A 144,179-nucleotide genomic window follows, 5' to 3' on the forward strand; every position below is an offset into this window, starting at 1 on the left:
ACCATAATACCAAGTATTCAGGACATGAAAAATAACGCAGAAGCACTTTCTGAGGTAGGGTTGCCAATAAGACCCACAAATGAGAAGTTTGTGAGAAAATATAGATATGGAGATTTAATTTTGTCGATAAAAATTTTCCATCTCAGAAGCATCTTCAAGAGATGTAGGCCGGGCTGTGATGGTGCACGCCTTTAATCCCAGTGCTTGGGAGGCAGAGGCTAGCGGATCTCTGTGAGTTCGAGGCCCAGCCTGGGCTACAGAGTGAGTTCCAGGAGAGGCACAAAGCTACACAAAGAAACCCTGTCTCGAAAAAACAAAAAAAAAAAAAATGTAAAATGCTTGTCTATATTGCTAGACTGGGAAACCATAAGTGGGACCATACTATAGAGTGGTGAGTTAGAACACCAGGTGTGTACACTGTGGATAAGATGATGCAAAAAGACCACTACCAACAGCACCTAGTTCAGCCATTGCATTGAATGCTGCCTTCTTGACAATAAGGGCAGTGATGCTGTACAATGGAAACCTGTGCGTGTTACATTTTGTCTTGCTTACAGACACTTTATTGAGTTCAAGTACTAAACCAGACCTTAGAGACTTAGCCCATTTTTTACCCCACACAATAAATACTCCCCAACTCTTATTTTGAGCCTAAAGACATTAGCTTGACACCGCTAATGTATTTTGCTTCTAGTGAAAAAACAGATGCATACTTGTCAAGAGATGATGAAAATTCTTTTTTTTCTCAGTGATTTTTCAGCCATTGCAATAACTACATTAATTTTTGAGGCTGCTAAAATAATCTAAGATATATAGCAGGAAGTTTTGTACAGTAGAAGCAGCCACATAATTTTAAAAGATAAACTTTGAGATTCAGTTATTTTTTTCTTCTTTTTTTCCCTTTTACATTTCTCATGTTCCTATGGTATAATTTGCTAATGTTCAAGCTGATGTTCTAGTGTGTGTAAAAGTATTTTTTCCTCTTTTTCCCCAAACACAGCTTCATCCAGTAGAGGTGAACTGTGTCTCCCCAGGGATGTCAGGAAAGGAGAGGAGAAAGGAGAGGTTGAAAGGCAAAGAGGAAGTTCCCACCGCCAAACTGTGATCTGCCTGAGTTTCACCCGGGGGCCTCCCACTCCTGTGGCCAAAAGACCACGAAGAGTGAGAAAGACAATGCAAGAGACAGGAAATCCCAAGCCAAATGGTAGAAATGAATGATAATATTTTACAAGACCTGAAGAAGTTTTATTCCAAAGGGGTTTTTCTTTCTTTTTTTTCTTTCTGTAACTGTTTCTTAGCTACTTACCATTTCTGGCTGGTTCAGTAACATGGCAATTGAAATACAGTTGGAAAGGAATGAAATTTCTAGATGAACTTTAATTCAGGTTTTGTATTTTTAAAGGGTTATTTGTATAATAACATTTGGGTGCAAATTACATATATGTTTCACACTAACCTAACTCATTTCAGACAATCCTAATTCGACAGTTATGTACACACACACACACACACACACACACACACACACACACACATATTTTCCAAATCTGCTATTTTGGAGATAATTTTCAGAAATAAAATCAGTTTTGGAAGAAATTAACTTTCAGCATCATTTTACATGACACTTCCTTCTGATACCCTCCAGGTGGCCATAGGTATCTGCTTGGCATTGTATAATGAACTGAGAACAGTCAACATTTCATGGGCTCACACTTGAAAAATTACTACAATGTCCATCATTTTTCTGATACAAAGAAGACTTTGCTTAAGGTCATAGAGTGGTAGAATTAGAAATAGGATTGTTTAACTTCACAATTCAAGGCAAGAGTTCGTTGGACCACATTAGTTATGGTGTAAGAGATTTTAATGCCATAATTCTAGGGAATTATTTACAACATTACTTATGACATTTCTTAAAACAGCACTCTTAGATACATGGCAGTGAATGCTATAGAGGGAGGTTTGTAAGTTAAAGGTTTGTGTCATTAAGAAAACATATATTTTATCTCATGTGGCATAATATAACCAAACAACTAAATACTAAAAATTAGTGTTTAAGGAAAAATTTTAAAAGCTTTGTTGTGTGTGTGATGTGGTGTCTGAGTGTATGTGTGTGTGTGTTCATGTATCTGAGTTATAAATTTTCCTTGATGTTTATTCTATATTTTAAGATATAACATAAATTAATTTTTGTGAATGTTAAAATTTCTAGTTTTTGACATTATAAATGTTCTTGACACACACTTTGATGAGAGGTTATCATCTTCTTACTGAATTTGCTTGGCTCAGCTGTGAAATAACTGTCTGTGTCTGTGCATACTATTTTATTCCTTTGATTTCTGCACATATTGCCAACCACATGGTTTTATTCACTGTAACTTTATATTGTTTTTTCAAATCAAATTGTAACTCCTTCACATCTAACTTTCACTTTAAGCTTAATTTGGATAGATTAGGTTGGAAGCAGCACCATAGGGAATTTGAGAATTAGTTGATATGTAAAATATTAAATATAAAATATTTTATAAAATTTATATTAAATAAATACATAAAATTATATATTGCATTATTTTATACAAATTTATAAATATCATATATTATTTAAAATAAATATGTGTGATTTATGTATAAATTTACATATAAAAATAAGATAATGTGATATAATTTTATCTATAGAATGATATGGGAAAATTTGATGCTTTAATTTTTTTAAATCTTTCCTTTTCTTTTCATTACACATGAATATATTCAGATATGTGTGTCTTTCTGTGCATGTGTATAATTTGTGGGGGAATAGGCCTTGTTGTTTAGAACATGCCAGCCATGAATCCTCATTGTCTTACCTCAGCACGTCATGTTGAAATTATAGCCATGTGCCAACAAACAGGAATTTTGAATATTTCTATATGAACATCACATGTCATTTGAATTATTTAGTATCTATTTTCTAATCCTCACCATTTATGTTTGGTTTCTCTGTATATTTAGTTAAATTAATAAATATTTAATATATTTTTATATTTTTGTTAGTCTAATTTTAAAATTTAAAAACTAGTTTTCTTTTTTCTATTAAAATAATGTCTAGAAATAAAATGTATTTATAAATTTATGACATGTTTTTGTGTCAGGTAAATTTCATTGTTTAGGAGGGTTGGTTACAAGTTGTTGTTAAGGGTTAGGAAAAGGGCTAAATAAAGGAGATTAGATTTAAGGTTCTTGTTTTAAAAAAATAAAAAATAAAAATGATATATAGAAATGATAGAACAGAGGGTAGATTATTGAATCTACTTGGAAAAATAAAGAGAAGATATAGATATGATCTAGATGAAAAAATAGATTATTGAATCTACTTTTAAAAGACAATTACTAGTTTTAAATACTTTACATTGGATTGGATTTTTGTATATTGCATACAAATTATATTTATTGAGACTGATATTGTTAGAAAACGCTATATGTATATTTCTAATCTTGTTCAAGATATTGTACTTATGCCATTCATTTAACAATGTAATGCAATTTGCTGATCTTTGAATGTTATTATTACCAACTATTAGGATATAAAGAAATGAAAGTTAGTAGTTAGACATTACAATCGAACTTGTAGTCATATTAGGTATGTTTTCAAGATCGAGCAGATATAATTTAGATAGACAGGTCATCTTCAAACCCTTCAGAGATCTACAGAATATGGCATTTAAAATGTTTTAATAACTTACAAATTTTTTCCTTTATTTATGACTATAAGACATGTCAGCTCCTGGCAGTACCAATCTACTTCAGAGAAAGTATGGGCATTGAAGAAACTGCATATGGAGTTAACTTTCATTGTGGCAAACGTTAGCCACTGGACAGCAAAGTATCCTCGAATTGACTACTGACAAACAGGACAAAATGGACAGACAGGACACGAAACAAAGGACTATGGATTCTTGCCAAGACAAGTGTGGTTGTGGCTTTAGCAACAGGCATCTTCTGAGGCCAGGTCAAAATGGCACCATCCCTGAAGTGGCCTTTGCAATCTGGAAAAGGTACAGTGCCCTTTTCTTCGTAGGCAGCTGAACAGGCAATGGGCCCATGGCTTCTGATTTGCAGTGGAACAACAGCTGAAACAGTTATTCTTGAAAGAGTAACTAAGCTAACAGTCTCACCTCTCAATGGTAGACTGGCATTTAATAAGAGTTGAAGCCACCCAAAAGCTGAGAAAAACAGGATGCTGAGATGAAGCCACACACACAAGCCAAGAAGAATGGACAGCTGAATTAAAAAAAAAAAAATTCCAGAATTCAAAATCATGTGAATCATGACAGGACACTAGTGGAATTCAGGTGTTTCTGGTGCATGCACTGCTCTCACCAAATGTGAGGTCAAACTGTTGGCCTTGTGTACATCCTACTTCACAAATGAGTCAGTCAGATACACTAAGCCTATAGGCTGAAGATGATGTGCCAAAGCTGTGGAGAAACCTCGGGTGACTGTCCAGGTAGCTGGTTGTTTCTGTCAGCTCACATTTTTTTTTTGGAAGCCGCTTGCATGCACTTCCTGTTTTTATTTATTTAGGTAGTATTATTTCCTTCTGGGGTCTCTGAGGGAGTTGAAGATTAGTTATAGTTATAGTTGAAGATTAGATAGTTTCTTGTTTGTTTGTTTGTTTTGGTCTTTCGAGACAGGGTTTCTCTGTGTAGTTTTGAGCCTTTCCTGGAACTCACTTTGGAGACCAGGCTAGCCTCGAACTCACAGAGATCCGCCTGGCTCTGCCTCCTGAGTGCTGGGACTAAAGGCATGCACCACCACCGCCCGGCGAAGATTAGATAGTTATAGTTAGTTAAATTTTAGATAGTTATAGTTTTCCTTGTTAAGAACTTCAGAAAAGAAACTCACTAAAGAGTAAGTGTATACATTTTAAAGACATTATAAGATAGTTCTGTTAGTAATATAAGTTAGGATAGAAAGTGAATCAGGTACATTTTGGACTTACCAAAATAGGATAGATAATGGAATTATTTTCTCTGAATATGTCAAATGCAAATGGACTAGACATTGTTTAGGTATTTATTACTTGTATATATTGTATATAGTTTGTATATAGTTTTTCTTATATTAGTTAAAATGTTTTTCTTTTTTTCTTTTTATTAAAATAGAAAGGAGGAAATATGGTGATATTTTATTTGTGCTGAAATGTGATTTTATTTGTTTGTTAACAAATAAAGTTGCCTGGGGGTCAGAACTAATAGCAAGCCATAGCAGAAGCTGGGCAGTGATGGCACAACCCTTTAATCCCACATGACAGGCAGAGTCTGTGTGTTCAAGGACATAGCCAACTTGTAAACACATGCCTTTAATCTCAATACCAACCATAGAGACCTGGAGGTCTGTATAGACAGACAGTGACGAGGAGGTCATGTGGTTGGGTTTACAACCAATGAGAAGGCAGAACAGAAAGTCAATAAAAAGACAGACACACAGGAAGTAGGTCTCTTGATGAGAGGAAGGACAGCAGTGGCATCAAGGTGGTAAGAAGGTGGTATCAGCTTTTGGCTCTCTGGCCCCTTGGGCTTTTAACTGCATTTGACTCTGTGTTTCTTATTTAATAAAATAGTTTAGAATTACATCTACACTTAGTGATTTCCCTTGTTAATTCCTTGCTTTTTGTAAATTGTAGGACTTTCACACACATAATAGTTCTAGGTGCTCTACGTCATAATGAAAACACATTGAAGATGAAGAACGCAGGAGAGTATTGCATTGCTCTTGGACTCAGTCTGTTGGGCTATGTCGAATGTTTTTGATTCTGTGGTAAAGCAAACCATCCTGTCAAAGACTTCATGGAGTAAAGCTGATGCTCAGGGGGTGGCAAGAGAAGAGAACAGGGAGAGAGGGGAGAGAAGATAGAGAAGAAAAGAACGAGGTAGTGGAAGAGGGGGAAAGATAAAGAGATCCAGTGAGAAGAGACAGAGAGGAAGAGAGAGAAATAGACTATTTCTTCTTTGATGCATAGGTTATTTTGAAGTATTTTGCCCAGTTTTTACATATTTGTGACTTCTATAAATATCACTTTGATCTTGATTTAAAATTTAATTAATATTTCAAATTCTTGTTAATATATGCTTAACGATATTGATACTTTTAAATTTGTTTAAATTTGTATCATGGCTCAGTATAGGAAACATCTTAATGGATGGTCTATGTACATTCGTAGAATGACATTATTTAACTATTTTGGGGTGGAAAATTATATAATTGGCCATCAGGAAACCTAGGATAAGTCCTTGTCCTACTGTCCTCACTAAATTTCTCCATGAAATATTGAAAGAAAAAATTAAAAAATTTCATATACAATTGTAGGTATATTTTGATTACTTTATATTGCTTATTTGTAGTTCTATATAGTTTTATTTTTCTTGTACAATGATCATACTTGAACTAGGGTTTATTTTATTCTACTAAGTAAATGTTAACTTAATTATCACAATATAACTTTGAGAACCTGTAAAAATGCACAGAGGAGCTTTAGCATATGTGTTTGAGCTGTAATCCTGCTAAGAATGGCTTCTGGCATAGCAAACACATGTGTGTTCTGTTTGATTAGGCTCAGAAGCAAAGGCTCTTAGAGTTCTGAAAATTTTCCAGTTGGTGTTCTATGAAAGCTGTGTTTCTTTAGCAGTTACTCTGGCCTTTAGGAGTCATCTGATATATATGTAACTTAACATCTGGCCAAAGACACAAGGTGACCTGTAGCTAGAGAGTTTTCTCCCTGGGTCCGGCCAAGCCCCGGCAGTCTGACAGCCCACATATAAAATAAACACACAGACGCTTATATTATTTAAACTGTTTGGCCTAATGGCTCAGGCTTCTTGTTAACTGTTCTTATATCTTAAATTAACCCATCTCTATTAATCTATACTTTGCCATGTGGCTCGTGGCTTACCGGTACCTTACATCTTCCTTGTCATGGCAGCGGCTGGCTGTATCTCTCTCTCTCTGCCTTCCTGTCCTCTCAATTCTCCTCTCTGTTAGTCCTGCCTATACTTCCTGCCTGGCTACTGGCCAATCAGTGTTTTATTTATTAACCAATCAAAGCAACAGATTTTACATACAGAACATCCCACAGAACTTCCCCTTTTCTTTTTTTTTTAAAGGAAGGTTTTAACTTTTACATAGTAAAATTACAGATAACAAAACAATTATCAAGCAAGAATTACAGTTATAATATCTAGTCTATTTATAGTAACTAGTCTATTTGGCAAAATTAAAGAAGATACCCTATCTATCCTATATTTGTGAGTCTAAGTTTTCATATCTAACTTATCTTTTATCATAACTAAGGAAAATTATAACTATCTCTAATCTTTAACTACATCAAAGACCTCAGAAGGATATAATTATTACATGAGAAATGTGAAAAGGATGCAAGCAATTTTGGGGAGTCTTGTAAGAGTAGACCGAGACAGCTGGCAGCCTGAACAGTCATTCAAAGTTCCTCTGTAAAGTTGGGGCATCTGTCTTCAGCCCACAGGCCTAGAGTCTCTCAGTCACTTTTCTCTGTGTCCTGTAGAATGTCTGGCAGTTTCCTCTGTGAAGCAGGAACCTGAAGGACCATTTTGCCAAGCAAAGTTCAGTGGTCATCTTCTATGTGTTCTGCATGTCCAGTATATCAAGCAGTCCAGGTAAGAACAGTTTCTTGTCCAAATGGCTATTTTTGTCAAGGTGAAGATAAACTCCATATACAGTGTCTTTGATGCCCATCCTCCTCTCTGAAGCAAATAGGTACTGCCAGGAGCAGACACGTCTCATTGTCCAGAAAGTCTAAATTTTTAAAAATATTTTAAATGTCATATTCTGTAGGTCTTTGAAGTATTTGAAGATTACCTGTCTATATGAAAAATATCTATGTATACCTAGAAAAATTAACATGACTATGTTAGACTATCATAGAAGACTAATTGATCTATATTTCTTAATTATCCATTAAAATCTAAGTGAGTTACATAAACATAATACCTCAAATGAGAATAGAAATATATATACAGTATAACAAAATTAAGTTTAAACTTGTACCAATAAACTAAAATCTATACCAATGTAAAACATTTCAAACAAGTTGTTGCTCTTTAAAAGTAGGTTTATTAAGCCAGGCAGTGGTGGCACATGCCTTTAATCCCAGCACTTGGGAGGCAGAGCCAGGCGGATCTTTGTGCATTCTAGGCCAGCCTGGTCTACAAAGCGAGATCCAGGAAAGACACAAAGCTACACAGAGAAAAACCTGCCTTGAAAAACAAAAAACAAAAAACAAACAAACAAAAAAAACAAAGTGGGTTTATTAATCTACCCTTTCATCTTATCATATCTAAACTAATAGAATATATTAAGTATTAGATTCAGGTTCTTTAGGATAGGACACCTTTCGGAATGATCATTGTAACATGCTATTTACATATGCTCTAGACTTCTCTGGATTTTAGTATTTGTTTCTTGCTTGATATTGTTTGCATTGATTATAGTTCCATCTTATCTAGGTCATTATCCCTCATTACTCCTGGACAATATTTGATAATCATTCCTTTGTATATAGTCTTATATTAGGTTAGAACCTTCTTATTTAGACATAAGTCGGGGGTGTAGTGGGTAGCCATTCCAGCTTTGATCTGGAAGTTCCAACCCCCATTGAGGCTTCAGTAACTGTCACTCCTACAAGGCAGGGCCAAGAGAAGACCCTGAAGGCCCAAGATCCAGATGCACCAGCTCTCTTGGTTCCTGGACCCTACTCTGGAGGTAGACTGCCAGACTGCACTACACCTTTCCCAGACTCTGTAAACTATCCATTCACTTGTAAGTTACCCCACAAAATAAACCACCCTTTTAACTACGTGGAGTGGCCTTAATAATTTCACCAACACTGACTTTTATGCAGACATCTGGAACTTTTTCTGTGTGGCTTTCCTTCAAGCATCTGCCTTCAAACTACCAGCGCTCTAAACCTTTCTAATCTCCTGTTTCTTTCTATTCAGTTAAGAGAAATTGCAAATGAAGTGTTGATCCAAGGTCTTCGGCCAGTGCCCAGTGACTAGCTCTGCACAGACACTCGAGGCATTTACTATCTGTCACTATTTTTATTTTTATTCTTGCTGAGTGTTCACCTTGCTTTACAGTCTACCCTCCAGCAAATGGAAATAGCTCCATGAAGTCTTCTACACTTACAGCTGGTTAAAGCTGGATGAAAAGGTAGCTGTCTACTTCTCCTATTGAACATGGAAGACTCATTCAGTCAAATCATGTAAGGTGTCAAAGATTGCAAACTTTCCTAGGAAAAGATTTTCAAGTGAAGAATCTTCCAGGAGGAATTCCTATCTTTCATCACAGTAGTGCCATAATTAGAAGAATCAATTCATAGTAAACGTTATTCTTTAAAAAGTAAATGACATTTTAAAATAAAGCATTAAAGTCTCCACATTCTTAAAAAAATTCTTGATGTGGACAATTATAGCAAGTATGATTTGATTAATTGGTGATATTTCTGGAATATTTATGGGAAGTTTATATGTATAAATCCTTTAGTCACATCATTGTTCATTAGTTACTAAGACTCACATCCTCATCAACTGGAATGTTTCTAGGAAATCATTCATATTTTAAGATAACCTGTCTTTACAAAAATTCCATTAGTTTGCCTGATGATATAAATAATAATGCTAATGACTAACATTTAGAATTATGCTCTTTATATTATATTAAGCAGTTGATATGCATAATGAAAGTAAATTTTCTTAACCTACCTTCCTAGTTTCTTCCTCCTTTGGTAAATTGAAAATACTGTTTGAGGATATTTGCTCTGTAATAATCATATAATAGTTATATATAATGATTAGAAAATAAACTATGAACATAATGATTTACAGATAGCTTACCTAGCAATGTGTTTGTAGTTAAGCCACCTCATGGGTTAATTTGTCATTTGAAATCTATCTGTAGTGGGGCTGCGGAGATGGTTCATCAATTAAGGTGCTTGCTGCTCTTGCAGAGGACTGCAGTTCAGTCCCAAGTGCCTACATGACATCTCACAATCACCTGTAACTCCAGCTCCAGGGGATCTGATACCATCTGCTGTCCACAATGGTTACTGCATGGAGTTGGTGCTCTCACATATGTAGACACACATAATTAAAATAAATACCTTTATGATTGTTTGTTTTTCAAGATAGGGTTTCTTCATGTAGTTCTGGCTGTCCTGGTACTCACTCTGTAGACAAAGCTGACGTCAAACTCACAGATCTGCCTGCCTCTGCCTCCTGAGTGCTGGGATTAAAGGGGCGCACAACTTTCCAACCACACACCCCATCCTTTGTATCACAATTGTGCTCTGGTAGGATCTTGTAAAGAATAACCTGTAGGTATGTTTTATACATGTACACAAACACATTTCACACATATATCTGCATATTCACATGACATCTTTTGACATACCTTAAGCATTAAAATAATAATTGAAAATATGTAGATGGGTTGAATGTGTTGGCTAACCATAAACATAAAGGAAGGTTAATTTTGCAAGTTCAGAAAAGTATTAGAAGTATAGATCTGCAACACTCTAGAAAAATTAAAACCACAATTTCCATATTTATGTAGTTGCACCAGAATTTTCAGTATCTCAGATAAAATTTGACTTTTTTTGAAGATGCATTTTCTTTACTGACATATTCAGAGTTACTGTTAATAGGTTAACAGTTATTAGATAATGGATAACATTTGAAAGCTGGCCTGAGTTGACATTATTTTGTACTTAACATTGTGATCATATGTATTACTTTAGTTATTAAACTGAATGAGTAGGCCTTCTATATACAAATGACAAACTAAGAAAGAAATCAGAGAAATAACACCTTTTACAATAGCCCAATATTATTAAGATATCTTGGGGTAGCTCTAACAAAGCAATGACTTTTTATGATAAAAATCTTTAAGACAACTAAAGAAAGAAATTTAAGAAGATCAGAAAATGGAAAGATATCCTGTATTCAGATTGATAGGACAAATATAGTAAACATGGACATCCTTTCAAAAACAATCTACAACTCCAATGTAATCCTCATCAAACTTCCAATAAAGTTCTTCACAGGTCTTGAAAGAACCATTTTCAACTTCATACAGAAATACAAAATACCCAGAATAGCTAAAACAATCCTGAATAGTAAAAAAAAATTGAGAAGGTATCACTATCCTCACTTTCAAGTTGTACTACAGAGCTATAGTAATAAAAATAGCATGATGTTGTCCCCAAAACAGACATAACATATTGATCAGAAGAATTGAATTTAAGACCCAGAGATAAATCCACACATCTATGGAAGCCTGATTTTTGATAAAGAAGACAAAATACACATTGGAAAGACAGCATTCTCCACAAATGTTGATCAAACTATATGTAGAAGTAGACAAATAGATCTATATTTATCATCCTACACAAAACTCAACTCCAAATGAGTCAAAGATCTCACTTAAAACCAGATACACTAACAATAGAAGTGAATGTGGGGAATAGCCTTGAACCCACAGGCACAGGAAAAGTGCTTTCTGAACAGAACACCATTAGCACATTAGCACAGGCACTAAGATCAACAATTAAGTGGGACATCATGAAACTGAGAAGTTTCTGCATTGCAGAAAACACCCTCATTCAACAAAATGTCAGGCTACAGAATGGGAATTTTTTTTCAACCACACATCCTATAGAAGGCTAATATCCAAAATATATAAAGAACTCAAAATACTGGACACCAAGAAAGCAAATTACCTTTATTAAAAATGGAGTATAGATCTGAACAGAGAATTCTCAAAAGATGAAACTCACATGGCTGAGACACTTAAAGGAATGTTCAACATCCTTAGCCATCTAGAAACTGCAAATTAAAACTTGTAGTGGGTAGCCATTCCAGCTTGGTTCTGGAAGTTCCAACCCCCATTGAGACTCTGGCAACTGTCACGCCTACAAGGCGGGGCGAGGGGAGGCGCCTGGGGACCCGAGAGCTGGATGGGCCAGCGCTCGCTCTGGGCGCTCTCTCGGTGTCGGGATGCTGACCGGTGCAGATTGACTGTGCAGAGCTCCGGAGAACACCGCTGGACTGCGTTACACCTTCCCCAGACCCTGCGACCTACCCATTACTTAATTTGTGAGTTACGCCATTAAATAAATATCCTTTTAACTACATGGAGTGGCCAAAATAATTTCTCCAATAAAAACTACTTTGAGATTTCATTTTGAGTGGCTAAAGATGAATAAAACCAGTGACAGGTCATACTTTGAAGAATGTAGAATAAGGAAAACATTCATCCATTGCTTTTGGGAGTGCAAACTTGTACAGCCACTATAAAAATCACTCTGGCAGTTCCTCAGGAAGCTGGGAACAGACCTACCTCAAGATACAGCTATACCCACTTGGGCATATACCCAACAGACACTTCATCTGACCACAGAGATACTTTCTCATACATGTTATTTGATGTTTTCTCCATAAAAGTCAGAAATTAGAAACAACCTAAATGTTACTCAACAGAATAGATAAAGAAAATATGGTTCATTTATACAGTAGAGTATAACTTAGCCTGAAGGAAAAAAAAGGGGATATCATGGAATTTGCAGGTAAATGGATGGAACTATTTAAAAAAAAATATCATCCTTATTGAGATATCCCAGACACAGAAAGACAAATCTGGTCTGTATTCATTTATATGTATACTGTGATTTTTTTCTTTATTTGTTTTATTAAAAAGTAAAACTTGGCAGTAAATATTAGGGAATAAACCTGGGAGATCCACAGAGTGACAGAGACATGAACATCTGCCTCACCCCACTTCCTGAAGTGAAGAGCCAGTGTGATCTCTGGACTCTCTCTTTTACTTCCCAGTGTGTCTTTTTGTTTGTTTGTTTGTTTTGTTTTTCGAGACAGGGTTTCTTTGTAGTTTTGGTGCTGTCCTGGATCTCACTTTGTAGACCAGTCTGGCCTTGAACTAACAGAGATCCATCTGGCTCTGCCTCCTGAGTGCTGAGATTAAAGATGTGTGCCAACAACGCCTGGTCCAGTGTGTCCTTCTGTCTCCCTCTGAGTCAGCCAGAAAACTCTGTGGTCCACTCTGACCAGCTGAATGTGGACTCTGCCCTCTGAATGAAGATGAGACTCTATTGGTAGTCTTGGAACAATCAACACAAAATACCTCCCCTAACATTTCCCCCTTTTTGTTTAAATAAAAAGGAAGTGTTTTAATTCCAACATAGTTAAATGATATACAATAAGAACAATTATCAGGTACTGTCTAAATAAAAAGGAAAGAATTTAACTTTAACAAATTAAACTATATACAATAAGAATCATCAAGTAAGAATTACATTCACAATGTCTAGTCAATTTGTATTTGACAAATTCAGAGAAAGCACTCCAATATCTATCCTTTTTTTGATGAGTCCAAAATGTGTACCTGATTTACTTTCTATAATGATTAAGGAAAGCTGTTACTATAACTATCTAGTCTTCAACACCATCAAAGATCTGAGAAGGATGTAATATTACCTGAGTAAACAGGAAGTACAGAGCAAGAAACTACCATAATTAAGAAATGACAGAGACATTTAACTGCCTGGACAGTCACCCCAGGGTTTCTCAACAAAGTTGGGGCTCCCATCTTTCACCTACAGGCCTAAATATCTAACAGTTTTCTGTGAAGCAAGAATTTTGAAAGACTTTCCCATCTTGTCATGGCAAAGTTCTTCAGTTGCCTTCTTTTGTATTATGCTGGTCCAGTTTGGACAGCATACTATCAACAGTCTAGGTAAGGGCAATTATTTGCCCACTCACTAACTTTGCCACAAAATAAAGCAAACTCCATTGGAGGTTTTTCAATGCCCATGATCCTCTTTTGAAGTAAGTTGGTGCTGCCAGGAGCAGACATGTGTAACTATCATGAAAATCCCTATGTTATTAAAACATCAAAAATGCCATACTCTGTAGGTCTCTGAAGTGTTTGAGGATCGTCTATATCCTTAAAATATATTTCTAATTGACCTTGAAACTATAGCTAATATGACTATAAGTTTGATTTTTATAGGTGACTACTGTTTACCTGTATTTCTTTATTATCCCAAACAGTTTTCAAGGAGTAGAGCTTTAAATTACATTTTTAAATGAGCTTCACTGATACAATACATTAAACAAGAGATAGAAACACAATCCAGTATAACAAAAAACTTAAATTTGTATAAATATACAAAATATCTTAAACAAGAGTTGAAACATATATACAGTGTGTTCTAACAAAAATAAACTAGAATTTGTATCAATATGCAAAAATCCATACAAATGTAAAATATTTGAGATTAATAGTTGCTTTTTAGTGTAGAATATATTCAGTAATCTACACTTTTATCCTATCATTCCTATATCCTCCCCCCTTTTTTTCAGAATGAGATCCTTGAATCTAACCTCTCTTGCTTAATTTTCTCCCTAACCATGACCAATAACAACTATGTCCAACTCCCCTAAACAATGACAAAAATTCACTAAATGACCAAATCCACCTCTTGGAAATGGGGGAATAATGTTCTTAAAATTACTTCCTTTTTCTGTAGGTGATGGTCTCTTTTGGGTACCCTGAAAAAACCTGAGATAAAGATCAAGTTCTTGGACAGCTAGATTGTCCAGTCTCAGTGTGATGGGAGAGTGCAAGGCTTATCTGAAGTCCTGACTGAAATAATCTTCAAGGCTCGATCATCTTAGATAACTGCTTTGAACTATGCAGTTTATATTCCAAAGCTGATCTTGAATGGTTGTCAGCTTAGCGGCATTACCACAATCCAGGTTGATCCATTGTTGTGGGACCTTAACATCTTTTTGGAGACTTTAAAGGTTACTGTTAGGAATAAGCATGGTTCACTGCACAAAACTTAAACATTTAAATGTCATATGCAGCAGATATCTGTAACGTGAATCTTAAAAGGTCTTATTAAATAAAAAAAAAAAAAACTCAGAGCCAGTTATCAGGGTTAAAATCTGAGAGATCAGAGGAATAGGAAAAGCCATAGCTAACCTCACCTCACCAACTCCACAGCTTGGAAAGAGACCTACTTTCTGTACACCCACACCTATATGCTTTTCTGTTCTGCCAACTCATTTCCTCTCTGCCCAGCTACATCACTTCCTTTTCCAGCCCAGCTCTGTCACTTCCTTTCTGTCTGTACAGACCTCCAGACCTTTATGGTTAACTAGTGGTGGAATTTCAGGTGTGTGGCACCACAACTGGCTCTGTTCCCAGTGTGGCCTTGAACTCATAAAGATCTAGATGGACCCCTGCCTCATGAGTGATAGGATTAAAGGCATGTACTACCATTGCCTGACTTCTATGTTTCATATAGTGGCTGACTCTTTCCTCTGATCTTTAGATAAACTTCATTGGGGGACACTGATAAAATATCACCATAGATATCAGAGAGGTTAAAAGACCATAATCTATTAAATACATCAGGGGTATACAAGCTTAATTCCTAACTACCTACTTCAGACTCAAGCCTGAAATCATGTACAGGAAGCTAGATGAAGCCTAGTTCTATAATCAGTTAACACTCTTTATGACAACCAATATCACAATAGAAGGTATATATATATACTAATCTTACAAATTTTGAGATAATATTTATATTTATACCTTAAGAAACATTTTAAAGAATCAAAATAAAATCAACCTATTATGAAATTAGTGACAATAGAATAGTTCCTTAATTTTGTTTTTTCTTCTGTATTATACCAGGTGGCTCTTCTGACATAGACAGAGATTTTAGATTTTCCTTTGACACCCATGCTTGGTTTTACAGAAGGAGAGAGCCATGCTCAAACTCCAAAGCCAGCTTTAATTTTTATTGAAGTTGGGACTACAAAAAGACCATTTGCCTTATATGTCTATACAGAGCACTAGAGACAAACATTTGGGAAGATGTGAGATATTATCCTATTGGAAGTGTGCTATGCCATTAGGCCAATTTGCTCCTTCACCTGGGGGAAATTTCTTTGGATTATTCATTTTCCTTTTTCAGATGTCTCATTTGTCTGGTGGTCTTTGGATTACTTAGTTAGATTTAATTCTTCTAGAAAGAAAAATAAAAACTCTGCCCCAGAGGAGTGTCTTCTTTGGACAGTTTGAATGGCCATGCTGCTTGATGAACTATTGCCTTTCCTAATCTAAAGGTCTCTACTGTTCTAATCTGATCTTTACCAATCTGATGGTATCCATGGCTTCTCTTCTCCTGTGGAAACAAAAGGAAAACCTCTTCCCCAATGTAACACATATTCTGGCTTCCATTCTGAGGTCAACACATCTTTGAAGTATATGGGCTAATTCGATTCAGCAGTTTTATCCATTATCCAATTTCTCTCTTGAGCTGTCATTCCTTTCTCATTAGCATTAAAAAAATTAAAGTTAATAAAACATTGTGTAATTGATATTATTATTAAGAAATTTTATTATTAAGAAATTTTCTATTCATTTTATGTATCAACCACAGATTCCCCTCTCCTCCCTCTTCCTGCCCCCAATCCTTCCCCCCATCCCCACCTTCTCCAAGTCAAGATCTCACAAGGGAGGTCAGCAGAGCCTTGTACATTCAGATGAGGCAGGTCCAAGACCCTCCTCTCTGGGGTCTTTATTATCCCTTTTCGTTTATTAAGCATATCTTTTAAAGTGCAATTGGATCTTTCTATAACTGCTTGTCTTGTAGGAGTGTGTGGTATACCTGAAATATGTTTTATTTTGTAATATGCAAAAATGTTGCATTTTACTAGAGTAGAGACATGCTAGAGCATTGTCAGTCTTAATTTGTACCAGTAGCTTCATGATGGTCATAACTTCTAAAATGTGTAATTATAGAATCAGCATTTTAAGAACTTAAAGTAGTTGCCCTTTAAATCTTAAATATGTATTTATGATACAATACACATACTTAAATTTTCCAAACTTCACAAAATGAAACACATCCATTTGCCAAATTTCATTTCTTTTTTATTTATTTTTTTATTTTATAATTTAATTTAATTTTACATATCAGCCACGGATTCCCCTGTCCTCCCCAATCCTGCCCCTCCCCTCCCCCCAGCCCACTCCCCATTCCGATCTCCCCCAGGGCAAGCACTCCCCTGGGGATTCAGCTCAGCCTGGTAGATTCAGTTCAGGCAGGTCCAGTCCCCTCCTCCTAGGCTGAGCAAAGTATCCCTGCATAAGCCCCAGGTTCCAAAAAGCCAGCTCATGCACTAAGGACAGGTCCCGGTCCCACTGCCTAGGTGCCTCCCAAAAATTCAAGCTGATCAACTGTCTCACTTATACAGAGGGCCAGATCCAGTTGGGGGCTCCTCAGCTATTGGTTCATAGTTCATGTGTTTCCATTAGTTTGGTTTTTGTCCCTGTGCTTCTTCCAATCTTGGTCTCAACAATTCTCACTCATACAATCCCTCCTCTGTCTCGCCAATTGGACTCCTGGAGCTCCATCTGGGGCCTGGCCATGGATCTTTGCATCTGATTCCCTCAGTCATTGGGTGAGATTTCCAGCACAGCAGTTAGGGTGTTTGGCCATCTTACCACCAGAGTAGGTCAGTTCGGGATTTCTCTCCACCATTGCCAGTAGTCTATTGTGGAGGTATCTTTGTGGATTTCTGGGGACCTCTCTAGCACTTTGCCTCTTCCTATTCCCATGGGGTCTTCATTTATCATGGTCTCTCATTCCTTGTTCTCCCTCTGTGTTCTTGATCCAGCTGGGATCTCCTGCTCCCCTAAGCTCTCTTTCCCTTGAACCTTACCCTTCATTACCCCCACTCAAGTCCAGGTTGTTCATGTAGATCTCATCCATTTCTCTGTCATTGGGTGATCCCTGTATCTTTCTTAGAGTCCTGTTTTCTAGGTAGCCTCCCTGGAGTTGTGAGTAGCAGTCTAGTCATCTTTGTTTTATATCTAGTATCCACCTATGAGTGAGTACATACCATGTTTGTCTTTCTGAGTCTGGGTTACCTCACTCAGGATGATTTTTTTCTAGATCCATTCATTTGCCTGCAAACCTCATGATGCCATTGTTTTCCCAGACATGTTTGTCAATTAACCATTTCTAGGGTGGGCCTGTTGGTAACTTTGAAAAATCACCAGCTGTTGTGCCCTGCTTATGTACAACCTGAACACTCTGTGGTTGTTCTTGATAATACCTTTTAATATATCTCTCAGAATCATTCTTTATTTTATTGTCTGTTTCCGAGACTAGAGGAATGCTAATCTATGTTCTCCATTGCTGGAACAAATCATGTTCTCATAAATTCATTGCTATATATTCATATACACATATGGTAATAACTTTCCTCTCTGTCCCTCTGACTCTATACATTTAGCCCATCTTGCACTTTGTTTTACCTGAGATAAAGTTTTAATTCCAAGCAATTGAACTTTTACCTCTTGAAGAAGCCAATCTGGATGTCAAGATTTTAGAGAAATTATCACATCTGAGCCCATGTCAACCAAACATTCAATTACAAGGCTATTTATCCATAGTTTTGGTTTTGCCTTTGGTCATTTGTAGAAATTTGTCAAAATACCTGTTTTTTGGTATCTCCTGAATATTTTATTTTATGTACTGAAGCTGTCTGTTGTTCATGGCAGTATGTTTTTTAACAACAGCCATTAAGTCCTTTTATTGCTCTGTGGAGGAGTTTCTCTGATGCTAACAGGGAATAAATGAACCAAATATGACATTGGGGCCTACAAAAGATTCTCTAAGACATGTTCTGATGGCAAAGAGTTACTTTTTCCCATCCCTTGTAGATCTGCATTCATTAGTCTAATGTTGGATTTTGCTACATCTTTTGCATACTCCAGTAGTCTGGGGCCTTCTTTTTGGATTATCTCTAGAAAAAACATTGTTTCTAGGACTACCTTGCCTACAATTTCTTAAATGACCTTTTTTACCGTAATTAAAATACCTGGCCTTTTGATTTTTATTCAAGTTTTTGGTAATCATCTCTCCTATCCAAGTATCATCATGAGTATGGGATCCAATATCAACTCTACTTTGGATTCATTTATCTATGGATGCTGATCTTGCCTTTAAAGGCCTTATCACCCTCTTGCATTCTGAGTTAGCATTTCAAAATCCAAAGATTCAAATAATATTTGTCTAACTTCTGGATTCTATTTACATCTGAAGTCAACCTTTGTAAAAAAAAAAATCAGTGAAGGCTTCTTTTGGGCCTTGTACAATTTTTGTAAATGACTCAGACCTCTTTCCTGACTCTTCAACCCTGTCCCAAACATTCAAAGTTGATTTATGGCATAGAGCCAAGGTGTGATCATCAAATGTTGCCTGTCTTTGCAAATCATCATGCTTACCCCCACTCAGAAAGTATTTTTGGAAAATTTCAATACCTCTAGCCCTACTTCATTGTTCTATGACTCTAGCTTTTTCTCTCTACAACATTTTCCATTGTAATTGAGGACAAGCTTCCTATATTTGGATAACTAAATCTTTCCATTCTTGTGGAATAATTCTGTTCTGAGTTGCCTACAAATTTAAGATATGCTTCACAAAAGGTGAATGCATATGATATGAATCTATTGCTTCCTTAAATTTTCTCAAATGTAAGAATTTGACATGATTCCTGTTAACTTCTGCATAGCTTTGGGGATGTCTGTCATATGGTGGTCATTTTGTATGATAACTGGATAAATTAACGTTGGTTTTCTAAAAACCTCTTCAATTTCATAATGCAATGGTGATGTAGGTTCTACTTTAAGTTCCTCTGTCTATGTCTGTATATTTTTCTTGTTTTCATTAGTAGGTCTTTCTAAGGCTTGTATCTTATCAGTATTAAGTCTTTCTGAAGCTTGTATCTTATCAGTATTAAGTCTTTCTAAAGCTTGTATGTTATTAATAGTAAGTCCTTCTAAGTTTTGTATGTTATCAGTCAAATTATCATATGTGGCACAGTTTCAAACTATTTTTTAAGGAAAAATGAATTACCAAACTGATAATAATTATGATTGACATCATGTCAATCCCAGCTAAGTTGTTATCCCTTCATTTATTTTTTCCATGTTCAAGCCATCCATAGTAGCACTAAGCAGGGTACTGATTCCCTGTGTTGTGATATTTCTGATTTCTAACATGGGAAAGATTTTCCTCCTTTAAAAAAAACTAATTCCCTGTTTAAAAATTCTCAAGTGTCTTATCAGCTTTGATGATGCTGACAGCATAGATAGAGATGTGGGGTGAGTGGGTAATCAGCTGCAGTGACAATGTTTGACTGTCCCAGCAAGAATGGCAGGCACAGCTGGGACTACCTTGGCTGTTCTAGAACTGTGGGGGGTGGGGGCGCGAGGGGGTTAGGTGTCTTAAGAGCTAACACAGGAAACCAGTAGTAGAAATTCAGGTGGCTAGGATTCAACATCATGGGACAATAATGTCCCACCTGCTGCTAGGATTGGCTAGCTTTTGTTGCTCAGCACAACTGAATAGAGGACACTGGAGGTGCAAGACTGGTCCCATGTGCATCTTACTGTTGTGGCAGTAGCAGTAAATGCCTGAACCCCAAGCCAGGGCATGGCAAGTGCTTGCCCCAGCAGTGGTGGTCTGGAGGTCTGTACAGACAGATAGGAAGTGTCAGAGCTGGGCAGAAAGAGGAAAAAATGTAGCTGGGTGGAGAGAGCAAATCAGATGGCAGAACAGCAAGGCATATAGGTGTGGGTACACAGGAAGTCGTGGCATTTTGGAAGCTACAGGGTTGGTGAGGTAAGGTTGGCTGGTAGCTTTCCCTACTTCCCTGGTTTCTCTAAGGCTTTCACCCCTGTATTTGGCTCTGTGTTTTTTTATTTGAAAAGACCATTTAGAAATTCATGTATAGGCTAATATGATAGTATTAAGGAGGGGAGGCATTTAAGAAGTAACCAGGCTATGATGTTACTACATTAACACAGATATTCACTAGTTTGCTCTTCCATCTTCTACCACTTCAAAGCCTTGTTATTTCCCCTTAGGAAGATACAGCAGTGACACATCATCTTGGAGGCAAAAGGTATTCTATATCAGACAACCAAGCCAGCAGGTACCTTGATCTGTACTTTCCAGTTTTTAGACTCTGAAGAAGTAATTCTTTATAAATTGTCCAGTGTGTGGTTATTATGTTATAGTAGCATGAATGCATTAAGAGCAAAGCTGTCTTAACAGAAACACTGGCCAAAGGCCTGCATCTAGGAGTCTTAACAGCCCAGACTCTACCACTCACCCCAACTGATAAAGCAGATAATCAATGGTGGATCCAAGAAAGGAATTTGCTAGCAATATTGCAACAATTGGAAAAAAGATTGAAGCCTACCTTTAAGTGTCAAAAACACCTTTGGTGTTAGACAAAGAATAAAGTCAAGGCCGTTTGAACAGCTAGCATCCTTGATTGGATCATGATTCCATTTACCATTATCTGGGCGCACAAAGCCTAGTGGCAAAGGAGGCTGTATCTCTTTATCTATCACATCTGGGATTCAGAATTCTAAGACAAATTTAGACAATAGTAACTTCTTGATGTCACTCAGAAGCCAAATGGAATAAGCCAGGTAAAGATTATATTCTCCTTCTGTTGATGCTGGGAAGTAGGAACATTGCTTTAACAATCAGCTAAATTTGCTTTGAAACTGAGTCGGTGGGAAGAGTCTGGATGAATTTGGAGGGACAGGAAGGAGACTCTCATTTTTCTATGAATATGGCAGTAAGCACAATTCTAGGAGGACTCAGAGAAGAAGAGTTTAGAGAAGTTGCCATTCTTCTTATTAACTACTTAGACAGCTGTGAGCCAACTATCAGCAGAAATATAGAGAGGGATCACTCTTCTGCCAAGACTTGGGGAAAGACCATCCAGGTTAAAAACTGTCAAATATCTTGACTGAGCTGTTGTGTCCCAGGCTTAATATTTTAAGGCAGAACTTGAGTCATGAACTTAATGAAAGTATCTAAGGAGAAAGGTATTCAGGTGTTTCATGACTTATATTACCTGCTTGTTGTAGCTAGAGTTTTCCTGGCTTGCCCACAGTCAGGACAAATCTTTGTCACCCGCCAGTGCCACAGCCACTCAGACCCAACCAAGTAAACACAGAGACTTATATTGCTTACAAACTGTATGGCCATAGCAGGCTTCTTGCTGACTGTTCTTATAGCTTAAATTAATCTATTTCCACAAATCTATATCCTGCCACGCGGCTCGTGGCTTACTGGCATCTTTTCATGCTGCTTGTCAGGGCAGCAGATGGCAGTCACTCCTTCTGCCTTCCTGTTCTTTCTTTTCTCCTCTCTGTTAGTCCTACCCATACTTCCTGCCTAGCCACAGGCCAATCAGTGTTTTATTTATTGACCAATCAGAGCAACACATTTGCCATACAGAATATCCCATAGCAGCTTGCAGTAAAATCAGACAAGACATGACTTAAACATGAAGTTTATAGTTCAAAAGGAAGCAGATCCTAAAGTCCCCCTGGTGTGATGACTCACATCTATAATCCCAAGATTGATGGGGTAAAGCATGTTCAAATTAGAGTTTGAATTTGAGACCAACATGACAGGATAAGTTCCAGGCCATCGAGGGGTGAGATCCTATCTCAAAAACCCAGAGGAAATTTCTCTTTGGGATTACAGGAAAGTGATCTCCTCCTCCCTCTCCTTTTGAGGATATGAGAATAAGTCTGTGTATGTCACTCCTAAGACTGTACACGGCAAGCACACAACTTGCCATGCTTCCTAAGTTCACAGCCAGAAGAGATTTTACCCCAGGATGGACTGTGTGGTGAGTGTTAATGGAAAGACTCCTATATGCAACAACATTCTTCAGTTTTAAAGTTGATGCTGGAACGATTTGACTTTGGGGACAGCTGCTATGTTGAAAGGACTGTGTTTATTTTGTTTGTGACATAGAAGTGAAAAATTTGAGGCTAGAGGTACAAAAGCTATGGTTTGAATGTGCCCCCTTTAGAATTCAGGTATTGATAAAGTGATGATATTAAGATTGATCTGGGCCAAGAGCTGGCTCAGCAGATAAAGCACCTGCTGTGCAGTATGGGAATTAAAGTTTGAAGCCATGCAGTGCCAGAACTAGCAGCCCACATCTATAATTCCAGAGCTCTGACTACAAGATAAGATGAAGTCAAAAGGATAAACTCAGTCTTGTTGGCTAACCAGCCTGGAGTTCAGTGTAGTGAATAGGAGGCACTGTCTCAGTGCAAGGTGGAGAGTGAGCACTAACACACAACTTGTCCTTTGAGTTCATCCATTCACCATGGTGTGTATACCCACACTCACACACATGGGAACATGCACACTGACACACACACATAGGGATATGCGTACATTCACATGCAACATACACATTGACACACACACACAAAGAGAAAAGTAGAGGAAACTTTAACAAGTGATTAAACAGTGACCATGAGTAAAGTCCTTAGAAAAGAAGATTAATCCAGTTTATGCTGGTTTGTGCTTCTACCTCCACCATGTAAGAATTAAACACTCTTCCCTCAAAACAATGTACTAGTTTGGCACCATCTCAGAAGAAAATGGCAGTCCTCACCGCACAATTCCTTTGCTGGAACATCACCATGGGAAATGTCTTTATGCTGTGGAATAATCCTCTTGTACACTGTAAAGATTGGTCACTTGAATTGGTTTAATAAAAAGCTGACTGGCTGGTAGCCAGACAGGAAGTATAGGCAGAGCAGCCAAACTAAGGATGATGGGAAGGAGAAGGGTAGAGTCAGGAGCTGCCAGCAGATGCAGAGGAAGCACGAGATGAAGGTACCACAGCACAGCAAAGCATGAATAAGGAATATGGGTTAATTTAAATATAAGAGCTAATTAGTAATAAGCCTGAACTATTGGTTGAGCACTTATAATTAATATAAGCCTCTGTGTGGTAATTTGGAAAGCTGTTGCTAGGTATTTGCAAACAGGCAGTTGGGACAGGGAATGTTCGTTCACAACTTGATGTTCTTTGTAATTATCCAACCTGTAGCATTATGATACATCAGCACAGTGAAACTAAGACATGGAGATTTTATTATAATGTTCAATCATCAAATCCATTTTCTTTCTTGTTCTTAGAGACTATGCTTAAGGATCTATGCTTAAGGACCTGTTAGAATGGCTAAGATCAAAAACACCAATGACAACCAATGTTGGAGAGGATGTGGAGCAAAGGGAACACTCCTCCACTGTTGGTGGGAATGTAAACTTGTACAACCACTGTGGAAATCAGTATGGCGGTTTCTCAGAAAATTAGGAATCGAACTACCTCAAGACCCAGCCATCCCACTCTTGGGCATATACCCAAAGAATGCTGATACATACCATAAAGATACATGCTCAGCTATGTTCATAGCAGCACTATTTGTAATAGCCAGAACCTGGAAACAACCTAGATGCCCATCAACGGAAGAATGGATGAAAAAAATGTGGTACATATACACAATGGAGTACTACTCAGCAGAGAAAAACAATGAAAGCATGAAATTTGCAGGCAAATGGATGGAACTAGAAAAAATCATCCTGAGTGAGGTAACCCAAACCCAGAAAGACAGTTATGGTATGTACTCACTCATTGGTGGATTCTAGATATAAAATGAACAATCAGACCACAACCCATAGAACCATAGAGGCTATATATATAGCATGGAGGTCCCTAGGATGACTGTGGCATATAATAAATTTCAGTTTTACTCAATTATTGAAAAAAAATAGCCAAATGAATGGAAACACATGAACTATGAACCAAAAGCTGAGGGGCTCCCAGCTGGATCAGGCCCTCTGAATAGGTGAGACATTTGATTGGCTTGATCAGTTTGGGAGGCATCTAGGCAGTGGGACCAAGTCCTGTGCTCATTCCATGAGTTGGCTGTTTGAAACCAGGAACTTATGCAGGGACACTTGGCTTAGACTGGGAGGAAGGGACTGGACCTCCCTGGACTGAGTCTACCAAGTTGATCACAGTCCTCGGGGGAGGACTTGTCCTGGAGGAGGTGGGAATGGAGGGTGGGCTGGGGGTAAGGGGAGGGCGTGGGAGGGGGGAGAATAGGGGAACCCATGGCTGATATGTAGAACTGATTGGTATTGTAAAATAAAAAATATATATCACAAAAAAAAAAAAAAAAAAAAGATTGGTCACTTGAATTGGTTTAATAAAAAGCTGACTGGCTGGTAGCCAGACAGGAAGTATAGGCAGAGCAGCCAAACTAAGGATGATGGGAAGGAGAAGGGTAGAGTCAGGAGCTGCCAGCAGATGCAGAGGAAGCACGAGATGAAGGTACCACAGCACAGCAAAGCATGAATAAGGAATATGGGTTAATTTAAATATAAGAGCTAATTAGTAATAAGCCTGAACTATTGGTTGAGCACTTATAATTAATATAAGCCTCTGTGTGGTAATTTGGAAAGCTGTTGCTAGGTATTTGCAAACAGGCAGTTGGGACAGGGAATGTTCGTTCACAACTTGATGTTCTTTGTAATTATCCAACCTGTAGCATTATGATACATCAGCACAGTGAAACTAAGACATGGAGATTTTATTATAATGTTCAATCATCAAATCCATTTTCTTTCTTGTTCTTAGAGACTATGCTTAAGGATCTTAGGTGTGTTTACTTATACCAATTCAGTTTCTGTTCTTGTGGTGATGAGAAAGTTCAGGCACGCTTTCTGATATTTGATTAAATATGTGTCCATTACAGGCATGGGGGTAAACACATTCAATCCTAGCCTGAGGATTTCCAGGCAGGAGGATCAGGTATTTGAAGGAGCACTGGGCAGTACAGTGAAAAAAAAGTAAATACTATACATAAGGTAAGGAACTGTATGTTTTTCTAATGTTTCATTTGAAAGTTTGGTACTGAGGCCAGGTGAAATAATGGGAATTGTAACAATCCAGCTTTTCTTGAGTAAAGATAATTCCAAATAAGGAGGAAAAAGTCTTTTAAAGATGGTTAATATTGAGAATTTAATTTTCAGCTCTTTTGTGAATAAAACCAACAGGTAACTGAAAATAAATGTTTAATGTGACACTTATTTGGTTGACTTTTTTCATTTACACTATTAGTTAATGTTGACTTGCCATAGATTGTGTTAACTGTACATTATACAAACTAATTAGGATCAAAATATTCTACAAATATGATCCTCAAAACTGACACCATATTTAAGGTTATGAAAACTCTGCTTTATCTGTTAATATCATGTGTCACCTAAATGATGAGGAAGATATGATTTTTTAACTACTGAGAAGTTTCTTATGCTGTAAATTTAAAATATATTTTATTCTCCCAGTGCAAACTTGTTCTATACCCTGATTCTATTCTGTTATATACCTTGATTGTAGTTGACATAGAAGAACACCCTCTGCTGACTTCTGAGAAAACTGTTCTATTGATTTTAAGGATTTCTCTTCTGTTTTTAAGTATTGTGATCCCTTTTATCAGTGAAGAAAATTTCAATTTCTGACTTAAGTAGATGAAGAAAGTGCATACACAATAATTTAAATATAATAGATCATTCCCAGGACCCTGAGTATCATTTAGTGTCATGAAAGAATTTTAGGTGCAAAGCTCTTAGAACCCAAGAAGAAGCAATGTAGTCTGGTGATATTTTGCCCAATTCAAAGGTTTGGCTCCATGTGGGATGACTCAGCCCTAATAGGCCTGAGGGCCAGCTGGCCCAAACCAGTAATGAGAGTCAACCAGTAATAAGATACTTTCTGAGAGCCAACCTGGGCATGCTTAGGGGCCTTAGCAACAGCAACTGAGACATGATCTGAGATGACCTGGACCAATGAAAGGCAGCAATGCCACAGCAGCAAATGAATTTTTCAAGAGACCTTCCCCCAGCCTGGGGGGAGGGTATATAAGGGTTGCCTCTTCCTGAATAAACTGAGCTCGTTGTTTCAATATCCTCCCACAGTCTGTTGTTGACTCTGCACCAACTTGATCTCTCCCCTAAAGGGAATATCACAAGACCTTGCCATGCTTTGGTAGACAGAGGCAAGAGGGTTGCAAGATCAAAGCTGACCACAGGATTGTAGTGAGTTCAAGACTAGTTTGACCTAATACAGAAAGTAGATAGATCTCTCTCTCTCTCCTATGTTTCTTTCACAAATGTACATACCCCACAATTAAATAAGACATATTTTAATGTGTTCTGCAAATTTGTATGTCTGAAACTATTACAAATTTGAATTTGAGTATATCAGTGAAGGAAGAATCTTCCCCTAGGGTGGTTGAGTTGATGATAGACACTGGAATTACTGTCATGACCAGAAGTCAGCCCTGCTCCTAGGAGCTGAGGGTAAAAAGCTGGTGGGAGATGAGTGAGATGGAGACTCCTGCTTTTTTTCCTTCTGATGTGTGGCTTGTGAGAGTCATTCTGCAGCTTCCATTAGCCAGCTGCACCTCTGCACTCCTCTCATCCTCCTGCTTGCACAGGGCAGCAGCCCTGCCTTAATGGCTGGATACAGGGAACATCATGGTGTGTGATGGTATTTAGAAACCATTGCCCTCACATGCTTTTGCTGTGCAGTTCCTCTATTAACAAAGGACTCCAAAGGAAAACGTAGATGTGAGTGAAGAAAAAGAGCTGGGGTGCAAGAGCACTTTCTAGCAAATGAATTACATTCAAAGTCAATTTTCAACTAATTCTTCCTGTGGTTATTAAAAGAGCTCCTGTTACATAGAGTCACAAACCAGATAATGAGTACTAGTGAGAGATCCACTTCTGGGCATAAAGCATCACTTTTAGAGAAAATCATTCTTCAAGTCCATATATTACATTTGTGTGCAGTACTCTCTGCCAGGTTTAAAAAATATCTCAGAAAGAAAGAAAACTGTTGGGTTTATCCATCTTAAAGTGACCATAAATTGATCTCCTGTGGATAACTGAATCCTTAGTCTAGGATAAAAGCAAAAAACAAAAAGAAAAATAATGAAGAAACCCTTCACATCCAACATTAGAGAATGAGTCGTGTTCACTTTCCACTCATTTATAGGAGTCAGCCTTATATTTTAGCCCCATAATACATTTATTAAGATAAAATTCAGAAAGTTCATCAAATAACTGAAAATAAAACCTAATACACACAGGACAGAACAGTTTCTTCATATAACTTTTTCACTGTTATTCGCAACATATGATTTCCTCCATCCCCTTCTTTTTCCCTGCCTCTTTCTCTCTCCTTTTCTTCTCCCACTTGGAAAGCCTCATTTCAACCAGAGGGATCTGCTGGATAAAATATTTTCCCCACAACTGGAGTCCTTAGTATAATGTTTTGTAGCGTTTACCTATACAATGTGGCATTGAAGTTTTCATTTTAGCAGATACACAATGGCATCATCCACTGTGATTCTACCAGGATTGTCTCAGAAAGGAGCCTTTGTTTCCATCCAACTCATCCCTGAATTCACTGTGCAGAAAGAACTTCTTAGAGGTGACCTCTTTCAGATAGATGTGCACTTCTCCCCATCAACAATCCATTGGAGACTTTGAAATGGGGTTGAGAACTAGCATCATTTAACTCAGTGTCTTGGGAGATGCCATTATCATGGCCCCTTAAATTTATTGTCTTTGTAGACAATTTGATATGGGAAAGGGGGACTTCAGAGTTAACTCAGCAGTTTTGGCAAACGAATATATCTTGAGAGTGTTGCTGCAAACCCCAAGAGAGAACATTAGTCTAGCTCTCTATTAGCAGGGCAAGAAAAAGCTGTCCTGTGCATTCCTGGGCAGACAGACTTTATTCTGACTAGAGTTTCTTCCTGAAATTAAATTCTCTGAAATTCTTAATGCTCCCCAAATCAGACCAGTCTTTAAAGAAAATGAGATAAAGAAGAGAGTCTGAAAATGTCAAGAGCAGAATTTAATTTTTCAGGGAGATGGTGGTTTTTGAAATTGAGAGGGAAAACATAACAATTCCTTGAAGCAGTATTAAAGTTGTGAAAGGCCAATGCTTTGCAATTTGACAATGTACACTAACTAATAACACTAGAAACTTGGCTCATTTACAACTTTAAGGTCATTTTGTAATCTCCCTGTGAGCATTACAACATAGTAGATGGATAGATGACAGATAGTAGATAGATAGATGATATAGATAATATATAGATTAGATAGATAGATAGATAGATAGATAGATAGATAGATAGATAGATAGATAGATAGATAGACAGATAGGATAGACAGACAGACAGACAGGCAGGCAGATAGAGATGATAGAATGTGTCCATGCACACATATATATTATTCCAAAAGAACAACTTTTACACCACACTTTATAAACTAAAGGTGATGACACATTTCCTTACCCCATATGCAGCATCATTTGTTTACAGGCATCTTATGTTTCAAGGTTCTGTTTTATTCAAATGTATGGGAGAAAAAAATAACAAGTGAAACTGAAATTATGAGGATAGTGTTAAAGCAAATAGTTGGAAACAGGGACAAAACACATGGAGATGCTGGAAGAATTTAGTTCTGACACAGTAAATATGGAATTTGAGAATAGAAACTTTTCAATGTTTGTTAATATAAACATTAAAACACCATGAATTGATTTACTACTCTATTCCTACATTCAAAAGGTATCTCCAGTTAAACCATTGAAAATGATTTTCTCTTTCCACCACAACAAACATATGCGACGAGAGTGGGCCATGCATGCAGACCCACTTTACTACTACAGATTTTTAAGTTTCCTAGATTATAGAATTTTGAAAATATGCAATTTATGGAGCTTATTCTCTTTGCACTGGAGGTGACCTTTTAAAAATGAGCCCTTCCCACCCAATTTGTTTTAGACTGGGATTTCTGTATATGTAATGAACATTTTTATGAGTCTGGAACTCAAATTAGTTATATTGTGTGATTCTTTTTTTCACATTTGCAATGTAGATTAATGAATAGAGCTCAGCATTAGAAAAGAATATTTAGCAGTGACATTTGTTAGAACAATAATTACAGAGTACTTTCTTGAGGCTTGGCCCTTTGCTAAAGAGTCTTTAAAACCCAAGGGCTCAGGTTGGGGAGGTCCTTCAGTTTGCAGAGTGTTTACAGTATAAGCATGATGTCCTCATTTCTCCCAAACAGAAGCCATGTGAAAACTGTGCAGGTGCTAAAGAGGCTGAGACAAGCTCCTTCAGTCTGGCTGGCTGACTCACCTGAAAGCCAAATCAGTGAGCTCCAAACCAATGTAATTTGTCTCCAAAAACAAAGTGATGGATTGATTGAGGAAGTCATGTGATTTGACCTCTGGCCTTCTCACACAGGCACACACACACACACACACACACACACACACACACACACACACACATACACACGTGCACACATGTGTCCACATGCACACAGGAATGTGTAGCCCCTAATATAAAGAAGCCTATAAGAGTTCTAGAGACCTTACAATAATCAGTAAGGTTGTGTCATAGTAAGTTTGGAATTTTTTGATCTGTATGACTATAGTTCAGCATACCATGCTCTATCTCCCACCCACTTCTGCAAGAAAGGTTGCTATCCAGACATAGACATATGAAAACAGACTATGATCACCTCTTATCCACCAACCATTTTAGGGAGTAGAGGGAATTGATGGAGGGAGAGATAGAAAGTGACCAGCCTGCCCAATGACTCTCATCAGGACCCTCCTGCATTCTTCCTGTGCCATAGCCTGTCCATAGGAGGTCCTCTAAGATGGGTAATTCAATTTTTCCTTTGGCTTTTAGGTGGTGGGCGCTGTCCTACCATGAGCAGTGCTGTTCAGCTATAGTGATGTTAAATAGATGGATTGTTCTATAAGTTTGATGTTCTTTATTGGCTGATTTCCTTTCTTTGGAACTCAACAGAACACAGAATGTGTGGTTTGAAAAGAAACCAGTGACTTTTCTATCAGGTCAGTGAGAGGTGGCCTTGCTGTCTCTGCCAAACACTGCAGAGCTTGTGAACATTTCTATACACTAAACTATTTCACTGATGTAGGTACTTGGATAGGAAAAGTTTGGTCTCCTAGCTAATGTCTCGATGCTTATTTTCTACATTTGTTTTTAAGATTGATGTTTATTATTCTTATTCCCGTGTATGTCGTGTCTGGGTGAGTGAGTGCGACCTGTGCGAGGCTCTCTGCCAAGACCAGGATCTCACAACCGAGCCTCCTTTTCTCTGTCTGCCATCACTTATATTCTCTTACCTGTGGCTGTTTCTGCTTTTTAGTTAATGTATTCTCTAGCCAATGAAAATCTCTTTTGTCTGTGTTTTCGACTTACAGAGAAGATACATCTTAGCACTTGGAATTGATTAACCAAGACATATGCAATACATGTGATAATTTTTTGTTATTAGGTAGATACACACGAGCATTTTATGATATGACTTCCTCTATTCTGATTAAAGTGGAGTTTGGATTAATTCTTATAATCCTGCTTCTAAAAACCAAAGACTGGAAGAAAATAATGTAGGCTAAGTGAATGATTGTCCCAATACCTTAGTATTTATTCATCTAAACTGAGTATTACAAGCAAGATAACTAACACTTAATTCTGATAATGTACAGGAACAGTCTTATATATTGCTGAAGTATTTTGACAACCTTTCTGAGTGACTGAGTAGAAAAACTGAACAATTATAGAATGCAGTGTTGCCAACCAGCAACAGTGTACTTAGAAAAGACATCTCTCCATCACAGACCATGGGGTCAGAGCTCATCTCAACTCTCACTCAGTATGATCATTTTTCCATAGGGTCATAGGCAGACTAGTTTTATCAAATGACAATAGTCTTTCTTCAATAAATCTTACTTAAAATATGTGCTCCATGACAAAGACTGTGCAATAGAGATTTTGGTGACAAATTGGAGCATCCCAGATACTCCTGATGAAGAGACAATGTGCTTTGAGTGTACAAAAGTCATAAAAATGGCTGGCATGGTCGCGGGGAATTTTAGGGCACATTTTGGCAAGTCTATTCAGCCTCTAATCTGCTGCTTTTCTTTCTCATTTTTATTGAAATGGATAATGATGTAATTATTAGAAGATTCTAAAATGCCTCCTGTCTATTTTAGTGCCGAGGTCTTTTTGTTCATGAAACATCATATTTGTTCAACTCTGTCCCATCAAAAAATTAAAATTTCTATTTGCCATTATAAAAGGATTGCAATAAAATGGCAATTCAATGACATGTGGTATTGTAGTATTTATAAATTCACTAAGAAAGTTATTTTTTCCCTTTTGGTTTTTAAAGAAAACCTTTTTCTGAGGTCTGAGTAACTTCAGGACAAAAATGATGTATATTACCATTAGCTTGATGGTACCTGAGCAGAGTTAGTGCCTGATAAATTTTGGGGTGTGACTGTCTTGGACTACAGTGTAGATTGCCTTTATTTAAGAGCCCATAATTTGATTTTTATCGATTCATACTTTTTTATCACTTCAAATTCTATTGAAGTGAAATTGTATATCAGGGGACCACTGTTAGATGACTATTGTGGATTATTATTTCCTTGGTTAATGTATATGAACTTATATAGTATTTATGCTTTGGCAAAGAGCCAAATTGTTCTTTAGGGACACTAGAATTGTTTTGTGCAATTCTTCAAGCCACCTTGGCAAATATTTTCCTATTTCCAACCACCAGATTCAACATAGTTATCTCATCCATTTTCATCATCTTTGTTATTTGCATGTAATTGAAAAAAGAGGTAAAGGGAGTGTTCAACTGGTGTTCTCAGATTTTGGTCATGGACTAGGTTGTCATGAGAACCAAGGAAGCCATGTTGCTGCCTCCCATACTTCCTGGTTTCAATTAGGTTTATATGTGATTTTTTTTAATGGTTTAGGTTTATAAACCTATTCTGTTTTCATGTATTCATTAGTTGCCCAAATGGTAGGAAATGATTAGAGAAATCATCTTCAGAAGAAGATTAAGCTTAATAAGTGAGCCTTTCATCCAGTTAGGGATCAAGCCAATGAGAAAATATCCTCCTCCATGCTTCCTGGGGTAATTGCTCAGCTAAGAGGAAATTCCCTGAATAAAGTCAATGTGGTACGGCACAGCAAGCAATCTCAGCTTAAGGTTCCTGTCTTGGTTTCATACCCTGACTGAGAATTCTGACCTGGAAGTATAAAATGGAATAAACTCTTTCATTACCAGAAACAAGACAAAATGGAGCAAACTTATTTTTCTGTATTCACAGATTTCTAATACAAACAGACAGATGGCAGTTGACATGCTGCTATAACAATAACATGCCTGTGAAAGTTACCCCTTCACCTGCTTTCTTGTCAGAATGATAGAGTCCTATCAAACTTCTAATCAGACATTTCTGGGCAATGTCCTTGCACAAGCAAGTCTTTAACAAAGCTAATGCTTCTACTACACAAAGGAAAACAATTTTATCTTTGCAATAAATTGGACCCAAAAGGAACCTGCCACTGTTTTCATAGATTCTTGGGCTCTTAAAGATTGACTCATTGTAAGTGCATTTACTTATATAACCTTTATTGAGAACATATACAAAGAATTGTATGCATGTTGAGGGAAATGAAAAGGAAGAGAAATCATCTTCACTGATTTTTAAAGAATACAGGTTCTACCAGGGGAGTTCAAACATCATGGCAAGAATAGAAAAAAAGAATACAATACTCAATTATTTCATTAAATATATGTTAAATATTTGCATGTAGATGGAAATGAATCTGTAGGGAATATAATTGTGTTCAATGAAGAAAATAACTTCTATGTATGCTGTGTTATTTTCCCAAGAATGGATAACTTCAACTCAGAGGTATACATCTCATTCTTTTCTACTGTTTCCTCATGTTCTGGGATGATCTAGCCACAGAATATTGCTGGGGAATCAGATTGGGAAGGTTCCTTAGCAGTTCTCATGTATTCATGTATTTTGGCTGACCTGGAATTCTCTTTGTAGACCATGCTGGCCTTGAACTCACAGAGAATCCTTCTGCCTCTACCTCCCAAGTTCTGGGATTAAAGATATGTGCCACCACTACCTGGCTCATGCATTTCTTTTTAAGTACATTTTATCATGTCTTCATGGAAATCACTGTAGCCAATAATGGCAGATACTGTGGTGGCTATTGTGTTCCCCAAAATATTGTGCACCCTAATAAACTTATTTGGGGTCAGAGAACAGAACAGCCACTAGATACAGAGGCTAGAAAATGGTGGCACTCACACTTTTAATCCTAGCCTTCTCGAGGCATGGATCTCTGTAAATTCAAGGCCATACTGGAAATAGCCAGGCATGGTGACTCACATCTTTAATTTCAAGAAGTAAGCCTTTAATCCCAGGAAGTGAGGTCAGAAAGCAGAAAGGTATATAAGGCATGAAAACCAGGAACTAGGCAACAGTTCAGCTGAGATTCATTTTGGATGAGGACTCAGAGACTTCCAGTCTGAGGAAATGGGATCATCTGAGGAACTGGTGAAGTGATGTAGCTGTGGCTTGTTCTGTTCTCTGATCTTCCAGCATTCATCCCAATAACTGGCCTCAGGTTTGATTTTATTAATAAGTACCTTTAAGATTCATGCTACAAGATACCATTTGGAAGGTATTCTCACTCCTGACTTAAGTAGTTTTTTTTCCCCCTATGGCTGCAGTGAGAAAGGTGCCTTCCCTCTGCGAGGGCATTACACCAATTGGTGTAGATAATAGCAGTTTTCGTTTAGCTTTATTTAGTATGCCCCATATTATGTTTTCCACCTCTACAATGGGGGGATTGCAAAAAGAATTATGAATAGCTGTTGTAATTAAAAGAATAGATTTAAAAGTATCAAAAACTTAGTTCTTCCTGTGAATCCTCGCTACTTTGAGCCTTTTCCTGACTGCCTCATCTGCATGCTCGACATTCTGTCACCTCTAGTTTGAAGTGTAAAAAGTATTGATAGTATTCTCTAATACTTTAGGGATTTTATGGTTTAAACAGACTTATGTCTGCTAACAAGTTATGGTTCAGAATTGATACATTTGTGAGTAAGCTTTCAATCACTGTGAAAAATAACCCAAGATATTTCGGTTATAATGAAGAAAAAGTTGCCCAGAAAACCTGCTGGTGCAATCTTGGTCTCTATTGAATTGGTGTTCAGAAGTGGGAGATTCAGAAGTTTATTGGATCATGAAGACTCTGACACTCATCACTGGGTTAATATGTTGATGGTTTGAGAACTGAATGGACTCTTGGCAGGTGTTAGAACCATAAATAAGATCTGTAACCTAGCTAGAGAAATTAAGCCACTGGGAGCATTCCTTTGAAGAATGCTTGTTGTTCCAGTCCCTTGTCTTCTCTTCTGATTCCCAGTTGCCATGATGACCTGACCAGCTCCACTACAGTCTCTGCCAGCATGCTTTGCCTTATTTCAGGTCCAGAGGCCATGGGGCTGACAGGCCATGGACCACAACCTCTGAAACCAGGAGGCAAACTAACATCCTTGTTCTTCACAGGTAGCTTGTAACACAATGGGAAGCCAAGTAACACAATTTATTTTGCTCATGTTTTCACACTTAAATTCATGGTCAATTGGTCTGGTGGCTCTTTGGTAGGATGATACTAGGCTTTGTGGCCAAAAAGGCACATATTGGAAAAAGACAGTAGACCAGATGTAAAAATGAGAGGAAGAGACCATAGTCCAAGTATCTGCTTCGAGGACACAATCACCTAACTTCCTTTCTTTGGTGCTCAATTCCTAAAAGAGGCACAGCTTCCTATAGTACAAAAGGATGTCAAACAGAGTAGTGAGCATTCGGATCTATGAGAGATAGTTATGACCCAAATCATAAGGATCTAATTCTATCACAAACCTTCTGTGACTAGAAAATTTCCTTATCCTCTGCAGTCTGCCTTTGCCTTCATACTGTATACTGATCACTATCACAAAACTTGAAGTGTAAAAATTAAAATTCTATCACTTTAACATAACAGGAAGATCATTGTTCTTTCAAAGAGCACACTTTATTTTATTGCTTTCCTTTTCTTTTCTTTACCAAGTGCTTGGAACTGAACTTAAGTTAAAAGATTGCCAGTACATAAACATATTTTCTTTTCTTCTTCTAAAGGGAGAAACACATTTTCCCTACTAATTATAGGCTAAATTTTAGTATGGTATGACTTACTTGTCATGAATACTTTATTGTGATAATAAGTAAGTAACATGTGGAAGTCCTACAATCTATGGAGGGTATATTTAAAGAGATACTAGCTAAGATTTAGTGCAATGTGACAATGGACCCTGTACTAAAGGAGCTAATGGCCACAATACTGAGGTGATGAACTGGGATATACCAAAGCCCTAGTGGCTGATGAAGCTCCTGTGAGCACACAGTCAAATGAGGTCCCTAACAATATGTCAGAATTGGAAATGGCGAGAGGTTGGGTCTGCTGTCAGTCAGAAAGCATTGCAGAGACTGACCCTGGTTTTAGGAAGAGTCTGCATCACACCTCCTCGGCCAGATGCTCTTCCTTTGTCCTCATTTCTCCGTTGAGACTCTCCCAAACACCTTGTCTATACCTTGTGTCAGCTCTCTGTCTCTGTCTCTGTCTCTCTGTCTCTCTGTCTCTCTCTGTCTCTGTCTCTGTCTCTGTCTCTCTCTCTCAGAATAAAGCCACATAACCTATACATAAAAGTCTACAGATAAACACTATTTTGCTTCAAATGACAGGGTTTCCCTCTTATTTATGGATGGTGTTCTGTTTTGTAAATGAAACATGTATTATTTGTAGTGTTGGTCCATTTGTGGGTAGAGTCCTGAGTTGTGACATAGTTTCTATGGTCAAGAGACAGGAAGCACACGTGTATCTGCCTAATCTCCCCCCTCCTACAAATCTCCTTAATCAGTCTTGGGTGAGGGGATGAGGAGATAAGGATGTGAGAGGGTGCAAAGATGAGAACATGAGAAGGTTAGGTGGTGAGTTGGTGAGGAGATGAGTGAGGGGGGTAATGAAGGGTAAGGTGTCCTCTGACTTAATGATTTCTATATAATATAAATAATTCTCTCAAGACCCTACCTCTAAACTTCAGTGTATAAGTTTCTACACTCAGAGAGAGAGAGAGAAAGATAATATCGTCTGAGGTAAGGGCCTGAGGCAGGAAGGTACATGCCCGAAGGCCTGTGGGCAACTGCAAGATTGAGAGGGAGCATGGCTGTGGGAGTGGCATACAGAGACAAGAGGAGCATGGTCCAAGAATGGAGTCTAGTGAGAATTCTGAGTGCTTGTGAGAAAACAAGTCTTCTGACCTCAGTTTCTTCAAAACACAGAATTGTTCTTGGAATGTGTTGTCATGCTTCTCCCAGGTGTAACCGACACGAGTAAGTTTACTTCAGCTGTTGTCATTCATATCCCCCTATGGAAAAACAAGGTTTTGCTATGTGCAGCTTGTAATCTTTCTCTGACCAGGAGAGATTTTAAACTGTTAAGCTGTGTGGTGACTTTACCTGTTGACTCCGCCTCCCTCAGCTTCCCAACATGGTGGAGGTACATTTGCTGCCAGCTCTGGGATCCATGCTCACCACCAAGTCTAAGAAGCAGTGGGTCTATGCCTCCACCTAGCAGCATGTAGCCCAGAAACCTTTTTTTTTTTTTTTTTTTTTTTTGGTCTGTACTAGCAAAAGCTAAATCCACCATGCAGTGCACTGAACGGCTTGGAGACACCCCTCTGTACCATGGCAGGAATCCTCCATGCTATAGTTCAAACCCATACTCCATGAACGTGCCATATTGTAGCTCAAGCCTGTAGCATCTCTGCATCATGACTTGCCTGAGAGACACAACTAGGAAGCTGTTCTTGGTTCCATTTTAGAACTCTTTTTTACAGCTTTCTCAGGTTTTGGGTGAAAATTCATACTACCATGTTGGGCACCAAAATGTAGCCAGAAGTTTCTCTCATGCTGCCCAGCCCACAGTCAGGATGAATCTCTCCCATATGCATTCTGCAGCCACTTGGTCCCAAGTAAACACAGAGAGGCTTATATTATTTACAAACTGTATGGCCTATGGGTCAGGCTTCTTGTTAGCTAGATCTTACAACTTAACTCAGTGTATTCTATTAATTTATGTATCACTACATGCCCTGTGGCTTTACCTGTGTCCCATTATGTGTTGCTTCTTGGATGGCAGCTTGGCATCTCCCCCCATTCTTCTTTCTCTTCTCACTATTTCTCTTGGATTTTCCCACATGGCTCCATCCTGCCCTGCCATAGGCCAATGTAGCTTTATTTGTTAGCCAATGGGAGCAACACATATTAACAGCATAAAGAAAGACTTCCCACAGAATTTACCTTAGTTTAGGTGTTTTCAGAGCAAGGGGAGCAGACACCAATGAAAATGAATGTCCCAGGTGGTGCAGCATCTCAGAGTGCCTCTGTTGTAATTTTCTCAGTGTTCTGCATTCAGAATAGCTTCAAGGCTATTGGTTGAGATGGCCCAGCCTCACAGATACTCCAGCCAGGACTTGACCAATATCCTGGTTTTCTCAGAATTCCCCAAAGATAACAGTACCCCCAGACAACAAAAATCAGTCTAATAAAAACAATGCCCACATTCCCAAGAGGTGGGTTATGGATGTCTGTCAATATCTGGGAAGGGGTTGTTGTTCACAGGTTGTTATTGATCATGATCAGTAAAAGAACTAAACAAAGGAGTTAGATTCAAGGATCTCTTTCTTAAGAAAAAAGGATATAGTATAGAAATGATGAGATAAAAGTATAGATTATTGAATCTGCTTTAATCCCCAAAGCAACTATGAATCTCAAAATATTTTATGTTGTATGGAATTTGGTTTATTGATACAAAATGAAAGCTTTTTTGTTATACTTTATGAATATTTCTACTCTTGTTTGGGGTATTGTACTCACACAGCTCATTTAAAAATGTAATGTATAATTAAGAAATACAGATTAGTAGTCATCTATAATAGTCAAACTTGTAGTCATATGAGGTATGTTTTCAAGAATAAACATATATTTTATATAGCTGCTCTTCAAACACTTCAAAGAACTACAGAATATGGCATTTAAGGTCTTTAATAACTTAAGGCTTTACATAACAGTGAGACATGTCTGTTCCTGCCAGTACCAATCTACTTGAGAGAAGATGATGGGTATTGAAGAATCCCCATATGGAGCTGACTTTCTTTGTGACAAATGCTAGCCATTTGGGCAAAGAAACTGCCTTTGCCTCAACTGCTGACAGAATGCTGTCCAAACTGGACGAACAGAAAACAAAAGAAAGTGACTGTCAAACTTTGCCAAGACCTAGTAGGACAGTCCTTCAAAATTCCATGCTTCTCAGTAGTGTCAGTCAGATATTCTAGGCCTTTAGGCCAAAGATGGATGCCCCAGTGATGCAGAAGAACTTTGGGTGACTGTCCAGACAGCCAAATGTCTCCATCATTAGGTATTACACCCCTCTGGTGTCTTTGATGGAGTGAAGACTAAATAGCTAAACTGATAATTTTCCTTAATTATGATAAAAAGTAAATTAAATATAAAATTTTAGACACAAAGATAAGATAGATAATAAGTATTTTTTCTAAATTTGACAAGGACTGGATATTGTCACTATAATTTTTACTTGATAACTCTTTTGTGGCATATAGTTTTACTATGTTAGAGTTTTAACCTTCCTGTAATTAGGCAAAAATTGGGAAATGTTGAGGAACAATCGTTTTGTATACTGTGAAGATGTGTTGCTTTCATTGGTTTACTAAAGAGATAAAGGGCCAATATCTGGGTAGGAAGAGGTTAGGTTGGATTTGCAGACAGGGAGAGAGCCCTCTGGGATGAAGAAGGGCTGGATCACCAGTTGGACATGTAGGAAGCAGGATGTGTACAAGATGAGGTAAAAAAAAAAAACATGAGTCATGTGGCAGCAAATAAATTAAGAGAAATGGATTAATTTAAGTTATAAGAGCTAGAAAGAAACAAGTATTTATAATTAATAATAAGTCCCTGTGTGGTTATTTGGGAGCTGGCTGACAGAATAGAATATTCTGACTATACTTGTTTCACAAGTGTCAAAACTTTAGTTCAGATCCTTAGAACTCAGGAAAAGCCAGACATGGAGGCACATATCTATAGTCACAGCTTCCTATGGAGTCATGGGTGGTAGAGATAAAAAAATTCCCTAGAATTTCAGGGGCCTGCTAGACTGGTATACACAATGTCAATCAAGAGACACTGCCCCAAACAATGTGCACTGTGAGCATTGATTTCCAAGGCTGTCCTTTGACCTCCATATATGCACTTTCATACGAATGTGCACATGTGTATGTGCACATACTCAAACAGCCCACTCCACAAAACTCAATATAAAAAGTGAACACTGAAGATATAAAATGAAAGGAAGGAGGAAGAAACTCTGTAGAATAAGACTCATGGCACCTTGTCAGTCAAAACCTACTGGGATTTCAGGATTAGAGACTAATGGTAAATGATAACTCAAATAGACATGGGGAACATAGGATGATGTACATGGCAGAGGAAAACTGGGATCTTCCCTTCAGGTCATTGTCTATTTGAGATATCTGAGAAAGAAATCTACACAGGATGTGAGAAGAGACTGAAGATTGCCTTAGTTTATTTTCTATTGCTGTGATAGACTATGACCAACAGCCTAGGGGAGAAAGGGATTCCTTTATTTTGCAGGTTACAGTCCATCACTGTGCAAAGCCGGGGCAGAAAATCAAGTCAGGAACCTAGATACAGGGACTGATGCATAGGCCGTGGAGCAGTGGTATTTACTGACTTGCTCTCTATGGCTTGCTCAAACTGCTTTCTGACATCACAAAAGACCACCTGGCCACAGTGAGCCATAGTTGGTCCTTTCCAATCTTAGAAAATTACCCACATTCTTGTGTACAGGTAAATCTGATAGAGGCATTTGCTCCCTGAAGTTTTCACTTCTCAGACTACTCTGCCTTGTATCAAGTTGACAAGGAATTAGCCAACCTAGGATGTATCACATGGAAAGTATTAATGTGAAAACTGTCATGTGCTTTATGCTTTCATAAGGAGTTTGTTTTTGCTTCACCTCTATCCATTTAGTCTTTGGATCTGCTTTTGTAATTTAAACTGTGCATGCGTTTGCATAAATACAAACATAAGTATTAAATATAAAATATTTTAAGCCGGACAGTGGTGGCACACGTCTTTAACCCCAGCACTTGGGAGGCAGAGCCAGGTGGATCTCTATGAGTTCGAGGCCAGCCTGGTCTACAGAGTGAGATCCAGGACAGGAACCAAAACTACACAGAGAAACCCTGTCTCAAAAAACCAGAACCAAAAACAACAACCAAAAGCATTCTAATATTTAATTCAATGTTGAGAGAAAGATAAATGACATCTAGCTGTGATAATATACTCAGGAAGTAAAACATGTATGATGTGCTGTGTTCAATTCATCTTTTAATTGTCCAACATTAAAGGGAACTTTTAAATTATAACTGAGCTACAGAATATGAGATTGGGAAACTGAACCATGTTTGGTCATTTTTGAATGAGTGTGCAGATTAGACTTAAGTTTGATTTCAGAGTTAGAAGGGATCCTAATGGGGTTTTGAAAGTTGTTTTTCATGATAACAATGTCAAAATAAACAATTTATAAAGAAGCATATTATTACAAATTGACTAATTACCTCCTTCTAACTTTACTGTAAACACTTCAGTGTTTAGTTTTCTTAATTCACCCTAATTTCTAAACATGACAGGTAATGATTTCCTGTGGTTTTGCCCCAGCATCAATGAAGAGCCCTCCATTTAAAGCAAGGATGGCAGAATAAAATGGTAGTATTAATTCTCCCTCTCCTTTGCAAGAGTCTTATTTTCAGTTGAGACACACTAAACTTGTACTTCTATTTCTGACTCGATTTTCACAAACCCAAACTGAGCTGCAAAATTTGTATTTAAGAACCTCATGCCTCCTTTCCTTCATTTGAGCCAACGGTACAGGATTCTGAGGAAGAATTCATAGTAAGCAATTATTGATATGACCATTTGGATTGATTGTTTTTACCCATTGTTTATAAGTATCATAATTACACACATGTATCAGCAGAAAATATAAATCAACGTTCAAAATATAGGGAAATATTTGGAACATTAGAAAAATGAAGTTATGTAGCATACATAGCATCTGTAGATTAGACACTAAAACTATGGAAACTATATATATTCATACAATTTTAAGGTTACAGCTATGAGAGTTTTGAAGTTCTTTATGAAATAAGTGCCTAGAGGCCAATATAACAAATAATTAAAATTTGGAAATTAATCTTTGTCTTCACACTCAGTTTCTGATGCTAACACAGTTGCAGGAACTCTGTATTTAAAGCTACATTTTATAAAACCTCACTGGCAAAAATCAATAGAAAGCGTTAGTGGGGAGAATGTGTGTAATAGTAACAAGTAGAAAGGTTAGTGTAGGAGTTAATGGTTCTATCAGGAATAAAACAGAGTTAAAATGTGAAGGAAAGGTCTCCCACAAGTGGTTCATTAACCTTTCCGAACCCTGGAGTGTCCATGCCGTAAAGATTACAACAAATCTGACTGCAGTTCTGCCAGCTTTGGCTGACACCCCACCGCCAGCCCTGCACTGCTCAAAGTTCTTAGGGTAGAAATACTCTCCTTACAACCCCAGGTCACAGCCAAAACCTGGAGCAGGAGGACTACTGAGTTTGCAGAAGGCATCAGTACCAGTATACCTTCAAGTGTGCTTTTCATTTGAGTTTGTCATATGTGTGTGACACAATACGTGTGGAGTGTGAACGAGTGCCTGTGTGCACACCTGTGCCCAGGCCTAGAGGCTGGAGGAAGATGGCATGTGCCCTGCTTTATCATTCTCACTGTACCACCCTGGGACAGGGTCTGTCTGGACTTGGAGTTAGGTGCAGTTTAAGTAGTGCTGGTGGTCCAGCTAACTCCATTCCCCTCAGTGGTGGTACTAGCATGGCCTCACCCTATGTTCTGCTTTAGCTAGGACTGACTCCCAGGTCCTCCTCACTGTAGCATATGCACTTACCCACTGAACCATCTCTGCAGCCCCAGGTTCTCTTTTTACATCTGACTTAACTTTAGATTGAAAAAAAAAAAATAGTTAGCATATGGCACAAGGTCTCGTGAAGAATTGTCCTGTGTCACACAGTCAAGTTTCTGATGTGTGGTTGTAATCATTTCAGAATCCTGTTAATTTTCAGTTATTTTTAGCATTGAATAAATGTTAGCAAAGCTGGGAAATTTTATAGACACCCTTCATCATTTCAAAAAATAAATTAATGCGCCATTCTGTTTTAATAATATAATTTATATGGCCCCGGAATCACCTGGCTTCAATGAGCGGTGTGGTGACAACGAAATCATACAGTTACGGAGAGAGAAGCCAAGCTTGTGGCTCAGGGAAGCTGGCAGTGAGCCCTGTCGTTCCAATGTTTCAGCGCTCGCTCTCTCTGTTCCCTGTAATTTCCTTTGATTTTTTTCCACCTTATCCAAAGAGAACAAAGGACAAAAAATCCCGTGTACTTCAGGTTACTTCCCTCTGTCTTTCACCCACCTCAATTCCTCTCCCAAACTCTCCTTGCTCTTCTTCCAGTGAATGTTAGGACTGAAGTTTAAATGAGCAGCTGACACAGCAGGCAGATGAATGTTCCAGCCAGCCGACCAACAGGGGGGCTCCTGCACAGGATAGCTGGCTGGCCTTTGGAGACAGAACCAATCTCTGTGACAAATTCAGTGGCCATCAGCTAGGGACCTGAAGTCCCAGACCTCACATTTCTTCCAAATTTTCCATTTGGTAGTCTATCCTGCTGGGCTGATTTCTTTCAGATTTCCATAGACTCCAAAAATGAAGTTATTTTTATTTCTTCTTTTTTTTTTCCCTGAAGAAGAGCAAATTCAGTTCATAATTAGGGGAGGAGTTGTTTTTGGATTCTATCCCCTACGTGAAATCTGTTATAAATATGCCCTGCCAAAATCCTGAACTCTACGGTGCCAATTTGTAATAGCTTTAGTTCTTGGTCTTTTTCTCTAATTCCAAATTCCCCATCATTTAAAAATGTTTTATCCTTGAAAACCCTTAGATTTTTTTCTCACGACTTTCATTTATATATATAAAGATGATGTGCTTGTGTGTTTAAAGCCATCCTGTCTGCAGCAGCTGAAGACAAAAAAACATCAGCTTATGTTCTGGCAGAAGTTGGGCCAGCAACCTGTAATCTCATTTGTGGCTGTCCTAGAACCATTCTTATTATCCGGAATATTCTTATCTCATAGCTACAGCCGAGGGCAGCATTGTGTCTGTTGGAGTGTAATCAGTACACTGGCTAACGATGTCCAGATCTTTGTTAGAGCAGACACCATCTTTGGAATCGACTCCAATGCTGGAAATTGCTGAAGCTTTTAATCCGTTGGGTTTCTCTTGCCTGAATGGTGGTCAGAATAGCACAACTTCAGAGGGCTATGATCCTGGCTCTTTGAAATGTTGATTTTCATCTGTGCCATGATGTGGTTGGTGTGCACACAAACTCTTGATAGAGTTGGTCAATGATAATACGGTTTTCTACAAAGAGCACCGTATTGACAGTTTAGTGAGTAAGTCACTTGCCAGTAAGCTTTGCCTGTAAACACAGAACAGACTTCACGAAGCCGAGATTTCATGGAGAACTTTGACATATTTGGAGCAGTTTCAGTTTGTTATATTTTTTAGTGTTTTCTTGAGAATAGTTTTAAGAGCAAAACTTCATTGGCCTGAGTCTTGGCCTTCAGAATTTTGTTTTTCATGATCAAGGAGGTGATTTTCTTTCATTTGAAATGGCACTTGTTCATGTATGTTCTGTATGTTAAATAATTCGAAAAGCATTTATAACTAAGCAGTGCCTATTCATCTTCACAATGAGATGACAAGATTTATCAAACCAGAAAGCTGCTGAATTTAATTCCTGAGGAATCAATAATTTCATGAATTGTTGGAAACTTGAGAGAGTGTTGTCACCCAGAAGGAATGATCTTATACAAGTAGCTATAGTCTGTCTATCTACCTATCTACCTATCTACCTACCTACCTATCTATCTATCTATCTATCTATCTATCTATCTATCTATCTATCTATCTATCTAGACTGTCTGTCTGCCTGTCTGCCTATCCTGTCTGTCTGTCTGTCTATCAATCCTGTCTGTCTGTCTACCTATCTATCTATCTATTCTCCTACAATTGAGATATTATATATATATAATATATATAATCTTAATATATGAAGTGCAAGTGTTGTTTAACATTATCGGAAAACATTTAAAAATCTAAAAATTAAATAGAGCTAACAATTTAATACATGAAGCTAAAATATTGCCAGAACTTTTAAGATTTCAAGTCATAATAGGACACATGATCTTGTAGGGTATCTCAGGGTAAAAACTAAGACTTTTAGAACACAAAAATCATGACATAAAGAGGCAACTGTCTTTGCATACTCTGTATTATGATGCTGATTCCCAGCTACTTTTGGTACTTTTTTTTCCAACATAATATTTTTACTGATTATTTGGGAGTTTCACATAATGCATCCCTATCACATTCACTTCATACCATGGAATCAGTGGTCCATACTGTGACCCAGAGCTGTGTTGATTTCTGTGGTCCATACTGGTACTGGTCACTTGGTGCCAGAAACCATATCAAGGTCCCTGGTCTTTGCTGACATGGTTTTCTACAAAGAGCACCACATTGACAGTTTAGTAGTAAGTCACTTGCCAGTAAGCTTTGCCTGTAAACACAGAACAGACTTCACGAAGCTGAGATCTCATGGAGAACTTTGACATACTTGGAGCAGCTTCAGATCATTATATTTTTTGGTGTTTTCTTTACATAGTTTTAAGAGCAAAACTTCATTGGCCATGTGGATGCTACTGTTGATTGTAAAGGGAAAGGATGCTTCTTTTGAAGTTGATGACTGCAGACTCACAGTTGAGAAAGAGGAACATAGAAGGCTTCTGTGACAGCCTCCCCCCACACACCCCACACCCCCAAAAAGAAACAATATACACAGGAAACCATTGAATAAAATTCTTAAAATTTATGATAGGGATCCTGAAATGTAGCCCTTCATAGTTGGCGGTTTTTGGCAGGGATGAGGGAGAGGAAATTTTCTTTAAGGGGCTAGCTATTGGGAGTTTGACAATACTCTAGTGACTACATGGGCAACACAAATTGGATTTTGTGTTTTTCTCTTTTCTCCTTTAATTTTTGAGATGGTATGGGTATGGGACTTTGGTAGTTTATTAAAACTATATGTGATTGTACAGTTGATTGGGTTTCTTACATCACAAGGTAGAACAGGAAAAGGTTGTCATACTTTGCTTAATTGATGATGTTATTCTGAAATCTAGGTTACCCCAAGATTTGGTAGCAGGAAGCTCCCCACTTGTAAGCAATTTTGGAAGGAAGAGAATCAGAATTTGCAGAGCTGTAAAGGGACTCTTGTGGTCGTAATCTAATTGTACTGAAATGTGATTTTGAATGTATGTTAATAAATAAAGTTGCCCGGGGGTCAGAGCTATTAGAGCCATAGCAAGAGTGTGGCAGTGGTGGCACACGCCTTTAATCCCATAAATTTCTGTGTGTTCAGGGATACAGCCAGCATTGGAGACATATGCCTTTAAGACCTAGGGGGCTGTACATTCAGACAGTGACAAGGCAGTCACGTGTTTGGGTTTACAACCAATGAGAAGGCAGAACAAAATACTATAAATAGACGAACAGACAGGAAATAGATCTCTTTTCGGGAAGCTGGGACACCGCAGGCGGAAGGGTGAGATTTTAGCTCTGAGCGCTGACCTCTCGGCTTTCTCTTTTACATTGTTTCTGTGTTTCTTATTTAATAAGACGGTTAGTTACATCTACATCTGGCGCCCAACGTGGGGCCATCTAGACATCATTAATGTAATTTTTGGCTGTATATATTGTATATGCTTATTGGATAGTTTTTCTTGTATTAGTTATAAGCTTTTTTAATTTTAGACAAAAAGAGAGGAGGATGTGGTGGTATTGTGTTCCCCAAAATATTGTGTACCTTAATAAACTTATCTGGGGTCAGAGAACAGACAAGCCACTAGTTAGGCAGTGATAGCACATGCCTTTAATCCTAGCATTCCAGAGACAGAAATCCCTCTGGATCTCTGTGAGTTCAAGGCCACATTGGAAATAGCCAAGCATGGTGACACACGCCTTTAATCCCAGAAAGCCAGCCTTTAATCCCAGGGAGTGGTGGTAGAAAGCAGAAAGATATATAAGGCGTGAGGACCAGAAACTAGAAGATTTGGGCTGGTTCAGCATTTGGCTGGTTAAGCTTCAGGCTTTCGAGCTGCAATTCAGCTGAGAGCCATTGGGATGAGGACACAGAAGCTTCCAGTCTGAGGAAACAGGACCAGCTGAGGAATTGGCAAGGTGAGATAGCTATGGCTTGTTCTGTCTCTCTGATCTACCAGCATTCACCCCAATAACTGGCCTCGAGTTTGACTTTATTAATAAGAACTTTTAAGATTCCTGCTACATCCTCTTCTCAGGGGACCCCACAATCTGTGCCATCAAAGATTCAGTTAACAGTAAATGAGGACTCTCAATCAAAAGTCTGCAGCTGAATGGACCTGCCTGGACTGAGTCTACCAGGTCAACCCCGGTCCTCGGGGGAGACCTTGATCTGGAGGAGGTGGGAATGGGGGGTGGGCTGGGGGGAGGGGTGGGCGAGAGGGGGAGAACAGGGGATTCTGTGGCTATTATGTTGAACTGAATGGTGTTGTAAAATAATAACAATAATAATAAAAAAAAAATACAAAAAAAAAAAAAAAAAAAAGTCTGCAGCTGAATTTCCCACTGCCAAAAGCCAGGACTTCTCAACAGGCATGATTTCTTTCCACTTAAACTGATTGGGAGACCAATAAGCAGTCCTGCATGCAAGTGAAACTGAGAAATATTAAATAAATTTGTTTCTTTTAAATTTCATGACAAAACCACTATGCTAATATAAACATTTTGAGAGGTATTACTTGTCTCATTCATTGACTTCATTTGGAAATGACTGTTTTTTGAGATTTTTCCTCTTTCTTTGATATACAAATGTATGGGATATATGCAGCTGTTCTCCATTGCTAGTGTGCTGCTCACTGCTCTTCATGCCCAGTGTTGAGCTACGTATGAGCTGATTCCTTGGTCACTGGATGATCTTCAATACTAAGGTGCTAGGTCACTGATATTCATGCCAGTGTAAATCAGAAGTCAGACAGGAGTCTCTCCACAGTCTCTTCTTATTCACTCTGTCCTAGTAGGCAATGTGGGTTAATATGAATAATCTTTCATAGAATCAGTTTTCCAATTTGTAAAATAACATAATTATATATATATATATATATATATATATATATATATATATATATATATATATATATTTACAACTATTGAGTTTCAAGTTCAATTTTATACACGTTTTTGGGTTATTTTTAGATTATAAAATGATTTCATCAATTCCTCCTACACTTACTTCCCTTCAAATCCTCCAATGTAGCCCTCACATCACTCTTTCTAATTCATTATCTCTTCTTCTTCTTTAGTTGTTGCTACACATACTTCTCTTCCTTTTCCCCTTTTTGCCTCTTATTTCCTACTCTACAATGAATGTGTCTTCTTTTATTTGTATGTATGTATTATCTGTGTATCTATGCATGTATGTATGTACATATGTATGTATCTATCTCTCTGCCTATCTGTCATCGATCAGTTAATCTATCTCATCTGTCATCTGACTATGTATATTTTTACTTGACATCATTAGCATGGAATTGATTAGACATAGGTCCTCCATTCCTGAAATACAATACAAAAATGCAAAACAAGGGGGCAGACAGAGCATAAGAAGCAGACTGGGTTGGTGACTTACAGCATCTTACAGACACAGCAGGGTCCCTGAACATATGAACTAATACACTTTTGCTGTGTCAGCATCCACAAGATGTGTGCAAGCTCAAGGAAGACCAAATCACAGCAAGAAGAAGTTTACCTCAAATCCCACTCCTACTCAGGGAGCTATGGGCAATACATAGCTTCCAGGAGAAGGAGACAGTTTTCTCCGAGAGTGTAGTGTTTTGAGGAGTGGGATAGACAAGTTGGAGTTAGAAGGAGGAAGAATGTAAAGTAGATACAGTATTACATCTGAAATACTCAGAGTATAAATTAAATAATAAAAATATATGAAAAGAGAAGAGGCTAGAGGAGAATGGAAAAATGTATATATTAGCTCCTGATAAGTGGATCATGGGGCAGAAGAAAGTCACATATCCAAGATGATTTTACAAGCACAAATTGTACCTTATGAGTTAAAAAACAAAACACAAATTTGGGTGGGTAAGGAAGGGAGCATGGAACTGGGAAGACTTAGGAATACGTGAAAATGATCAAAACGTGAAATCCTTGAAGAAGTACTAAAATATATATTTAAAAATAAATTTAATATGTAAAGAAAGATGAATATATACTTTGTAGAATATTTAATAGTGTAGACAATAAACATCTATTCCTTTTCATTCCTCTCTTCAGTTCCAAGTAAAGAGCAAACCTTCTGAGGGCAGAAACCACAGACCCTCATCTGCCCTGAAAGACATCCAAACTATAGTACTTCATCAGAGCCAATGTCTTTGAAAATTTAATCTATGTTTAAAGATGATTTAGACATAAGAAAACCAATGTTTTTTGAAAAGGTTTTCATATGCACAAAAATGTTATTAATAGATTTTTAAACATGACAAAGGGCCAATATGTCCAGGTACAATCCTGTAAAGGAGATAGTCAACTGGGTACTCTACATAGAGAATGCAACCCTTCTAGCATCATTTCCATATTATCATTAGAAGCTCTGTGCTTGTTTCCACCTTTAAATGGAATTCATGGAGTTGGTAGCATGGGTGTCATGAAGATCCTTTTGTACCATAGCTGCAACAAGGTTGAATGCACCGAAAATACATTTTGCAAAATGTACATTGCATTTGCCAATGCAGAAACATCATCAATGTTTGCATTTATGTCTTTATGAATTCAGAATAAATAGTTACAACAATTGATCACTTAATCCCGACTTTTTAATAATCATTTTTATGGACTTTCAAATATAAAAGATTTAAATGGATACATCTTTAATTTTATTGGCTACTATCACATAGTTTAGTGTGTGAATTTCATCTTAAGTATTTTCAAACACAAATTACACATAGAATTGAATAAATTTTTGTTTGTTTTAATTTAGGGGAACAAATAATCAAGTTTACTGTATTTCACAAAAAGGAGGACTTAAGCATATGCAACTATTTCTTTGATTTCATTAATAGTTGAATGTATACACTAATGTTTTTTTTTTATAAAGCCAATATATGGTGGCAAAAGTAGATTCTTGTGTGGAGTAAGATAGAAAAAATTGGACCTCACTTAGCCAATTACCTCATCCATAATGAAGAACATTACACTACCATAAACTTGCTTGACATCAGAAATAGTTACTTATGGAGTAATCAAATTGATAAGTTGGAAAATTCAATCTTTTGCTTTTCATTTAGTAAAAGACTCGTGCATTGTGTTTTGCTAGCACTGAAAATGCCTATAAAGATCACTTATGCTTAGAGTACTTTAAATATGTTTAAATGCAACAATCTTTTTAAAGGTGTATTTTGTCTTTAATTCAGTGTATGTGAGAGCATGTACACATGTGCACAGGTGCCGTTGGAAGCCCATGAAGCATTGGATTATGTGGAGATGAGGTTGCAGGCAGTTGTGAGCCTCCCACCCTGTACACTGGTACAGGAAGCACAACTCAGACCCTCTGCATTGTGTGCTCATAGCAGTCAAGGATATATCTCCAGTCCCTGAAATGTGATGATCTTGAAACACATGCCCTGAGAATGCCTGTTAATTATTTTCTTAATTAACACATGAAATTTACTGTGTTTGGGGAACATAAATATTAAACAAGTCTGTGTATTTAAACTATGGACCCAGCTCCTAGTTGTGCCAAAAGCCTTAGGAATTGTATGTTTTATTCTTCCAGTAAAATATCATTAGATGGAAAATTTGACAATATATCTCAATTTAAGTCTGGATAAAATTTCAAGCCATAAAAATATACCATTTACCTCAGAGAACACAGAAAAAGTATCTGGAATCTTGGGAGAATTTCAAGTCTATATTGGTGATGTACTCTCCATTTCTCCAGCTCAGACAACTAAGATGAATAAGAATTCAACACTCCAGGTTGAATCATTTTCTTTTAGTCATCTTCTGTGGCCATTTATCTCCATATCATTGCTTTGTAAGGCTCTTATGAAGATGAGTGGGGGAGTTTTCTCTAAAGTGTTTAAACTCTAAGGAGCAAAAGTATGCCATAAGAACGAATTACTATTATCTTTATTACTGTAACAAACACAGGGAATAATTATTTTGAGTCAGAAGAACAAAGCAATGTGAGAGTCTGCATCAGAAATGACATGGTGGGTGGTAAATGGCTCTCGTGTCTGTAAAGAACAAGGCTGTAATTTTCTCATCATTTTGCTTGTAACATTTATCTTCTGAAGACCTTGCTTCCTACATAGAGTTTCAGAATTTCTCTCTTGTCTACATGTCTTATTTTTTTTTCCTTTTTAGTACCTGGAAGCTTAGCAATTTTTAAGGAGATTAACTTATTGCAAAAAAGACAAAAAAAAAAAAAAAAAAAAACCAGACTTAAAAGAAACCAAGACATTATGTCTGAGGAATCACCGTGCTTTGTTTTCATTTGGCATTCTGTGTTTGAATGTAAATTTGAACTTTTTATGGACAATCTTTCTTTGTGTTTTTCTAAGATTTATTTTCTTTCTAATTATGTGTATGTGTGAAGGTGTTTGTACTGGAGTGCAGCCCTTGCCAAGGAAGCATAGGAGGCTCAGGATTCACCAGAACTAGAGGGGCAGATGTTGGTCAGTCTCTTGATACGGCTCCCGACCTCTGTAGGAGCAGGAAGTGCTCTCATCTGCTGAGCTATACCTCTCTCCCCTTCTTGCGGTCTGATTAGCTTTTCATTTATTCTACTATGCCACACATTAGTGACAATCCTGTTAGCCTCATAAGGAAATGTCTTCCTGTGTTCATAGTATGTTTTTCAGCTTTATTTTCCAAAAATGCTTGTTTCTCCTGACTTGCATGAAATATCTCTGTTTTGTGGAGCTCTGCCTAGGCTATGATCAGTAGCATTTGAGGTAAACAGACAAAACCCCAGAAGAATAATTCCACTCCTCAGTTCTTAGAAAAATGTAAACTTGGTTTTACAAATGACTTTGGGTGAAACAGAAGGGAACTTGCTGGTTCGTACTCAGACAGCCAGACTAGAAGTATGTTCTTAGTTCATTTACTACTTCTTGTTCCAATTTCTCTACTCAACATGCAGCCTTGCCTTTCCATTTGTCTTATGATACTTGGGCGCTCCTTTCCAGCACTCACCCACTTATGTGTATTATTCTCTGTAGCTTCACTTCAAATGTCTCAAAAACTAATGCTCAGTCAATTTCTGGATTATTTCCAGAAAGCCATGATACACTCCACCCTTTCTGAGAGTAACAGATATCCATGCTAAGACAGGTTAAAGATGAAAACAGTATCCGTATGTTTGAGAAAGTGTCAAATACGGTTTCTGCTTTTCTCAGTAGCCACTCTGGGCTGTTTGGCAAAGATGCAGGAATGTATTAAGACTCCCTTCTTTCTGCCATTCCTTCTCCTTCTCCATCTCCCTCATATTCTATAAAGAAAAATAACTGTGAATTACTCATAATTTAGTCACAGATTTTGGTTATCACAGAAAGAAGTTTCATAGTGAATTATTTGACGTTTCCATTTTCTAACATTGGGCAATTTTAGAGTTTTCAAAGAAAAGAGATTTGATTGCTTTGAGGAATACTCTTTATCAAGTTTTTTCAGATAATTTCTGACAAATTCGTTACAAAGTTTCACCCCTTGTGTTCTTTGTAATACATATAGCAATAATAAGCATGTGACTTAAAATGATCAGCTGTAGTCACTAGGTATTGTGGCCACAGCGTTTCATTCCAAAGCTAAAAGGCACAGCATTCTTCGTGAGTCTGAAGTGAGCCTGATCTTCTTAGTGGGACCCAGTCTTAGTTTTCTTTTTTAATTTATAAAAGACACAGTTTAAATAAGTACTGAATGTGTTAGTAACAGTGTCACTGAGACCAAGGGTCCAAAGTTTGTAAGAATCTATGGCAAAGGTATTTTCATCAACTTTATATTAATTTTTGGAGGTAAGGAATATTGCAGTGCTAAACATGCCAATTGCTCATAGAAAGTATTTGTTGTGTGTGTGTGTATGTGTGTATACTTGTGATTGTGTGTGCTATATTTGTATGTTTTCCATTTGTGAAAGTAAAAAGTATTTAAAGAAATTATTTCTTCTAAATAAAAATTCAAATCAATAAGTCATTTATTCTTCATGCAAAGTGACAATATATTTGGCATACACCATCAAATATCACTTACCAGAATTATTTAATTGGGTTTACATTTCAGTACAGAGACATGGAGAATTATTTTAAGTGGGAAGTGAAAAGCTCAATGGAACAAAGAGAGGTTAGGTGTCTGGGCTAGAGAACACTGGAGGTGAGTGGCAGGTGGAGACATTCATTAGCAAAATGAGTCTGTGCAAACTTGAAAGAAGAGGACTCCATTAAAGGGATATCAAGGATTAAAGAAACAATAAAATTAATAATTTAAAAGCTGTTTGGAGAGAGGCTAAGAAAGGTCTATGAACATGGGTAGGAGTGGGTAGTGCACAGTACACAGGGGTGAGGTGTGACCAAGATGTCAGACATAATTGGGACAATAAAATAACTAGATTTTACCGTAGAAAATGTTACAGCTGTTGAAACACCCTGAGCAGGGAGTGAGAGAGTCTGACAAATCTTGATTGATATTTTATTAGAATAGTCAAGAACAGAATGAAATGTGAATCTATCTCATACAAAAATGATGTCATTGTATCTGTCTATTCACTGTTTTTTTTTTAATCCACTGTTAATAGTTTCTTTTTTCCCCTCCCAAATTAAATCAATTAAAATTCACCAGAGCAAGTGCTCTTTAAAGAAATTAAGAGGTAACTTTTCACATAGTGGAGGCTTCTTGGCTCCCTATAAGTAATCATACTGTACTTTCCACTGAGATCCTGAACATACTTTTTCTCATATGGTAAAAGCTTGAGTGAATTAGGCCTTATGTGATCTGCAATAACCAGGAACTATGCCAGACACACTCATGGTTAAATTTGTGGAGTGAACTTTGTTGATGGGTGTATTTGACAAGTATCCATGGGACTGTAATTGCAACAGTGGAATGGACTTGTCTTCAGGAGATATTCCAAAGACAGGATTGGAGGATTTTCACATTCCTTCTCCCACACTTGAAAATATGCATGCAGTTTTGTTTTAAAAAGTGACATTATCTGGCCGCATCCCAAACACGTAACAAGACAAAAGTGATCTGGTATCATTTGTCAGCAGGTAACAGTTCAATAGCAGGAGAATAGAGAGAGGCCAGGCAGGAGGAAGAGAGGACAAGTCATAAGGCACAGTGAGAAAAGTTGGCTTCCCATCTTGTGTAGTGTGTGCCCATTTTGATTCTCCCTCTCTCCCTTTCTCCTTCCTCTTCCTCTCACTTCTTCTTTGTGTGTCTGTGTGTTCTCATGAAAGAAATAATGCCAGTGCATTTTCTAGTGCTGCTAATCTTACTGCCATGATGTCTACATTTTATATTATTCGGCATTAAGATATAACTCCATCTTCATCTTAATAGCTGAGCACAGGAGATAGGAAACCATATGAGGGTCTTAATAAAGTCCACAGGAAGTACCCATAGACAAACTCTTAGAAAGATGTAATAAAAGAGAAGCAGGTATCTGTATAAAGAGGGTGTTTTAAGTCACAGTTAGCCAAGGTCAGGTGATTGAAATCATCAACGTCACTTTCAAATGCTGTTCTAGGTGGCCCTTGCTAATTATTTAGATATTTTGTTCAGTAAAGATTTTTCTTGGGTTTCCTGATCCACAACATTTATAACATTACAATTTTGAAGCTCATTATTTCACAAGAAAGTATTTGGCATGAAAAACTTTAAAAGTATTTCATTTATTTTAACTAACTTTCTTTCCTTTTTGTGTTCCAGGTGTTCATAACTTTTTAATGCCTGTTGAAGGCTATAAGAAAAAAAATCTGATTATTTTTAACATGAAAAATCATTCAGTGGATATTTACAGTGAACATTTTATCTATATATTGCCTGTAGGGTATAGTTTAGCATATGTTTGTATGTGTGTATGATCCCCCAAAAGTGACAAGCTTCTTCATTGTAAGAAGAGAAAATTTACCATTATTTTTATCAATATGAATTCTCTTTGTCAACATATGTTCACTTTGACATGTTAGATTTCATAATCACTAACTTGAGTTAATTATCTATTGAATCACACACACGCATTTATTTGCCTAGTCACCTTGTACCATTAACACATCACATTTTTGTCATATCTTAGTGACAAGTGGACAGTCATCATTAACAAGATGACAGGCCCCCTCTCTGAGTTGTAAATGCAGAAGACTTTAAAAACAAACTTCAAAAGATTAAGCATCTTCTAAGATGGCCTCCCCAGTAGACTCATCAATAGACTTGACAGCAAGCTGTCACTTTCTTTCATTAAGGAGAACTGAATCGTTCACTGCACATTACATATGTAAACAGACAATAGACCTTTTAGGACTAGAGTGAAGACAAACCAGTACTTGCGATGTGGGAGTTTCTTTGGGGAATTCAAGGCCATCTCAAAAATATAAAACAAAAATGTATGTCCAGTCTATGAAGCATCTCACTTATTTGTAAGCAATATGTTCTTGTTATTTAAACTTATTGGCAATAGGATTTGTTTCTTTTGACATTGACTCAGTGATTTAATGTCATGTTTTTTCATGCTGTTGTATAATAAAACTTTGTTAAAAGAAATTCCCTGTTAGCACTGCTTTAGAAGGGGGAGAACAAGGGAATCTGTGGTTATTATGTAGAACTGAATAGTATTGTAAAATAAAATAAAATAAAATAAAAAGAAATTCCCTCAAGTCACACTAATGAAAAAATGATGTTGGAGCCATTTTTGAGAAAATAATTTATTCAATGAGATAATTTTCCCATGAAAATTCTGTGGGCATTGTGGAAGGTAGAAGATATTTTAGCACTATCAAAGGGAGACTATAGCATCCAGCTAACAGATACATTGTAATTGCTTTGCCTCAAAACACTTTTTTAAATTTAGAAATGACTCATCAATATAGAAGTCTCTTTATTTTCCCATGTATTGGACTTATGAAATTAATTAAATATCCACAATGAGCTATAGATAGATAAAAATAATAGTCATGGTCTTGAAAAACTTCATATCAAGTTAGGGATAACAAAAGAAAAAACACCAAACATTATTTTTAAACCAGTTCTAAATGTGTCAAAAAGCCTGACACAGTAGAAGGTAGAAAACTGCGGCAGTGATTTAGGAGGGACTATAGTCATCAGACTGACAATGGTATGTGTCTGAGTTTGTGTGTGTGAGTGCTGCTGTCTTGTGACTTCACCTAGGGGACAGCAGAAAGGCAACCCACATGAAATCCCACTGACAGATCCTTTCAAAGCAGCTTGTATACATTTACAGGAAGAGTGACTTCTTGATCTAAACAGCTCCCCAGTTATCCCCACTCTTCAGTGTTGTTGTATTAAGAATTAAGTTGCCCGCATATGAATTTTGAAAGACAATTTTAGCCATAGGGGAAAGCTTGGTGGTGAATTGCGTTGTTGGGAGATATCTGATTTTCATTCATCCAGCATATCCGATGTTCCAAACCTTCAATAGAAGGTTTTCAATTGCAAAAGGCAATTGAAAATGAGTCTGCAATTCAAAGGAGATTTGGTATTTATCAGAAAGTAGATGGTAGCATAGCCATGATTGATGTTTTTAAATCAAGCAAAGAAAGATTGATCTTGATCTGAATAAAACTTGATAGAGTCTTCAAATTTGTTATTTAGAACTGATATGGTTTCTGTGAGTACACAGTGGGGGGGGCTTCTAAACTTCAGAAATATCAAAAGTAAGAATGTGATATGTAGCTTTTCCAATAAGTCCATATTTTCTTTCAAATGTAGAAAAAATCATTCATATACAAGAACATGCAACAATCTGTACATGATGTATACATACTTATATATAATCATGTAACATTCTTGATGGCTGACCCTGAAACGTGATTATCTTTTGGAGAAATATTTTATGGGATACAATGATTCATCTATTATTTGTTAATGGTGTGTTCCTTTTCTCTATTATGCTATCTGGTTTTCTGTTTTGTTGTTGTTTGTTTTTGTTTTTGTATTGACACAAGGTCTCACTATTGTGGTCCTAGCTGATGTGGAAATGGCTATGTAGACGAAATTTGCCTCGTACTTGCAGAGGTCCTCCTGCCATTGTCTCCTGAGTATTGGAGTTAAAGACATGTGCTACCATGCCTGGCTATTACCTTCTTTTGTAATAACTCAAATAAATAACCCACTTACCATGACAGAATCCCAGGTTTTGTGATACATGAAACTGTTTGTTTTTTTTCTTTTAAAATAGTAAATTTTGACCATGTCATATATGTCTATAATGCATTGTGATTATACTTAGCTCACCCTCTCTTGTTTCCCTCCCTCCCCTGTCAAGCCCCCTCCTTCCTACAGGTCCATTTTCCACGTTCCTATCCCCTTGTTTAGTTTTGTGACCCACTGAACTTAATCGGGGTTCTCTGAGTGACCATGGTGTTAGTTTCATCTCTTAAGGGTTTTCATTTTCCCTGCTACATACTGAACCATAGTTTGGCAGCTTTTTTTTAATTTCACAGATTACATTTATTGTTTCACAGTCTCTGAGATCCTTTTATTTTCTTGAACATCAGGTGCCAGTCTCCATTGTCCAATCCAAAATAGCACAGACTGCTTTCCATATGACTGTGTATAGCAAGAGGAGTTGCAAGAAACAAAGAAGATGCTCCAGATGGACTCAGACACGAGAAGGAACATGCTCTGCTTTTGATCCCACAGTGTCCCTCTGTGTTTGCCTGGGAGTCTAACATATTCACTACGGCACACTTCAAGGGGCTTCAGTGATTCCATTTCCTCTTTTTTGTTTTTGACTTTTTTGGCATTGACATATGGCCATCAATGGTGCCTTCTGGTATGGCTTTAGGCACCCTGCACATTTGATTTCTAATTTTCATACAACCTAAATATACATCATTTTTCTAACCTCCCATGAGAGCTACTTTCCTAAGATCCCCAATCTTGATTTTTCTAACGTTCTTATCTTTCACTTTCTCTCCTCTTGTGTCAACCTTTTGCAGCAGCAGGACCTAGGTTATTAGGCTTATGTTTGGAAGATGCAATTGTGTTCAACTGTATCAATTCTGTTATTATATTCCTGACTGGAAATATTGTTCACCTGTAATCTACACTATCTTTTCAGAAATACTACAATAACTTTTAAATAGACTATTTGAGAACATTGAACAAATTAAGAATGAAGACTGAATGTCAGACTTTATAAGTCTTGTTTTAAAAGATTATTTTAATTTTTCAATAAGTAAAAAGGTTTACAATGTGATGTGAAAAAATTAACCTAATTATAGTATTGATCATTAATAGGATGAGTTTGATGTTTACCTTTTTAGCAAGTTTGTATTATTAGTCTTGGAGGCATGTTAATGACAGTTCTTGATTATTTAAAAACACACAAACATAATAGTTTACCACCTTGAATATTGAGATTGACCTCCTTTTCTATAAGAGCCAGGAATATAATAGTATATATTGCTTTCCACACTATGCTACCTAGGCACTCAAGCACTTTGGAACAATCTTAGAGAAAAGGGACATCATGTTTCAATTGTAAAACTTGTAAATTCAAGAAGCATAAGTAAAAGCATTGTAAAACCAAGAAGCATAAGTAAATATGTAATTTTTGTTAAACTGAAACATATGTGGATTTCCTTTTTACTTGTGAAAAAGATTCTCACTTACTATAGTATTATCAAGTGTATAACTTACATTTATATCAATAAATCTATCTTTAAAAGGTACTTACAATAAGGGTTAATCTACTTATATTGTTTTAAAGAATAGAAAAATGGAGCCTATATATCTAGTTGCTGTCCATATCAGGTTTTGACAAAGACAGAATGGTCATCATATAGAGATGGAAGCTAGCGATATCAAGGCACAAAGTCTCCAATCAAGGTAGCTGCTCTGCACATGATCACCTGGAACGTTGCACAAATGCTTCTGACAGTCACAGTTCTCTGAAAACGTAACAGGTCCTCTTTCCAGGACTTCTGTTAAATGCAGATTTCAGACAGTAAGATGCTATGCCCAATGAGTAAGTAATGTCACCATCAATCTCGGGGTGCAAATGAAGATGACAAAAATGTTTCTCTCAATGATAAATAAGAAAACATGTTATGCTTTATTGACAAAAATCCATATATTACCATAAAATAACAGTATGCATATTCCACACCTGAAAAATCTTCTTTAGTTATAAAATAAAACCTCAATTTTCTTAAGAATAAAGGGTTATATTTAAAGATATGATATTAGAGCTCACCCTAACTCAGTGAAGATGCAATGAAAGCAGTTTTCTTTTGTCATTTGTTTAAAGTGATCATTTTTCTTTTGACATGGGTGTAGATATCCAGGATTTACCTCATTGATTTAGTCTGGCATACATCATATAGTGTTACTTCTCTCTTTAATAGAGCACATAGCTAGAAAATAAATGGGATAATTTAAATTTGATCAAGCTAACTTTACATCCTTGAGTAAAACAGAAGTGTGTTTTAATGGAAAAATGAGAAAGAAAGATAAAGATGTCACATAGTACTTTCACAATATGAAAATAATCGTAGTAGTACTTTTTGAACTTTGTACAATATGTTTGGTTTTGAACTTTATACAATATGATTGGTAAATATTACCATTATGGTAATATCATAAGGTAAGTTTTGTTAAAGCCTATATTTAAGTGCATTATGTTAGTTTCTCCCAACTGCTTTACATGTCTGTCTGTTTGCCTGATCCCCTGGTTACGGGTCCATAATGTTGTATTAAGAACAAATAATTTTATTTATTTATTTATTTATTCATTTATTTATTCATTTATTTATTTATTTATTTATTTATTTATTTATTTATTTATTTATTTATTTATTTTGGGACAATGTTTCTCTGTGTAGCCCTGGCTGTCCTGGATCTTGCTCTGTAGACCAAACTGCTCTCTAATTCAGAGATCTGCCTGCCTCTGCCTCCAAGTGCTGTGATTAAAGGGGTATGCACCTCTGCCTCGCTGAGAACACACCTTGTTTTATTCCTTAAAAATTTCATATGTGTACAAGGAAATATGAGAACTCTACCATTTTGTCCTGCCATCCTCCTGCATTCGTACCAATTTGACCACCTCACAACTTCATGTCATCTTTTAAAATTTTCTTTTAAGAATAACCCATTAAATCTTTCCAGTGCTATTTATTTATTCATGAATGTTGGGCTATCTATGTAGGGTGGTGGTAAATATGTTCCATTTAGAGCTGAGGACCAGCGTTTAATATCAGCACTTTGTGATCAGTTATGGGTCCCCGTACTGACTGCTGCATGCTGCTAAAGAGAGCCTTCTTTTCCCTACCAAGGCTGAGAGCAGCATAGCTCTATGGGTACAAACACAAACATTTGAATGCAGTTTTACAACCTAAACATTAGCAAAATGACAATAGTATATCCCACCCTATACCTTATGATCTCCTTAGCCGTGGACTTTGACAAGGTTTACATTAACAGGCATGAATTCTCATCTCCGTCCTCGGGGGAGGCTTTGCCCTGGAGGAGGTGGGAATGGAGAGTGGGCTGGGGGAAAGGGGAGGGGGGCAGGAGGGGGGAGAACAGGGGAATCTGTGTCTGATATGTAGAACTTAATGGTATTGTAAAATAAAATAAAAGGAAAAAAAAAGAACATCTCATATCCAGCCAGAAAGTGGCTGGTTACCCCATAACAGCCATTTCACTATTGAATCATGGGTGTATCCTGCCTGGTGGGGTCAGTATTATAGCTTGCAGGGTGTAATATTGGGTGAGGTAATCAATATATTTTCTTCCCCAGAAAACTGCAAATCATTTTCTGACACTATGGAAGCCAGACAGCAGGGAGGGTGCTTCTGGGTGATTTTGAAACCGATTTCTCTATGTCCTGCAGCTAGAGTCTGTGGTGTCAGAAACACGATACACATTTCTACTCTTGCCAGTTGTATTCAATACAGTGCTTGGAGCCTCAGACAGAGCAATGAAATGAAAGAGAAAAATAAAAAATACAAATAGGAAAATTCAAAGCAGCCCTTTCTGAAGAAAAGATTTATATATAAGATACACTAAAGACTCCACAAAAAATCCAAAATACAGACAAACAAACAAAAACAAAAACAAAAATCCTCTTAGTGTTTATGAACACTTTTGGCAAAGTGGCAGGATACAAAATTCACACACAAATATCAGTATCCTCTATACCTTTGACAATCATCCTGAAAAAGAAGTCAGAGAAACAATCCATCTACAGTAGCCTGGGGCTTTAACTCTACACAAAAACTACATGGAACTAAGGAATGCGGAGAGCAGGAGAAATCATCTTCCATAGGGTAGAGCACACCAATAGATAATGCCAAGTGGCCAGTCCTGAAAACGTACATACAAGTAATGTTATACAGACTGAGCATTGTATTTAGGAATACAATGTTGTATTTAGGAAAACATGTATACATGCATATGGATATAATAACAACAAAAAAAAACATGAATTTGAAAGCAAGCAAGGATGGGCTTTGGAGGGAGCAAAGGGAAAGGCAAGAATCATGTAAATGTAATCTCAATTGTAAAAGAAAAAACTGCAAAAACTAACCATAAAAAGAAAGTACTTGGGAATTAACCTACCCATGGAAATGAAAAACCTCTATGATGAAAAAATTTAGAAATTGAAGAACTTGAGGAAGGTACCTCATATGCTCACAGGTCACATGGCTGCCTTATCAAACATGATCTACAGATTCAGTGCAGTCCCAAACAAAATTCCAGGGCCATTTTTCATAGACATAGTAAAAACAATCTAAAGAGGTATGTGAAGGGACAAAAGACAAAGACTAGCCAAAGTGGGGAAAAGAAAGGAAAAGAGGAAAGAAAGAAAGAAAGAGAGAAAGAAAGAAAGAAAGAAAGAAAGAAAGAAAGAAAGAAAGAAAGAAAGAAAGAAAGAAAGAAAGGAAGGAAGGAAGAAAGGAAGAAAGAAAGAGAGATGGAGGGACGGAGGGACAGAGGGACGGAGGGACGGAGGGAGGGAAGATGAATCCTGCAGAAACTATCATCTTTCCAGACTTCAAATTATGTTACAGGTGTTATTAATGAAGCCAGCATGTAACTGGCACAAAAATAGGCACATTGATCAGTGGAATAGAATAGATGACCCAAATATAAGTACACACAACTACAGATAAAGGACACTTCTTATTTCTATTGAATACCCTTCATATTTTTTATTATAATCTGCTGGTAAATGTGTGTCTAAAAGTCATTTCTTCATTCTGCCATTGAGAAATAAACAGATAGGAAGTTATCTGGTGTTGCAGAATAAGTGAATTATTAAGAAAAATATGCAGGAAAATGGACAAAGAGAAAGGGAGGAAGAATTTAGCATTATCTGGCTCTAAGAGAATCAATGGGAGTCTGGGAGAAAGGTTGTATAGAGCACCTGGAGGAGATATGAGCCTCTGTATCAAGCAAAGTGACCTTGTTCTTCCTTGCTGTCCTCTTTTATGTACTCCAGACCATTTAGCAGTCAATAGATATCCAAAATACATGACAAAAATCTTTTTTTCTTTTTTTTCTCTGTTTTAAATATTTTAGTCACCAATGAATTTTTAAAAAAAAATCATGCAAACCAAAATGTATTGTCTTTGAACTCTTTTTTTCATTTTTATTTATAAATGTTTATTTTGATCTAATTTCAGGTTTATAGGCAGTTTTAATAGTACAAATATTCCTAGATAACTTATACCCAGTTACATTCTTCTTAAATGTGGTCACTCTTTCTTTCTACCAATTGCTCCCTACTTAGAGTGTAGTTTCTTTTTTTTTTAATTAAGAGATTTTCTATTTATTTTACATATCAACTTCAGATTCCTCTGTCCTCCCACCTCCCAACCACCACCACCATCACCACCACCAACCAACCCCCCATTCCCATCTCCTCCAAGGCAAGGCCAAAGCCCCTCCTCCCTGCACCAAGGCTGTGCAAAGTGTCTCACCATAGACACTAGTTTCCAAAAAGCTGGCTTTTGCACTAGAAACAGATCCCGGTCCTACTGCCTAGGGGCCTCCTAAACAGTTCAAACTAAACAGCTGTCTCACTTAGGAGAGCAGGAGGTTTGAGCTGGATCAGAAACAGAGAGAGAGAACAAGGAAAGAGATACCATGATAAATGAAGACACTGTGGGAATAGGGAGAAGCAGAGTGTTACAGAGGTCCTCAAGAGTCCACAAAGATGACTCTACCATAGACTACTGGCAATGGTCAAGAGGGTGCCTGAGCTGACCTACTCTGGTGATCTGATAGCTGAATACCCTAACTGTCATCATAGAACTCTCATCCAGTGACTGATGGAAGCAGATGCAGAGATCCATGGCCAGGTTCCTGATGGAGCTCCAGGAGTCCAATCAATGAGAGAGAGAGAGAGAGAGAGAGAGAGAGAGAGAGAGAGAGAGAGAGAGAGAGAGAGAGAGAGAAGGGATTCTATGAGCAAGAGATATTGAGACCATGATTGGAAAAAGTACAGAGACAACTAGCCAAACTAGTGGAAACACATGAACCATAGACCAATAGCTGAGGAGGCCCCAAGAAACTGGACGAGGCCCTCTGGATAAGCCCGACAATTGTTTAGCTTGAACTCTTTTTGTTTAATCCAACAGTACATCCTATCCATAAAAGTAAATCCTATAGGATGTTTTTCTAGAACACAAACCCATAGTTTCCCAGTTCTTATCTGTACATCTGTAAACTTGTATGGCTCCAGAGAATCATTTCTTGAAAGAATATTGCTGTATTTTCTTACCTCATTCTCTAGTCCTCTACATTTTTTTGTCCTTCCAACAACATACTTATTGTTTGTTTGTTTGTTTGTTTAGCTAGTTAGTTAATTAGTTAGTTATCTGCCAGGCACATGGTGAAGGTATCTTGAGTTTTGGACAGGCACTGGACTATTGTATGACATCCCAATGCACAGAGATAATTAAGGTGTAATACAGATTCTGTAGAAAGAGACACAAAGTCTTATTAAGCTTACCTGATTCTCCATGTAGCTTCTGATGCCACACTCCACTCCTCACACCTCTCTTCTTCCCTTTCCTATTCTACCTCATTTAGTGTTTGCTTGCTGTCTGCCCACTGTTCTAGTTTAAATTCTGTCATAAAATATCCTGACAAAAAGCAACCTTGTGAAGAAAGGGTTTATTTGGCTTTCAGTTCCAAGTTACAGTCCATCAGTTCAGGCAAGTCAAGGTAGGAACTCAACCCATGCATGTACAGTGAAGAGCTGAGAGAAATGCTTGCTTGCTTCTCATGTTGAGCGAGCTTCCTTTACTCTTTGGCAGTTCAGTGCCCAGTTGACAGAATGGTGCAGCCACATTCAGTTCGGCCTTCCTACCTTAATTAACAGCTGGACAACCCTTACAGACCCAGACATATGCACAGGTCATTCTACCCAGACAAATCCTCTTGAAATTCTTTTCTTAGGTGATTCTCCATTGTGTCAAACTGACATTAAAACTACCCAGCACATCAGTTGTTTCAAAACAAACTTATAAAAGACTTGCAAATGTTATTGTTTTGATTGAAAACATCTTGTTTTTCATATGTACATATTCTGCTCTTGCAATTACATTGGATGAATGTTTAGAGTTTATCCACACCTGACATGCTATTTTTTTTTTATATTTATCTCTCACTCTAGTGTAAATCTTCCAGTACCAGGTGTTGTGCATGGTGGTATTCAGAATTATCTCTAAATCATAGTATGCCCGTATTTAGTGCAATATGTTAAATGAGTAAATGCCACACTCAAATATGCTTGTGCTGTTTGCAAAGAAGCCTGGGCCAAGATTAAATAGAAGTCTAAGAGAAGTATTTAGAGAAACTCCAAGAAAGGATGAAGAATGGAGAAAATGCCAACAGCAGTGCAAACTTGAAGAGAAAACTGTGTGAAGGATCATAGACTACATACACTACAGTCCCAGAAAGTGTCAGTGAGGCCACTTGAGAGGCCTTAAATGCCAACATGTCCATTTATAGGGACCTGGTGTCTCACAGTAGTGTTCCTGGTCATGAGTTCACTCCTCCTGGTAATTGGTGGCAGCAACCTGGGGGAAGTGTGACCTCTGGGAAAATGTCATGGTGGATCCAGAATGCAAGCAGCTGGAGGCTTAGTTAATGATGCTCCCCATAGCTAGAGGTCTGAACAGCACCTTTTGATGAACTCCACAGGTCTAATTGTTATGTACTATACCAACATATGACCAAATCAATGAGCACATTAATAATAATATCCCCCATATCAAGGACGATGCTCACTTATCTATGTAGGCAAAGGTCCCGTCGATCAATATTCCAGATAAAGTACAAGCATATCACTTCATAAAAATTTCTTCAGCAGCTTTGTAGTAGACTTGCTCTTATTTTTATATAAAAGTATTTATCTTAATTGATATTAATTTGTAATCAGAATGAATAATACCCATTTAATAGTTGAAAAATATCAAATGTTTGAAACATATCTGGGTTACTTCCTTCATCAGAATCATGTTTGAAAAATAATCTACCCAGAATACATATAAAACCAAAAACATGGAAGATTATTCTATAATTTCTGAAACATTTGAATCTTTAAATTTGTAAGAAATCAAATAACAATATAATAAGCCTCATGTTGATTATAAGTTTTCACTAGAAGTAATTACAAAATTGAATTTTGCATGACTACTAGATAGCTAAATATGAAAACCTAAAAGGAGGGAGAAAAAAATAAGGTATAAGTTTGCTAATTATAATATTCATTCCCACGTCCCATGATTAGCTGCTGAAGAGGGTGGATGTATTCATTTCTGTGCCTGCTGCTTATTTTCACAGTGATTTGTCTCCTTTAAACAAAAGGTAAAATCTGGCAAGAGCACTGTAGCATTACCGACTTTTATCTCTTCTTGAAGCTTACTATTTGTTAAACTATAACGAAGACTGAAAGAACAATTACAAATCGGTAATGGATTCATAATATGTTGAATGCTTTATCTCTTTTTCTTATCTACAATAAAGAATTCTCTAGTTGAGTAGATATTTCCATCTTGTTCAGTTGACCATTCTCACATTTCTCCTGGAAAAGCTAACTGACATGTGTCAAATATACATAAATGTTAAATGTCGTCTTTAGAAGCTTTATCTTTATCATGCTCTCCTCAATATAGAATTGTTTCTGTCTACAGAAACAGTTATATATGATACCCATACCATACACAGAAGCAGTGATATAAGATATCCATACCATGTACAGAAGCTGTGGTATAAGATATTTATACCATTTACAGAAGCTGTGATATAAGATATCCATACCTTACACAGAAGCAGTGATATATCCATATCATACACAGAAGCGGTGATATAAATTATCCATACCATATACAGAAGCTGTGATATAAGATATCCATAATTTAAAAATTAAGTGTGTAAGCAAAGGAAGAGAAGTTGATGTGCTTTGTTCCTAGAATTTGACATTAGGTCATCAGTGATGGCAAGCAAAGAATGAAATTTATGTTTCTTCCATTGTTATTCTTGTCATTTCAACAGTGCTTTACACAGGAACACACATACACACAATTCCCTCTCAGAAAAGACCTGAGACACATCAAAATGCCTGAAAGAACTCCTCAAACTACAAACTGAGATCAAAACTAGTTGAGAATTAAAATTTAGAGGTCTTGAATATAAAATTTAGGCAAATAGAATTTTCATGTGAGAGGTCATTCATTTAACTTAAACATTTAATTTTAGAAAAATTCAAGTATGCATGATCATGTTAGATTTTTGAGTACCTAGATTAAAATCTCAAACTAAAACATTAATTCTCAAATCTGAAAATCTATGTATATAAATTGGAAATCAGGGCTGGAAAGATGACTCAATAGTTAAGAACACTGGCTTCTCTGTAGAGGATCTGGAGTAGGTTCCCAGCACCTAACTGGCAGTTCACAGCCATCTGCCACTATAGTTCCAGGGCATCCACTGCCCTCTTCTGCCTCCCCTGGGACTTACTGCATGCATGTTATGCATAGCGATACATGGCAGGCAAATACTAATACATGTAAAATAAGAGGATAAAAATAATTAAAATTCTAAACTAGTAAAAAAAGTTAATAAGAGTATTTTTATAGACTTATTTTGTATCAAAGGCTAATAACAAGTTTTAATAGGGCATTATTTCTGAATACACCCCAGGAACTCATGCCTGATGCATTACTGCCCACAGTGGGCTTCCATGTTGATCATTAATCATGAAAATATCATACATGTTATTTATTTACTAATCTGATGGGGGCAGTTTCTTAGTTGAGGTTCCCTCTTCTCATATGATTGCTCTTGTGTCAAGTTGTCAAAAAGATAAAGAGAACAAACAATTCTTTGGTTCAGCTAATCGGACCTCAATGCAATTGCTACTTTGGTCTGTCAGGGTCACTTTGGTCACTCCCTAGAGGCCATGTTGAGGCCCGAGGTCCATGCATCCACTGAGGGCCATGAATGTGTTAGTGATCCTAACAGGCCCAAGGGTGTAGATGTAACCAACCGTCTTATTAAATAAGAAACACAGAACTAATGTAAACGAGAAAGCCAAGAGGTCAGAGCTCAGAGCTAAAATCTCACCCTTCCTCCTGCGGTGGTCCTAGCTCTTCAAAAGAGACCTATTTCCTGTGTGTATATCTTTAAATAATCTTTCCATTCTGCCTTCTCATTGGTTGTAAACCCAAACACATGACTGCCTCGTCACTGCCTGTAAGTACAGACCTCTAGGTCTTAAAGGCGTATGTCTCCAATGCTGGCTGTATCCCTCAACACACAGAGATCTATGGGATTAAAGGTGTGTGCCACTACCGCCATGCTCTTTCTATGGCTCTAATAGCTCTGACCCCCGTGCAACTTTATTTATTAACATACAATTAAAATCACATTTCAATACAAATAGAATACCACCATACAAGGGCCTTGTTGGTGGCTGCTGCCTGGGCTGCTGCCTGAAGCCATGTTGACATCACTAGGTTGTGCTAAGCTGGCTGCAGTACAGGCAGTGCCATGGGTGCAAGAAATCTGGCCCCATCCTTCACCAGCCACCACACTGCTCTCCACAATTGATGGCTTCCTTCGGGCAAGGGTGCAGGAGGAAAAAGAATCACCTTGCTTTGTGTGGGAGCCCGTTTTCAGGTTCTTCGTGGCTTTACTCAGCAGATCTGCATAGAGAGGATGATTAGGACCACGGGCCTGAGTGCAGGTGTCTGAGATGGCCTGCATTTGGGGGGAAGGGTCTTTTGCTCCACCCCTTGGCGTCTCTATAAAAACCCTGGGGCAGAAACAGTCAGGACCCTTTGGAATAGGTTCCAAGCCCTCTCGAGGCTATGCTGTATTTTCTATCTTTTCATATCCACAATCTAAATCCTTCTATCTAATATTCCTGCTGCTCACACTCAAGAAAACTCTGAGGAGCTGTGGGGTTGGAGGGTAAATGCCCTGCACCCTTGGGGGGCTGGACAATAGAAGTATGTGGACACCACAAAATCTACTTGGATTTCTTATTGTGGGGTCACAGGGAGTGGGGTGGACATGGAAGGACTGGGAGGTGAGCACAATAGGGTGTGTGATGTAAGATTCCCAAATTATCAATAAAGAATAAATAAAAAAAGAATTCTGTGCTGATTTGGGTACAGAATTACTGAAAATCTGCAAAGTTGATGAGAAGGCTAAACCATGTGCACACTGCTGTGGGTTTAATTGTGACCACTGAAGATCTAATTAATAAGGAGATCATTAAGATAGGACCTGATTCAGTATGACTTCTGCCATCATAAAAAAAGAGGGAATTAGTACACATGGACAGAGACAGACGGAAACATTGGAAAGAGACAGGAGAGGGCAGCTGCCCACATGCTGATGAAGATGCCTTGCAGAACTCCCTCATAGCTTTTAGGAGAATCTAACCCAGCATCAACCTCATTTTAGTTACAGAACCTCCAGGGTACCCCAACATGCCTGTTCTATTGCTTATTCTATTGCTAAAGTCATCTAAGATGCATCATTTACCAGACCAATATGGACCATTTGGAAAACAGGTTGATGAAGAATTAGAAAGGTAAATATGTATCCTGACTGTATTAAGAGAAAATCCCACATGGGTATTTCTAAGATACTTGAAATATCCATATATATGTCCATATACATTACCATACATACATAATCATGCAATGACCTACTTTGGAATAGTCATAGCAGGACCATCCATCATAGCTTCAAACTCTAAACAATCAGGTAATTAACTAGTGAACAATAAAACCAATCTTAGAACAGCCATGACCAAAGACTGTTCAGCAACCAAATGCAATATATGTGTGAATAATAATTCAGTGAAATCCTAATTACATCAAACTGTGTTAGAGAAGGCAAATATGAAAAACAGCACACTATGTTATTTTATTCATGTTATTATCAAGTAGAGTGATAAATTCTGATTTAAAAAAAGACAGAACTCCAGTTTTTTCGCCAGTTCTCAATTCAGTAACGAGCTACCACTTCCACATCTAAAATATAGTGATTGTTACACAAATACTATCAAAATCACATTAAATAAAATGTTGAAAATGACTATAATTAGTGTAAACAGTTAATTTCCCCCAAATAATGGGGGGCATCAAATGAAGCTTTGTTATGTTTTGCTACCTTAGCCCCATTCTGTGTGATTGTTTACTTCATATATGACAAAAGCAAACACACTTAACTTTGAGGCTGAGAGTATGTGGTCTCATTGAACATGCCACAAAATAAATGATACAAAGCTTGTGAGTCCATGGGATTTAATTTTTAGATATATAACTGTAGTAAAAGTAGAGAAGCAGGTGAGAAAAATGTAACCCAAAGGATATCAACCTTTCTGGGGAAAAAGAGAGGTCATATATATTGCTTATATTGATAATGTTCATTCAGTACAAAGCAAGAAAAGCAAAAACAAAATATGATGCATGGCTGACAATTAGTTTTGTGAACAGTTTACCACATTTGCTTAGTAGAGAAAGGTTTTGTTAATTCTTTGGTCTCATTTTTGGAATAATGAGAAATTAGATTAACAATGTTGGTATTTTCAACAAGACGCATATAGAAGTTAAACTCAGGATCCCAAATTTAATCTTTGGAATGTATCCTTGTAACAAGAAAAAGAATAAGCCCTTGTTTTTTAGAGTGTGGAAAGAATATTAAATATAATACCAAAAAAGATACAAAGCTGAGTATGGGTTTGAGGTCATATTTGGTTATATGGTGAATTTTATGCTGTTCTGCACTACCCAATGAAACTCTTTTTCAAGAAAACAAAAAAAAAAGAAAGAAAAAACAAATCCAGTGCATTATTTAAGCATGGTATATATAGCAATTCTTTATGTGAAATTATAAAAATCAGTTGAGCAGTTAGATTTCACCAGATTCAAGTGGTATATCTTCTATTCTAACACAAAGATTCTATGTTTCCTGCTAATTCTTTTGTGTTATAGAAATAAAATAAATTATGAAACATCAGGGGAAGACTCATTCCAGCTCAAGACAAGTAAGAGCTTGGTAAGACGTATGGCTGTGCCATAATCTAATATATTCTTTTAGCAGTAAACCCAACTCCCTACTAGTGGAAATGTCAAGGTGTATTCAGTATTTAAGATCATTTGTGGGTCCCCTGAATGCTATCAAAATCAAAATATTCTGCCTGGCATTCAGGCCCTTTCTATAAGACTTTTTTATCAATCTACATTTATTTCCCAAGTCAGAGCCTTTACAGTAGACAAATTCATATTTATGTGATTATTTATACATTGTTTCTAACATTATTTATTTGATTATGATATTCTAAAGAACACTTTATCTTTTTTCCATGTGAATATTACATATACAACAAAATAAAGTTTCAGACCAATTTGTTTCCCAAAACCTTCTCTGACTCAATCTATCAAGATGTTTTTGCTCTGCAAAGTGTTACATGCTACATCAGTCTATCTTTCCAAAACAAAATAATTTTCTAAGACTTCCTTACATGCTTATATTCTCATCTCAAAGTGAAGTCAGGGATCAAATCTTATGCTGCTTTTCCAGTCATCAAAGCACCTGTGTTACAAATTGATACAGATTTACAATTTGTTGAATGCTTACTGATATTTTAATAGAACTTTATGATAATATATGTTCTGCAACTCTCTTTGATACTACATATTGTTATTTAAACATTAATTCTCACTTTAAATTTGTAACCTGCTACAGCTTAGGAAAATATCCCAATATTCACTAACTGCAAGCACAGACATTTGCTTCCTTTTACAAATTATGAAAGTTCAAACACTGAGCTTGTTGTTATGTAGTTGTCTCTGACTCATGGTCTCAGCTGAGCCTATGAGGTTGCTACGTTTTGAAGGCTTTCCAGGGACATAAGCATCTGCAAAGGAGTTTAGGAAATGATATTGTTTCCGATCTCTCCTCAAAGTATGACACTTAGATTCAATCAGGAGGAGCTGTTCAAAAGAAAGGAATGTCAAAGTTCCTTGACCTTGATAACCTAGTCTAAGCAGCCATATACCATCCCTTCTGGTATATTGCACTTTCCAAATACGTCTGATCCAGTGAAATGAAATAAGGAGGGAATTAAACTGAAATATAAATATTAGAACTTGAAAATCATTTAGTAGCTTCTCAGAAACCTTTGACTACAGGTTTCCTGTGACATGTTCAACAGTTCAACAGTCTCCAACTTATGAAATGTTTCCAATTTTTATGTGTCTTATAATTGTAAAATGTAAACAAGAATAATGGGTCTTTTTTCCTAGGTCTGGGGAGAGAATCCAGGTCTTCTGTCACTGAGCCACACCTCCAGCTTTAGGACAATCGTTTTCATGGCTTTCCCTTTAGTTTTATGTATTTTCATTTCCTAAGAGGAATTAGTAAAAGTTCCTTCTATTTTTATTTGTAATGGGGACTGGAAGAATTTAGAAAAATAAAGGAGACTGTATAAAGAAAAGCAAGGAGCTTAAGTCTTGTCATAGTATGTGGGATGATTCATCCCTAATGGGCTTGAGGGCCAGATGGCTCAAACAAGTAAAAAAGATACATTCTGAGAGCCAGCCTGGGTCTGCCTGACAGTCTTAGCAACAGCAGCTGAAACATGATCTGCAGATGACCTGGACCAATGAGAGACATCTATGTCACACCAGCAGATACATATTCATCAGACCTCCCCCAGGGTAGGGTGGAGCTTATATAAGGCTTGCCTCTTCCTGAATAAACTGAGGTTGTTGTTTGGACATTCTCCTGAGTCTGTGTGGTTTGACTCTGCGCCTACTTGGCCCCCACCCCCCAAAGGAACAACAGCAAGGACCCTGCTAAAATAGTGTATTCTCTATTTCCAATGGAAGTTATTTTATTACTAAATATAATACATATTTAAAAGGTCAATTCAGTTTCCCTCCAACAGTTGTCAAGGTTAAATATTGTTCTAGAATTTCTTTAAGTTTCTTTTCCTATCAGTGAAAATACTTTGGAATAATTATAATGGGAAAATGGTGTTAATATAAAACATGCAGTCAAATTACAAGTGTTTCCTAAAACTGAAAACATTTTTCATATAATATTAAAAGAATATTTTAGTTTGAACATTACTAATATTGACACAAAAAATTCTGGGATTAAAGTCACGAGCCACCATCAGTATAGTTCTAAATCTTGTGGTTTAATATCTGGCATCTGGAACTCACTCATGATCATCAGGGACCTGAAGGGCAAGGATGGCTTAACTTCTCCAGCTCTGTCATTCACAGCACACAGAGCTTATCTTCTGGCTCAGGCAGCTTCATTCCACACCTACCACCTTCCTTTCTGTTCATCCATGGTCCTGACATCTCCAATGTGATAAGAGTCTCCATTGCAACGGAAGCTGTACTTTCACCAATGAACTCCTCTGGCCTCCCTTCAGCAACACTCCAACCTGATGTATTATACAAAGTTTTACCTTATCTCCGTTGTCTCCTCCATTCCTCTAAAACAATATTATATGTGAGATAATAGGCTATGTTCTCCCAGTTTGATGTATATCCTTGGCCTCCCATTGGGGCATAATTTCTGTGGGCTGATCCTGAGAAAATGATTCCCAAAAGATTCCACTGCAATGATCTTCTCGTATTAAACAAGGGTGATTTTTAATCGTCATGCACTACCCCAAGAAAGCACAGAAAGTTTCACTTCTACAGAATCTCGATTTAAATATATCACATAAAGAAATTGAGTTTGTGTCCCTCTAAATTTCACAAGCAGGCTCTCCATCATCTACATTTCTTTCAGCACTCTCATCTTCCAAGTTCCCACGGAACATCCCATTAACCTCCTATCACTCCATGGATGTCTAGCCAAAAGCTCCAAAATCCTTCCCTAACTCTTCCCCTAAACAACATAGACACGTGCCTCACAACAACAATACCGCTCTGGAACCCATTCTCTTCCAGTTTGCTTTGTATTGCTGTGATAAAACACTGACCAAAAGCAAGCTGAAAGGGAAATGGTGGTAGCTAGGGTGGGAACTAAAGGCAGGGAGTGACCTAGAGGCAGAAACAGAAGCCCAGACCACGGAGAAATGAGGTTTATGGGCTTGCTCCCTTTGGATTACACGGCTTCCTTCTTTATAGAACACAGGAGTATTGGCTCTTCCATCAAAGTAGCATCAAGAAAATGCCCACAGGCCAATCTGATGGAGGTGGTTCTTCAGCTGAACTTCTGTCTTCCCAGGTGGAATCAACTTGACCACAAAGATTACTTACCACATTAGACTATGCCAATTCATTTGACAGTCAGATTCAATAAAACTACACCTTGTTAATTTTGTCTGAACATTTTCATCTTGAAACTCAGACTGGTTGAGTCACGTCAGGCTGTAGATAGATATTATAAGAGAATCCCCCAAAGAAATTGCACTGCAGACAAAGAGACAAAAAGGAAAAAAAAAGGTTTAATTTTAATCAATCTACTGTGTGGATATCCCACCAGAATAGTGAAGAAGTAGTCAATAGTAGTATAACCCTTATTTCTACTACTAATCAGTTATTGCTGGAGTTAGTAAGTGCCATCTTCTGCTTCCACGCCTCTTAGGATGTTATCCAAATGTTTGTGTTTTGTCATCTACTAGAGCAATTCAAGCCCATTTTTGCTGACTCTGGGCCACTAGAAATCTGACCAGATGGGTTGTTGTAGAATTCCACTGATCTTAGTAACAAGATATGGTGATAGCAAAAACTGTCCCAGCAGATCTTGTATGACATTAACTATGGAGGAACTGTCCAGTTGGTATTCTGAACTCATCATGTCTGTCCGTACAGTGGCTCCCGTACTCACCTGTTGATTTAGAATGACAAGGAGCCCAGAGCACTGAAGTGAATCTTCACTTTCGATTTAAAGTAATGTTTATGTGATCCCTCATGGAAGTCTTTATTTCTCTGGCAATAAAACATTCATTTAAGCAGGACTAAGGTGGATGAGAATAAGAAGTAAAGATTTTGCCAGTGAATCATTAGACATAACATTTAGCAATGTTTCTCTTATTTCCCTTCTTAATTCCTAGCGTTTTGAACCCTATGTGTGAGAGACAAGACCATATGTTGGATACTAATTCTGCGACTTCAAGAAACTCTTGCCCCTGCCCACAAGTTACTGCCATGCAGTTGGCACAGGAACTGAATCTTCAAAAGGTTGTGCCACCATTCTGTCAAACCAGCTGCTTCAGGATAAGGGAACATTCCTTCAACATGAATATTAATTTACAGTGAAAGAAGTGCCACAGATAATAAAACAACCATGAACACTGTGCTCTATAAAGTAGATAATAGTGGTTTAGGCAAAAGTGTATCATACAAGGGAAGCAAATTTTGAACATAGAAGAAAAATATTTAAAAAAAGAAAGAAACAGTGCCAAGATCCCTGCTCATTTTGTGACAATTGTGATCATATGTCATCAGTTTGCTATGAAAGAACTGGCTGGTCACCTGAGAGAATGCTACTGCTTCCAGGATGCAGTGGTTGGATGGTCAGCAGGGTGGCCATGTGGAATTCAGTCATGTGTACTATCACTCACTAAGCTAATGTGTTCTTTGTTGAGCATCAGAAGTATCCCAGATTCTTAAACCTTTGACTTACACTGAGAGCTGTAACATCAGTTTTTCAAGTTCTGAGACCCTTTGACTTGGACTCAGTCATGCTTCTGTTCTCTATAGCTTGTAGTTGACAAGTAGTGAAAATTCTCAGCCTCCAGAGTCCTAGAGGGCAATCTGCCTAATAAATTCCTTATCATCTATCTATCTATCTATCTATCTATCTATCTATCTATCTATCTGTCGGTCTATCATCTATCTGTCTTTCTGTCATCTATCACCTATCTTATATCTAGCTACCTATGTATCTATTTTTGTGTATATAATCTATTGTTTATAATTTATCTTCTACTCCTGTCTTCCTTATATCCACACATTTATCTCATCTTTGTATCTGTCTTCCTCTTATTGATTCTATTTTCCTGTAGAAATATAAATGATGCATTCATAATTAAGGTTCTCACTTAAAGCAACACCTCTGGTACCAAAAGCTGTTTAAATCACACACACACACACACACACACACACACACACACACACACACACACACACGGGAGAACAGGGAAAGAGTGAAGGCAGAATAGAAGGAAAGCTCAATAAAAGTATTGTATGTTATGAGAAATTTATTTTTGAAAATTGGTTCATATATTTATTTAGACTGGCAAGAACTGTGCTATGTGACTGGAAGGCTGAAAGCTCAAGGAAGAGCCAAGATTGCAGTTCACATCTGAGGGCATCTGCTGCCGGAATTCTTTGGTCCTCAGGGAAGGGAGTTTTTGTTCTATTGTGTCTTTCAGTGATTGAATGAGATCAATCTGTTTCATGGAGGACAAAGCCCTCCACTCAGGCTTCACTGATTTAAAAGTTAATCTCACATGAGGAAATAACATCCTCACAGAAACATCCAGAAAAATTTTTGAGCAAATATCTATATGTACGGTCCAGTAAAGGTGACAAATGAGGTTAAACACTTATTGAATGGGTCACAGGATGATGAAATTTTTACTGTGAAGTTTACTATATATAATCCCCTTCATATTAATTTTGCCTTACCTTTTGGTATATTTCATTCTGCTTATATTTACTTATATGTTTTACTATAATAAGCTTTCTTCTCCCGCCCCTAATCCATAAACTGCCTTCCTGTACAGTCTTGTGAAGATCATATTATGGCATAACTACTTTTAAGTCAATGCTTGCCTTAGATGTTGGCATTTGTTTCTCTGACCCAAAGCAATTCCTGAAGCAACATCACAAGCATGGACTAAAGTCCCCAGGAATCTGGCCTAAACAATCCACAAAGGGTTTGAGGTCTTAACAGGTCATTGGCTGAGACCCAATGGAATTTTAAAAGGGCAAAATCTTATGTCTAAGGAATATCTTATCTTAGATTTTAAAGTCTACAAATTTTAAAGAATTTAAAATTATTCAAATTTTAAAATTTTTCATTAGTCTAGTTTCATTGTATTTCAATCTACTTTAAATACTGTGTTAAAAATAACTGGAGTGAATTTAACCTTTTCCATGTAATAATTTCCCAAGTTCGTTACCTTTTTACTAGAAGAGTTCTTTGAGGTAACAGATAGGTGTAAACATCAGAACATCTAACATCAAGATCCCCTGGAGAAATGATTGCTTTCCTGGTGATAAACAGGTTTATCAAAGTTTTATCAAAGTTCAAGGAATAGTTCAGGACTTCAAAGTAAAACTTTAACTTCCAACCTTATGGAAGTAGATTACTTGCTCTTTAACTCTCTTTTAATTTGCCTCCCTTTAACGCAATCTTTATAATAACATCAACTGCATGATCTTATGCTATATAGAAGAGTTTGAAAGAAAGTTTCCAGGAAATAATTCTACCTGCTGTGCTGAATTACAGTTCTTTCTGAGTCTTATCACATCTGTGATGCCGCTTAACACCTGCATCACACTTACTCTGCTGAATGGCTGTTGCCTGTTCTGTGACTTAATAGTGGAGAATGCACAGCATATGTTGGCAATTCTTTTATAATATGTTTGAAAATGTGCATATGAACGAATTCTCTTCAGGTGCAAGAGACTGAATTTATGGTGCAATTAACAGTTTGAGCTCACACCTGCTTTAAATACCACATAGGCTTGTATTTTAATTACAAGGTATGCAGAGAGAACACACAGAGTCTCTCTTCCATATGCAGTCTAAAGAACTGGGCAGAACTCAATTTCACATTGGCATCTTTGTTTTCAAGGCCCATGCATTTTAAATGTAAAGATATTCCTCTTATAAACAACTCAATTCTGTAGAGATCATAATCAAAATGGCATTTTTATCAAATGAAAGAAGAGAATGATGAAAACTTTTTCAGTGATTCAATATTGAATGTTTAAAACATGATAGAATCCCATTTCTTGGAAGAATCAAATGGATGCTTTAAAATCAAACACACTTTGGATCTGTCTCTAGCTTTTCTACGTGTGCAACATGTCTCACCTTCGTTGCGGAAATGACATTAAAGATAGCTATTTCCCCACCCTTTCCTTTAAGTGCACTAGCAAGTGCTGAAGGCTATCATTGTTCTATATCTTTACCAGCTTTAAAAATAAAATCAACAGACTTTTGTCTTGTCAGCTTTACCGATAGGTTACCTTGCTAAATTTACGGTTTTCTAGTACTGAAGTGCTGTCTATAAGATGGAAAACAATTCAAATTCCTACATCTTTAAAATGTTTGTAGATCACTGAGCCAAATGCATTTTCCATCTCAGTCTGTGGTATTTATCTTACTGACGGGAAGGAATATTTTGTGTCAGTAATTATTGCATAATTATGCTCACAGCAAGTATTTTCTTCTCAGTTCATCTAATGATTTCCTTGTCATTTTGTATTGTTTTCAAGAATACCAAAATCATTTTGAATGTAGTAAATATGTTCATATATTCCTTTATGGCATCATTTTTAGATTTATTTTATTTGTATTTATGTTTATGTATGTATGCATGCACACGTGTGTGGGTGCCTGAAGAAGCCTGAAGAGGATGTCAACTCTCCTACAGCTAGAGCTAAAGGTGGCTGTGAGCTACTCAGTTTGGATGCTAGGAATTGTGTCCCAGATCTCTGTAAGAACATCAAGTGCTCTTAACTACCAAGTCAGTTCTTCATTTCCTAGTGAATATGATTAGTGGTTTTAGTATAAAATATTTTTATATTCTGAAGTCCTAAAGTTACTATTTTATTTTTTTGTTTTGACAGTTTTAACTGCTTCTTTTCACTTTTCTTTCTTGGTCTATTTAGAATTGGTTTCTTTGTTTAATGAGTGGCAGTGAAACAAATTCTCTTTCCCCTCAAATTAATTGAGGATACTTATCAAGATGCTGCTCTTTTACTGACTGAATGGAAATATCACATCTGCTGTGCTACAGTAGCCCATCTATAGAGCAGATTTTCACCTATTTGTCAATTTTTCTCTGCTTGTACCAAAGCTACATTGCATCAAGTTTTATTAAAAATGATTTCAATGGCTGAAGAAATGGCTCAATGTGTTAAGAGTGTTTAAAGCTCTTCCAGAGGACTTGGGTTCAGTTCTCAGCAACAAAGAGATAGTACACAATCATCTTTAACTTCAGTTCCAGGTTATCTGTCTCCATCTTCTGGGCTTCTTGGGTACCAGACAAATAAAAAGTGTCACATTAAAAATAAAATAAAATCCAGCTCTGGGTGCTTGAGCTGGTCTACCCCAGTAATCAAATTGGTGAATATCCTAACTGTCATCACAGAGCCTTCATCCAGTAATTGATGAAAGCAGATGCAGAGATCCACAACTAAGCACTGGGCGGAGCTCCAGGAGTCTGGTCGAAGAGAAAGAAGGGGGATTCCATGAGCAAGTGGTGTGTGTGTGTGTGTGTGTGTGTGTGTGTGTGTGTGTGTGTGTGTGGTGTGTCAAGATTGTAGTGAGGAAACCTACAAAGACAACCAAACCAAGCGAGCAAGAACTCGTGAACTTTATAGACCAACAGCTGTGGAGCCTCCATGGGACTGGACTACGCCCTCTGCAGCAAGACAATGGTGTAGCTTTATCAGCTTAAGGGACCCCCTGGCAGTAGGATTAGGATCCACCCTTGATGATGCATAGCTGGCTTTATGGAGCCCATTACCTATGGTGGGACACCTTGCACATTCTTGATGCAGGGGGAGTGGCTTGGACCTGCCTCAAATCAATGAACAGGGCTCTGCTAACTTCCCATGGGAGGCCTTACCTTTTCAGAGGAGGTGGCAGTGGGTTATGGGAGGCAGGAGAAGGGAATTGAGAGGGGTGTGTGTGATTGGTATGGAAAATGAATGAAATATTTCTTAATAAATTTAAAAATCTTTAAAAGAATGGTTTTGGCTTCTACATACAGAAAGTCTGCAGGGACTCATGGAGGTGGCCTGGTGTAGCTGGCCAGGCATCACAGGCTTTTCAGGTTAGAGTCCATGGAACCTGGGACACTGTGTGCCTTCCACTTCCTGAGAAACCCATGCACTCCCTCAGGCAATGAAACAGTCAAGCCACTTTGTGTTTCTCTGTATATTCCCTCAGTAGTCAAGGAAGCATGGAAACTTGACAGGACAATTGGTCTTAGACATTAATCTGTGTACACTGTATGGCTTGCAAACTTCCTTGAGTCCCGGCACCTACAACTGTATTGATCCTGGAAAGGGACATTATGTTCTGTTTCTGATAAAGGTTTAAAAAGTCTGAGTGCTCTCAAAAAATTGTCACAGGCTCAGTTATGCTGTGGCCCCTCCAATTGGCCTGATTTAATTCCTTGTGGCCATGTCAGGTGACTTTAGACCAGCAAGTAAGTGTGGGTGCTTACACAAGTCTCCTCATTTGGGTATTTTTCAACAGTGGCTTGGTTAATTTCTGTATTTTATACTGAAATATGAACTGTAGAAAGCTTGTCAACTTTTTTAGGGTAGATACATGCTCTTTGTTTATTTTTTAATTGGAATGAACTAAAAGTTCATATGAATTTATTGATAAATGGATTCTTATAAATGTTTTTCAAAGGGAATAAGAGGTAGTATATTCTAGAGCCAAATATGAGTAACTATGGCACAAGAACACAGCTTCTGGTGGCCCCAAATATGATGTTGCACTGTAGTAGTGGTCTCATGAGATATTAGTGTGGAACAATAAAAGGCATAAATGAAGGTACTTTTAAAACACAATTAATGGGATTTTTTGTATCTTTTTTTGATGAAAATTTTTATATGTTAAAATTTTCCTGTTTGAACAGCATCTGAGTACGTGGTCCCGGTCAGCTGGAAATGTCTATATAGCATGTAGTCTCAGACTCACAAATCTCCCCAGTCAGCTCCTCTCACACTAATGGAATTAGAGCCATATGGCACCATGTCCAGTACCTCTGAAATTCATGAATATTTTTGTATCACTGGTAATATTTATCTGTAGGGTCCTAACTCTTTGGTTCATATTTTAGATGGTGTTATTATTTGTTATTTTCACATACAGTGCTGTTTTAGAACAGTTGTTACTCTTTTCCCTGATGGGTATGTTATGTACGCTACACCTTTTCTAAGAGCCATGGGTATCTGCTACCTTTACATATGCACGATCCTATTTCTGAAATCTTTATTTTTTAAGCGAGGAGGTTTCCCCATGTAGCCTGGGCTTGCCTTTAAGTTAAGGTCCTCTAACCTCAGTTTCCTGAATGCTGCTATCACAGGGTGCCTCAACATGCCTGGATTTTGATGGCATTTTTGAGCTAGGGTATAGTCATGTCCACTCTATTTAATCCCTGTAGTGACATTTCAGGTAGATGTTGCTACTTCATTCCAGGAGTTACGAAGGACGTGGTAAAGGAGGAAGGGCACCCCAGAATGGATCTGTGTAGATATGCAGCAAGAACCAAAACATTCCTCAGATTTTTAAACTCCTGAGTTTCTATGAACATTTCTTTATAGCTGTATTAGTTATTTTTTTCTGCTGCTATAATAAAAAACTATGACCAAAAGCAACTTATAGAGCAGAAAATAATTCATTCTAGATTATAAGTCCACCTAGTCTAGAGTCCAACACAGCTGGGGAGGCATGGGATCAGGAGCATGAGGCTGGTCTAGCATCACAATATTTCATCCACACACAGAAAACAGAAGGAATGAACAGTAAGTAACTTAGGCCCTGACTCTAAGGCCTCAAAGAACACAAACAGTCATGTACTTCATCCAAACAGGATCTAATTCCTAAAGTTCCCATAACCTTCTCAAGCTGCACCATGAACTGGAAACCAAGTTCTCAAATACATGGGCCCAGCAGGGACAATTCCCATTCAAACTACTATACTAGCTTATATATGAACTCTGTGTCTGCTGATTTCTAAAATCCTAAAGACCTCTATTTTTTCAAGGAGAGTTTTTTGAAAGTGTTTTTAAGTAGAGGTGAGCTGAGCTGTAAAACTCAAACTGTTGGAAGATGTAAGACTTTGTCAAATCACAATAACACTTTTAAATTAAAGATTTATTTTTATTATTCTTAATTTTTTTTTTGTGTGTGGGGGTGTATTCACATAAGTTCAGGTGCTTGCAGAGGTCAGGCTTTGGATATCCCTCTGCTGATGTACTGTGCATTGTGAGCTGCCTGACATGTATGTTGGGAACCTAACTCAGATCTTCTGCAAGAGCAGTGTGTGCTCTTAACTACTGAGCCATCTCTTGAGAGCTGTGAACAAATTTCTAGTATCCTTAGTGTGATATTATGTTCAAGCTGAAATATTGACTAATGCTTCTGTCCTTTTGAATATCAATGCAGCTGACTTTTGCATAATGATGTTATATAAAGCTGCCTTGCTTAAATCTGAACATCTAATCATTTTCCCTTTAAAAAGTCATGGAAACAAATAGTTGCAAATAATATCAATACTGTTTATTTTCCAATCTATAGCTTTTCAAGCCAGTCATGTATTTTTCTTGCTGACTATTACAGGACTGTGTTAGGAACATTAAGAAGACAAGGTACTGATGAGCATGGTAGCTTTCTGATTGCAGAAAGAATATGCCTCTGTTAGTATAGACACTCTTTTCTTGCTCTTCCTGGCGTTCATTATTGGATTAGCACAGGCTTCATCTGTAATAGTTAACTAAATGTCTATGTTTTGTCCAGTAATATACTAAAATGCCTCAATGCCAACAAAAAAACACTAGTTTTAAAGTCTTAGAGCAATATACTATAGCAATTTGAGAACTACAGCACAGTAGAGCAATGAAGTCACTATTTATGACCACTTCATTTGTTTTACTTTAATCATAACTTAACCATTTTCCCTCAGATTTTAACATTTGCCAAAAGTTGAAATTATAAAGTAAATAAATCAAACATAGCTAAATATCTACACATTCCTGACTTAAAGTCAGCAAGTGGACGTATTTACCTGGTCAATTAGATGTGTGACATACCTGCAGGTGTGTCTGTATATGTATCTGATGTTTAAGAATGTAGACTTCTGGGGCTGGAGAGATGGCTCAGAGGTTGAGAGCACTGGCCGTTCTTCCAGAGGTCCTGAGTTCAATTCCCAGCACCCACATGGTAGCTTGCAGCCATCTGTAATGAGATCTGGTGCCCTTCTTCTGTCATGTAGGCAGAGCACTGTATGTATAATAAATCAATCAATCTTTAAAAAAAAAAGAATGTAGACTTCTGAGTTTAAGCATGTATCAGTGAATCACATGGTTTACTACCTCTTAAATGGTCCAATGAAAGAGACATAAAGGACATTAAAGGTTTGTAAGCAGTGTATTTTTTTATAAAAATATTTATCCCATTATGGTTGAAATAGATTATTTCCCTTTTATTCTATAATAAGATGAAATTTGCATATAATATAAAACTATTTTATTTTAATTATGTCTTTGTGTGTGTGTGTGCTAGTGTATTGCCAGCAGCCATCAGAAGAAGGCTTTGGAACCCAGTTTCAGCCAGTCAAAACTAGCATGCTTAATGCTGGAAAACTGAACTTGGGTCATCTGCAAAAGCAGCAAGTGCTCTTAACCCCTGAGCTGTCTCTCCAGATACATGTATACATATTTTCTAAAAGCTTTCAGTGTTCTACAAGAAAACAATATCTTGTAATAGCCAGAACCTGGAAACAACCTAGATGCCCCTCAACTGAAGAATGGATAAAGAAAATGTGGTACATATACACAATGGAGTATACTCAGCAGAGAAAAACAGTGACATCATGAGTTTTACAAGCAAATGGATGGAACTAGAAAATACCATCTTGAGTGAGGTAACCCAGACTCAGAAAGACAAACATGGTATGTACTCACTCATAAGTGGATACTAGATGTAAAGCAATGGATAACCAGACTGCAACCCACAGCTCCAGGGAGGCTAGCTAGTAAGAAGGACCCTAGGAAGGGCGCATGGAGAAATGGATGGGATCTACATGAGCAAACTGGGGATGAGGAGGGGTAATGAAGGGCAAGGGATGGAGGATGAGAGCTTAGAGGAGTGGGAGGTTCAAGCTGGAATGGGAACAAAGTGGGAGAGCAAGGAAAGGGATACCATGATAAATGAAGATACCATGGGAATAGGGAGAAACAGAGAATTAGGGAGGTTCCTAGGAATCCACAAAGATGATTCTGCCATAGACTACTGACCATAGTCGAGAGGGTGCCTGAGCTGGCCTACTCTGGTGATTGGATGGCTGAATACACTGTCATCATAGAACCCTCATCCAGTGACTGAAGGAAGCAGATGCAGAAATCCATGACTGGGCCCCAGGTGGAGGGAGCTCCAGGACAATTGACGAGAGAGAAGAGGGATTCTATGAACAAGAGATATCGAGACCATGACTGGAAAAAGTACAGAGACAGCTAGCCAAACGAGTGGAAACACATGAACTGTGGACCAATAGCTGAGGAGGCCCCATGGTACTGGACTAGGCCCTCTGGATAAGCAAGACAGTTGTTTAGCTTGAACTATTTAGGGGGCCCCCAAGCAGTGGGATCGGGACCTGTCCCTACTGCATGAGCTGGCTTTTTGGAGCCCAGTGCCTATGGTGAGACACTTTGCATAGCCTTGGTGCAGGGAGGAGGCTTGGACCTGCCTCAACTGAATATACCAGGCTCTGCTGACTCCCCATGGGAGACCTTGACTTGGAAGAGGTGGGAATGGGGAGTGGGTTGGGGGGAATGCTGGGGGTAGGAGGAGGAAGGACAGGGGAATCTGTGGTTGGTAGGTAAAATGAATAGAAAAAAACTCTTAATGAAAATATTATTAAAAAAAAAGAAGAAAAAAATCCACCTGTAACAGTAATTCCTATAAAATATTCTTGAACTTAAAAAACAAAACAAAACAAGAAAACACAATTTAAACCAGTACAAGTTGTGAACAGACTCTCCAAAGGTTCTGTAGTTATAGAATAAGCTTCTGGGAGAAGAGGACAACCTAGAGAAAGATCCAGAGTGGAAGAAGAAACACTGACCAGAAAAAAATCACTGTAATCTATCTAATCATTAAATTTAAAAAGAGATATGGAAAGGTTAACTAGTGAAGTGAAAACTACATGAGAAAGGTACTTTATGAGAAACTAATATGCAGTTGGGGAATTTTGGAATACAATGAATGTCCAGATACACAATTTAAAGCTACATTAAAATTGATACCGTGGTCTTATCAAAGTAGCAATATAAGTACAGAATTTCTAAACCAATAGAGAAAATAATGAGAATTAGGTGACCAAAAAGGAGAATTAAAAAAAAAATCTGTAATAAAAACTGGGGAAACTAACAAGGCTATGCATCTCAACATATTAGAACAGTTACAAATGACTAAGAAAAACAAACTACCTAAAATAAACAGAGAGAGATAAAACTTACAAAACCTCAAAGGGTACTTATTTCACATAACAGGTACTTTGAATAACAAAACAACAAACAGAAATTTCAAATCTGCTATCAAAACAAACCACACAAAATAGAAGTTAAACTAATTTTATTTAACACCCTTGAAATAGTTCCAAAGAAAGCTTTTGGGAGTTCTAAGTGATGGTGAAAAGACAGAGAAACAGATTTACTTTTTTAAAAATGTGAGTCAACACTATTGAACTGTAAATGGGCATAGTAAGTTTTTAAAGTAGTTTTTCACTTTTTTCTTTTCTTTAAGATTTTTTTTATTCATTTTACATGCCGACCACAGATCCCCCTCTCATCCCTCTTCCTGCTCCCCTGCAACCTCCCCCTCCTACCCACCCTCCCATCTCTGCCTCTGAAAAGGTAAGGCCTCCCAAAAAGAGTCAGCAAAGCATGGTACATTTAGTTGAGGCAGGTCCAACACCCTCTATCCTGCATCAAGGCTGTGAAAGGTGTCCCACCATAGGCAATGGGCTCCAACAAGCCAGCTCATGCACCAGGGATAGATCCTGCTCCCACTAGCAGCTCACCCTGGGAAGGGGAAATAGATGAGATCTCTGGAGTAAACTGAAGGCAAGAGGGAGCAGTAGAGGGGAGGGATGGCAGTAGAGGGAACAGGATGGTTGATCTAGAACAGGGATGGACTGGAAGAGCAATGAAAAAGATATCATGATAGAGGGAGACATTATGGGGTAAGTTCCCAGGAATCCACAAGGATGACCCCAGCTTAGACTACTAGCAATAGTGGAGAGGGTGCCTGAGCTGACCTGCCCCAGTAATCAGATTGGTGAATACCCTAACTGTCATCACAGAGCCTTCATCCAGTAAGTGATGGAAGCAGATGCAGAGATCCACAGCCGAGCCCCAGGCCGAGGCCCAGGAGTTCAGTTGTAGTTTTTCACTTAATAAATGTGAAAAGGAGCACCATGGCACTCAACGATGGCTCTCATAAGCTTTTTCCTTGGAGGAATGCTTGTACACCTGCTTTAGGAGACATGGTGATGGAAACCCACAGAAGTACTGTGAGAAAGAGGAGAAATCGGAAGAAAAGAAAAATTCTAAAATACCTCAGCAGACAAAAGAAAAAGGACGAAAATCCATAGTAGTGTTTGAATTAAGTGTAATTTTACATAACAGTGGAAATGAATCAACATACTTTTCTCTAACATAAGCTACATAAAATAAAAGTATATCAGTAAATAATCTAAATGTATTAATCTTATAACATACAATTTCAGAAAAATACACTTTAAAAATGAAAACTACTCCCTATGTAGAAAAGCTACAAAAGCTGTGAGGTGTGATAAGGCAAATTTAGATTAATTATTTGTAGGTGGGACATATGATCTCAGAGATGCTTGCTGCAGAGTAGAGAGTTGTCATTAATATTCCACTTTTAAGCACTCTACTGTGTTGGTATGGTAGTATAAATATGAAATATATTAGTCTTTAAATATTATAATTTCATCAGAGTTATTAACTGTCAGATACACTCTTATTTATAGTGAAACAAAACCTTTAAGAGTGTAAATATTCTGAATCAGATAAGTATTTATAATGTATAATATAGTTGTGATATGTTTTTTAAAATTTAAATTTTTTAAACAGTAATGAAGAGATATCAAGGAAGCATAGATTTCATATGAGTCAATGCTTACAATAACAAGACATTGCAGAAGTCAAGAAAAATCAAGGAATTGTGTAGATGCAATATTTAGAAACAGATTTGGCCTCTTCACACTTGACTGTACAGAGAAGAATGACAGATGGTCCTGCACACAAGAATGATGAGGCTGGGCGCCCCGACAGAGCTGTTGGAGCCAGGGTTTGTAGTTCACTTTATCAGGCATTTATGCTATGTCAGCTGCCAGAATCTGGACAGTACATTTCAAAATCCATTATATCATGAAAGTCAAAGCACATGTGTAGAGTAAACAATATTCTGAATTTACAAATGGGAATAGAGCTGAACTTCCCAGTTCCAAGTTACATTTGTGTAGTAGGGTCTCTTCCACCAGATCTTGGTCCTCTAGTGTCATGACATCAAATTTTTCCAGTAAGTGAAAAGACACTGGATCTTGGACTCATCAAATTCTGCCACTTCTGCTCTTATTGTCTCATCCCCACGTTATTGCCATTGGCTCCTAACATCTTCATAGCTTACACAGCTTGCCCAAGCTTTCACTTTCCCATAACAGTCATAAGTAACCATCCTCTGCATGTTTTGGCCCTACTTTGTCACAGTTATCTATCAGGAGAACTCTAAAGTTAAGACACAGTGATGCTCTAGAAGAATTTGAAATAAGATGGGAAATTACTCAAGTTTTAAAGATTGGTATCCCTCCTTTGACATGTAAAACAAACAAACAAATAAAAGACCCACTTCACTCCCTGGCAGGTCTCATGCTCAGGAGAAGTTGGCCATCACAAAACGGACTTCATGATTTTTATTTATTTATTTATTGTTTGTGTGTGTGTGTGCACTCTTTTTGTTTTATTTTGGTTTTATATGTGTTGTCTTAATTGGATATAATGACTCTTAAAAGATGTGTGCTATCCAATCCTAAGTGTTTATCCCTAAACATGTAAGCATATGACCAACACTAAACATATTCAGCAGGATATATATATATATATATATATATATATATATATATATATATGTATATATATATATGTGTGTGTGTGTGTGTGTGTATGAATATTTATATAGACATGTGTATGTATGTAACACTAATTAAGTAAGAGGTCATGAAGTTGAGATAGTTTGAGAGGCACAAAGAAGAAGTTGGAGGGGGAGACAGTGATGTGGAAATGATGTAAATATAGTTTTCATGCATGGAACTCTCAAAAATAATAAAACAAATGTTTAAAAAAACAAGAAAAAATTTTTTAAAAAATTTTGTATTTCTTAAAAACAAATACTTAATTTAGATTTCAATTTTGAAAGTTGTAAGATTATTAAACTTGTATGCTGGAATTATAACCACTAATATCTTCCATAAGAATATTTTGAGTAAAACATTCATCTTTTGTAACCATCAAACAATAATCAATTTTCAAACCAAAAAGAAACATATTTCAAAGTCATATTAAAGATGAGAATAAGAAGAGTAAGAAATAGAAAATGAAGTAAAAAGGTTAGCACTTAGCACAGAGAATAGAATTTATATGCCACATTGAGCTCAGTAGCATTTCTCTGAAACTCACATCCACCTTCATTATGGGAGTGTGACCTTGTGCAAAAACACAGTCTTTGCTCACATCACCAAGGCAAGGTGGGATCCTATTGATTGAGGGTGATAGTGAGAGCAGAATCTGATATGAATGATGCTCTTATATAAAGAGGGCATTTTGGAAACAGATTGACCCAAGCAAGAACTCATATAAAGATGGAGGCATGGACTGGAGACAGATAAGTGTTAGTTATAGAAAGTTGAAGGCATCAGCAGAAAAGGTAAGAAAGACAAAGAAAGCTTGTTCCTTTCACTGTTCAAATAATATGTCTCAGCTGACATTTTGATTATAAATTTAAGATTCCTGTAGTGAGAGACAATACATTTTTATTTTAGGTAGATCTATTTATAATATACTGTTAATGACAGCCTAGGAAACTGTTACTAGTGAGGTCTACATGCCATGTATGCATATACACATATATATAGTCATATATCTTTACATACCAAGGTTCATAAGCCATCTTCACCAAATTTAAGGCAGATAAATCATTTTCAAAAATCTCTAGGCAGATGGAGCAGAATAGAAAAATTAATTAACAAACACAACTTCATCTTTGTTTTGTGTTCAGGTCATTGTTTTAAAGGTTGGACAACAGTGTACTTGATCTTTCCTTCCATTTCTTTACTTTGATTAAAAGATACAAATTCAGCTAGCAGTCTTTAGTAATTTCCTATTTTATTTTATATTACTATTTCTAGAAAGTAGACTTTTTTACTTTGTTTTTGTTTGTGCCCATTTTCATAATTTTGAGAAGTTCCAGTCCATCATGATGGATGACCACACACATGCCAACTCCTGACAGTTTCTAGGACCACTCCAGGGAAGACTCCATGGACATTGCAGCTGGCCATAAAACATGAGATGTGGGAAGGCTAGTGCTTGGCTTTAAACTGCACGGAGGCTGCCCCAAAGCCATATACTCCCCCTTACTCCCACCAGGATACCAATGCTGTATAGAGCATATCACCTCACTGAGCCAGGAGCGTTTTTATATGACACACCTGCATGGAGTATTCCAGGAAGATTGGAAATGCACTAATTTCTTAAAAGATAAATCACACTGTGGGTAAGTTCTCCAGTCACTGATGTGGCCAAATGTAAAAGCGAGCATGATTATGCCATGCAACTTCCGTCATAAATACCAAAACATGCATCCAAACAGTGAAAGAACACCTTCTCCTGAGGAGTGAAAGGAGGGAATTCTGAAAACTAACTAATATACTATAAAACCTAGAAAGAAAGTAAAGTTCCTAATAATAGACACTAAAACATATCTTAGATATACAAAGAGGGTTAACAGAATGGCTCATTCATTAAAGGTGCTTGCTTCCAACCCTGAAAATCTGAGTTCAATCTCAGGTACTCATATTATAGAAGGAAAGAACCAACTTTTAGAAGTTGTTCTCTGGCCTCCATGAATGCTGTGGCAAGCACATGCCTCTACCTCCCCACACAGATGATAGATAGATAGATAGATAGATAGATAGATAGATAGATAGATAGATAGATAGATAGATAATAGATAGATGGATGGATAGATAGATAGATAGATAGATGATAGATACATACATACATACATACATGCATGCATGCATGCATACATACATAGATGATAGATAGATATAAAATTCTATCAGGAAAATACAGAAGTAAGCTTTGGTATGAGCAATAAATTTTATAAAATTATGAAACATCCAGTATCGCCAAGAAATTAAGACTGATGCCATTAAAACAGCATTAACTCCAGAACATTTTAAAGGTAATAATGTGACAATATTAGAAAAATTTTCACTGGTGATTGCTATGTACATTTGAATGAAATGAGTAATTTACAATCTGTTTATTAGGAAAAGTTGAGAGTCAGATGCAAGGAGAGAAACAAGATAAAATCCTGCCCTACCTCAGGGCCACCAATGTACAGAATTGTCCCCATTGCTTAGCTAACCAAGAAAGAAAGCTGAGTGTGCATGTCAGGGTTAGTTAAATGGAACTGGCTGATTCTGGGAAAGAGAATCTAATGACTTTAGTCATATTGGTCAAAACTCGGAGATACTGAATTTATTTCAGAAGGTGGAAGGAATTGAACAGGAAAAGCCCTTAATAATTACTGACGTATTTTGAAGATGCAAACAATAGCTGCATTGAGAGTTTTACATACAACATTTCATCAAATTTGAAACCTGAAAGCATGAATAATATTGTTTTCATCAATAACAACATCATTAATCTAAATAAGAAGACAAAAAAATTTAAGTAATTTACCTTAGGTTTGCTGGTTCATTGGTCAATTATGGTCATCTCCTCAGTATCCTCCGTTCTTTACACCTTTCCAACAGATTTAGATAATGCTCTAAGGCCTGACTCTCTTTCACACAAATATATTCCTGTCACAAATCTACCTTGTTTCCAAATTTAAAAAGCTGGACTGGCAGATCCTGGTCTAAAAACCAGCACTCCACAGAATTCCTCCACTAGCTTATTCTTGGCCACTGTGTGTGAACCCAAAGATGGCTCAGCCAGGCTGAAGATACATCTATGAAGTTTGAAGCTGAACTTATTGCTGTGTACCTGGTATTTTTCTTTTAAGTTACAGGAACTGAATAGCACAGTGAAAGGGGAAGTTGGGAGTTCATTAAACTTAGGTTTTGATTTCTCTGTTTGCCATTTGGAATGATTTTTTTTATTTTTATTTTTATTTATTTATTTATTTATTATTTTTTTTGTTTTTATTCGAGACAGGGTTTCTCTGCGTAGTTTTGCGCCTTTCCTGGAGCTCACTTGGGAGGCCAGGCTGGCCTCAAACTCACAGCGATCCGCCTGGGATTAAAGGCGTGCGCCCGGCTGCCATTTGGAATGATTATGGGATAGTATTCCATCACAGGACACACACTCTAGCCCTCACTGTGATAGGCTCAGTGAAGAAACTACCTGGGGGGGAGAGAGAGAGAGAGAGAGAGAGAGAGAGAGAGAGAGAGAGAGAGAGAGAGAGAGAGAGAGAGAGAATCTTACATTAGAGAACCCTCAGGGTGAATGTAACTTCTCAGTAATGCTTCTCTGCATATGGTGCCTTTTTGTCCCTTGCCTACATGGATTTCAATTTGGCTCATTGTGAGGCTGCTTCCTCTACAGTCATGAAAGAACCCCCACTGCTGAGTGTGATATGTTTTCTCATTCATTCTCAAATGATGAACCACATCTCAGCTCTTTGAAAAATCTCTGAACTTGTTTCTGTACCTTCTGCTAGAATATGTTAGGGACACCTGAAGGATGTATGAAAAGATGCAAGGACCAGGGAATAGGGGACCTTTGCACTGGGGGAGTAACCAACACTTGGTGTCCTGCTAATGTGACAATAATTTCCTTTAAAGGACAACATGTTTTATGTCAGTAGTTTAATTTTCTGTTAAAAGTACACCACAGGCAGCTTTCTTTGCTCCATACAAACTGTAAGTAGAATATCCAAAGATTCAAGTCTATTTGTTTTTCTGAGTCATATAAGTATAGAAATCACTTCTTTCCAACAACTAACATAGTACCAAAGTATCTAAACTATTAGGATAGATCCAGAAACATATGTAAAATGAATTGCTAAATGGTCTTATAAATAAAAAGCTGAAGCCAGATATTGGGGTGAATTCTGAAAGATCAAAGAAGCACAATAAGCCACAGCCAACCTCATTTCAACAACTCCTCATCCAGTCCTGTTTCCACAAATCGTCAGACTAAAAGCTTTTGAGTCCTCACCCAAATGGATCTCAGCTGAACTGCTGCTAAAAGCCTCTAGTTCCTGGTCCTCTTGCCTTTATATACCTTTTTGCTTCCTGCCATCACTTCCTTTCTCCACGCAGCTACATCACTTCCTGTCTGTTGGTACGGAGCTCCAGATGTTTATGGTTAGCTAGTGTTGGAATTTAAGGCGTGTGTCCTTCGCAAGCAAAGACATGAGATCTCAAGTTCTGGGAGTAAAGGTGTGTGCCACCATGCCTGGCTCTGTTCCCAGTGTGGCCTTGAATTCACAGAGCTCAAAAAGAATCTCTGCCTCCCTAGTGATAGGATTAAAGGTGTGTGTGCCACCATTTTCTGGTATGCATGTCTAATCTAATGGCTGTTCTATTTTCTGACCCCCAGATAAGTTTATTAGGGTATGTAGATGTAACCGTCTAATTAAATAAGAAACACAGAGCCAATGCAGAGATGAAAGCCAAGAGGTCAGAGCAATAGCTAAGAGCTAAAAACCTTACCCTTCACTGTCTCTGTTGTCCTACCTCTCTGAAAGAGACCTACTTCCTGTGTGTTTGTGCTTTTTATTGACTTTCTATTCTGCCTTCTCATTGGTTGTAAACCCAACCACATGACCTCCTCCTCACTCCCCATCTGTACAGACCTCCAAATCTTCTGCAGTTGGTATTGAGATTAAAGGCATGTGTCTCCATGCTGGCTGTATCCTTGAACACACAGAGATCCGCCTAGCTCTGCCTCCCAAGAGCTGGGATTAAAGGCATGTGCCAACGCCCGGCTCTGCTATGGCTTGCTATTAGCTCTGTCCCCGAGGCAATTTTATTTATTAACATACAAATAAAATCACATTTCAGTACAAATAAAATAGGGTACACAGTATATCAACCACAAACATATTACTGGGTTTCAGAAAATTTGATATCAAAAAAACACATTATTTCTGCTTGAATTTTATTTTTTAAAATAGTTATGGCTCATGACTCTACTCTTAGTCCTCAGAATGCCAAGGCAGGAAAGTCACTGATTGTCTGAGAGTGGCATTTCAAATTGCCTAAAATTATCAGAATTGGTATTTGTATTGGTTAGTCATTTTTGTCAGTTTGACAAGGGCAAGTGTCATCTTTGAGGAGAGAGCACCGACTGAAAAATTGGCTGAGATTGGCCTTCAGGCAAGTCTATAGGGCTTTCCTTAATTAATGATTAAAGAGGGAGGGCCCAGTGCAGCTTAAGTAGCCTCAGTTGTGCCCATGGTCCATGATTATATAAGAACGCAGACAGAGCTGGGCAGCGCCACACATGCCTTTAATCCCAGCACTCGGGAGGAAGAGCCAGGCAGATCTCTGTGAGTTCGAGGCCAGCCTGGTCTACAAAGCTAGTTCCAGGAAAGGCAGAAAGTTACACGGAGAAACCCTGTCTTGAAAAACAAACAAAACAAAAAAATAGAAGAAGAAAGCATGCTGAGAAAGCCTTGAGGAGCAAGCCAGGATGCAACATTTTTCAGTGGAGTGTTTAGTTCCTGCCTTATTTAACTGATAGCTATTTTCTTCTCCATACATAAGGAGGGATTTTTTCCCCCATTATAATTTGTATTTTTAGCCTGGAAAAACATGACTCAATGTAAGATATTAAGTACTGCTGCTGCAAAGGGTGTTTTCTTTTCTCCTGAAAATGTGCAACCTGTTTTGTTTCCCTGCGCATTCTTGCTGTCAGGGCCAAAATCTGAGACACATGCCATGTTGCTGCTCTCCTGAAGCCTGCAAGGTGCAAGTTGTTCTTTTATTGGGTTACTCTCTGGCCTCAATTGTCCCTCCCATTTGGTTTTCTCTCCCCAGTTGTTTGCCTATCTTTAGGTTTTCATCAAATTGAACAGCATTAAATTGGTTTCTGAGTGTCTAGATTAACTTTGTTTTCCCCTTCCTTCCATATTTATAAAATGAAAATCAGATGCCTTCCTTCTGTTCAGAATGCCTTTCAATAACTTTAGATCATCTACTTACCAAAAAAAGGAAATTCCAGATTCTTGCTTCATTCCTCATTAAAAGAGTAGAGATGTAGTGAGGTGAAGATGCCATCTGAAGATGTATCCTTTTATGGCTCCTTCCTGGGATCATTGTTGCTTATAAAAATCCAGTTTCTTGGAGTCTCTCATCCCTACCACACAGTTCATTCTTGGACATGTGTCATAAGTGACTCATATATGAGATAATCATGAGGGGTTGAACTAATTATAATGACCTTGGTAATCATTTGTAGCAAATGCTTACTTTCTTCCTGTTCCTTAATGAATGCCATCTATCTATCATCTATCTATCATCTATCTATCTATCTATCTATCTATCTATCTATCTATCTATCTATCTAATCTATCTGTCTGTCTGTCTGTCTGTCTATCTCTCTATCTATCATCTATTTATCTACCTATCTATCACTTTCTCCCTTTCTCTGACTCCCTTATTCTTCCTTTCCCTTTGTCCCTATCCCTCTGTATATATCCCTCTGTCCTTCTGTCTCTCTCTCTCTCTCTATCCCTAGCCTTTCTCTCTTCCATCTCTCTTGTAACACTCATCATTCTTTATGTTTATTGTAGAAAGATATTGAGAGTCGAATTTGGAGCTAATATTTAAGTTGTGAGTTACCAAATGAAATTTTCAATAACATTAAGTTTATATTTCTCAGACCAACATCCAATACAGAGCAAAAGAAGTTTTTCTAATAAATAACTCTGTCCCAAAAGGTGGTGCCTGAAGTAAATGTCAATTTTTGTGTATTCACCTGGGAAGACTTCATTGGAAAGAACCTAATAAATAATCTCAATTAGGATCTAACTGTATCTTTAATATGATATGACCTTATGTGTTACATTCTTATAATTACGTTCTATCTAGTATCTGTTTTTCCAAAACCTAGTACAGACTCTGCAAGTTGGAGCATTTATTATCTTTGAAATCATAAAGACTAAGTTCAAATGACCCAGATGTTGTTGTCTTAGAAAAATATTCTAAGCCATTGTAAGCTCTATATTTATTTCTGCTAGATATTTGTTCTTGACTCATTTGATCATTCAACAGATATGTTGAAAAAACCTATTGTCAGTCATTCTGGTTCAGTGCACATATATCAGTGAAGAATAAAATTATGTTGCTTATTGTATATTGTAAAATTATTAGAAGAATGAAGATCAGGGGGATAGCTAACAGCCGTCCTGAGAGATGGCAGATGGTGACTTTAAATAAGATCATAGGTCAGTTTGGCTGACAAGGTGATGTGCAATCGATGATTTACAATATGTACAGCTATCGAGGGAATAGTCTTTCAGGCAGGAGAATTGTCAATGAAGTATCCCATGGGTACCCAGGATATGAGACTGTACACAGAATTTGTACAGAGAAGAGGACAGAGAGAAAGTCAGAAACTTGATTTGAAAGTCTGCAAGGGCCATTTGAAAGGTCTGAGTTTTTTCAGGATAAGATGGTGAATGAGAAGTTAACTCTCTGTGGTTCTGTGAATGAGGAGAGTCAAGATGACCTATGATAGACCAAGAAACAAAAGGCATTGGTGTTATAGTTTATACATAAGATATTTCCCAAAAGCTAGTGTGTTTGAGCACTTGGTCACCAGCTTGTGGTGCTGTTTGGGAACACTGTGGAACCTTTAGGAGGTAAGGTTTCCCTGGAGGAAGTGAATCAATGAGGGGTAGATTGAGATCCAGACTCGTTTCTGGCTCCAGTCTCTCTTTGTTTCCTTTTCCAGGCAGTTGTGAGCAAGCTGCTGTCCCACTTGGTGATGGTATTATTGGAATGCCTTCTTTCTGTAAGGTAGACTAACCGTAAACCATGAGCCAAAGCAAGTCCTCTTTCCATTCATCACATCTTTTCAGATATTTGATTACAGACATAAGAAAAGAAGTTTGAAGAACATTTTTATATCTTAAAAACACAGTGAGGCATTGCTGTGTCAGTCATCTTAGGCAACTAGAAGGGAAGTCTGCTTTGTTGTTTGCTCTCTCCAGTATGCTATCATTGAGCATCCTATGGCACGACTGTGGCTTTTGGTACCTTAAAACAAGGAACCATCACAAGTCAGAGAATCTGGAATATAGAAACAGAGGACCACAATTTCTGGATAGGAGGCTGCTTCAGAAAACAGTCATGGATGCTGAGGGTTGCCAAAGGTGACCCACTGCAGAATTTTAGGGAGTCCATATTATTAAAGGTGTAATGGTTGGTAGCTTCACTCTGAGAAGAGAACAGGATCCATTCTCTGACGGTAACTCTGGAGGCCAATTGACTTGACTCCATGTCCCACAGACTGCTTGGTTTCCAGAGCTACCTATTCATTACATATTGTTTGCTAGGACTGACAACCTTGAAACCAGATCCAGAGGACCTTTCAGTTTCAGTATCCTTTTCCCTGCAGAGAGTGGTTTGCTGCTATGTGGGGTCAGAAAAGGCTAAAACTGGCAAGCAGAGTACTGAGCTCTCTGATTCTGAATTTGCCCCATCTGTTACAGACTACAGTCCTCTGCTTGCTTATTGAACTCCAAGACCATGCAAGAAACACCTGTATTTGGACATTTTCCATCTCTGGGTTCATAAACAGATGTGGTTTGATGGGGCTCTGAAATGGCTGGGACTCTGACTTGTGCACAGGTTCAGAACTAAGAATGGGGGGCAGGCCTCAGCATAGTGAAAGCTACATACCCTTAACCAATAGCCAACAAAATAGTAAATAGAGAAACTTCTTAAGGCAGGAATGTGATGGGGGTCTGTTCTCCGTATCCTTATTCCACATGGTGTGTAAAAGCTTCAGCTAGGAGAATAAATACAAAGGAATTAATGAGTTATATATGGCCTGCACATAGAAAAAGAGACTAAGTAATTCCAGTTTCAGACAATATGATCTTGAGTTTAAAAGACCCTAAAAAAAGTCATTAGAAAACATTTACATTTGACAAACAAAATGGAAAGCAACAAATTCAACACAGAGAAAGAAGTATCTTTTCAATATAGTGACATCTTGTCATGGAATAAAACAGTAAAATAAATCCACTTATATCAGGTTCTAAGTATATAAATATAGAAAGTATCAAGAAATAAATCTAACCAAGGATGTGAAAGACTAAAAACTTAAAAACATTCAAGAAAGAAATTCGAAGAAGACAGTAGAAGTGGAAAGAATACCTGTGTTCACGCACCAACAGAATCAGTCCTGTGAAAATGGCCACAGCACCAAGGCAATTACAGACTCAGGGCAATCCCTGTCAAAATTCCAATAATGTTTTTTCACGGAACTATAAGCAAACAATCCTAAAATTCAGATGAAATCACAGAAGAGTTGGAGTAGCTAAAGCACAATCAAGGCAATGCTGGAGATCTTGTCATGCCTTACCTTGAATTGTAAAGCATAGAAGTGATTACAAAACTAGTATGTTACTGGTTTAGAAACAGACATGTAAATTAAAGTAATGTCATAAAGGAATTATTAATTAACCAAGCAGAAAAAAAAATGGAGGAAGAGGGAGAGGAGAAGGTGTGCGTGTCTGGGTGGGGGGACATATTAATGTAAAAATATCAAGTGATTAAATACCTTAATTATACCTGCAAAAATAACTTGACCTCCATATGCGGTGATAGCTACCCCATCCACTTTCTCTTTTCTAAGAGTTAACTATAGAATCTAAAATGCTCCCCTGTCACAGGAGGAACCTATGTTAATCTACTAACTTATTCCCCCTTTCCTCTTCCCTCAGGTAAACATGAAAGAATTTCAACCACCCAGACTGAGCACGGAATGGCAGAATTAAAGGTGTGAGAAGAAAGGAAAACAAAAGTCACATGAAGGAAGGGGTGAAAGTGCCTGGAGTCTGAGCACTTGAAAGGTGATGCTAAGCGTTCTCTGGAGTCTGGCCAAGAGTTTAATGTGAACAGTCAACTTGATCCCGTGTCTCTCTTCAGTAATCTTAGGCTGTGAGTTCTATAAAATGGAGTAGAGTGGATGTTCAGGAGTGAGAGCATTGCAAAATGAAGACAGAGAAGGTTGTTTAAGCCAGGGAATTAATGAGGGGACATACTAAATCTGTATCCTCTCATATGCACAAACAGTGTCTTCCTCGATATTCATTAAAAACTACAGAATTTAAATGAATGTGAGAACCCAGGACAGTGTTGCAGGCCTCTGAGAATTCATTACCTATTCTGATGTTTGTAATAATTGGCAGTTCCCTGCCTGTTCAGGACAATCTCCAAGGGATGTTAGATTTGTTTTAAATGCTAGTAAATATGCAACATTTTCCTGTGTATTGGTATATGGAACACTCCCCATTATTTAATGATCAGTTAATAATGAAAGCACAGGGTGTTGTAATTTTAGATCTTAAGCTTAAAATAGGTTGAAAACATTGGTATATAGTCTAAATGTCTCAAAACATATTTGGTTACTATTACATAGTTGATGTCAAATCCCTCTACTTTAATTTGCATTTTAAATCAAATATTGCTATGTATGAATTTAAGAAACTGGTATCTTTGTATCCAAAGTCACTGTCTGAATGCATGTTTTCTGTGGTCCAAGGGTGTCTTGTACAATGCTCGTTGGATCAATTCCTCTGGGTAAACATTTGAAGTAACTTCACCTAGAAGAGCTTGGAATATCATACCACCAAGAGGCAAGCAGTAAGAGATTCCTAGGAAGAGAATCAGAACTATGTGATGAAAGTGTGGCCCAGGCTGGAAGAATCAGGAAAGAAAGAGAAAAGCAGGCATCTGTAAGATGCTCCAAGGCATCCTTTTGCCAAAAGCGAAGTTAATAAATCTTAGCTGCTTATTTAGCCATCACATCAGTACTTTAGAATCCGTTAGGCAATGTTTAAATCACTGCTTCTAGAAAAGCGGCTTTCTTGATTATGCTGAGGGAATGGGAAAGACTTATATTCTGCAGAGTGATTTAGCCTTGCAGGATGAATAGCATACACTCCTCAGTCTAGGGGCAAAGCTGTGAATCCACCCACATGTAAAACACTACTCTAATGCTGATAGTCTGTGACATTGTTAAATTTTCTTTGAGACACATACTCTATACCTTGTTCTATGATAACATAACTGTTTTTTTTGTTACCTATAATTGCAGAGACCATGAAAAACAAGAAAAGTTCATCAATGCTAATATTTTTAAAATTCTCAATGCATGAAGGAAAAGTATGAATCCAACCATGCAGTGAAGCAATTGCCTTTAAAATCATATGATATTAATAGGAGTGAAGTAAAACAGATGAGAGAGAGTAGCTGCAGGGATTGTCTTTTCTAGAGGACATTAGAAAAATCATAGGCAGATTTCCTCTCTGCTCTAAGCAATATAATTTGTATTATTTGATACTGTAATTTTTTAGATCAAGCACACTTGATCATTTTCCTCATTTGTACTCCTTCCTGCATTCCTGCCTGATACTTTTTATCATTTAATTACCTTATCAATCACTTTTCCCTCTAGTTCTGAAGCACTCCTGAAAATCATCTTCACAGGGTTGAAAAGCAAATTGATATGCTCTTACTCCATCATTTTCTTTTCTTCTCCTTTTTTTATGGTAAAGACTGTGTCTGGCACAGCTTAAAAGTACATGCTAACTTGCAGCTGGATGGTATATTTATTTATTTTCTTTTCTTTATAACATGTAATGATACAACTACAAAGGGAAGTCATGTATTTAAAAATAGAGAAAAATGGAAAATGAATCATTGGAGAAAACAGAAGAAACTACATATATTATGCTCCATTATAGAAGATAACTTTGTTAATAACAAGCACATAAAGAGAGACAAGCTAAAGTGAACTAAAGATAGACAGACAAAGACAGACCCATATGCATATAGTACCTAAACATGCATTCATTTTGATGATTCTGATAAGTTTTTCCTGAGATAGCCTTGTCATTTTAGCTCTCTGAGCAGTCTCAGACCTCACGGTGCAGAGGTCAACCACTTTCTGACCCATGAGGTCACAGTCATTATTATAAGGCTATTTGCTAGAGCTGGAGATACAGGACAGGGATGAGGAACAGCTGCTTCTCTTGCAGAATACCAGGCTGTGGTTCATAGCATCCACCTTGTGGGTCACAACATTCTATCACTTCAGTTCACAGGATCCAATGCCATCTTCTAGCCTTCCTGAGCATCAAGAACTCAAGTGGTGCACATACATTTGTGCAAGCAAAATGCTCATACTCGTTGAATAAAATAAATATAAACATCTATTGTTTTATAAAACATTGATGCTTTATGATAGCCTACTTTTTGAGATGTTATTAAGTAGCAACAGGTAAAGAGATAATTATACCATATTAGGTAATTAGAACATTTTTGGTCACATGGCTACTATTTGATGAGTGTTACATAAAAATAAACTTAAAATGTATTTGCCTCCTTTTTTTCCCCAATCATTGTTTGTATACAAAAGCAGAACTGAGTGTTTGGACATTGAATAGCCAGCCACACATTTGTAGGTTGGATTTCCTTCACTAATTTAATTTTCATATGGTTGATTTAGCCCTTTCTGTGGACCAGAATTTCCTCTGGAACTCCATCGATGCAACCACAGAAGTAGATAGATATATAAAAAATGTTAAGAACAAAGGTCCATTAATGTCTTTGGCATATAGTATGCATCATTTTCTAAATGTTTGCTAAGTTGGAATAAGAGTATCCTAATTGACTTTCTCTTGCTGTGATAAAACACTGACCATTTGGGAAGAAAGGGTTTACTAGTTTACAATCTATTATGGAAGGTAGTCAAGGCAGGAACCTGGAGGCATAAAAGGAAGCATCGAACACAGAGGAATGCTGCTCACAGACTTGTTCTGTCTGACCTGCTCAGCTACCTTTTCTTATACATCCTACAATCTCCTGCCAGGGATGGTGCTGCCTACACGGGATGGTCCCTTAGACATCAAACAACAATCAAGAAAATACCCGATAGACATGGCCACAGTCTGGTCAGATGGAGGGGATTCCTCAATTGAGATTACTTCCTCTTAGGTATGTCTAGGTTTGCGGAAAGTTGACAAAATTAACTATGGCAGAGGGCCAAGGGCTAAGGCCAAGGATTTCTAACATAACACATTTAATCTCTCCTTTGTCTCCTCTGTGTTTCTTCCCTGGGCTCTCCACTTCTAATGGTAGGGTCATATGTCAGAAAAGAGCTATGAAATTAATTGTGGAGTGCTTGACAAATTAGAGTATATACGGAAAGAAATGTAAAATATTGGTTGAAATTGCTCTGAGCTCATGATTGCCAGGAACATTTCATCTAAATAAAGTTTTGGCCTCATGCAATGATGGGTAGATATCACAGGCCAAGTAAAACTGTCTCTAGTTTCATCATTTAAAAGAACTATTTTATTTCAGCATTCTAAAAATGCCAAGATTCTAAGAAGTAGTGATAATTGATTTAGGAAACTACTACAGAGCAGCAGTATTTGATGACTGGAAAGGACACTTGAATTTACTTTTGTAGAGCCCACTTTTTTTTTAATTTCAACAGGTTAATTTATTCATGGTTTATTTATTCTATAAATATCTGTTGAATGCTGTTTGGAGCACAGACGTTTTAAAAAATGACAATATTCTTGTCAGATGGAGCTTATGTCCTTCTGAGGAAGACAGACAAGAGGTAAAAATAAAAAGGCAAATAAATTTCTTTTATTTTTAAAGTGAAGATGTATAAAGGGGAGGAACCATGGTGGAAGAGTGATGTTGTTTTAGAAGCCATGTTCTCATTAAAAGCAGTTGGTTAATATATGTCGTATGTTAGAATGGGAGGCTGGGAGGGCATAACACTTATTATTTATTTTTATGTGTATGGGCACTTTCTCTGCATATATGTCTATGCATCATGTGTGCAGTGTCTGCAGAGGTTAGCAGGGGATGGGATATCAGCTGTGAGAATCCAGGCAGGTGCTTGGAATTCAACCTTGGTTCTCTGGAAGAGCAATTAATGCTTTTAACCATGGAGCTATCCATTACACCTTCCCTCCATATTAATTATTTAATTATTTTCTTGCCTTTATATGTATTTATTGTAACAGTAGGGACACATGTACCTTGTTATATGTGGAAGTCAGAGGATGAATTATGAGGGACCTTTCTGTTTTCACAATGTGGTTCCTGGAGCTCTGTCCTCAGGCTGAGCAGCAAGTACTACAAGTATTTATTTACATTCTTTTAACAGCTAAAGCTAGATATAAGATCCCTGGGTCTGCCATGAGAAATGTGTTATTCAGGCAATTTAAAAATTTTTTAAGTGAAGACATATTTTCAAATCAAATTTGTGGTCAATTAAAAAAATTGTTAAATCTCTAGCATCTATTTGTGTGTGTGTGTGTGTGTGTGTGTGTGTGTGTTTATGTGTATACTGTAGATATATGTATATGTGGAAGATATGTTGCATGAACATGCAGATACAAGAGACATGTTTTCCCCTATAACTGATTTATTGCCTTGAGACAGAGTCTGTCACTGAACATGAATCTCATCCTTTTGTCATGGATGGGTAGCTACCGAAGTCCAGGGATCCACCTGTCTCCATCCAAGCAGCCATACTCACTTCTCATGTGGTGCTAGATTTGAACTCAGGTCTTCATGTTTTCAAAGCAAGTTCTGCTACCCACTGAACCATCTCCCCAGCCCTTGACACTTTTGAAGTTTTAGAATCACCTTATTGCATCATGATTCCTACATGATTTCACTGATTTTGCAGCAAATTTTCTTTGTAGGAATTAGAATTAATGTGTGAAGACAAACATACTAAATTGTCTTGATTGTAAAGATATTGATATTTAATTTAAATAACTGCTTGCTGAACAAACAGTATCTAATCAGCTCTTGGATGAGATAAAGCCCTGGAGGTGGCTTCTCCCTTATTAGGGCAGAATGACAAGGTATTTCCTCTCCTCTGTTTTTTACAAAGCTCAGTTAGATGGTTAAGTGTCCTTGTTTTTCTTTTGTTAAATTGAGAATAAGAATGGTTGTCTCTGAGTTCATTTTTCTACACCATCTTTGTTCTTATTGTAATTACTGTATTTTCTATGTATTTTTCATTATATCAAACAGATATTACACCATTTAAATATTACTCATATCAAGACAAAAATTCTCAGGTAGTTTATGCTTCCAGGCTACTGGTTATGTATATTGATTTTATTAATTTCTGCACCATTCTTTTAGACATTATTTTAGAATTGGTGCATTAGCAGGTTCGAGGGAAAGAGAGCTTAGGGGAGCGGGAGATCCCAGCTGGATCAAGAACAGAGAGGGAGAACAAGGAATAAGAGACCATGATAAATGAAGACCCCATGGGAATAGGAAGAAACAAAGTGCTAGAGAGGTCCCCAGAAATTCACAAAGATACCTCCACAATAGACTACTGGCAATGGTCGAGAGAAAGCCCAAACTGACCTACCCTGGTGATAAGATGGCCAAACACCCTAACTGTCATGCTAGAAATCTCATCCAATGACTGAGGGACGTGGACACAAAGAGACCCAGGTGGAGCTCCAGGAGTCCAATTGGCGAGACAGAGTAGGGATTGTATGAGCGAGAATGGTTGAGACCAAGATTGGAAAAAGCACAGGGACAAATAGCCAAACTAATGGAAACACATGAACTATGAACCAAGAGCTGAGGAGTCCCCAACTGGATCAGGCCCTCTGGATAAGTGAGACAGTTGATTAGCTTAAACTGTTTGGGAGGCACCCAGGCAGTGGGACTGGGACTTGTCCTTAGTACATGAGCTGGCTGTTTGGAACCTGGGGCTTACGCAGGAAGGGACTAGACCTGCCTGGACTGAATCTACTAGGTTGAACTGAATCCCCAGGGGAGTCTTTGCCCTGGAGGAGATGGAAATGGGGAGTGGGCTGGGATAAGGTGGGGGCAGGGGACAGGGGAATCCGTGGCTGATATATAAAATTAAATTATAAAATAAAAAATTGAATTAAAAAAAGAAAAAGAAAGAGGGAAGAGATACAGATAACTTTTTGTGAATGCAGAAAAGCTAAATCAAGCACACAACTTCATACACTCTTGTACCAAATATTAACTTATAAAGTATTTCTCCCTATGCAATGTCCTCTGATGTACCATTTCAGTCGATTCCTGTCTCCCATAAATAAAGCTGTTTTTCTTTAAAAAAAAAATGGTGCATTAGAATTCTGACGGTACAGATAAGTGGTAGAGTACATGAGACCCTCAAAGTATAATCATAGTAGCAGCCTTTCTTCTTATGGCAATTGATTACTTTTAAAGGGGAACTGGGATTGATGCACATGTTCAATTTTGTATTAAATTCATAAGATTTGGGAACAAATTTCCTAAACTTCTAAATTATGTTAGAGATAGTGAAAACGTTGGCAACCTAAAGGACTTTAGGATATGAAAAGAAACATAATGTTATAAATGTCAATTACAGTCTTTAAACAAAAAATATAGATGTGCTCATAGAGTAGCTGAGATTGTGTTTCTTCTTTGTCATGTACATATTTGTGAGCATTGCTTTCATTTCTGCCTCATTTCTTTATTATTTTATGTATGAAATGTTGATGGCACATTTTTAAAATTTTTTTATGTGTGTGTTTATGGGGGGCACATATGTTAGGTTCCTGTGGATGCCAAAAGAGGACAACATGGTCCTTGGAGCTAGAGTTAAAGGTGTCTGTGAATTGCCCAGTATGAGTGCTTGGAACCGAACTTAGGTCCTCAGGACAACAAAGGCTCTTAGTCAATAAGCTACCTCTCCAGGCCTTTGTTGGTAATTTGTTAATTGTAGTCATAGAGTTCTAACTATTATGTTAAAATGGTAATTGAATTATAGTAATGGCATTTTTGACACAGTACCAACCGGAATATAGCATGTAATAGTTTTCAACAGAGGATGGACATAATTTTACTTGAATTATATGTGTATAATATACAATGAGGAAGCACTGGTCTGTAATTGGTGTCTCACAGATCTTAAATATTCTTAGGCACACACATACATATGTATGTATGCATATGCATATATGTTTATGTACACACACACACACACACATACACACACACACACACACACACACATACACACACAGGGATATGATGGAAGCCAATGTGCTCTGCCACATCCTGCTTGCTGAGGTGACAACTTCAAAAACTGGAATCCAAAATATATATCGACTTTCTTATGTTGTTTCTTTTGGGAATTTCTAACTATTTTGAGAAGTAACTAATATAGAGTCTAAGGAAATGAAGGGTGGACTCGGTGATTATTTCTCCCAAAGCGCTATCTTTACACAGCTTACTGGGCTCTGCTATGTTGGAATTAGAGAAAGAAAACTCTCTTGATGTCTGGGTTCATGTTATGTTAGAAGAATTAGGGAGGGATTTGGGGGCAGGTAAAACTTATAAGACTTTCCAATCTATTTCCAATTGAAAACAGAATTGATTGAGTGCCAACCTGTGCCAGGGAATACCATACATGCTGGGCCCCTGGAGAGGCCCAAGTCCCAACCATCCATGGTGATTCCATCAATGGAACTTCTGGTCTACTCTCAAAACTCTAAGTGCTTGCTCTATTTTAGCTTCTTTCTGTGTTCTACAATGGGTGACTCCCTTTTCCAGTGACTAATATCTTTGCTTCCTTGATATCAATATTGGACAGGGCTCCCTGGAGGGCCAGAACTTATATGATAGATAGATAGATAGATAGATAGATAGATAGATAGATAGATAGATAGATAGATAGATGATAGATAGATGATAGGAGGTCAATACAAACAAGGGACAAACAGCATCCCTGTGGTCTAGAAGCCATGTGACTTGCTCAACCTCGGACTGGAGTCCTCAGGATGCTGATGGCTTCACTTAGTTCCTATCCATAGTCCTAAGAACCAGGAAAGTAGGGATAAGACTTTCAACTTGAACCCTTAGAATCCTAGACATGAGTCACAGGAGGAGTAAATACCAGAGTCCAAAAGACCATTGGGCCTCGTTATGATATACATGGCAGGTCTTATGTGTGTCCCACCATCCTGGTGAAGGAAATAATCTCTTACTCATTCTTTCTGATCTGGAGCAGAACGGTTGGCACCCAACCAATGAGAGGAGGACTTCCCTATACTCTTCTCAGACACAACCCAAACAGTACTTTAATTGGTTTCTAGGTATTTTTGTTGTTATTTTGTTTGTTTTTTTTTTGAGACACAGTTTCTCTGTGTAGCCTTAGTTGTCCTGGAACTTGCTCTGTAGACTAGGCTGGCCTCCAACTCATACTTGCCTCTGCCTCCCGTGCTAGGATTAAAGGCGTGTATCACTACTGCTCTGTTATTTATTTATTTAGTCAACTGACACTAGAACTTGACCTTTGCAGCATCCTGCCAATTTCCAACAAATGGCAGAATGGTATCTTGCTTGTAATATTGAATGTGTTTTCTTTCTTTATTTTAATTGAACTTAACTAAAATACATGATAAAAGGTTTTGATTACATACTTCTCATATAATTTATTAAGGGAAATGTGCATGATTCAGGACAAATAGATAAAATTTGTTTTAAAATTTTCTTTAGGTTAATGAGTTTCTGGATACCTTAAAATTTAATTAATTTTCTAATGAATTCTAAATTTTCTCCAAAAGGATTACATATTTCCATAACAAGAACAATTTAAATGTCTACAGTGTTACTTCTAGTGTTAGGAATCAGTGTCCCTGATTAAAAATGCATACCACAGATCATCTGCCTGACACTCACTTGTGATACCTTCTAAAAGTGTTCAGTTTCTCTATACAACAAAGGTTTATTTTTTAGTTAATGTCAATAATCTTAACTTTTGCAGGTGCCAAGGTTATATATATGTATAAAATCTAGATCTTATTACCTGGGGTTGCCCACCTTCTAAGTACATACCAAATCACTCATACAGAAGCCATGTAACTGGGAATCAAGCTTTATAGGTAATAAATATGTAAAATATGGCTAAGCATGTGTGTGACTGAGGTGATTAGTACTTTGCTAGCATAAACATGGCCATTAGTTTGATTCTTACCACTAAATAAACCAGATACAGTGGGACACAACTGCAGTTCCAGCTCTGCTCTCCAGAAAAAAAAAAAGGTAAAGGTAATCACTGGCTACATAGGGAGTTAAAGACAGGTCTGGGATACATGATACCCCGTCTCAGAAAAAAAAAAGTGAACCAAAATAATCACTTCCAATAAGGAAATTTATAGTGAACTTTAAACTTTGTGTCAACTTTCAAGAGTTTTATTTACTTATTGAGATTTATTTGCTTTTACTTTTGGGGTATTAATGCTTGCCTGCATGTATGTATGTGTTCTATGTGCATAGCTTATGCATGAAAAGGCCGGAAGAAGGTATTAAAAGAGGATCTTGAGATACAAGCAATTGTGAGTTCTCAGGTGTTTTCTTTGGAACAGAACCATGGACTTCTGCAAGAGCACTAACTGTTTGTAACAACTGAACCATCTCCCCAGCCCACTCAAGGGGTTATGGTCCCATATTTATAGTCCTCTATAGAAGATCCATATCACATTGAAATCTCCCATATTGGATAGGACTCTATAACTCTACTAAGAATTTGGCCACAACAGTTAAATTATTTGCATACCCAACACGAGTTTTGCCCGTTTCCTCTCACTATTACAGCATTGTTGATGCACAGGCAAATAAACATGAATTCTTTTATGAAAACAGAGTTGGGTATTTGGGGAAGCCTACATACAGTTGGGCATGTAAAAGGCTGCTACATAATCAAGTGTGAAAAATGTCTAAAATGAGTAGTTGGGAGAGTCATAAAATCTAGACTAGTGCTGAAGTTTGCGTCATAATGCGCTTCGAATTCTTGTTACACATTTAACAATCTTCTGTTGTGGGAGACTTGCTATGACTTGTTTATACAAAAACAAGCGGGATGTAAAATCCAAACTGCAGATGTATAATGAACGAAAAGTTCTGAGCAGTTACCTCAGAATAATGGTGGATGAAACAAGTCATTCTGAACATTTTCCTCTCTTATTAACAGACTTAGTGCACAAGCCAAAGCTCTGGAAAAGTGACCTTTGTAACACTTTTAGAATGACTTTGCTGTGGAACAGAACCTCATCCCAGGCTTTGAGGCTCTTGGGTAAGACTTCGGATTTACAGTAGATAGACAAAACTGATTTTTTTCAGGTCAGGCATATTGAGAACACAGACACTCTGCTATTTTATGAAATATTTACTTCAGTCTAAAATTCCACTTCTTGGGTGACTGGAATGCTGTCTGGACAGCAGCAGGTACTGTAGCACTTCCTTGAACTTATACTGGCTCTTGCAGGCCATTCCCAGCTCTGTGCAGGTCCATGTTCTCATTCTATGTAGACAATACTGTTTAAGTATTTTATTTGTCTGGTATTCCAATATCTCATGATAAATTTCACGTTGAAGTCTTAAAAATATTAAGGTTTACTTTTCATTCCAGAGCTTTAAAAAGGGATGGTTATTCAAAAGGTAAAAGAAGGTCATTTACACCCCCTCTATATATATCCCCACACATATATTTACATAGATATAGATTAATAATATGAGTATATATATATATAATTTTACATGTGATTATTAAAATTAAAAATAAAACTATAAACTATAATTGATTTTGAGTTTCTTGAAAAATGTTAATTACCAATGAGATTAACCATAGCAAAACAGTTTGTCATACAAAATGGACTATTGTTTTTAGCTGCATTTTCTTTTTCTTTTCTTGTGACAGAGAAAGAATGAACATGGAGTTGGGTTAGTGGGAAGGGGAAATCTGGAAGGAGTTGCACAAAGAAAGAATAAAATGAAAATCAACAGTATATAATTCTCAAGGAATGAATGCAATTTTAAAAATAATAAAAGAAGACAGCTAATCAAGGCACCCTGTTTTAAGTTTAAAAAGTCAAAATGTCTTTAAACATATGAAACCAAATCTAACAATGAAATCCAGGATACATTATGAGAATTACAACATTTGTGAATTAGTTTTTCCTGATTTTTGCCTTGACTAGGTGCTACACAGATCAACAAAATAGAACCTTCAGGAAGATAATGATGCTACAGAACAGGAACTTACATGGATGATAGTGAGGGGATGCCTACTCGGCATTGAGAACTGGAAAGAGACAAGGGTGCTACTCTGTAGGCAGAAAATAATGAAGGAGAAGTGCCAACTCTACCCAAAATATTCAGACTTAGAATGAAGACTGGCAGTAAGAAGTCAAAATGAGGCTGTAGGCTGGAGATGAAGCTCAGAGGCATAGTTCTTTCCTAGCAACTGAGAGACTCTGTTTTCAATCAGTAATATCATAGAGGCAGAGACAGCTGATCTTCAATGTAACTGTATTACATATGTAATTACTAAGAATACATATAAAACAATTTTGTAGTTGAATATAGACAGATACACAATAAGTAATACATGATATCTGCATATGTACACTTATATTTAATATATTTATGCAAAATATATTTAATAGATATAATAGCCTGAAGCCAAATATAATAGCTAATAGGAAAACTCTTTATATACTTGGTGAATATGTGTACTTACTATTTTCACTGAGGTTTGTATATTGGTTCCAAAATATTTCTAACATTTAAATCAAGTTACAAGTTAAAACAAGTACAACATTCTCTCATCTTATATTGCAGCCAATAAAAATGTCTATTAAACTCTCAGCTATGATAGGACAATGAAAATTGATGCATTTGAGAGCAGCCTTGATGTACTGAAAACTCCCATAATAGACTGAAAACAGCAAAAATAATGGATGGCTTTCCACTTTGAATGTTCTGAACTGCCTTTGCACTTAGCTATTTTATCATACTTTAAAAGAATAAAATTGATAATCTGAGGATAATATATACTAATTTTCTGTTGACTAAATTATACTGAGCAGAACACACCATTACTAAAATATGCTTCTGAACATCAGAGATGGTAATATTTTTATTGCCTTCTGGTTTTTCATCTGTCCTATTGTATATAAAAAATGGAAAGGCAATTTCTCTAGAAAATGAAAAAATAATATAATTCAATTGTCAACAAATTTAACTGAAATTATACATTCAAATGTATTGTCCCTATCAAAACTTAGGGAGAAATGCACAGAGAGGAAAGTTGGGTCTTATTATTTGCTGAAAAATCTAACTAAAGGTTTAAATAAACTAGGGATTTTTTTTAGATTTAAATATATTTCAAATATAAGGAATAGTAAAATGCCCATAACTTGACAATGTATCTCACCTCAGAAAACATGCGTAGATGAAATTCTAAACGGTCTTATTAAATAAGAAACACAGAGCCAAATGCAGAGTTAAAAGCCCAAAAGATCAGAGCACTAGCAAAGCCTTTAGCTTACCAGTCGCTGCCATCCTTCCCCTGAGAGAGAGCCTTCTCCTGTGTGACCTGTCTTTTTATTGCCTTTCTGTTCTACCTTCTCATTGGCTTTAAACCCAACCACATGATTTCCTTGTCACTGCCTGTCTATATAGACCTCCAGGTCTCTATGGTTCATACTGAGATTAAAGGTTCAGGTCACCACTTGGCTGTGTCCTTGAACACCAGAGATTATGCCTGACATGTGATCAGATTAAGGGCATGTGCCACTACCACCTAACTTCTGCTAAATGGCTTGCTTTTAGCTCTGACCCGCAGGCAACTTTATTTATTAACATACAAATAAAATCACATTTCAGCACAAATAAAATACCACCATAACCATGTGATGTTGGAAAAGGAAAGATTAATCATGGTGATTAATTAGAATTCTGTGAAATGAGACAAGATTCTAGGATTCAACAAGTTTTACTCATTAAATTGGTAAAGACATAAAAAACGTTCAGAAACATAGTTGCATATATTTAGATATGTTTATTAAACACAGAGATCCTCTAGATTCAGTCTTAACAGTACCAAAAAAGACAAAATACACTTAATAAAATAAATTTCTGTTAGCTGCATAAGGTATTTGAATGCATTATTTGAATAATTTGTTATTAACTTGAAGACAAATTAGCTATTCAATATCTTGAGCTTTGGTTTGAGGACCAATCTCGGGTTGATTATAGAAAACTGAAATTGGTAATAAGCATGTAATGAATCCTGACTAAAACTTCAACTCTTTGCAAGTCATCACCTTACCTCAGGATGTAGCCCCAAGGAGGGGCATCCTGATCTAATTTTCATATTGTCACTATCCATAGTAGTCTCCTACCACTACTAGGGTCAGACAGTCACTACTTTCTTGCATACCTTTGTTTTTTCTTGTCTTTACTAAGAATTAAATCTATTCAACATATGACAATGTAAAACCACTTAGAAAAGACAACTCCCTAAAGCTTTCTTTCTTTTTCATAATAAAGTTCTACATGGAGTGTTAATGGTAAGCCTAAGGTACAGCAAAAAAGGCAGAGTAAGGAGAAAAGCACTCAGAAACTAGGAAGAGTGGAGACCTGGCTTCTGCACCACTTCTTGTGACCACTGAGGGGTTCAGCAAACACAAAACCCCATCTAGCTTATAGTTTTCATAGTTGGCTGTAGCTGAAAGTTTTTCTGTGGTCCTGCCCAGCCCCACAGACCTCACAGCCGCTTATAAAATAATCACTCAGAAGCTTATATTAATTAAAACTGGTCAGCCATTAGCTCAGGCCTACCACTGACTAGCTCTTACATTTAAACTCAGCCCATTTCTGTTCATTTATATGTTGCCATATGTTCCGTGGCTTTGGTCTTCACAGTAATATCCAAAACAGACTTCAGAGACCAAGACCAGAGGCCACAGAGGAGACTGTGATGATGTCAGCTAAATGACAGAGAGATTAGGAGAATAACATTAGGCAGTGAGAAATTGGAGTTTGAAATGTATTTTGATGGTAGAAACACCAGGACTTACTAAGAGGATATGAGTGTAAGAAAGGCTTAATGACAGTACTCTACCAATAAGTCTGACCAGTGTCAGAGAAGTGGCTGTCATTTACAGAGACAGTGAGGACTACAACAGAACATATTACCACAAAGAACAGAAATCAGATTTTGCATTCATGATTATCAGGTACAGAATGCTGTGCCTCAGTATCTCTGAGTGTATACTAGGCAATGATTTTCTTCTTGGATATCACATTTTAATTTTTGTTCTTTTGAAATTAGAACTTGAATTGTTAATTTGGGGAAGCAATCTCACCCTCAGTGTTTGCATCCCTTTTCTTTTAGCCTGATTGAACACTCTTGGTGAATTTCTGCTTAAATCTTGAAAGCTCTTTTACCCAATCAATATAAAATCTGCATCCCATCATAGCTAATAAATATTCCATAGAGACTTATACCCTATTTTGGGATGGCCATTTGAAAACATGAGTATTATCTTGTCCAGTTTGGTTTGTACCTTCTTCACTTTTTTATTTGTTCATTTATTTGTTTTGTGTGTATTTATGTAAGTAGTGTGTGTATGTGTGTGTGTGTGTGAGTGTGTGTGTGTGTATTCATGTATACATATGTTGACTTTTATTGACCTATGCAGATCTGTGTCTGTAAGATCTGAGATCTGAGGACCTGAGAGAATGGGACAGACTATGGTCTCATACAGTAGACAGCCTTACTTCAATTTCAGTGTACTTCTATACAGGAATGTAACAAAGGAAATAATAATCCAAGAAAGATTGTTTGAATTCAGAAAAACATGTAAATAAATATCAGTAAGAGTAGCTAGAGTTTTTCTGCCTTGTCCACAGTCAGGACAAATCTTTGTCACCTGCCAGTCCCACAGCCGCTCAGACCCAACCAAGTAAACACAGAGACTTATATTGCTTACAAACTGTATGGCCATGGCAGGCTTCTTGCTAACTGTTCTTATAGCTTAAATTAATTAATTATTAATATAAATTAAATTAACAACAGGTTTTACATACAGACCATCCCACAGCATTTGTATATAGCTATGTTCTGACATTCAACAAAAAATAAACATGTCTTAAAAATTGAATGTCACTTGGCCTTTTTCCTTGGCTGCTCTTAATATTCTTTCTTTATTCTGTACATTTAGTTGTTTAATTATTATGTGTCGAGGGGACGTTTTTTGGGGGTCTAGTCTGTTTGGTGTTCTATAGGCTTCTTGTATCTTCATAGGCATTTCCTTCTTTAAGTTGGGAAAGTTTTCTTCTATAATTTTGTTAAATATATTTTCTGTGCCTTTGAGTTGGTATTCTTCACCTTCTTCTATCCCTATAATTCGTAGGTTTGGTCTTTTCATGGTGTCCCAAATTTCTTGGACATTTTGGTTCATGACTTTGTTGGCTTTAGTGTTTCCTTCGACTGATGAAACTATTTCTTCTACTGTGTCTTCAATGCCAGAAATCCTCTCTTCCATCTCTTGCATTCTGTTGGTTATACTTGCATCTGAAGTTCCCGATCTTTTACTCAGGTTTTCTATTTCCAGCATTCCCTCTGTTTGTGTCTTCTTTATTTTTTCAATTTCCCTTTTCAGTTCTTGGACTGTTTCCTTTGTTTGTTTCATTACTTTTTCATGATTTTCTTTCAGTGCTTTATTGTTTTCTTGCAGGACTTTATTGTTTTCTTCCAGGAAATTATTGTTTTCTTGGCGCTTTCTTAGAAAATTGGGAATCAATCTCCCCCAAGATCCAGCTATACCACTCCTGGGCATATACCCAAGAAATGCTCAATCATACCACAAGAGCACTTGCTCAGCTATGTTCCTATCAGCATTGTTTGTAATAGCCAAAACCTGGAAACAACCTAGATGCCCTTCAACTGAAGAATGGATAAATAAATTGTGGCACATATACACAATGGAATACTACTCAGCAGAGAAAAACAATGACATCATACGGTTTGCAGGCAAATGGATGGATCTAGAAAAAATCATCCTGAGTGAGGTAACCCAGACTCAGAAAGACAAATATGGTATGTACTCACTCATAGGGAGATGCTAGATGTGGAACAAGGATGACTGGACTGCTACTCACATCACCAGTGAGGTTACCTGGAAAACGGGACCCCAAAAAAAGACATGGAGAAATGGACGAGATCTACATGAACAGCCTGGTCATGAGTGGGAACAATGAAGGGCGACAGTCGAGGGAAAGAGAGTGGGAGATCCTAGCTGGATCAAGAAAAGAGAGGGAGAACAAGGAATAGGAGACCATGGTAAATGAAGACCACATGAGAAGGTGAGAAGGTGAGGAAGCAGAGAGCTAGGGAGGCCCACGGAGATCCACAAAGATAACCCCCGCAAAAGACTGCTGGCAATGGTTGCGAGACGGCAGGAACTGACCTACTCTGGTGATGGGATGGCCAGACACCCAGATAGTGGTGCCATAAACCCCATCCAAGGACTGAGGAATCTGAAGGCAGACATCCACGGCTGGGCCCCTGGTGGAGCACTGGGAGAAAGAAGAGGGTTTATATGAGCGAGAATTGTTGAAGCCAAGGTTGGATAAAGCACCGGGACAAATAACCAAATGAATGGAAGCACAGGATCTATGAACCAAAGGCTGAGGGGCCCCCAACTGGATCAGGCCCCCTGAACGGGTGAGACAGTCATTTGGCTTGATTTGTTTGGGAGGCAGCTGTGCATTGGTGCCAGGTCCTGGGCTCGTTGCATGAGTTGGCTGTTTGAATCCTGGGACTTATGCAGGGACACTTGGCTCGGTCTGGGAGGGGGGAATGGACCTGCCTGGACTGAGTCTACCAGGTCAACCCCGGTCCTCGGGGGAGACCTTGATCTGGAGGAGGTGGGAATGGGGGGTGGGCTAGGGGGAGGGGTGGGCGAGAGGGGGAGAACAGGGGAATCTGTGGCTATTATGTTGAACTGAATGGTGTTGTAAAATAATAATAATAAAAAAAATAAAAAAAATGTTAATTAAAAAAGAAAAAAAATTGAATGTAAATGTTTTACACAGGAGGTATGAAATCACCATCTGAGAACAATCCAGAAAATAAAATGAACCTGAAGTAAAAGGTCTTCTGTCTTTTTTTCCTCTGCATCCTCTCTCACAGTTCCCCAAGTTATAGTTCACCATGGGTCATTCTTTTGACTGTGTTCTCTCTCTCTCTCTCTCTCTCTCTCTCTCTCTCTCTCTCTCTCTCTCTCTCTCTCTCACACACACACACACACACACACACACACACACACACACACACACACACGGCAGTGAAGGATACGTGGTATCTTGTTCTGTCATCCACCCTCTGCCTTAGAGGAATGGTCTCTCACTGGACCTAAAGTTTGGCTTGGGGTAGCAAACCATAGTGATCCTCCTCCTCGGACCCCTAGTGCTTGAAGTTCCAGGCAGGAGCAGTCATTTCCAGATTTTTATGTGGGTCCTAGGCTTTAAACTCAGGTGGTAAGACTTGGTTTTAGATGACTTTAACTGCTAAGACATGTAGAAATCCCTGAGAATTTTTTTTTCTAGTCTTTGCACCATGAGAATGTCTGGGAGTATCAGAGTATGACCAAGGTAGTGAACAAACACAGCGGCCTCTTCCTTCCTCCAGCTTCATGGGATAGCTGTGCATCAGCAGCTTAACTCATATGGTCTGTGATGGGAACACTTAACTATAAAGTGAATTGTATTAATGCCTATGGTATTAGTATGCCAGGTCTCCAGGTGTGTCTGTGAGGACATTTGCAGAGGGAGTTGTCTGAGGGAAGAAGATCTACCTTCAATGTGAGTGTAATATTTCATGAGCTGGGGTCCTACACTGAGTGAAATGAAAGGAAAGGAGTGAGCCAGCTGCACCAGCATTGCGTGCTCTCTCTTGATCCACAGATATGTGAACTGGGGTATCCTTCTCCTGTCACTAGGAAGCTAGTGCCTTCCTCAAGTGCCGTCAAACAGTGAGCCCAAATGAACCTTTCCTCCTTCCAATTGTTTCTTGGCCGGTATTTGATCACAATGGCAATAAAAGTAACAAATACATGTCAGTAGAGTATTGGATGTTGGGGCATCAGCTCTGCTTCTATCATTGGATATCTTCCATATCACTGAGGCCTCATATCCTGCTTTCTGTTAAACCAAGGTAAACATCTAAAGATGTATGCACCAAAGTGTGGGTTTGAAAGTAAAACCACCAGTGTTCTGCAAAATGGATGATTTAATAGATTTATTAAAAGTGGTGTAGAGTACTACAATAATCACTGATAATTATTAGCTACTTTAGTAACCAAATTTTATAGTTAATGTCATTAATAGCACTGATGTAGATTAATATAACTAACATAAAAAGAACTGTGTTAAATTTTAGTGGTAAGAATGAAATATATATATATATATATATATATATATATATATATATATAAAAGAGTTAAAGGGGTTAATCACAGAATTTGATTTGACAATTGAAGAGTGAAGTATAGGTCAAAAAAAGAAGCACTTGACTCCTCTTCATGATCATGTGGCTAAGGTTAGGTTATCTGTATAAATATAGTTCATGATCTTTATGTGTTTCTTTGAAAATTAAATTTTATTTCAATGTAAGTTACAAATATACAGGAAAAGTTAATTTGGCTTCATTATTAAAGGAAAAGAATCTAGTTATTCTCACAAACCAAATTTTGTAAAGCATCAGGTGGCATAGTAAATTATATGAGTAATTTAAAGTTTAAGGTTTCAAAATAAGTTTATAATGAAAATATTTTCGGCATTTTCCATAACTGAAAATAAGTTATATGAAGGGAATTTAAGTGGATATAGAGGTATTATAAGACTGTGTTCAGCATTATGGAAACCAAGCATTAGGAGGAATACATTTGCCAGAAGCTGCAGTGTCTAGAAGAACATCTACTGATATCATACTGCCACTTTTTGCTGTTCTAATGACCATCTTTTACAATACTTGATATGATTTCCATTACTCTGCTTCCACTTTCTCAAACATGGGACCATCATATATTCACATCCCATGAGACCTGAAGCATGCAGACTCAAATTTGCTTGACTATTTTGATGCTGTCTCTGGTGGACACAGCTAAGTGAGCACCAAACTGAGTACCATGAGATCAGTTAACATGTGACACATCCGTTTCCCTTTTATGTGGTGATATTGTGTTTCCCAAAATATTGTGCACCCTAATAAACTTATCTTGTGTCAGAGAACAGAACCGCCACTAGATACAGAGGCCAGAAAATAGTGGCACACACACCTTTGTTCCTAGCATTCCGAAGGCAGATATCCGTCTGATCTCTGTGAGTTCAAAGCCACACTGGAAACACCAAGGTGTGGTGACTCATGCCTTTAATCCTAGAAAGTGATGGCAGAAAGCACAAAGATATATAAGGCATGGGAACCAGGAACTAGAGCTGGTTAAGCTTTTAGGCTTTTGAGCAGCAGTTCGGGTGAGATTCATTTGGATGAGGACTCAGAGGCTTCCAGTCGGAGGAAACAGGATCAGCTGAGGAATTGGCGAGGTGAGGAAGCTGTGGCTTGTTCTGCTTCTCTGATCTTCCAGCTTTAACCCAATACCTGGCTCCGGGGTTGATTTCATTAATAAGAGCTTTTAATATTTGTGCTACACTTGTACAAGTCTTTTGTTGTTCGTGTCATTTATACATCATTTTAAGCAGGGTCTTACCATGTATGTCTGCCTGCCAGAGAACTCACTGTGTGTGCAGCCTGGGCTTGGGCTAGCCTCCAACATACAACTAGCTATCCTCCTACCTAGAGGAATGGGATGCTGGGATTAAGGATGTGTGCTTCCACAACTTTTCTAGGTATTTTTCTTTCATTCATATATGATCTCCTCTTAGGAAGGAAGAGGGGGTATTAGGTAACTGTCAACATCTGTCACTCAACTTATTAGCAGCAATAGATCACATAAACACCACACTTACAATGTATTTGACTTCAGTTATACAAACATGACATTCAGGCAGTTATACAACATTGCACTACTATCCCAGGTGAATATACAAGCTTCCACTGTGTTCTGTAGGGATAGTGGTGATTAAACATGTCGCCACTGGAGTCTCAATTTAAGTTTTGGTTCCATGAAAATTAATCACTTCAATTTAACCTATCAGCCACCTATAATATTGATCCATTGTTTGTTTCTTTATGTACAATGGAAGTATGAGGCGTCTCTTAGAGTCTTTCATGTTACTATTACACAATACCACAAACTGTATAACTTATAAAGAAAATGAATTTGACTCATAATTCTAAATACTGGTGAGTCCATGACAGAGTGCTGCATCAATTGAGGACATTCTTTTTTTTATTAAGAAAATTTTTTATTCATTTTACATATCAATCGAAGATCACCCTCTTCCCTCCTCCCACCCCTCCAGCCTCTCCCTTCAAATGCACCCCTCATCCCCTCCTACAATAAGTTAAGGCCTCCCATCAGGAAGAACATTTAGTAAAGGCAAGTCCAAGCTCCTCTCCCTGCCTCAAGGCTGTGTCAAGGCTGTGTGAGGTGTCCTATCATAGGTAGTGGGGTCCAAAAAGCCTGCTCACGCACCAGGCATGGATTCTGATGCTACTGCCGGGGGCCCCTAAGCAGATCAAGCTACACAACTGTCTAGCTATGCAGAGGGCCCAGTCCAGCCCCATGCAGGCTCCACAGATGTTGATACAAATATCATGAGTTCCCACTAGCTTGGTTTGGTTGTCTCTGTAGGCTTCCCCATCATGATCTTGATGACCCTTCATCATAGAATCCGTCTTCTCTCTCTTTGACTGGACTCCTGGAGCTCTGCCTGGTGTTTGGCTGTGGATCTCTGCACCTGCTTCCATCAGTCACTGGAGAAAAGCTCTGTGATGACAGTTAGGGTATTCACCGATCTGGTCAGTGGGTAAGCCAGTTCAGTTCAGGCATCCTCTCTACTATTTCTAGTAGTCTAAGCTGGGGTCATCTTTCGGGGTTTCTAGGAACTTCCCCAGCACCCGGTTTCTCTCTATCCCCATGTTGTCTCCCTCTATCAAGGTATCTTTTTCATTGTTCTCCCACTCCATCCTTGTTCTATCTCGACCATCCCATTCTCTTACGTTCTCATTCCCCATCCCCTACCCTCCATTGTCCACCCCTCATCCCCAGTTTACTCATGGAGATCAATTGAGGACATTCTTGGTGCAGGGCACATCAAAGGACATCATGTTGTGAAATAGCAGAGGAGAAAGAAAAACCCTCCGTTAATCAGGATCACTCTTCTCAGATAAGAAATTCATTACCATGATAGCAATGTTAATCTATCCAGGAGTCTAGAACCCTCATGTCATAATGCCCTTTATCAGCACAGATGCTTGAACATTAAATTTCTAACAAACCAGTTGCTGGGTGAAGCCTCTCTGATGACAATTTAGCTAGGCAACAACCTATGAGTATAGCAGAATATCACTAGGAATCATTTAATTAACTTTTCTATTGCCAGTCATATTTGGTTCTATCCTGGGTCTTTGGGCTGTTCAGTCTCTAGGTTCTGGCCCTCCAGGCAGTGTCAGGGGTGGGCTCCCTCTCATGGTATGGGTCTTAAACTAGACCCATCATTGGTTTGCTACTCCCACAATTTCTGTACCACCTTTACCCCAGCACATCTTGTAGGCATGGCAAATTATAGGTCAAAGGTTATATGTCTGATTGGGTTCCCAATCCCTCCACTGAAAGTCTTGTCTGCTTACAGGAGGTGGCCAGAGTGATCTCTGTATCCTCCACTGCTAGGAGTCTTACTGACGAAACAGATGCAGAGACATACAGCCCAACAGAAGGCAGAGCTTGGGGAATCCTATGGAAGAAGCAAAGGAAAGATTGTGGAAGCCAGAGGGGTCAATGGCACCCCAAGATAACCCACAGAATCAACTAACCTGTGCTCATAGGGCCTCACAGACACTGAACTGCCAACCAGAGAGCCTGAAAAGGACTGACCTAGGTCCTCTGCACATATGTTGCAGTTTTGTATCTTGGAAGCAGGCGCTATGTCTGTTTCTATTCCTGCTTTAGGGACCCTTCCCTCCTACTGGGTTGCCTCATCCAGCATTAATAGGACAGGCGGAACCTAGTCTTACTGCAACTTGATATAATATGGCTAGCTGATATACATGAGAGATCTGCCCTGTTCTGAAGAGAAAGGGTGACGAGTGGGTAGGGAAAGGGGCAGGAAAGGTTGGTAGAGGGAATGGGAGGAGAGGAGGGAGTGGAAACAGTGAATGGCCTGGAAAAATAAATAAATTAATTAATAAAAAGATGCCAACTTCAAATGGAAATAAAAATACTGAATGTCAAGTAAAAAAAAAAAATTCTCGACCATTGCCAGTAGTCTATTGTGTGGGTATCTTTGTGGATTTCTGTGGACCTCTCTAGCATTTTGCTTCTTCCTATTCTCATGTGGTCTTCATTTATCATGGTCTTTTATCCCTTGTTCGCCCTCTCTGTTCTTGATATAGCTAGGATCTCCCACTCCCCTAAGCTCTCTTTCCCTCAACCCTTGCCCTTCCTTATTCCCACTCACGTCCATGTTGTTCACGCAGATCTCATTCATTTCTCTGTCATTGGACGATCCCTGTGTCTTTCTTGGGGTTCTGTTTTCTAGGTAGCCTCCCTGGAGTTGTGAGTAGCAGTCTAGTCATCTTTGTTTTACATCTAATATCCTCCTATGAGTGAGTACATACCATGTTTGTCTTTCTGAGTCTGGGTTGCCTCACTCAGAATGATTTTTTTTTCTAGATCCATCCAGAACTGACCTACTCTGATGATAGGATGGCCAAACATCCTAACTGTTGTGCTAGAAACCCCATCCAATGACCCTGGGAACCGGATGCAGAGATCCACAGCCAGGCCCCAGGTGGAGATCTGGGAGTCCAGTTGGTGAGAAAGAGGAGGGTTTGTATGAGTAAGAATTGTTGGAAATTGGAAAAAGCACAGGGACAAATATCCAAATGAAAGAAAACACATGAACTATGAACCAATAGCTGAGGAGCCCCCAACTAGATCAGACCCTCTGGATAAATAAGACAGTTGATTAGCTTGATTTGTTTGGGAGGCATCCAGACAGTGGGATTGGGTCCTGTCCTCAGTGCATGAACTGGCTGTTTGGAATCTGGGGCTTATATAGGGACACTTGGCTCAACCTGGGAGGAGGGGGCTGGACCTGTCTGGACTGAATCTACCAGGTTGAACTCAATCCTCAGGGGAGTCTTTGCCCTGGAGGAGATGGGAATGGGGGGTTGCCTGGAGGGAAGCCGGGGGAGGGGGGAATGTAGGAGGGTGTAGAACAAGGGAATCTGTGGCTGATATGTAAAATTAAATTTAATAAATAAATTAAAAGAAATCTAGCATACCCCAGGCACTTAGGGGCCATAGCCATGAGCCTCAGTATCTCAGTATCATAAGATGTTGTTGATATATATGAGTAGATTTGCCAAGCATCAGTCAGGTAGTATATACTAGAAACAAGTGGGCTGTTATTGTTCCAGGAAATAGTCGACTTTCTGAGATACCGTTTTCTTATTAGCAAAATGGAGATACTAATATATATTCTACTTTGCATGTGAAATTAAAATGCTAATGGTTCAAAAACATTGAGTATCTATGAAATGCATGAAGATACATAGATGTACTGCCACATCGTGTCCTGTGAATAAACAGAAGATCTCTGAGTCCAACTTTAAACTACTATGTAAGGGTATTAAAGTATTTTGAAAAATACTGACTGGGCATGAATAAAATACTTGCACTGGCAAGACTTAGTTCTTCTTTATAGTTCTTAGTGTAAGCATTTTGATAAGATAGCAATAACTCCAAAGTATCTTTATTTGTACTTGTAACATGTCAACTTTGACTCCCCATTAGGACAAGCTCATGGGGTTGCTAAAAGTCAACATTCCTTTGATTTCTTTCTATTTTTCCTTCCACAATATGTAAGAGTGAAATTCTTTAAAAATCCAATGTCTAACTTGATTTGGCCTTTGGAAGTGTGAATTTCTATTAGCACATTTTTGAAGACATAAACACAAGAATATGTAGCAGATGTAGGCTCCCAGAATGGTGCTTTGTTTTCCTGTCCCCTCATCTTCATGATGTCACCTGACTTTCATTTCCAGTTGTGCAGGATCTCACTAGGGTTACAGCTCTGTGCTTGACACCTAACAGTGTATCTTTTCCCTAGTCATTTTTGTTGGTGTTTGGCTAAATGCTGCGAGTTTATGTGTACTTTTACATTTTGCTGGGGGCAGAGTCAATCTATATGTGATAATTTCTAGGCTGCACCATGCAGAAAGTTTCCATATAAAGAATCTGTCATCTGTGAATGAAGCAACAATTGTCCTTAGCCATCTCATGAAAGTACAGCACAGTTTTTATTTTTTCATTCTCTTTGATACTAAAGGATATTCAGAGACTCACTATTGACAGATAAATTGTTTTATGCAGAAAATAATGTAATGAGCAAAGCAATGATTTTTCTTAATTGAAAACGAGATTTTCTGAAATTACATAAAATCTCTGCTACAAGAAAAAATGTTTATTTGATGTCTACTAAATTTCTTGAAGTATCTATTGATGAAAAATCATTATTTGTTTCAATATATTCAAGAGGAGTAAAAGAAAAAAGTCTTCAATAATCTCATAGCTAACATCAGAAATTATAAAGACTTGATTACAGAAAGAATTGTATTTTTTTTCTCTTGGTTTTGATTTAATTTACCTTGATCATAGATCTACCTGAAATTTAGTATGGTCCCAAGAAGATGGCACTGTAAATGAACCTCAAATGATGTTTTGACCTTTATCTTCTTAAAACAAGGGTGTTTTCCTTCAGTGTCATCAACCTTTAAGAGACATGAAGGTGAACACTCAAAACTACTGGTCCTATACTTGTATTTAAGTTGTTGGGGCTACAGAAAACAAGCCTGATTATTCAAGATGAGAAATCTCAAAACTCCTCTCTATAGCATGCAAGTTTCACCAGACTTGGGAGGAGTCTCTCATCTATGAGCTAAGTGAGTTGGTAATTTCTACCTTTACATCATTACCAGCTACTTCGGCACAACAAACTGAAATAAAATTAAAGTATCAAAAATAGATGATGGGCACCTTTCAAGGATTTGAACAGAATTTCCCACAGATGACCAGATATGTTTTCCTCCCCATCCATGTCATCCTTTTATGCTTGCATTCTGGAGCTTCCAGAAGACACTTACTAAACAGATAAAGCTGAATAAATTCAATCATTAAGTATAAATACTTTACCAATTTAATGAATTCAGAAGCCTTTGTCAGACTAGCATTTGAAAACTTGGCAACACCAAAAATAATCTCCAAATAAATTTAATTTCTCACCCAAATTCGTTCAGATTGATGACATTTTAGATTGCTGAAATTAATCTCCTTTTAAAAGAGGAAGGTTTCATCTCAATGAAAATTAAAGTAAGGATGTTTGTCAGTGCAACATTACAAACACAATGAGTTCTAATAATAAATTTACTGAAACTTAGGAATTAGTTCAAATGAGTACATCTCACCTGCTTATATCTCACTGGAATAGATGAAATAGTCACATATTGAAGTGGACTCTAAATTTCATTCTCACATTCCTTGCATGATTATGAAAAGTGAATTTTTTCAAGGACAATATTATTTAAAATTAATGCTTATCATAAAAGTTATCTCATTGCTTATCCAGAATTCAAATAAACATTTGTGATTGAATGAATATCTTAAAAACAAGACTATTTTGTGAAATCTACTCCAAAGAGAAAAATAACAAGAAAGTACAAAAGAAACTGAGTGAAATATTCATACCTTTGCAAATTTAATTCTGCATATTTATAAAATATGTGTATTTATTTTTTTCTTCATGAATTGTATCACATCTACTCATGGATAGTTTTAGCTTTTGCACAACACACTGTATTCTATAACTTGCCAGGATATTTAACTTGTTCTTACCATTCTGCATACAGAAAAGGGAGAAAATGCATTAAAGTCTATCAACAATGAAAACATTCTTTATCAGAAAATCCAAATAACTGTAATCCATCAATAATTTCTAAACAATTGAATAAGCCAGATAAATCACTCAGGAAAACACTTTGTTCTAGTTCTTACTGAAAATATTTTGCAAAATTTTCTTCCCCCGTATCTATATTCCTTGCTGTACCATGTCTGCTTATTTAATGTTAGGGATATTAAGAATGCTACAATCATTATGTCTAGTTTTCTGTGAGCATTTGTAAAAAAAATGAAATGGGAATAAAATTATGATTTCCTATAATTGCATGTATACACACACACACACACACACACACACACACACACACACACACACACACTTTCCTTATATAATTGCCAATATAAAGTCTCCAAGTGACCCAGATTTTATAGTCTGTTTGTAGCTTTCAAGTTTTAAAGGCTTATTTACAAAATGACATTTGGATATAATTTTTACTCATTTTATTCTTTGATGACAATTCCTTAAATAGTTATTTAGACAGATTTTGATGTAAGTCCAATCTTATATCATCATTATTTTCAGTGCAAAGAGTTTCTTGACTCTTTGACTAAAACATAATTATTCTTGCAAAGCATAATAATATTTTTCTTTGTATGTATTTTGTTTAATTTTACTTTTTAAAATTATGTGCATGTGTGCACAACTGTATGTGAGCATGTCCACATGAGTTCTGTGCCTACAGAGGCCAGAAGAGGGCCTTGGATACCCTGAAGCCAGAGTTACAGGATAATGTGATCAGATTGATATGGTGCTGGGCAATGAACTTGGGTTCTTTGCAAAAGCAGTATGTGATCTTACACTGTGAACCCTCTCCCCAGCCTATGCCCTGTGTTTTATACATAATTTTTATTATGCAATTATTTTTGTGCATTGCATGATATATATGGTTTATATTAAATGTCACATACATGTCAAATATGTACTATATATAAATAGCATATGTACTTGTAGCTGGAGAATTTTCTCTCTGGGTCCTGCCAAGCTCCTGCAGTCTGACAGCCCACTTGCCGCATGGCTCATGGCTTACCGGCATCTTCACATGCTGCTTGTCATGGTGGCGGCTGGCAGTGTCTCCTCCTCAGCCTTCCACTTCCCAGAATTTCCTCAATTCTCCTCTCTGATATTCCTGCCTATACTTCCTGCCTGACCACTAACCAATCAGTGTTTTATTTATTGACCAATCAGAGCAATTTGACATACAGACTGTCCCACAGCACCCCCCCCTTTTTTTTTTAAAGAGGAAGGTTTTAACTTTTACACATCTCCAAAGCCAGCTTGGTATATTTGGGCATAGCTTCTCTTACTACTTCCTGCTGGAGGGGGCGCTGTATCTTATGGGGACACAAAGAAAATTTTATGATTATGGAGTAGTTCGTGAGGGTGTATCGTCTGAACAAGTTGCCTTGAATCTGATCTAGATGTTAGATCATCTGGGCCATGGTGTCATCGGAAACCTTTCAGGGGGTCTTGGCTGGTCAAACCTGATGTATCTTAATCTGGAACAAATCCATAGCTTCTGGCTTTCTGTGGAAACAAAAGCAGAGCCTCTTTTCCAAAGCAACATATCCTTATATCCAAATTTTGAAGTCAAAGTACCTTTGAAATATATATTTTGGCATAACTCAACAGCTTTTACAATCAAATGTTTTTCTTCAGTTACGAATATCAAAGAGAACATAATCCAGATTCTCTGTGTGATAGCCATCTTTAGGTGGCTTATTTTTTATATTACCTTGAGCCTATTGCAATAAACTGCAGCATTCTAACACTGAAATGGCGCTGTGGCTGCTGTCTCTGCCCACTTCAGCTTCCCAACATGGCAGTGGTACGTTTTCTGCCAGCTCTGGGAGCCATCAACTCTCAGAAATAGTGGGTCTATGCTTCTATCAAAGCAGTGTGTAGCCCAGAAACCTCTTTTTGTTTTGTACTAGCAAAGGCTAAAACCACGACACAGCTTAATGTGCCACTTGCAGAAGCCTAATTCTCGCCATTCTCTGCAGGCTGAATGCACGCGCCAGGAACCTGCCATAGTAGCTCAAACATGCAGGCTGCCACTAACTTGAGAAAAACAACTAGGAACTGTTTTTTAGCTCTGTATTAGAATCTTTTTTCTCAGGTTTTAGGTGGAAACTCTTGCCAACATGTTCGGCATCATTTGTAGCTGGAGAATTTTCTCTCTGGGTCCTGCCAAGCTTCCCAAATTCTCTCAATTCTCCTCTCTCTTAGTCCTGCCTATACTTCCTGCCTGGCCACTGGCCAATCAGTGTTTTATTTATTGATCAATCAGAGCAATTTGACATACAGACCATCCCACAACATGTACTATCAAACACTGTGGGGATATATGCAATATAATATATTACATGCACATCCCACTGTAGTCACTGGTGTTAATATCTTTGCGGTTTTAAGAGAAACATAATCTTAGAATTAATATATACCTCAACAAACAGAAAATGTTCTATAAAACAATCAATGAATAGATTGAACAAAGCTTTTTTTCTTTAGTAAATCAATTTAACTTCACTAAATTCTGGTTATTGATCAACAATAATCACAGACTTTTAATGACTTCATCTCAAATATAGTAAAGATTAGAAGCTTTTAGGATATTAATTCAATCTTTGATCCATTAAATAACTTAGTTTACTAAAATAATTGCTACAAACTCAAAGCTAGAATCCACATTTGAAAGTGAACATGTGGTATTTGTCTCTTTGACCCTGAGTGACCCCTCTCAGTATAATTTTTCCTGTTCTATTCAATTACTGGCTAAGTACATGGTTACATTGTTCTTTATAGCTGAGTTATATTTCATCGTGCCATATATTCATTGTTCATTCATCACTTGATGGACATACATGTAGGTTGATTCCATTTCCTAGCAGCAGGGAACATGGATGTACAAGTTTCTCTTTAGTAGGATATAAAGTCCTTTGGATAAGTCTAACTTGAGTTAATGTAGAAGTCAGATAATCAGAAACAAGCCATTGAGGATGACATACTAAGGAAGAAGAGACAGTAAAATGTCGGTAAAAATAAATAGAAACAATAAGGTTCAAATATAGAGGGCAGTGGAAAATGGGTGAATTGAGGGAGTTGAAGAAAACTAAAAATGAAGAGTGTATGACAAGCTATATGGAAACCTAACGTCTTGTAATACAAGTAAATATATGATTAGAGGGGATATTAAAACATAGATAACAAGGTGGAATAGATAGGGCAGTCCAGGTTAAAGTTTTAAGTGGCCATTGGTCAGGGTAATAAAGAGAAGGGGTGAGGGTAAGTTAATCAAAATTAATGTTGGATGAAGAAGCTTTCTGGAAAACCATTGATTTACAAGCTAAATACAAAATATAATATAAAAAGGAAGCTTACCCAGAGGTCCTGTAGCAGAATATTTGTACACTATAAAGATGTATTATTGCCAAAGAACCTTCTGATTGGTTTAAAAACAGAGTTGAATATCCAGTAAGTAGGCAGAATTTATAGGCAGGATTTTCAATGACAAAAGGAAGAGAAGTGAGAAGACACAGACAGGAAACAGGAAGTACAAGATGGAAAAGAGGTAATGCCACAAGATGGAATGAAGATTAATATAAATGGGTTAATTTATATTATAAGAGCTAGTTAGGAACAAGCATAAGCTATATGCCAAGTTTTCATAATTAATGTCTCCATGTCATTATTTGAGAACTGACTGGCAGGACAAAAATACATCACAACTGATACCCAATGTGGGGCAGGTCCAGAGAGCCCAATGCTTGCAACATCCAGAGGCATGGTTCTTTTAAGCGGCCCTGCTGTGCAGCAGATCACTCAAGCAGCTGGTGAACAGGTGAAAATGCATGCCTCTGGGACTCAGCAAATTCCCATAGCTGGGGCTATAAATGTGGCTCCTGCTCTGTACTGCTGACATGAGGTCAGGCCTTCAGGGAACTGACCAGGGCTGAGCCAGTCACCAAAGTTACACAGTGGCCACTTAGCAGTTGAAGGTTTGGTTCACACATCAGAGAACTCTGCAAGTACACTGCTACAAGTGATTAGTAAAGTCGGGTCCAGAAAGAGAAAACCTCTGTAGATATAATATGTTTAAAAAAAGTACTTAGATGCCAAAAAAATAAATAAAAATGGGTATTGACAGTCATAGAAAAACATAGTTTAAAATAGTATACTCTTCAAAGAAAGAATGAAGTAATATTTAAAAAAATAAGCCACGTAAAGATAGGAAATACACAGGGTGTCTAGATCCAGTATTGTGCTTTGTTGACTCTGAATTTTTTAAATGCTAATGAACAGAAAATAATAGCTACTAGAAATATTGAATTATGGAACCTGTTTAATTAAACCAACTTATATATTTTAAGAATGTCCTAACTTCAAAATGAAAGTCAGAAGATATGTTGCATTGAGGTTATACCTTTGTTTCCACAGGAGACAAAAAGCTATGATTCTCTTCAAAATTAATAAAGATCAGATTTGATCAGGGAAAAATTCCTGAGAATTTTGACTACAGACATAAGGGAAAAACTCAATAAAAGACTATAGGACAGGTGATGAATATACTGATTCCTCTACTATAGGAGCAGCTCTGAGACTGATTGAGACATGATAAATCTTGTTGGCTATAGAATCCTCATGCCATCATTTCATATAACATGGATAGAGATTGATATTACATTTTGGGTATACAGTCCAAATGGACTTCTAAAGTTGACAGATGCAATTTACCTGTTATAAATACAGATCAAAAAATCATCTTTAGCTGATTTGTGCACACTGTACATTCCATACTTGTGTTAATGAAGATATGTATATTACATATAAAGTTTGTATGTTTTGAGAAAAAAGGACCAGACACCAATAAAGACAAGTAGCCCAGGTGATTCAGCCTCTCAGAATGCCTCTGTTAGAGTTTCCTCAAAATTCTTCATTCAGAACAACTTCAACATTGCTATCTGAGATGGTCCAGCCTCACAGACTATCCAGCCAAGACTTCAGATAAGATTTATACTTTTGTATCACACAGAGACTAAACAAAAACAATACAGCTAGCTCTCCCAGGACTCCACATTACCCCCAGACAACAGGAAGCACCCTAGAGAATTGCCAAAATTCCCAAGAGGTGGGGTAGATTGTTCTTGGTCATTTCGTGTGATACAGATGTTTGTCATCATTAAGGGAGTTGGTTACAAGTTATTATTGGTCATGGTCAGGAAAAAAGTGAACAAATGAGATTAGAAGGGAAAAGGGGGAAATATGTATATTGACACAAATTTAAAGTTATTTTTGTTATACTGTATATATGCTTCTGCAAGTCATTTGACAGGGAAGATCAGAGACACCCAAGACAATACAGGCTATTGTTTCTTATTGTCCATCATAACTAAGTAGTAAGACTATTGCTGAAGTCACCATACAGTTTGGTTTCAGATTTAGAAGAAATCTGATTGGGAAACTCTTTTATGCTGAGTATCTTTAGAATAGTATAAGGTACTACATACAAGGTGGAGAGATAAGGTTTTAGTTTTCTTACAGAGCCCTGGATCCTATATGCTATAACACAGATCAGCTAAGCAATTTGTGACCAAAAGTAAAATGAAGGTTAGAAGGTCAACTAATCACTTCTTAATTGTATTTGAGGTCTGCTCCATGTGAGGTATTTTATGTCTGGTACTGTAAACCTGATTAAAACTCGTAACTGGGGAGATCAAAAGCCTGAGTTAGGAAACTACTGAATATCTTTTGCTAACCATGCTGTTAAACTACCTTCTATGTGTTTATAATCATGGATTTGGATTTGCATTGCACTCAACATTGGTTATAATCATGGATCTGTATTGCACTTAACATTGGTCAGAGATGCTTCTTTTGCAGTCAAATAATATTTAACATGGACTCATAACTAAACACTGCTGAGAATACATGGCCATGAGTCCTCAGTGGTAGATGGGTCATCTGTATTGACATCTCCTTACTCAAGGGTCAAGGAATATGGTGGTAGCATGGGTGGGAAGAATGTAAGAATCACTGAATAGGGATGAGAGCTATGAAATTCCCTCATCTGGACATGAGACACCCAAAACTTATATCAGCTAAGGCAGAGTATAACAGACCCATATAAGATTAAGCCAGTCAAAATTTCAGCATCAGTGGGGGAGGGGCCTCCTAGGGTGCTGTGCCTAGATGTCCAGCTAGTAACAGGTGATGGCTACTAGGGGAGGGCCATTTATTTTTGGAGATGCTGTTACTGTCATATTGCCTATGCACTAGTGGTTGGCTCTATACCCATGAGCATATGGTCAGTACTAATTGGATACAGGGGTTATTAATAATAGCAATCATTTTCTTAAACAACTTTAAACAGGGAAGGAGATGATTGTTGTCGCAGAGGGAGCTGAAGTTGGTAGTGGGGGGATGTAGATAAGATCAAGATGCAGTAACTATATATATATATATATATATATATATATATATATATACATACATATGTATGTATATATATTAGATTTTCAAAACATAAGCAAAAATATAATTTTAAGTACTGCAAGAAATAGAGATGGCTGCTAATTATAAAAGTTTTATCAATATAATTAACATATACATTGCACACTGTGTGATAAACAGATCTATAACACTTAAATATTCACTATGTTAAATACAATACCAACAGTTATAGGTGTCAAACTTGTTTCCGTGAAATTGTGATAAAGTAAAAATCAAGAGAATAATTCTATTAACAGGACCAAAACAACAGCAGCAGCCACTGGCACAGTAGTAATAACTAAAGTATCCTCTTTTCCTATTCATATATTTTAAAATATCAATTTTATTCAGAATTTCAATAGTAAAATCTCAGAGACTGTCTCCTCTATCAACTCTATGGTTCTGGACTCAGGAAAGGGATTCCTTGAAATTTGGAGGTCTACTTGTACAGTTTGTGCCCAAATAAAATTATATCTAAGTTTCCTTTAAATTAAAAAAAATCTATAATATTAAGTGAAGAAAGAAAAATGATATGGCAGTTGGCTGTGGCTTAATGATTTAACTTGGCATCTGGTCAAATGACCTGGGCAAATGTTCTTTTGAAAAATGTCATAGAATTTTTATTAATGATGAATATTTAAGGTCTCAAGCCATACTAATCTTAAGGAAGACTACTTTAGTAATCTAGATTCTGTCAAAGCTGGGTTTTGAATGACTTGACCCTCCTAACAACTGAACTGGTTCTGCATGTAAATGCAGCATAAATCACCTTTCTCTCAAGCATCCAAATTCTTTTGTTGAACAAACTATGAACTAAGAACTAAAGTGTCACAAAAACATCCTTTAGTTCCCCAAACTGAGAGTTACTAGTCAACTTATTAGAATTATGCCAAATATGTTGATCTAAACATTGCAAAATATATGTTATAAAATTTTGAGCATTTGCTTATTTTCTATTAAGACTTGTTTCCAAATATCCCTGTAATGTAGAAATATACATTAATGCAAAACAGGAATAGGAAAAAGAAAGTAGGTTTGACTTTGAGTGAATGGAGCAAAAGGGACATGGATAAACACAATAATTCTTAGTATTTTACTTTTGCTTGTCACTAGCATGTAACCTATCAGAGGAATTTCAATTAATTTCTTCAGTTCAACTGCTATGTGAAACTTTATGTGGGGTAAATCACAATGTCATAGAGCTAGTAAAGATAGAACCAGAATTGAATTTTGTGACATTGCAAATGATTATTCCTACTCATTGGAACACAAGTTCTGAAGTCTTAAAGACATGGACTTAAATTTCAGTTACTTGTTTATAAATGAGGGAACTTCTTGAGTCCCCCAATATCCTGAGCATTGTTTAGGCCCTGATCCTGAGCTTTGTCTCACATCACCATGAAAGAGCCTCCATGTACTTGGATTTCTCCATAAATAGAACCTCCATCAATAGAATCTATCCTACTCTTATCCTTCTCAAGGCCCTAGCCCTGAGCTCTGTTTATCAACCAATCAACTCCATTCTCACTGTAAAGTTCATAGGTCACAAGTTCTACTATTTTTAAATGTGTAAGGAAAATAAACTACAAGGGCAGTCCCTGGGGGTCTTGAGCCAGTGCCGTGTGTGTGTGTGTGTGTGTGTGTGTGTGTGTATGTGTGTGTGTGAGAGAGACTTTGAGAATATATATGATAAAATTCACCAATAATTGCTATTTTGACATCAATTTATTTCTTTTTAAAATTTTTTTTATTTTATTTGACAATACTATTCAGTTCTACATAACAGCCACAGATTTCCTTGTTCTCCCACTTCCTGCCCCCCTCCCCTTCCCCCCAGCCCACCCCCCATTCCCACCACCTCCAGATCAAGGCCACCCCCAAGGACTGAGATCGACCTGATAGACTCAGTCCAGGCAGGTTCAGTGCCCTCCTCCCAGATTGAGCCAAGCGTCCCTGTATAAGTTCCAGGTTTCAAACAGCTATCTCATGCAGTGAGCCCAGGACCTGGTACCACTGCCTAGATGTCTCCCAAACAGATCAAGCCAATCAACTGTCTCATCTATTCAGAGGGCCTGATCTAGTTGGGCGCCCCTCAGCCTTTGGTTCATAGTTCATGTGTTTCCATTCGTTTGGCTATTTGTCCCTGTGCTTTATCCAACCTTGGTTTCAACAATTCCCCTTTATATGAGCGAGAATTCTTTTTTAAATTATGGTAGCCATTTGAATTACAATTCCTGGATCTTACATATTACAGGAAATTAATGACATGGAATTTAGCATAGTTTAGTTTAATTCCTGAAAACAAGGCTCCTGGTTATTTTGGACACTAGAAGATTCCTGCCTTGGCATTCTAGTAGGGAATATTTTATAAACAATACAACCATGACTTAAATAGACTTAGTCTTAAGTTAACTTAAGTTACTATAAAAAACATTAGTATTTAAAATTAAGCAAATATTTCTATATGAATTTGCACTTACTTTACCTCCACAACACAGAAAGCCCTAAGTGGGAAAAAGAAAAAGTGAAGGAGTGCTACAATGTATAGGGCTTCAAATGTTCTTCCTTTACATTTGTCGTTCATTTTTATTAACCCCATAAAAGATACACAGGTAAGATCTGTTCCCAAATCCCTTCATGGCCCTACATCTGAGGCCCTCCACTTAGCCAAAGCCACCTGTATCTTTACTGACATAAATTACCTTCTGACATCCTGCACATGGGTCACATTCTCATTCTCTCTTCACAGTTTTTAGGTTTTTTTGGCTCTGAGTAGTCCAATAATTATCTGGCTAACATGAAAGTTCCATGTTTTTACAAAAGAAATCTTACCATGTGACTCTGTCATCCTCCTTGTTTCTTCTCACTATTCACATTTGGCGGAAGGCCTCCTTTATAGGATAATAAATATGGATTATTCATTGTGATCTCTCCAGCTTCAGAGATAATGCTTCCTCATGTTTAAAACTCTGTAGTCATCAGCCTGTGTTTCACTCATTTATTTGTACTGCACATTTTCCTCCTCATACAGGCATTTGTACATAATCGCGTGTTGGATGACTTGCTGTTACCTAGGTAAGATGTGTTGTTGTTTACCATGCATTAGTATATTTCTTAATTCACGTTCTGGTAGCAACGCAAAGAGTGAGCCCTGTTATATGCAGTGCCACCTTGCAAATTTAAATGAAGAAAAAAAATCTAAGGTGCAAAAGGAACTAAGGACACCATTCAAGGTTACAAAGTGGCCCAGACAGGACTCAAATCCAGATATTGCATTCAGAGTACATTCTCTTAATCACTTCATTTGTTACCTTTAAGAGCTGCCACAGGATTGATGTTGCTACTATTGTATACTTAGGATGCATACAAAGATTGAATACAAAATGGTAAAAAAAAATTGTTGAGAGTTATTTTGGCATTATCTATCAAAATGTAAAGTGCACTTAGTTCTGAAGCAGTACTTGTATGTTGCAATTCTAACAGTACACAGGGTTCAGCACAAGGAGAGGGACTGTTTTCCGATATAGAGTAACAGGAAGCTGAGAACCGTGGCAAGGCCAGTCAGCAGACTGCATAATACACACACACACACACACACACACACACATATATATATATATATATATATATATATATATATATATATATATATATACTCATTGGTATATATATATATATACCAATGAGTTCTTATTTTATGGGCATAAAGATTTAATATTAATGGGAAGTGGTATCCAACATGTGAGAGAACACAGTAAATGGAGGAATGTGTGAGACAATACATTCAACTTTACTAATTTTAAGGTGTAACATAAATAAATTTATACATCCTGAATAGCTGGAAGTGTATAAATTTTAGCAATAGTGTTTACATCTAGAAGAAACAGTAGTGTGGCATTTCCAAAGACCCACCTACTGTGTCACTTTCATCTTCCAATAGCATGCATTTACTTTCTAATTTTTAAAGGTTTAATGTTTTCAGTGGGGTATATATTTCAATGAAGTATTTTAAAAAAATATAGGGCAAGCACTAAAATCTCATCAGACATTATAAATCATCTTTTTCAAGAATTATTAATTAAAAGTGCAGCAAGTTCACTTGCATTTTAACATTCTTATATTTATATTTTTATTGCTATAGTATTTATATTTTATATTGTTTATATTGATATACAAATATAAGATTATATGCATTGTATTGTAGCTTCATTTAACACTTCAGTATAATACACTGAATAATGCTTAAAGTAGGTTAAATATATCTGTCTCCTCAAATATTTATGATTTCTTTATGATCAAAGCAGAGACTCCTTAGTCTACTTTTTGTGAAATGTATGTTACATAGTTGTGCACTATAGTCCTCTTGTCTATATCACACCAAGATTGATTTGTATTACTTTTAGACCATCTTTCTGCAAGTTGGAAAAGGCAAAACAAAAGCTTGAAGCTAATTAAGAAAAATTTGGACATACTTTCTTTCATATTTTAGATGAGTCAAAGTCATGTTAATAAATAGTTTTGTTATTTTACAAAAGCATATTGAAGGGTATTTGAACCTGTAAAAAGAAAAAAAAAAAAGAATGGTCACCAATTTCTGGCCCACACCTCTGGGGAAACCTCCTATTCTTCCAGCAGCCAGGCAGGCATCCTGCACCCCAAGTAATACTGCCCCTCCATCCTTCCTGAGCTTGCTCAACATAATACCAACTGCCTCTCCTCGCCTTATCACCATATCCTTGCTCACAGCTTTAGCAGAAGCCTTTTACCCCATCTGTATACAGGCTAGAATACTAAACTCCAGAGGCCAGATCAGCATCCTGAACCCCAGAGACCAGGCCAGCTCCCTGAAAATCAGGCAGAAGCCTCATACCCCACCATAAGCCAGGCCAGCATCTAAACCCCAGAGCACCACTGGCCAGATCAGAAAATGTGCACACATATAGCCAAAACTTCAGCCCCAAACTTAGGCAGCAACTGCCTGCTGGACTAGAGGCCATCCAGGACATCAGAAGTCCAGCCCCCAGTGTGGGTGGGGATACTCTACTCAACCGCAGGGCACAGGATCCAGAAGACAAGAGTGGAAAAAGAAACTAAGGAAGAAAACACACATTCAACAAAGACAAATTCATAAATTGGCACCTAGATCTACAATCATTCCAAATCCAGATGCCTAAACATAAGTGTAAGAACAAACAACAAATGCCAGGTCAATATGTCACCACGAGAGTCCAGCCATTCCACTGCAACAAGCCCTGAATGTTCCAACACAGTGGAAGCACAAGAAAACTATCTTAAAATCAACTTTATGATGATGACAATAGAGGTCCTCAAAAAGAAGATAAAAACCTTCCTTAAAAAAATTGAGGAAAGACAACCCAAAAATTGGAGGAAATCAACAAATCCCTTAAAGAATATCAAGAAAACCAAGACAAAACAAAGAGGTGATAAAAAAACTATTCAAGACTTGAAAATTGGAATTGAAACAATAAAGAAAACACAGAATGAATTCAGGAAATGGAAAATCTGGGTCAGTGAAGAGGAACTATAAATGTAACCATCACCAACAGAATTCAAGAGATGGAAGAGAGAATCTCAGACATTGAAGATACAATAAAAGAAATAGATTCATTGGTCAAAGAAAATGTTAGAACTAAATAGTTCCTAACACAAAACATACAAGAAATCTGAGAATGCATGAAAAGACCAAAAGAATAATAGTTTTAGAAGAAGGAGAAAAATCCTAGCTCAGGAAATATATTTAACAAAATCATAGAAGAAAATTTTCTTAATCTAAAGACATGCATATAAAGATAAAAGAAGCTTAAAGAACACCAAACAGATTGAATCAAAGAAAGCTCAGCAAAACATAATAATCAAAACACTAAATATACTGAAGAATGAAAGAATATTTAAAGGTATAAGGGGAAAAGGCCGAGTAACATATAAAGGTAGACTTACAAGAATTACACCTGATTTCTCAATGGGGACTCTAAAAGCCAGAAGGGCCTGGACAGATATCTTGGAGACTCTAAGAGATCATAGATGCCAGTCCAGACTAATATACGCATTAAAACTTCAATCACTATAGATGAAGAAGGCAAGACATTTCATGACAAAGTCAAATTTAAACAATATCTATTCACAAATCCAGCCATATAGAAGGTACTAGAAGGAAAACTCCAACCCAAGGAAATTAACTACATCCACATAAACACAGGCAATAGATAATCTTACACCAGAAAAATCCAAAGAAGGCAAACACACACACTACAGCAAATCACACTTTATCAGCCTCAACAACAAAATAAGATGAACTAACAATCATTGGTCATTGAAAGCTCTTAATATCAATGGACTTAATTCCCCAATAAAAAGACACAGGCTAACAGAATTGATGTGAAAACAGAATCCATCCTTCTGCTGCATATAAGAAACAAATGTCCACAATAAAGATAGACATTACCACAGAGTAAAAGTTTAGAAGCTAACAAGAAAGCATGTGTAGCTATCTTAATATCTAACAAAATAGACTTCAAACCAAAATTAATCAAAAGAGATGGAGAAGGACATTTTGTACTATTCAAAGGAAAAAGCCATCAAGACGATGCCTCAATTCTGAACATCTATGCTCCAAATGCAAAGGCAGCCACATTCTAAAAGAAATAGTACTAAAGTTTAAACCACACATCAAATCCCACACATTAATAGTGGGAGACTTCACTACCACACTCGCACCAATGGACAGGTTCTCTAGACAGAAACCAAAGAAAAATAATGGAACTAACAGACATTATGACTCAAATGAACCTAACTTATCTATAGGACATTTTCCCCAAACACAAAAAATATACCTTCTTCTCAGCACCTTATAGAACCTCCCCAAAGTTGACCACATGCTTAATCACAAAGCAAGTCTCAACAGATACAAGAAAATTTAAGTAACCCTTGTACCCTATCAAACATCCATGCATGAAAGTTGGATTTCAACAACAACAGAAACAACAGAAAGCTTACAAACTCATGTAAACTAAACAACTGTCTCCTGAAATACCACTGGTTAAGAAAGAAGTTAAAGGCTTCCTAGAATTCAATTAAAATGAATGCATAACCTACCCAAATTTGTGGTGAGACAAACACTGAAAGTGGTGCTGAGGAAATTTCATAGCACTGAGTGTCTGCATAAAGAGTTTAGAGAATTCTCATACCAGTGACTTAACGGCACACCTGAAAGACCCAGAACAAAAAGAAGCAGACACACCCAAGAGATGTAGATGGCGGAAATAATCAAACTAGGGATGAAATCAATAAAATAGAAGCAAATAGAACAGTACAAAGAATCAATGAAACAAAGAGTTGGTTCTTTGAGAAAATCAACAAGATAGACAATGCCTTATCCAAATGAACTAAAAGACCAAGAGATAATATCCAAATTAACAAAATAAACAACAAAAAGGGGATATAACAACAGACACTGAGAAAATCAAAGAATCATTAGGACATACTTCAAAAACCTGTGCTCCACAAAATTGGAAAATCTAGAAGAAATGAACAATATTATTGAATGCTATCCCTCACCAAAGTTAAATCAAGATCAAATAAACAATAGGTCTATATCCCCCACAGAAATAGATCTGGCCATTAGAAGATTTCCAAGCCAAAAAGACCAAGGCCAGATGGTTTCAGCACAGAATTCTACCAGACTTTCAAAGAAGAACTAATATCAATATTTCTTAAATTATTTCACAAATTAGAAATAGAAGAAACATTGCTAAATTCATTTTATGAGGCCACAGACACCCTGATATCAAAAACACACAAAAACTCAACAAAAAAAGAACTACAGACCATTCTCCCTCATGAACATAGATGCAAAAATACTCAATAATGTACTCACAAACCAAAGTAGAACACACCAAAAAGATCATCCACCACAATCAAGTGAACTTCATCCTAGAGATGTACGGACAATTCAACATATGAGTGCTGTGGGATGTTCTGTAGGTCCTGTGGGAGCCCATTCTCAGGTTCTTTGTGGCGTTACCCAGCAGGTCCGTATAGAGGATGATTAGGACCATGGGCCTGAGTGCAGGTGTTTGAGATGGTCTGCACTTGGCTGTGCTGGGGGATGGTCTGTATGTCAAGTTGCTCTGATTGGTTAATAAATAAAACCTGATCGGCCGTGGCTAGGCAGGAAAGATAGGTGGGACTAACAGAGAGGAGATATAAAAGGACAGAAAGGCAGAAGGAGACGCTGCAGCCGCCGCCATGACCAGAGAGGCTGCAGCCGCCGCCATGACCAGAGAGGCTGCAGCCGCCGCCATGACCAGAGACACTGCAGCCGCTGCCATGACCAGCAGCATGTGAAGACGCCAGTAAGCCACCAGCCACATGGCAAGGTATAGATGTATGGAAATGGATCAATTTAAGATAAAAGCACAGTTAGCAAGATAAGGACAGTTGGCAAGAGGCCTGCCACGGCCATACAGTTTGCAAGCAATATAAAGTCTCTGTGTTTATTTGGTTGGGTCTGAGCGGCTGTGGGACTGGCGGGTGACAAGAGATTTGTCTGGACAGTGGGCAAGGCGAAAAAACTCAAGCTACATATGAAAATCTGTCAATGTAATCGACCATATAAAAAAACTGAAAGAAAAAAAAAAACAGATGATTATGTCACTAGATGCTGAAATGCTGTTAACAAAAATCAACACCCCTTCATGCTAAAAGTCTTGAAGAGATTAAGGATACAAAGAACACAACCAAATGTAATAAAAGCAATATACAGCAAGCCAATAGTTAACATCAAAATAAATGGAGATAAAATCAAACAATTTTACTAAAAGCAGTAATGAGGCAAGGCTGTCCACTCTCTCCATATCTATTTAATATAGTACTTGAAGATCTAACTAGAGAAATAAGACAACTAAAGAAGATCAAAGTAGTACAAATTGGAAAGGAAGTAGTCAAAGTATCATTATTTGCAGATGATATGATAGTGCATATAAGAGACCCCAAAAATTCTACCAAGGAACTCTTACAGCTGATAAACATCTTTAGTAGCCCTACTGTGTAGCTAGAGTTTTCTTGCCTGGCCCACAGTCAGGACAAATCTCTCTCACCTGCCAGTCCCACAGCCACTCAGACCCAACCAAGTAAACACAGAGACATATTGCTTACAAGCTGTATGGCCATGGCAGGCTTCTTGCTAACTGTTCTTACATCTTAAATTAACCCATGTCTATAAATCTATACATTGCCACGCGGCCCGTGGCTTACCGGTATCTTCACATGCTGCTTGTCCTGGTGGCAGCTGGCAGTGACTCCTTCTGCCTTCCTGTTCTTTCTTTTCTTCTCTCTATTAGTCCTGCCTATACTTCCTGCTGCCTAGCCACTGGCCAATCAGTGTTTTATTTACTAACCAATCAGAGCAACACATTTGCCACACAGAACATCCCACAGCACTACTGTATACAAGTGATAAATGAGCTGAGAAAGAAATCAAGGCAATCACAACCTTCACAACAGCTACAGATACTTTAAAATATCTTGTAATTAAAACCAAGCAAGTGAAAGACTTGTATGACAAGAACTTCAATTTTTTGAATAAAGAAATTGGAGAAGATATCAAAGATGGAAAGATCTTCCACACATTGATCTGTAGGATTAACAAAGTAAAAATGGCCATCTTATCAAAAGCAACCTACAGATTCAAAACAGTCATCATTAAAATCCCAATGCAATTTTTTACATAACTTGAAAGAACAGTACTCAACTTCATATGGAAAAACAAAAACCCCAGGACAGCTAAAATGAACCTGTACAATAAAAGAACTAGAGGTATCACTATTCCAGATTTCAAGCTCTACTACAGAGCTATAGTAACAATAATAAAAATATGATATTGGCATAAAAACAGACAGGTCGATCAATGGAATGGAATGGAATGGAAGACACAGATATAAATCCACACACCTATGGACACTTGATTGTTGAACAAAAAAGCCAAAATTATACAGTGGAAAAAAGGAAGTATCTTCAACAAATGGTGCTGGTCTAACTGGATGTCAGCATTTAGAAGAATGTAAATAGTTCCATATCTATCACCCTGCACAAAATTCAAGTCCAAATATATCATAGACCTCAACATAAATCCAGATGCACTAAATCTGATAGAAGAAAAATTGAGAAATAGCCTCATTGGCACAGGACACAACTTCCTGAATAGGAACACCAATAGCACAGACACTAAGATTAACAATTAATAATTGGAACCTTGTGGAAATGAAAATCTTCTGTAAGTCAAAGGACACCATCAATAGGATAAAAGAGCAGTCTACAGAATAGGAAAAGATCTTCACCATACCAACATCTGACAGAAGGCTGATTTCCAAAATATATAAAGAACTCAAAAAACTAGATATAAAAAAATGAAAACAAACAAACAAAAAAACAAATAATCTAATTCAAATATGGGATACATATCTAAACAGAGAATTCTCAACAGAGGAATCTCAAATGAGTGAGAAACATTTAAAGCAATGTTCAACATCTGTTGCCATTAGGGAAATGTGAATCAAAATTACTCTGAGATTCTACCTTACACCTGTCAGAATAATTAAGACTTAAAAAACAAACAAAAAAAGTGACAGCTCATGTGGGAAAGGATGTGAAGCAAAGGGAGCACTCCTCCATTACTGGTGGGAGTACAGTCACTTTGGAAATCAATATGGTAGTTTCTCAGAAAAGTCGAAATTGATGTACCTCAAGACCCACCTATACCACTCTTGAGCATATACCCAAAGGATGCTCAATCATACTACAAGGAAACCTGTTCAACTATGTTCATAGCAGCGTTATTTATAATATTCAGAACATGGAAACAACCTAGATGTCCCTCAACTGAAGAATGGATAAAGAAAATTGGTACATATACACAATGGAGAATTACTCAGCTATAAAAACAATGATATCATGAAATTTGTAGGCAAATGCATGGAACTAGAAAAAAATCATCCTGAGTAAGGTAATCCAGGCTCAGAAAGACAAATATGGTATGTATTGACTTCTAAGTGGATATTAGCTGTAAAGTAAAGGATAAACATGCTGTAATCCACAGATCCAGAAAAGCTAGATAACAAGGCGTGCCCAAGCAGGATACTCAGATCTCCATAGGAAAAGGAAATAGAAAAGACTTTTTGTGGGTGAACTGGGAGCAGATAGGGATGGAAACATGAGGGATCAGGTAAGGGTGGGGTGGGTGGAGATTACTAAAAGAGCTGGCTGGAAAAGGGGGCCATTTTAGAGTCAGGAACAAACCTGGTACAAAGGAAACTCTGAGGAATCTACAAGAATGACCCCAGCTAACACTCCTAGCAATTGCAGATATGTAGCCTGAAGTGGTTATTTCCTGTGACCAGGGAAGACTTGCAGTGAAGGGATTGGGACATCAACCCAGCCACATAACTTTGACCTACAGTATTTCCTGTCTATGGAATTTGTTAGTAAAGGTGGCACAAAGATTGTGGGAGTGTTCAACAACTGACTGATCCACCCTGAGACCCATGCATGCCACATGAGTGAGCCCACTCCTGACACTGCCTGGAGCACCAGGAACCAGAGGCTGGATGGTGTAAACTCATAGATTAGTACCTAGCCCAATAGTCATTGAGAGGCTTCATTCAGCAATTGGTGGAAACAGATGCAGAGAACCATAGTCAAACATTAGGCTGAGATCAAGAAATCCTGCTGAAGAGAGAGAGGATTGTAGGAACCAGCGGGGTCAAATATGTCACAAGAAAACCCACAGAATCAACTAATCTGGGCATATAGGAGCTCGCAGAGACTGAACTGACAACCAGGAAGCCTGCATTGGACCTACGGCATATATGTGTCAGTTGTGTAGCTTGTTCTTCTTGTGGGACTCCTAACAGTGGGAGCAGAAGCTGTCTCTGACTCTTTTATTGGCTTTTGGGATCGATTCTTCATACCGGGTTGCCTTGCCCAGCCTTAATACAAAGCAAGGTGCTTAATCTTACTCCAGCTTGATATGGCTTTTTTTTTTCTTGTCGATATCCATAGGAGGCCTATCTTTTTTATAATTTAAGTGGAGGTGGAGAGGATGATAGGAGGAGAGGGAGAGGGGAGTTGGGGGTAGAAGAACTGGGAGGAGAGAAGGGATGAAAAACTGTGGTCAGAATGTAAAATCAATAAATTAATTAAATGAGAAAGACAGTCACATATCCCACATGTACATTTGAGGGAAAAATAGAGCTGGATTTTTATGTAAGAAACAAAAGAAAACAAAATTGAATTTTCAGGGATGATTTTGCATAAAAAACACCTACAGACTTAAAAGTTCTCTACTGCATGAGGACAGCGAAGATACTGGCTCAAAGACTGTATTGTAAACATGATTATTAAGTCTTTGTCAACAATAACTTTTTAAAGATTTATGTTTCATTATGTGCATCTCTTGTCTGTGTGTAGGTTTGGGCACATGAGTACAGTGCCTTTGGAGGCCAGAAGAGGGATGTAAATCTTTTGGAGTCACACATGATTGTGAGACGTCCAACAAGGGTTCTGAGAATTGAAATCTGGCCCCCCTCAGACAAGTACACACTTTTAACTGCTGAGCCATTTCTCCAGTCCCACAGCAATGAGGTTGTTTTTAAATGATTTCCTTTCCTTCAGTCTGCTGCAAATGTTTAGTAAGAGATGTCATATAATTTTATTTAATGATATTCTGGAATATAAAAGAAAAATTACACCAGAGTGATAATCAAGGTTCAACTGCAGAAGCCAAGAAGGAGGATTAAGACTACCACACTTTAGGATAGCGAAGCAAGCTATGGGACAGTTAACTGAACTACAACTCCCCATGTTCCATAAGAAAAAAAATATTTAAACTATATGTTTGTTAGTAAAATTCCTAAATTATTTAAATTGGTTTATTTTGAGACATGTTCATATAACCCCAAATGGCCTCAAAATAACTACCTATGCAGCTGAGGATGATCTTAAATTTGAGATTTTTGTGCCTCCCACTCCAAATTACTGAGATTGCAGACATAAACTGCTGGGTGACAGTCTTTCTATACACTGTGAATATCTGTTG

Source organism: Peromyscus maniculatus, chromosome 3 (genome assembly GCF_049852395.1).
Source record: "Peromyscus maniculatus bairdii isolate BWxNUB_F1_BW_parent chromosome 3, HU_Pman_BW_mat_3.1, whole genome shotgun sequence".
Taxonomy (NCBI): domain Eukaryota; kingdom Metazoa; phylum Chordata; class Mammalia; order Rodentia; family Cricetidae; genus Peromyscus; species Peromyscus maniculatus.